The sequence below is a fragment of the Cryptomeria japonica genome, chromosome 6, assembly GCF_030272615.1.
Source record: "Cryptomeria japonica chromosome 6, Sugi_1.0, whole genome shotgun sequence".
In the NCBI taxonomy this organism is placed as follows: domain Eukaryota; kingdom Viridiplantae; phylum Streptophyta; class Pinopsida; order Cupressales; family Cupressaceae; genus Cryptomeria; species Cryptomeria japonica.
In genome coordinates, this window is record NC_081410.1 from 350114007 (window position 1) to 350258185 (window position 144179).

The 144179-nt window shown below is 36.1% G+C and overlaps 1 protein-coding gene across 1 annotated transcript; it reads right to left on the minus strand.

Annotated features, from left to right (window-relative positions):
- Positions 1-19743: 19743 nt before the first annotated feature.
- LOC131876601 (uncharacterized) lies at positions 19744-107091 on the minus strand. Its single transcript, XM_059222041.1, has 3 exons — positions 106982-107091; positions 47413-47700; positions 19744-20152 (listed from the first exon to the last, which is right to left on the minus strand). Exons 1-3 carry the CDS (start codon positions 107089-107091, stop codon positions 19744-19746), a joined length of 807 nt encoding a protein of 268 aa, XP_059078024.1.
- Positions 107092-144179: the final 37088 nt, after the last annotated feature.

A 144179-nucleotide genomic window follows, 5' to 3' on the forward strand; every position in this document is an offset into this window, starting at 1 on the left:
ATACGTGATTCTTGCTAGACCAAAGGAGAGAAGAGATACCTGCAAAGTGAATGTGCAGAAGGTGAAGAGGAGCCAAAATGGATCTACATTAGCATTGACTGCTATTACTAGATCATTGTAATTCCTATTGATCTCTAACCACTTCAACAGTTGGGAAATCCCTTAACAGGGTAGCCTTAACTGGCTTGATACAAATCCCCTAACAGGGTAGCTTTAACAGGCTTGATTCAAATCCCTTAACCGGGTAACTCAAAGTTAATGAGTTCTGAGAAGCTATAGAGCTCTAGAGATCCTTTAGCTATTGAGTTTTTGAAATCCTCTAACAAGGTAACCCCAACAAGGTTTAACCCTTAACTAGGTATTGTAGCCATCCCTTAACCGGGTGATCCCTAACAGGATCGGTTCCTAGCAGAACCTATTGTAATGTCTTTAACCAGACAAGGCTCCTAACAAAGTGGACTTCTAAAGAGTTCAAAAGTAGATTGTGGCTATTCATCCCCACCATGGTTTTTCCGAGTTGGGTTTCCATGTGAAAAATATGTGTTTCATGTGATGCTTTTGTCTTGTGATACTTTGTTATTACCTGTTGAACATATGATGGTTCTATGTTTTATGCCTGTCTATAGAACATACTAAACTAACTGTTGTAAAGATCAGATGATAGTTTACCCGTTCATGCATGTGGGTGTAATGGTACTATAGTATTGTGCTAAGAGGAAAGCTCAGTGAGTGACCGGTTTATGATTGTTTTAGTTGTTCTGGGTCTTACCGGTTGCACTTTGTTTCAGCTAATATCACTACTTGCCAGTCTTTGCTACTAAACCAGTTTTGGACTGTATTTTTGTTTGTACTAATTCACCCCCCCCTCTCAGTATCGGTTTGGTACTATTGGTTCATCATTGAGTTATCAACTAGTATCAGAGCACTCTAGGTCCTCTGTGTTGTAAGCTTAACCACTTGAGGTAAAGATCCCAGTCAAATGATGAAGAGGGAAGGTCCAAAGTTTAACAGGGAAAATTTTGGTATATGGAAAGATAGGATGAAGATATTCATCAGAAGCATAGGTGCTCAGCACTGGAGTTATGTTGAGAATGTCTATGTTGTCCCTATCAGTACTCTTACCGATGACCAAAAGAGAGAGATACAAGAAAATGGACAAGTCTTGGAAGCCCTCATTATTAGTCTATCCGACATTGAGTTTATTGATGTACAGGATAAGGTAAATCCCAAAGAGGTATGGGATGCTCTTGAAAATATCTATGGTGGTGATGAACATGTAAAACAGGCTAAGGAAGAAAGCCTAAGAGGGAATTTTGAAGATATGCAGATGGTTGAAGGTGAGACCATTCAGTAGTATGGAATAAGAATCAAAATAGTTGTTGGAGAAATCAAGAGTGCAGGTGGTAAAATAGAAGATTCCACTATCATAAGCAAAGTCCTAAGATCCCTATTGCCGGTCTATGCAATAAGGGTTGCTTCTATCCAAGAGCTGAGATCAATAGACAAGTCTAAGGTATCCTTGGAATCCATCATAGCCAAGTTAACAACCTATGAGCTAAATAGTTTTGATGGCAGTGTTCAAAAGATTGAATCTGCATTCAAAGCCTCTGCTATACTATCCAGAAAAGGAAAAGATGCCAGCACTAGTGGGGAACCTAGTCAGAGTAGAGAAATGAATGATGAGGAGATTCTAATGGCATTTGAAGCTCTCCTTGCTAGGAAGCTTCCTAAAGGAACTGGTAAATACAAAGGTAAGCTACCTTTGAAATGCTTTTCTTGCAACCGGATAGGACATATTGCTATAAATTGTCCAAATGGCCATAACAAGGACAAACCAAAAAGGTTTAGGAAATTCAAAGGAGGAAACCGGAGAAACTATTTTGTGGCAGTTGATGAAGGTGTCACAGATGAGGAATCAGAAGATGAAGAGAATGAAGACATTGTGTTTGTTGCTGTAAAGGAAGATGTGGCAGACAAGAAGGCTCTTGTCTCCTAGTTTGATAATTCCAATGAGTGGATCATTGACAGTGGTTATTCTCACCATATGACAGGTGACCGGAGCAAGTTTCTATCTTTGGAGGAGTATGATGGTGGTGTGGTTCACTTTGGAAATGATGCACCATGCATGGTCAAAGGTAGAGGGTCCATCTCTCTGAATGGAAAGAGTAGTGCTGACAATGTGTACTGGGTTGATGGTCTCAAACACAACCTTCTAAGTGTTGCCCAACTAAATGATAGTGGCCTCACTTTGGAATTCAAGAATGGAGTTTGCAGAATCAAAAGAAAAGATGGTAAATTGGTGGCCACCGGCATGTAGACCAAAGGTAACCTATTTCATCTGAATGCAAATATAAGTACATGTCTTATGGCTAAGCTTGATGATAGCTGGATATGGCATAGGAGACTCTGCCATGTAAACTTTGATAACATTGTGAAGAATAGTAAGATCAAGGTAGTTAGAGGGTTGTTGGTGCTAAGCAAACTGGATAATACCTTATGCAGAGAGTGTCAATTGGGGAAAATGTCTTCCTCAACCTTTAAAGGTAAATCTTTCACTTCTGACAACTTGCTTGATCTTGTACATACTGATTTATGTGGTCCTATGAAAACTAGAAGTGTGCAAGGTGATAGGTACTTCATGATTCTCACTGATGACTGCTCAAGAATGACGTGGGTCACATTCTTGAAAGACAAGTCTGAAGCCTTTGTGAAATTCAAAGCTTTCAGAGCATTAGTGGAGAAGGAAAGCGACAAAAGGATCAAGTGTCTCAGAACTGATCAAGGAGGGGAATTCACTTCCGATGAATTCAACAAGTACTGTGAAGAATTTCGCATCAAAAGGCAATTGTCTGCCCCCCGGACTCCACAACAAAATGGCCTAGCAAAGAGGAATAACCAGACTATGGTTGAAGCAGCTAGAACCATGTTGATTCAAGGAAAGGTATCTCACACCTTTTGGAGAGAAGCGGTGAGCACTACAGTCTACACTATGAATCGGGTACTCATCAAGAAAGGTAAGGACAAAACTCCTTATGAGTATTAGACCGAAAAGACACCTATGGTCAGCTACTTTAGGGTATTTGGTAGCAAATGTTACATCAAGAGGATTGAACATCAGGGCAAATTTGAAGCTAAATGTGATGAAGGAATATTCCTAGGATATTCCACCAAGATTAAAGCTTTCAAGTGTTACAACAATAGGACTCAGAGAATTATGGAAAGTATCAATGTAAGAGTTGATGAATCCTCTAAGAAAACTGAGGAAACCGGTAGTGAGAAAGCTGTAAATGAACCAGTTGCAACCTTCTGGGAACCGGTTGTCAGTCAACCGAGTACCAGTAACAGTGTTTCTAAACTGGTGAATGTTGATACTGATGAAGATGAGGATGAAGAGGAAAAGAAAGAAGAACCTGTCAAGACCATTCCTCGGTATGTCAAGCTAAATCATGATCCTAAATAGATCATAGGAGATAAGGATATAGGAATCCTTACAAGAAGAAAGATCAGAGAAAACTCATGTATGATCTCTGAATTTGAGCCTAAATCATTCAAAGAGGCTCATAAAGATGGAGACTGGATCAAGGCAATGGAAGACGAACTTGACCAGATAGAGAAAAATGGTACATGGTCCTTGGTACCCAGACCAGAGCATAAAAATGTCATTGGCACCAAATGGGTGTTCAGAAACAAGCTGAATGAGGATGACACAGTGATTAGGAATAAAGCCAGATTGGTGTGCAAAGGATATGCTCAAGAAGAAGGAGAAGACTATGGAGAAACCTTTGCTCCTGTAGCCAAGTTGGAAGGAGTTCGTATGCTTCTTGCATATGCAACTTTTAAAAGGTTCAAAGTATATCAAATGGATGTAAAATCTGCATTCCTAAATGGTGTACTTGAAGAGGAGGTGTATATTGAGCAACCAGATGGGTTTTCCCTATCTGAAGACAGTGACATGGTATGTAGACTACATAAAGCATTATATGGTCTAAAGCAAGCACCTAGGGCATGGTATGAGTGCCTACATTCCCATCTTGTGAAGATTGTATTTGAGAGAACAAGTGAAGATAGCAATATCTACTTGAAGTCTAAAGGAGATTAGATCTTGATCTGTGAGGTTTTTGTTGATGACATTATCTTTGGCAGAGATGACAAGATGAGTCATGAGTTTGTTGATGAGATGAAGAAAGAGTTTGAGATGTCACTTATGGGGGAGATTAAGTTCTTCATTGGACTGCAGATCCAACAGATGAAAGATGGAATCTTCATCACTCAGTCCAAATATGTCAAAGAGGTGTTGAAGACTTTTGGCATGGAAGATAGCAAACCGGTTGGTACATTGATGGTGACCAGTTGTAAATTAACAAAAGAGGATGATTCCGCACTAGTTGATGAGAAGGAATACTGATCAATGACTGGTAAGTTGCATTATTTAGCGCATAGCAGATGAGATATTGCACATGCAGTTGGCATTACTGCAAGGTTCCAAAAAAGTCCAAGAGAATCCCACTTGATTGCAGTCAAGTGGATTCTTAGGTATCTGAAGGGAATAGTTGACTATGGATTGTGGTACCCATACAACAATGATTTCAATCTGAAAGTGTTCACAGATGCTGATTGGGCAGGTAATGTGGATGACCGGAAAAGCACAATCGGTGGTGCATTCTTTCTTGGTGGTAGACTAGTCTCATGGATGAGTAAAAAGCAGAGTTGTATCTCTCAGTCTATAGCAGAAGCGGAGTATGTTGTAGCTTTCATGAACTGCACTCAGACAATTTAGATGAAGCATGTACTGGAGGGCTTCAAAATCCCAGTATCTGAACCAATAAGTATATTCTGTGATAACACAAGTGCTATCAATATTTCAAAGAATCCGTTTTTACATTCTAGAACCAAGCATTTTGAGCTTAAGTATCATTTCTTGAGGGAAAAGGTTCAGAATAAAGAGATTGCACTGGAACATGTTTCCAGTAAGGAGCAGTTAGCAAACATCTTCATCAAGCCTCTTCCAAAGACTACATTTGTGCATTTAGGAGGTGAATTGGGGGTACTGCCCCTTCAGGAAGTGAACTTATATATGATTTTTTCCACATCAGTCAGGTATTGTAAAGTCAAATTTTTGTTGATTGATGTGTTGAAGGATGCTACTCCTTAGGGGGAGCAACATAATGGAATAGGGATGCTTGTGCCTCCACTTTGGCATTGTTGTCAAAAGGGGAGAAGGAGTGAAGCGGAAAAGATATCTGCAACAAATGGGGGAGAAGATGTGAAGTGGAAAGATATCTTTGTATATTGCCATCAATGCCAAAGGGGGAGATTGTTGGCATTATGTGAACCGACATGAAGACATAATGATATTGTAAGTTGTCATTGATGTCAATATGTGACATGATGTGAACCAGCACATGTGAAAAGTGAGAAGAGAGAACCGACATATGTATGAACCGGTATATATGCCAAAGTGAAGTGACATATTTGTTCAAGATGAACCGGCATGTAGTTAAAGAAACTGGCATAGGAAGCATCATGTGACTATCGGTTGGAGTACCTCAAGTCTGTGTGACTCAATTGGTGATCTTTGTGTGATGAGTTAGTAGCATAATGGAGAACAAGTTGATTTTCCACGTAAGCTCTGTGCTCATGAAGGATCTTGCATAAAGAAGACTATTCCTATCTACCTCGGGAATGTGCCAAGCTTGTCAAACAGTTATAGCGCATGATGGGTTGTCAACCGCCATGAAATCAGTGGATAATGGACAATGGAGAATGTATTGAGATCGATTCAAGATTGTTTCATTTAATGAAGTATGATTCAACGGTCAGGATTGAACCGCCTGAATTGCTTAACCTAACAGGTTTAGGGTTTAGGGTTTTTGCTACCGACCTGTATGTTTCCTATAAGGTTGATGTTGTGTTTCTTTCTAAGGTTGTTGGCAAAAGTTGTGAGTGTGTATCTAAGGAAAGTGATACGTGATTCTTTCCAGACCAAAGGAGAGAAGAGATACCTACAAAGTGAATGTGCAGAAGGTGAAGAGGAGCCAAAATGGATCTGCATTAGCATTGAGTGTTGTTACCAGATCATTGTAATTCCTGTTGATCTCTAACCACTTCAACAGTTGGGAAATTCCTTAATAGGGTAGCCTTAACTAGCTTGATACAAATCCCCTAATAGGGTAGCTTTAAACGGCTTGATTCAAATCCCTTAACCGGGTAAATCAAAGTTAATGAGTTCTGAGAAGCTATAGAGCTCTGGAGATCATTTAGCTATTGAGTTTTTGAAATCCTCTAACAAGGTAACCCCAATAGGGTTTAACCCTTAACTGGGTATTGTAGCCATCCCTTAACCGGGTGATCCCTAACAGGATCGGTTCCTAGCAGAACCTATTGTAATGTCTTTAACCGGACAAGGCTCCTAACAGAGCGAATTTCTAAAGAGTTCAAAAGAAGATTGTGGGTATTCATCCCCACCGTGGTTTTTCCCAGTTGGGTTTCCATGTGAAAAATATGTGTGTCATGTGATGCTTTTGTCTTGTGATACTTTGTTAATACCTATTGAACATATGATGGTTCTATGTTTTATGCCTATCTATAGAACATACTGAACTAACTGTTGTGAAGATAAGATGATAGTTTACTCATTCATGCATGTGGGCGTAATGGTACTATAGTATTGTGCTAAGAGGAAAGCTCAGTGAGTGACCGGTTTATGATTGTTTTAGTTGTTCAGGGTCTTACCAGTTGCACTTTGTTTCAGCTAATATCACTGCTTGCCAGTCTTTGCTGCTAAACCGGTTTTGGACTGTATTTTTGTTTGTACTGATTCACCCCCCCCTCTTAGTACCAGTTTGGTACTATTGGTTCATCATTGAGTTATCAGTTCATTACTCTGGGATTGCACTAAATCAGTTCTCAACATATCATTTTCATGAACCAACCGGGTGCATTCTTCAAATTTGTCTTTCAGAGTTATAGCAAGATTTTCTTCCTTCTTCTTTCGGTCCTCAATTCTTTTGACATCCTCATAGTCAAGGCTTGCATTTCATTCCTCATGACCATGTTCTCCTAACTTAGCATCTAACATTTCTCATTAAGGGCATCCTTCTCTTCATTATCCTAATTTTGTAGTAGTTCCTTCCTCCTAGCTTGAACAGATGACAATCTCTCCTATAGGATAAGAATGAATTCCTGAGAAAAATATAATTCATCTTGTAACTTCAAGTTCTTCATCCTTTCAACATCATAATCTTCAAGTGCTACCTCAAGTTGCTTCTGCAAACTCATATCCATGGATTTTAGATTTAGGATCTTCCCTAAGATGTTAAACTTCCTCTGAGGCACAAGGCTCTGATACCAATTATTGGAATCCAAGAACACTGAGACGGGGGGGGGGGGGGGGTGAATCAGTGTTCTATCAGAATGATCAATTTCAACCTTATTAAAACATGCATTCACCAATTGATATACCGGTACATATAAGATTGAAAGAAGTAAAGCAATCAATAAGCCAATCACACAAATGAATACCATAACACAGAGAATTATACATGGAAAACCTCAAAGAGAAAAAATCACGGTGGGATTTGTGACCCACAATATCAATCCACTGGCCATATGAAAATATATTACAAAATATAGGGGCCTGCACATGCAAGAAGGCTTACAGCCTAGAGCAAACTGCTCATCACAAAAGAGTCTCACTGACTACATACAAATCTAGACTACAATCCAGAGAAATGAATGAACTGCAATGATATCATCTTCTATGCTTGAATATAGTTTCGGTTAAGCTTTGTCTGTTTCGGTCCGAAACCCTAAACCCTTACCGGAATAACCTCTTACATAATCTTCACATTACAACATTCTATATCTCTCAACACATCTTACACATTGCAAAATGATCTAATCAACTGACCTATATACCCTTACAATCCTTCATGCCTTATGTCGACTTACATGGATAATTACAAAGTGAATATACATGTCAAATCAATTACATAAATACATAAATATCAAAATAAATTGTCGATGCCGGATTTCCCAAAATGATGTCGACCTCCAATACCTATAACTTGATGAAGTCATGTCGGCTTGCAATGTCGATAACCAAATAGTTCCTCCCAACTGGTGAAGATACCTGTAGTGCCAGTGCTGGTGAAGTGTGTGCCAGTAAACAACCAAAACAAAATGTGAAAGACAAAACATGTTGCCATCAATGACAACATATTGAAACCAATCAAATGAGTGTCAATTGGAAACATAGGCAACTCTTTTCTTTAATATAGACCTTGTATTGAGAGCACAAACTATCTATGTCCTTTCTAAGAAACATACATCTTCTACCCACTGTTTAAGCTTTAAGCCAAAAGCTACTATATAGTTCCACCAGACATCATAAACAACAATGTAGACCAACAACACAATCCAAAAACTTCTAGAAACAACTTCAAAAATTTTGTCATGTTGAAGGCAACTCAAGGGTTGTAAGATCTTCATTTTTCTCTCTCCCTTAGATAACACATACTATCTAGTTATTAGAATAGAAATAAAAACCACCAGAGGGTGCATACTCATCCACAGACTTACTTTCATCTTTCTCATCTGATTTCTTCACCCATGTAATATTCATCATCTCCTTTTCTTCATTAATATCAATCTTCTTTACTAGACCAATATACTTCTCATTCCTTCCTCTATGGAATCTAGCAATGTGTAGAATTTTATTACAATTATAACAAGTTGAACCTTGTTCCAAACCGTTTCCATTCCCTGAAATTTTTTCTTTGTTTGACACTCACTCCTTATGATATTACTTCTACACTAAACTACCTTATGCCCAAAGTTTTTTCAAGCATAACAATATCCATTGAAAGTCTAAAAATTCCTACCATTTATATTCCACATCATTCTACTTCTACACTCATTAGCCTTATAACCAACATTATTTCAAGAACAAAATTATCCATTAAATGAATGAGATCTCTTCTGATTTCTACACTCCCACTACAAAATGGGGAATACCTAATTTGAGTCTGAGGCCTTTTGAAAGATTTCTTGTTTTAGACATGAGGGAAATAATTTTGATTAAAGTTATTTACTTCATTCATGAACATTTCTTTTCTTTTACCATCTTTATTCATATTGTTCATGAGCGCCCACTTGTTTTCAGCCACTTTCTTGTCTACCAAATTAGGTACTGGTTCCAATGTCCAACTTTCCTTTATCAAAATCAACTCCTCTTCCACCATATTTATCCAACTTTAATATTCCAAATCATCTTTCTCTTCTCATGCAATAGGGATGACCTCAGTCTCAGGTATAACTTCAGTCAGATTCCATTCCTCACAAACTTATGCCAACAAGCAATTTCCTCTACTATTATTCTTCACATAGTAGATATTCCCATTAGTTATTGTACCTTATACAATTAATATTCTACCTTAGGACTGAGGAGGGGTGGGGGTGAATAAGTCTGGACCTCAAAATAATTTACTTCTGATCAATTAAACTTCAAACCACACTTAACTAGGTACTGCAATTATGAGACATGTAAGGACACATAACAACATACACATGAACACTAGATTTATGTGGAAAACCCTAAATAGGAAAAAAAACATGGTGATAATCATACTCACAATATGAAGAACTAATTACAAACTTTAGGATCAAGAACAAGTAGTTCACTGCCATTGAAATGACTTGGAAGACTAAGGCACACAACCTTAGGGAAAGATTAAAAGGTGCACAAACTGCCAAAAGGAGCACGCCTTCTTCTAACAGGTGCAAATGATCAAATAAAATAAAATGAACAAGATCTCCTAATCATGAAATTATCCTTGAACCATTATGCTAAGCAATTAATGTCATGGCAAACATATATGACCACAAACTATGTTTCAAACTTCTACAATATCAAATCTACTTGCGCATCAGTCATATATAATTTAAATTAATATATGTACATCCCATGGTCAATTCATACATCTGCACTCCTATATATACAAGATAATTCATTGAAACCCTAGTTGAGGGGTGGTCATAGATAGAATAAATAATATTGCATAAATTTGGTCGCTTGGAAGTATAAAATCAAATGCGGTCCACTCCAGGAGGTAGAGAGGACCCAAACACATCACCATGTACATAATTTCTAAATGATTATTAAAAACCACACATTCTACCATATCCTCCAAGGCCAATTTAAAATGAAATGCATAGATAAACAATGCAGTACGCCAACCAGTGACCAATAAACCATTCTCTAATGAACACAACATAATGTGGTAAATAATGTAGCACACAAATCAGCAACCCAAAAACAATTATCCAATGAAAAAAACATAATGTGGATCTACACATATCATGGTGAGACCCATATCACTATAAAAAATCAACCACCAAAGTATATTTGACCCAAACATGCATGATTCAAATATGATACACCACAAATCAACCCAACTGACAACACTAAACTCAAAACTCCATGAATTTAATCTCCAATCAAACCATCACTATAAAATTGAATTGGAAAACTACACAAACCAAATAAAAGCATAATCCAAGCCATAACATTTGAATACACAAACCAGAGAACTACCAAGCATTCTCTAGACTATTTCTGTGAAATTGCCACTGTAAAAAATAACAACTAACTCCACCATTTGAGAAATAGAGGACCTCTAAACTTGATAGTATAATATACATAAATTATATCCAAAATCATACTCCATAATATTCACATACCAAAGGAATGCAAAGAATTCTTCCACTGGAACATTAAAAACTCTTTCCTAGATAAATATTGTTTGTTGCATATTGAAACTTTCACTACACCAATCTTTTAAAAACACCTCAATATCAAGACATTCATTTACAGACCATCTACAACACAAGACAAGTTGACATCAATGCCAATAGAACATGACAAGTCAAGCTTCCAATAGTGAATGTAGTGACTTTAATTTTATTATAATTAGAAATATTTACATTTAAATTTTGAGTGTGTAGGTAACTGATCCTATAGGCCATTCAATTTCAGATACTACCTAGGAACCCACAGTGTTCACCTTGAAACCAAGGAATTATTCTATGCAGGAGGGCTAATGCCTTGTTTCTAATGTAAATTATATTTGTAATGCGATTGTGAGTATGTGTGTGTGCTAAGGTATCTTGTATTAAAAGGGTCTTGTGACTAAAGTTAGTTATGTTAAAATGTAATGTGTAAAATGTCTTATGTGGATAAGGGTGTAAAAGTGAAAAGTGATTTTTAATGATGTTCTTATGCTTAAATAAATATGCCAAGTATTGTGAATAAATAATTTGTGGGAAGTAAAAATAATTATATAAACTATTGTGTAAAAGAGGTATTATTGTAGTATTGGTAAAGTAAGTCTTGTTATGGGGAGGGGAGTTTTATGTTACCTCTTTTCTTGCTAACCAGTATGCAACCTTTTAGGGTACTTTTGAGTGGATAAAAAGGTCTTGGTTAGTGTTGTGTTACCAATTTTAGATACCCAAGTGGGGTACCAGGGGGCCTATGTAAGGCCATAACTTGCCAAATAGACAAGAATTGATCCATCAAAAGTGGTTTTGAAGGGAATTGATGCATTTTGAAAACCTTGGGGAGTCAGTTGCGAGAATGAGTCTTCACACATCACCTTTATGATAGGGGGTTGATGGATTAGTGTGTCCTATTGGTATTTTGGATATGTTGATATTGTTTTGTCATTGATGTCAACACTTATCAACCCTGGCACTTGGAGAATTGGCAATGTTCACCAGCAAGCAAGTGACTTATGCACAGTCATCGATATCTTGTTCATCGACAGGATATATTATTCACCGGCACTTGGAATGAGATGGAAAACACTTGGTTGTGTCGAAGACATCATTTGGACACTTTGTCTTTGAGATTTGTTCATTTGTATATTCGTGTTTGCATATTTGCTATTACCCGCAATTAGGTCCAGGATAAGCACCGACAGGCTTATCTATTCCAGATCAGCACAACAACTATGGAGATGATTTATTATTGTTGTAAATGCATTTGTTGGCAAAATGGTCAGCACTCCTCTCAGGATTTGTGACAAGGGACTAACCACCTCCCGTGTGATCCATATCTCTATAGTTTGTATCTAACATTGATAGATCAGTCTTTTGACGCAATGACAAACTAGGCCAACAAATGGTATCAGAGCGTTGGGTCATAGGTTTGAATCTCCTCGGGTAACGTTGAGGGGGAGATTGTTGGCAAAATGGTCAACACTCCCCTTGGGATTCATGACAAGGGACTAACCACCTCCTGTGAGATCCATATCTCTACAGTTTATATCAGACGTTGATAGATCAGTCTTTTGATGCAACGACAAATTAGGCCAACAACATTAAGCCGACATGTTGAATTGGATATTGCATTGTTTCTTATTTTACTTGTAAATTGTTTTTATTGTAATATCTTTTGTAAAGCCGACCTACACATTTATGTCCTAGGCTTTGGTATATATGTAAGATCTTATTTGATCGAAGTAGAAGAATGAGAGGTGAATGTGAAAAGGATTGTAATAAGGTATATGCGAGAATAAGCAGAGCTATACACACATACATCATTTGAGGGTAGAGGAAGGTTTGGTGAAGACATATCAGAACTGAACTGGTACTGAATCCAACATATGAAGATGCTATTTTGAGCAGTACATCATTATTGGATTTAACCATCCAATTTTAGTCAGTGTGACTCCTATTTGTGTTTGAGCAGTGAGCTCTAGGCGCTTGGAGTTTCTGCATGTGCAGACCCCCTATTGTATACACATACTATTTGCAGTAGTATCATCTTATTGTGGGTAAGGTTTCCCACTGTGGTTTTTCCCCTTACAAGGTTTCAATGTACAAATACTGTTGTTATGTGTTGTGGATGTTATTGTCTTTCTGTTTCATGCATTAATCTTTACCGGTACTGCAATTAATTGATAAACTATCTACTGACATTAATTTTGGTTTACCAGTATTAAGCATTAAGTTTGGTTAAGGTGTTTTTGGTTTGAATTTATTAGACAACTGATTCACCCCCCCCTCTCAGTTGTCTCCGGGACCTAACAATTGGTATCAGAGCCTAGTCCTCTTTTTGTAGAAGTTTAACAACTTGAGGAGATCCAATGTCTTCTAACTATTTCAGGAAGGACAGTCCTAAACTTGATGGAGCCAACTATGGCATATGGTCAACATCCCATAGATAAGACCAAGGGAACTTACAACTATTGAGGTTAATGTTTATCAAACTAGAGGAGGAGATAAAATCCGCTAGGTCAGTCATACTCTCCAAATAGTCTTCATAACCACCAAATTTCTCAGAAGGGTACACAACGGAGTTGAAATCTCTCGCTACCATCCATAGGTCATTCTTCTGATTCCCAATGAGACAACACAGAGAGGACCAAAGATGAGCTATAGGGGACCTAGCATTAGGGGCATAAAAATTAACAAGGTACCATTGGAGTTTGGATCTAATATCTTTTATCCTAACAACTAGACAATTCTTTTTTGAGTGAATCAACGAGCGTTCAAAAAAGGCAGGGTTCCAGAGGGTGGCAATTCCCCCACAAGCACCATCAAAGTCATAATTTAGGAAGGAGGAAGCAACCCAAAAGGAGTTAGTATCCTTTTGAAAATTCTCCTTATTCATTTTAGTTTCTTAAATCAATAAAAAATCCACCTTTTGCTCCATAAGCTTACATCTTAACATATGGTGTTTTATCGGGTTGTTTAAGCTCCGAACATTACAGGAGAGGACTTTCATAAAAAACTAGAAATAGAAAAGACGTCTCTACTCATCTGAATAGTGGCAAACCCAACATAGGGATATTAAGTTTTCTTCTTTTTATTCTCTGAGAGCCCTTACAGGGTTGTCTGTTTCTCTGCCGCTACCTCACATTCTGCATCCTTTTGTCTAGTGTCTCTCAATGAAGGTCTTCCATCCTTACTGTTGCCTCCCATAGCCGCTTTTTTCTTCTTTTTATTCTTAGTGACAACCTGTGTCCACTCTTTATCTTCCTTTTCATCTTCAACTAACCAAAACTTTGACTTAGTTGGTGGGGGGGTGGAAGACAATCCTGTAGGATTTTGCCAAGATCAAGGGCACAATGAAAAGCATAAAAGAGACAATAGAATGACAAGAACAAAATGTATTCTCATAAATATGCAAAATGATCAACTGGATTAACCAATACAATGAATAGAGGCCTACTTATATAGGCAAGGCCATATGGATGTATGAGCACACAAATATGACATGTGGCTCAACGAGAAACAAGGGTAGGTAAGAAATACTAAGGGTAGGTAGGAGAAATAATATAATATTCCACAAGAGGTGGATGACCCACCGAATGTGGAGTGTAACAGCAAAATAAGACCACAAAAGGTGGAATTTCTCCTACAAGCTCTATCCCTATGTGCACACTTCCCTAAGTGTCTCAAATCCAAACTACGAAGAGATGCATTATCCTAAGTTAACTTAAGTAAGTGTAATAATATCCAAAATGAATATTTATTTACACCAACACCCCCCTTAAGTGCAACTTAGGGGAATGAAGACTCAAGTCAACAATGCAAGATGGGTCCCAGCTACTAGGCCATGATAGGTACCCATGTACAATATGCAAATGCAAGCAAAATGATGCAATGCAATCTCTCACAAACGGAGAAAGGGAGAAAACCCAGTGGGATAAAACCCCCCCCCAAAAGAGAGATGAATGTACAAAAGACTCTCAAAGAAGAAGGACAAAACCTCAAAGAGGAAAAAGTCCCCCCCATAAGAGAGGAAGGATAAGTCAGCTGACCCCCCCTAATGACACATCCCGCACCCCCAAGAGAGCTCGCAACTGCTAGAACTTACTCTCGGTGAAAGGTTTGGTGAATATGTCAGCAACCTGCTCTGCTGTAGGACAATACTACAAATCAATGACCTACTCCTAGATGAGCTCTCGGATATAGTGCATATGAATCTCAATGTGTTTGGTTCACTGGTGCTGGACCAGGTTCTCCAAGATTGCAATAGCACTCTGATTGTCGCAATGTAGAACTGTTAGCCGTAGAGTGGTGAATCCAAACTCGGTGAGAATCTGCTAGAGCCAAATGGTCTCAGTCGCTGTGTTAACATCGCCTCAATACTCAGCCTCAGTCAAAGAGAGAGCAATAGCATGTTGCTTCTTGCTCTGCCAACAAATGGGGCCCTAACCAAGGTGAAAACTGTAACCAGAAGTAGACTTACGATCAACTAGATCGCCAGCCCAATTGGAGTCTGTGTAACCAACCAAGTGAAGTCCTGTGCCTGTTGCATAGTGAATCCCATAGTGATGTGTACCCTGGATGTAATGAAGGATGCATTTGGTGGCTTTCCAATGAAGCTCATGTGGATCTTGCATGAAGCGGGAAACCATGCCAACTGCAAATGAAATATCAGGGCGTGTATGAGTCAAGTAGATGAGACTACCCACAAGCTGATGATACAAAGTGGCATCAACTAGTGGAGAAGAACATTGAGCCTCAAGCTTGACTCCTGAAAGAAAGGGAGCCGGGGTAGGCTTACAATCAGCCGTATAAAAGCGTGCAAGTAGATCAAGAGCATACTTGGGCTGCGATAGTGCGATCTCGGAAGGTGACTGAGAAATCTCTATCTCGAGAAAGTAGTGCAAAAGACCCAAGTCAGTCATAGCAAATCTGTCATGCAAAGTAGATTTGACCCTGCTAATGATGGATGAAGTACTCCCTATAATGATCAAGTCATCAACATAGAGCACAAGTATCAAGTGAGAGTCATCCTATCACAAAATATAGACATTCGGATTAGAATGAAACTTGGTGAAACCTGCGGAGAGAAGAAAGGAATCCATCTTGGCATACCAAGCCCTGGGGGCCTGCTTAAGGCCATAGAGAGATTTCCTTAGTCTGCAAACCAAGGAAGTATTCTGGATGAAACCCTGTGGCTGCTCCATATAAATCTCCTCATCAAGATCACCATGAAGAAAAGCACTCTTCACATCCATCTGATGTACAACCCAACCATGAGCTACAACAATAGCAAGTGTCAAACGAATGGAGTTCATCTTGGCTATAGGTGCAAATGTCTCAGTATAGTCAACACCTGCAACCTGCAAGAAACCTTTTGCAACAAGCCGAGCCTTATACTTATCCACACTACAATCTGCTACAAACTTGGTCTGATAGTTCCACTTACATCGAACCATCTTTCTCCCCTTAGGGAGATGGACTAGATCCCATGTGTTGTTCCTCATCAAGGAACTATACTCTTCCTCCATAGCTTCGTCCCACTCAGGAAGCCCTGATGCTTCCCTAAATGTCTATGGATCAGAAGCAGTAGCAATGAATGCATGTGGAAGATCCTAATGTTGTGATCAAGTTCTCCGTGTATCTGAAGGATCCCCAACAAGAGAACCCACGGACTCAAGTGTCTGTCAAGCCCAACAATGTCTAGGTGGAGGTGGAGAACGAGGCTCCTCAACTGCAAGTGAACCCTGCAGAGGTGTAACCGTGTGAGTTAGAGTTGAGGGAGTCTCATCATCTGAATCACTAACATCACTATCCACAATTGAGGAAGGTGGAGGAGGTAGAGAGGCTAAGCTAGGAGAGCTTTCCTCAAAGTGAACACTCCTCTCAATGAATACCTCATGTGTCTCTGGATCCATCAATCTGTATGCCTTAACACCCTCAGGATATCCAACAAATATGCAAGGCCAACTCTAAGGTTCCAAGGCCTTGCATTTCTACGGAGGTATGCGAGCCCATGCCGGACACCCAAAGACTCTGAAATGTCTCACAATCGGTTTCCTACCAGCCCAAGCTTCAAAAGGAGTAATACCTTGCAAAGCTTTGTGAGGAACCCAATTCTGGATGTGTGTGGCACAACTGATAGCCTTTGCCCAAAAGGCGGGATCAAGAGAATGTGCATGTATCATACAGCTAGCCATTTCTTTGAGAGTTCTATTCTTGCGTTCTACAACCCCGTTCTGCTGTGGAGTGTATGCTACAGAATGCTGAAGATCAATCCCCTCAAATGTACAAAAATCCTCAAGTCTCTTGTTCACATATTCCCTTCCATTATCTGTGCGAAGAATCTTGACAACTTTCCCTGATTGCTTCTCCACACGAGTCTTGAAGTCCTGGAATCTGTCAAATACTTCACTCTTATGAATGAGAAAGTAGACCCAAGTGAAGCAGGAGTAGTCATCAATGAAGGTGAGAACATAGCGGGCCTTACTAAATGAAGGTGCTGGAAATGGACTTGCTACATCGCTGTGAACAAGTTGAAGAGCTTCCAAAGCTCTCCAAGTTTTCCCTTTATCAAACTTCTCTTCGGGATGCTTGCCCATGGAACAACCTGAACATACACCCTCTGAAAAACTGATTCGAGGTAGACCTATGACCATGTCTTTAGTGCTGAGCTGCTGAAGATAGCGGTAGTTGAGGTGACCAAACCGCTCATGCCATAGCTTACTTTCTGAATTTGAATGAGTAAGCAAGGCCCTAGAAGGTGAACTTGGCACAAAGTGGGAGAATGAAAAAAGCCTTGAGTTGTCATTGACTTGTCCCACTGCTACCAAGGCATCATCATCAAGTTCCTTTACCACAACTGAATCTGGTGTAAACTCAACCTTTTTCCCATTCTCATAGTGAGTGATTTGGTAGATGGAGAGAAGGTTGGTAGACAAGTTATGAACATAGAGAACATTTTCAAATGTTCCATCATCCATGTCAACTGAACCTTTCCCTTCAACCTCTACTTGTGTGTCATCACCTATGTAAATGTGAAGTACCTTAGATGGCTCCAATGAAGAAAACTGCTCCTTTGTAGAACCCATGTGATATGAGGCACCCGAGTCAAGTATCCATTGCTGTGAAGAACCTGTTGTAGCCACAAATGCTTGCCCTTTTCCCTTAGACTGTGAGGAAGAGGAAGGAGATGAATCCTTCTTTGTGTAGGCAGATGGCAAGTTGATGTTGTTTTTCTTGAGTAGATTGGTTAACTCATCAACTTGCTTTGTGTGGTATCAATGCTCATCATGACCATACTTCTTGCAATATGCACAAGTTGGTTTATCCTTCTTAGGTGGTGTCCCCTTCTTGGAAGAGGATGAAAAATCACCTTGTGATGGAGAGGATGATTGTCCTTTTTCCTGGTGTGGCTTAGACTTGGATTGCTTCTTCTTCTTGTTGGAATCTTTGCCTTGACTTCCTTGATTCCCTTGATTAGCCACCAAAGCCTTGGACTTTGAAGACTTGAGAAACCCCATGTTCAACAACTTAGTTTGTTCCAATATTAACATTTCTGTGAAAGCATCAAATGAAGGCATAACATAAGAACTCCCCACTGTCAAACGATGAGTTTGGAAGCTAAATACAAATGCTGCATATTTTGGTGCAAGCTTGTCCAACAAGTTGAATATCAATTGAGCATCCTTTTTGTCAATTCCACAATCCTTTAGCTTTGCTCTTAGCTCATTTGCTTTGGTGACATAATCTTGGATTGTATGAAAACTCTTGGGATCTAAGTTGGTGAGCTCATTGTCAATCTGATAGCCTCTGATTTCATCAACTTGTCCATACAATTTCTGAAACATATCCCAAGCCTCTTTGATTGTTTTACACTTCTCAATGTGAAAAATGAGGTCATCTGATACATACATGCATAAGGTTCCAAGAGCCATGCAATTCTTTGTGAGCCATTCTAATTGAGCAATTGGACCAGCCTTAGGATCAGGTGGTGCTGTTATTGTTCCATCTATGTAGTGTGTGAGACCCTTTTCCATTAATTTACTCCATACTTTAATTTTCCACGATGCATAATTATGTGGAGTTAAAGGTGGAAATTTGTTAGGACTCATTGCAACAAGAATGGAAAGAGCACAAAGAGAGGCACAATCACACAAGACACCCCCCCAAATTCACTCAATCAAAGAACCCCCCCCCAAATGTGATGATTTGGCACTTTATAAGTAGTGCGTATACAATGGGCCACTTGCAAAAAATGGCAAAGTGGACTTTTGATTTACAATTTTACAACTACCTCAATAAGGCCAAAAGAGTCTCAAACTAATAATCCAAGAGATCTAACTAAGATCCAAGCAATTTACAAGTACCTAATAGGCCAAATAATACCAATATCTAAAAGTACAATTTCCACTCAAAATATCTAAAATCTGATCATAGATTCTGAAAGTAGATGAAAAAATAAGCACTTTCAAAAAAAATGACACTCGAAAAGGAGGTCGTATGAGCTCAAACGAGGCCTTTGAAGTTGCAAAATTGAGGATTATACAGGTACAGCTGAGAGAGTCCAAAAATTTCAAAAAACCTATGCACCAAAATTAGAAAATAACCACACCACTGTGAAGATCACAAAATTTTAGCCCATTTTAAAAAAAATTGCACCAAAAAAGGAGCAAAAATGAGCAAGATATGGCCTTCCAAAGTTGGACTGCAAAATTGAAAAGCCCAATGGAGAGGGGTCAAATTTTTTTCAAAAAGTGCTGATGTGGTGCTGACATCAGCAAGTCACTGTGTTAAATTTGATGGTCATATGACCATCACGAAAACTTTGCCTCCCTACTGACTGGGCGTCCGTACTGTACGGACTGCTGACTGGGCAGGTGACTATACAAGCTGTATGGATGACGTGGCAATCTGACAGTGCATACGGAGGGCCTACGTGGTGCGGGTGATGTGGCATACCGATGGCTATTTGAGAGCCATGTGGTGGGGTCCTGACTGCTGACTGGGTGTCTGCGTGGCGGTCGCTGGAGGTGACTGGACGGTCGTCGGAGGCGGTGGCTGACTGGTGCCGTCGGCGGCCGGAGGTGTCTGAGCGGTCGCCAGAGGTTTCTGGTCGGCGGCAGTGCTAGGTAGATGGGCGCGGCGGGCCGGGAACCAATGCGGCCGGTGGGAGGGAGCTGCGGTCGTCGGAGGAGACAGAGCAGCAGTGGCGGGGCTCGACAGTCTGCGGCTGCGTCGGTCTCGCCGATCTGCGGCAACGGCGTGGCGTTTGGAGCGGCCGACGGGAGGGAGTACGGCGGCAGCGACGGGACCTGCAGGTACAGGCAGTGCCTGCAACACCTGCGCGACACGCAGGTACAGTGTATGGGGGGGTCTGCAGACCCCCAAACAAAAAAACTTTTTTTTTGATTTTTTTTTTGTTTTTGAATTTTTTTTTTCAATTTTTCGAATTTTTTTTTCCCGAAATCCGTACGATAATAGCCAAAATGGGGAAAAAAAATTTCTCACCAAAATAGGTCGACTTTATAGTCAAAATTTATGGAAACGGCCTCCCGGATTCAACGGTGATGTCCAAATTGCTATATGACGCCCCCAAAAAATGAAGATCCACAAATCTGAAAATAGAAGCCTTCCACAATGTCTCCAAAAACCGATCAATGAAGCCCCAATGGCTCTGATACCATGTAGGATTTTGCCAAGATCAAGGGCAGAATGAAAAGCATAAAAGAGACAATAGAATGACAAGAACAAACTGTATTCTCATCAATATGCAAAATGATCAACTGGATTAACCAATACAATGAATAGAGGCCTGCTTATATAGGCAAGGCCATATGGATGTATGAGCACACAAATATGACATGTGGCTCAATGAGAAACAAGGGTAGGTAAGAAATACTAAGGGTAGGTAGGAGAAATAATATAATATTCCACAAGAGGTGGATGACCCACCGAATGTGGAGTGTAATAGCAAAATAAGACCACAAAAGGTGGAATTTCTCCTACAAGCTCTATCCCTATGTGCACACTTCCCTAAGTGTCTCAAATCCAAACTACGAAGAGATGCATTATCCTAAGTTAACTTAATTAAGTGTAATAATATCCAAAATGAATATTTATTTACACCAACAAATCCCAAAATGTGTAGATTTTCCTTAAGGTTACCAAACCCTCCATGTTTTTTCTTTTAAAGAGTTAACAACTGGTTTTCCTGGTTGACATTCTCTTTGTTTTGGGAGAGGGAGTGATCTCCAACAATTATAACTAAGTCTTCTTTAGGAGTAGCATTCACATTTTGCTCTTGTCCTTGCTTTTGGCTCAAGTAAATAAATAGCTCATTGTTCCCTGAAGTCTCCATGACCAAGTGACAATCCTTAGGAGGATTAAAAGGTGTTGGAGGATCTTCACTTGATGCCTCATTCCAAGAGGAGGACACCGTCTGGTCATCTAGCTACTTCTTCTTATCCTTAAGAAAATTATTTTCAATATCCTGATTGGATGGACCTTTCAACAATGTGGGGGCTTGTACCAGATGATTCTTAGCCTTATTTGTTTTCTCTTCTTCCAACACTTTCATACTTTTAGGGTTCCCTCAATAGTTGTAAGTTCCCTAGGTCTATGAGTGATGTCAAAATGAATAGATAAGATGTAATTATAAAGGGTTCCCTAAGTAAATTACTTATTAGGTTAACGTCCAATGGTCAAGTGTAGCCATGAGGACTAAAATACATCGAGGAGGGGGAGTGCCTACCCATATTCAAATAGGGTCCTATCTAAGGGAGAGCAGGGTGTGTTGGGGAGCCTTTGTCCAAGACCAAGGTTCTTCATGCCCCGTTCCTCTAAAAATAGGACCACCAAAAGGGAATATGGGAGAAGGCAACCTTAGGATGACCCCGACTCAATGGTGTCAATAGGTGACATCAAGGTTGGAGTAAAATGGGGCCAAAACTGGCCTAGGGGAATAAAAATGGGACACACTAAAGTAGGATTACAAAATTGAGGTGTGAATTATATTGATTATAATTTATGATTCTATATTTAGCCTCCACTTTAATGGGAATACAAGCCTATGCAAATACTCATGGTAAATTAAAAAGATGAGAGAGATGACCAACTAGGAGTGAGATCACAAGGAGATAAGATGTTGCTAATTTTGAGGAACCAAGCCCCCAATATTAATATCTTAAATCACATAAGATCACATGCAAGAACATAAAAACCAAGATAAAGACAACAAAGACAAAAGACACACAACACAAGGAGTTAGTATTAGAAACAAAAAGGCTTCAAGTCAACTAGTTGAAGAGACTACAAAAAACAAATATATCGGCCAGTAATATCATTCTTGGAATGCTATTGATGCAAGGCAAAAGGGGCAAAAAGGGCACAAGGCACAAACACAAGTTCAAACATTAATAGATCAGTTCCAACCAAAACTAAATACAAATGAACTCAAAAACCTTAAGATGCATACCAAGAGAGATATAAAGCAAACAATAAAAATCATACATAAACGAAAGAGAGAAATAAGACTCCCCAAGATTTTCCCAAAGAGGCTCATAGATGTTTCTCCCTTGCTCCTCTCCTCTCCAAGTCTCACATGAGTGTAGCTCTCAACTTTTAGCACTATCCATGGATGTCATATGAAGATTCAAGATGGTTGTAAATGACAACAAATTCTTATGCAATTATAAATGATTTTCTATGAGAAAGCTCCTAATTAATGTCTATGTGAATCTTAGTATAATAACAATGAAAAATGCTTCCTCCTTTTCATTGAGAAATGAGGTCCTTTTATAGGGAAAAATGTTGATTGAATGGGCTTGTGAAGGGCTAGGATTGATGGGTTTGTGATCTATGTGATGGCTTTCAACCCAATCCCATGATGGCAAGTGTCAACATGAGATGGCTTGAGAGGAGAGGGAAGAAACATTAAATGCTTGAGATGACATGAGGATTACCCTAGGAGGGTTTGGTTAGGCTTGAGTTAGTGGATAAATCTTTTATCCAAGGATAATACTTTTATCCAATGGATAAACTCTTGTGCAAGAGTTAATGGGGATCATAATGGTTAAAGCAATAAATGATTGAAGATACCCATGAGTTAAATAAGGGTTGAGTTAGAGGGAAAGCCTCTAACCATGTGGGTAAGTTGAGTTAACCATTAATGGCTATGTAAGATCCATAAAGGATTTTAAAAACTTTGGGGTTTAACTTGTTGAAGAATAAAAGCCTTGAATGCATTTCAAAGACTTTGAGGCATTTTTGAGAAGTGACCTTTGTTTAGGAATGTGCAAATGATTAGAGAGCAGGATTAGGCTAATTAGAGGGGGGGGGGTTAGAAGAATATGGAAGGAATTTATTGGGAAAGTGGGTTTGGTGGGTGAGAGAAAATAGGATTTTATTTAGAAATAAAATCTATTTATTGGTGCAACTTGCATTTGTAGGAAATTGCAAGTGAGGTGGGATTTTAAATAAACATTGATTTATTTAAAATGAGAATTTGATATGTGTTTTTAAATAAATGTTGATTTATTTAAATGAGAGGAATGAGGGAAATTAAATAAATTAGATTTATTTAATAACTCGGTTATAGATAGGGATTTTTAATTTAAATAAATTTATGTAATTTATTTAATTAAAATAGTAGAATGGGGATTTAATGAATGAATTAAATGTGAATCTAATTAATAGGGGAATAATAGTGTATAAAATAAATATTAAATATATATTTAATCTAGTGGACATACTTATGTGTCTACATCTATCACAAGAACATAAGTGGTCACATAAAAATAGAAAGAGCATGCATCAAGTGATGAACCACCATCCATAAATAGCAAAGCTATAAGATCATGGGGAGGAGAAAAGAGAGAACAAGGATGCCACAAGATACCAAGCTGCATTATGCTAGGTGATCCATGAGAAGAAGAGTAAGAGAGGTCGTGGAATCAATAGGCTAGCAAGTTGTGTTATGCTAGGTGACCCACAAGAACATGAATACCTACAAGATAGAAGGTTGTGTTATGTTGTATGATTCATGTAAAGAAGGTCGAGAGTTAGAATAGTCTAGCAACTTGTGTTATGCTAGTTCCACTAATCTTGAAAAAGGAAGAGTTGAAAGGTGTAGCAAGCCGTGTTATGCAAGTCAACTTACCTTGTTGCATATGTCACTGTCTGGTTTTAGGAGTTAAGAATCTGATATAAGAGTTAGGTCTAGTTTTGAGAATGCAACAACCTGTATAGAACATATAATAAAAACAATATATTTGGTTTCGAGAACATCTCGTATAAGAGTTTAAGTCTGGTCTTGAGAATGTACACCCTATATAAGAGATATAAAAAGGTTATGTCTATTTTTGGGAATGAAGCATCTCGTATAAGAGTTAGGTCTAGTTTTGAGAATGTACACCCCATATAAGACATGCAAAATAAAAAATATAGTACAAAAATGGCGTTATGTTTGCCGCCCTCCCCTTAAGATGTCAACATGTAGCTATGTTGATGTCTTAATGAAGCTACAAATAAGGATACCCAACTTCAACACCAAGGAGATATCCTTTAGGAAACAATGTACATAAATCCAAGCTAAAGAGGTAGGACTCTCAGAAGCAAGGAAAAGATATTGTAAAAGAGATATATTGCAGCAAGTGGGAGTCCTTTGGAGGAGGAGGAAGAGACTTTTGCTCAAATACATCAACTTCCAAGAGGAGATTTTGAACAAAAATAGCATCACTAACCAAAAGAAAGGAAGGGGAACAAGAATTCATACCTTCCTCCTATTTCTAGTGTACCATCCTAAATTGTACTCCCTTACAATTTTGTCTACATTTGGACCCCGTTGTCACAAAAGTTTGCACCCTTGTTGAACACTTGCGCTCAACAACCTTGTGAAACATGGAAACAACTTCCAAGTGTGGGACCTTGTGCATATGAGGTTGAATATCTGGAGAAGGACGACTTCATTTCCAATCAGGGTGTAGTGTTGAACTAACCCAACACTTATAAAACTTATTCTAATGGTCTGAGGAGAAAAGGGGAGAAGGAATGATGAAAGGGAAAATAGGTGATGCACCTAGATTGAAAGTTGATCCTCCTTGTCCATAACCACAAAAGACATCAATGAAAACTATGCAAGGATATTGATAATTTTCTATCCTAATTAGCTCTCTAAGAATATGCAAAGGTTAGAATCCTGCAAGATGAATAGAGGAATTAAAGCTATTCACAAATAACATCTACAAGGGAATTAACACAATCATGCAAGATAAGAATAAAAAAAGAATGCGTTCAAATAAGAGGTAATATGCATTACACAGAATATTTGAACTGAAAGAGAAGAAAGATAGATAATTTTATTGATATAAAGGTAAAGCAAAGGTTACAGTTGTAGAAAAACATGAATTTTCTATAAGATAAACAAGGAGAGGAACCTTCAAAAGAGTTATAAAATTTGCCTTTATAGGTCAGACATAACTCAGATGAATATAGGGTCCAAAACTCTAACCAGCTTGAGCTAGGTTAAAAAAAAGAGAGAAGAATCAGATCAGACAGATTGATCTGATGGTTGCGTGTCTGAAAATATCTCCCAAAACTGGGAAAGAGAAACAATCCTTACAACATAGGGAGAATCTTGCATTGAAGCATCTTAATATACTCTACCGACCCAAATGTATTCATTTTGCAATAAACAAGCAAGGTCTGTATATGAAAATCCTCTGCAGAGTCATGGTACAGTAATGGTGATTGTCCCCTGGCTGCTTAAAAGTGGTTGGAAGGGATTTGATTTGATTTGGGCTACCGATGAGGTTATAAGCTAATTTAAACCCATTAAGTCGACAACCACCCCAGGTAGCAATTTTAATTTTAATGTCCACCTCCAGTTTAAATTCAGGCTGATAGATCCTCCTTATCATGCATGGATGGATGACCAAGATCATGCCATGAAGGTTGAGCCCATAAAAAAATACATGTCCTATTGCTGTATCGTGGCTAAGGAAAAGCCTTACATTCTAACTGTTGCGAAACTGCTAAACATTCTGCCACTACCAACAACCTATCACCATATTTTAGCCAATGGTGGGACCTAGTTCTTAATCATTGTAAAACAAAGATAACAACCCTTCCCTCATATCGCTTTGGCTATCATTAATCAACTTATCACATGAAAATAGAATAGTCACATGTAGTATTGTTCTTGTTTATAAGGAAAGAGTAATAGGAAACTACAAAGTGATAACACTTCTTTTCCTCTTGCCAGTATCGCTCATCATAGTGTTGCACAAAAGAGGAAGATTAGAATAGGGAACAAAAGCATAATTTTTTGACCAATGCGATAAAGTGATAAACAAGAACTCCCACCAGCTAGTAGTGGGTGAAAGGGGCCAGTCTCGCCATGAAGAAGGGATCCTCTAGCCATTAAACTTTAAGTGAAATGACCACCTAAGCTGGTCAATGCTGAGAAAGGACAAGGAAAAAAAAATAACTAAGGCAAAAATTCCTTAAGGGTTTAGGGTTTAAGCCTTAAGAAAAATATCAGGGTTTTAGCCATCTTATGATCTTCTCAGATTGATTATCTACATGGCTAGGATTGACAAAAAAAAGGTCAATAGAGCACTCACCTTGAAATTCATTCTCCAAGGACTAAAAGGGGCCTATTTTTTCTCATGCTATGCAAATTTATCAATTGTCTAGTCATGGTTAAGAGGGTCCTCAAGGAGAATAGTCCAGACTATCCAACAAATAAAAATTATTACAAAAAACACAAAGTGATGGAGGCAATGCAAAATCAGTCTTCATTATATCATAGAAAATGATTACAAACTTCTGACAACATCTGGGCTCATAGATTTGTCTCACAGGCCTGATTACACAATATCCAGGCTCAAGGAAGAATGCTAGCCAACTCCAGATCTCTAAACCTTATGATTATTCTTCTATCTTTGATCTATTATCTCTTCCTTGATTCTAGAAGAACAATTATAATGATTTATATGAAATACAAGCTCCAAGATGATCCACGTCAACCCAATAAGGAACAAATACCGAAGAAAGAAAAATGAACCGTGTAGAACACAAGGTCAGCCTCCACCAAGGAATCCTTCTGGAAACAACATAGACTAATGTGTAGACCTAAAAGGAAGGTTTATTAGGAACCAAGGAACATTGGAAACAACAAAATCAAGCTCCACAAGCTATGGGAAAGATCCGCAAGAATCACCAATAGCAAATAGGTCCAGGCAGCTTTGGTACACATGAAAGAAAATTGTCCCATATTCTGGAAGTGATAACTTTCCAGAAAAAGATCCAAACATCCCGCAGACCAAGGATAAGGTTGTTGAACATCTCCATGAACCAAATCCACCTCTGCAACATCTAGTGAGAAAATAGAATGAAATGCTAAAAGAAATACTAAAAGTACAAAACAAGAAACAATCTGAAAGAAAATGTTTTTGGTTGATGCAAGATTGTTAAGAACCAGGGATTCTCTTGCATTAGACATCCAAGGCTGATTAAAAAGTGAGTCCCTCACTTTTCTGGGGCTAGAGGAAAACTAAGACAATCCACCTCAACCTGAGAAATCCCTGATGAATCTTCAACCGGTCTATCTTTCCACTTCACAAGATACTCTCTATACTACTTGCTATGAGTGCTACACCCAACTCTGCTATCCAAAATCTCTTCAAACTAGTCCGATGCCTTCTGGGGTATTTGCTTCTCCAAGCCTTCTGCATTCTTTGCATTCAATTCTATCTCTTGATACTAATGTAGATCTCCAATGTTGAATATAGGTGAAATACCCAAACTATTCGGTAACTCCACTTCATATGCATTTTCGAAACTGAAATTCCTCAATATCTTGCAAGGTCCAAAATTCCTCCTCCTCAACTTATTATAAGTGCAAATTGGGAAACTTTATTTTCTTAGATACACCATCACTTCATCTCTAACTTTGAATTCTTTATGTCTCCTCTTCTCATCTAAGATTTCTCCTTATACTTTATGTTCATATCCTCCAAATGTTGTTTAACCTAAGTATGTACCACCTTCATTTGTTCAGCAAAAAAATCTGCTTCTGCACTCCACTTGTCCTCATTACTGATGTCTCTCAGTTTTGATATGCCTCTAGGGTGTACTCTGGAAAAAATTTCAAATGGTGTTCTTCCGGTACTCTTGTTTACTGAATTGTTGTAGGGAAACTCTTCTTGTGCAACAACCAAATCATAACTTCCAATTTTCTCTCCAACTAAGTATCTCAACAAATTTCCCAAAATTTTATTTACTACTTCAATCTGTCCATCAGTCCGTGGGTGAAAAGTAGAACTGAATTTCAAATCCATCTTCATCTTCTTCCAAAGTGTTCTCCAAAAGCATCCAACAAACTTAATGTCTCCATTTGAAAGCATGCTCGTAGGCAATCCATGTAATCTAACCACTTCCTTGAAAAAATGTCAACAACATGCACTACATCTATTGTCTTCTTACAAGGTATGAAATGTGCCATCTTTGAGAATATATCCACCACCACAAATACATAATCATTTCCTCTCCATGTTTTAGGTGACCCGAGTATGAAATCCATGGTTATGTCTTCCCAAGGTCTCTCTAGAACTGTCAAAGGCTTATACATATTAGGTCCCAAGAAGGACAACTGAGAGGGGGGGGGGGATGAATCAGTTGTGAACTAGTTATCAATAAATTGTAATCCAAATGCAAATTATTCCAACTTAAACTTAAATACTGGTAAACCAAACTTAAGTGCCGGTAAACAGATTAACAGATATAGTAGTACCAATTTAACTTAATGCATAAAACATAAAGAGAAACAACATCCACAACACATGACACAAAGATTTTGACGTGGAAACCTGGTAAGGGAAAAACCATAGTGGGAAAAATTACCCACAATTAGATGATACTACTGTAGATAGTATGTGTATACAAATGGGGTCTGCACATGTAGAAAGGCCAACTGCTTAGAGCTCACTACTCAATCACAAAATAGGAGTCACACTGACTACACAATTGGATAGTTAAATCCAAAGATAATGTACTGCTCAAAATAGCATCTCCAATGTTGGATTCAGTACCAGTTAAGCTCTGAACATGAGTGTCAAAACACCTTCATAACCTTTGAATAATGTCTGTGTGATTCATACACGGATCTGCTTATTTTCGTTCTTCAATATTTGAATACACTCATACCATAACCATATCCCGATCTTCAATAAGATCTTAAAATCATATATACAAAACCTAAGACCAAATGTATAGGTCGGCTCACTAAAGATATTACAATTAAATCAATTACAAATAAGTCTTGATGTGATACAACATATTGGCTCAATACATTTACCACATAAACAATCTCCATAACGTGTCATGCTGATCTAGAGTACTGGTCCATAACCTAGACCTATCTGCCAATAAAGGCAAATCTGTCAACTTGATTAGACCAATAAGCAAGAAACCAAATCCAAAATTCCAATCCATGTCTTTGACATAACCAAATGATCTCCAAGATATCATCACTTTCAATGAACCATATAACCTACTGGTGAACACATACCGGTGACTATGCATAAGCCACTAACCACACTGGTGAACATAATGTAAACCTCCAAGAAGACAAGTGTTGACATCAATGAAAAAACCAATGCAACACATGACGAAGTCATCCATAATACCAACAATAGAATCCAACATTCTGACTACTACCTTTTGCAAGTTGATAAATCCTACATCTCTGAACAAATTTCCTAACATCCTTATGAATCTGAGGCCAAAAGTAATTCTCACTTACCAAGGCTATTGATTTATTGACTCCAAAGTGTTCAGTTAATCCTCCACTATGCTTCTCCTTTATCAAATTTTCTCTAATAGAACTCTGGGGGTATACACAACTGATTTGTTCTAAACAACATCTCATCTTGAATCAAATAATCTAGCCACTTACTCATATCCACTGTAGTAGGTTCTATGCAGGATCTCTAAGGTTCTACAAAGTTTGGGTCATTCTCATACAAGTTCTTCAATTCCTCAAAACCCAATACTTCTACTCTCATTTCTGTCAGCAAATTCCTTCTTCTGATTAGTGCATCAACAACTTTATTTGATTTTCCACTTCTATGCTTCAAAACAAAAGTATAACTCTACAATTACTCTACCCATCTCACATGTCTTTAATTCAACTTACCTTGACTATTCAAATATTCCAAATCTTGATGATCGGTATACAACATAAACTCCTTAGTGAGCATATAATGTCTCCACTTCTTCAATGCTTGAATTGTGGGATAAAAATCCTGATCATATACTAAATACCTCCTCCTTGCATCATTCAATTTCTTATTAAAATAAGCTACCAGTCTTCCTTCCTGACTCAACACTACTCCAATTGAATTCCCACTTGCATCACAGTCGGCTTGAAATACTTTATTGAAATCCTATAAAGCCAACACAGGCTTCTCTGTCACTTTTTTCTTCAATAATTAAAAGCTCCTATTTGTTTTGGTTGTCCGCTTGAAATATTTTCTATCTCCTCTTATTGGTTTTGTCATAGGACTACAAATTGGACTAAATTTTTTGATGAGCTTAAAGTAGAAACTAGCCAACCCATGAAGTGATCTTACCTCTCCAATGCTCTTTGGTGTAGGCCAATCAATAGCTACTCTTACTTTCTTAAGATCCATCTTCAATCCATCCACAAATATCACAAATCCCAAATAAACTAACTCTTCCTTCATGAAACTGCTCTTCTTAATGTCTATCAACAACTTCTCTTCTCTCAACATTTGCAAAACTTGTCTCATGTGCAACATATGCTATTCCTTTCTCTTACTGAAAATAAAGATGTCATCCAAGTACACAATAACAAACTTACCTAGAAATTTCTTCAATACGTCATTCATTAATCTCATAAAGGTACTCAGTGCAATAGTCAATCCAAAAGGCATAACGAACCATTCATACAATCCTTCATTTGTCTTGAATGTTGTCTTCCACTCATCTCCTTCTCTGATTTTGATATGATGTTATCCACTCCTCAAGTCTATCTTTGTATAATATCTGCTCCACTCAAACAATTCATTATATCATCCATCCTAGGCAAAGGGAATCAATATTTCACTGTGATCTTGTTTATTGCTCTAGAGTCAGTACACATCCTCCATTCTCCATTCTTCTTAGGTGCTAACACTACTGGTACTGCACAAGGACTCCATCTTTCTCTGATCAAACCTTTCTTCAACAACTCTTGCACTTGTCTATTCAACTCTCCATTCTCTACCGGTATCATCTGATGTGCTACTTTATTAGGCAAACTAGCTCTGGGAATTAGGTCCATGCAATGACTGATACTTCTCATAGGGGGTAATCCATCAGGTACATTATCTGAAATGATGTCTCCATACTATGTCAGCAACTCTTTTATTTCCCCTGGTTCTTCTTCTTCATGCTTTGGATTCTCAGTCTTTTTAGGAACTAAGGCAAAACACACATTCTCATGTCTCATCCCATTCAAGAATTTCCTACCATCAACCACACAAATTATAGAATTAGTACAAACTTCACTCTTCAAAGGCTCCTCCAAAGGTAGAAAGATCTATTTTTCCCCATTAGCCGTAATAGTGTATATATTCCTTCTTCCATCGTGCATTGCTTGTCTATCGATCTACCCAACAAGATATGACATACGTCCATAGGCATAATATCACACAAAATTTCATCATGATAAGCTCCAATCTTCAATTTTACCAGAAATTATTCACTTACTAATACCTTATTCTGATCTTGACTCCATGCTATTTGATAGGGCTTACTATTTCTTCTGAAACAAGGTTATCAGTACTACCACTGTCAATTATAACTTTACAACACTTACTGGCTATTTTGCATCTTGTCTCGAACAAATTTTTTCTCTAAAAGGGCTCTTGCTCTCCTCTGGTATGATATAATGCTCTCCTCATCATCAAAAACAATCCATCCTCTGGTTTGTTACTTGATTCAGCTTGTTCTTCTTCTACCAATGTTGCTCTTCCATGGTTCTCCGTCTTCTTGAATTCAAAAGCATGATGTCCTTCTCCTTCGCATTTAAAGTAGGTTCCTCTAAACACTCTCTTTTCTTGTCTTCCATCTTCCTTTCCATAACCCTCATTCTAGTAACCTTCATTTTCTTTCTTTCAATACAAATTTCCATCATGAACTACCATCTTGGCTAACTTTCTTGTCTTTATTTTGATCTGCATAGGGTCCTCGACTTCTAGTATAAGATCTTCCTCCCTGAAATATTTTGCCTCTACCAAATTGCTTCTACTCATGTCTTTTATTCAACTTCACTTCTACCTTTAGGGCATATTGATAAGCTTCTTCAACACTCTACAACTTATTCAAAGTGAGTTTATCTTGTATCGACATCCACACTCCATTCAAATATCAAGAAACTTGTTCAATCTCATCATCAGTGTGTTTGAATCTGATGTTCATCTTGTAGAATGATTTTGTATACTCCTTCACACTAGATTCCTTCTACTTCAGGTTCTACAACTTTCAAAACAAATTCACTTGATAGTCAGTAGGAAAGAACTTTGATTTCAACTTATTAACCATGTGCTTGCAGGATTTGATCTTTTCCTTACCTCTTCTTTGTCAGTCTACCTGCAAATGTTCCCACCAAAGAGACGTATGACCTTTTTGTTACCAGTGTGGTTGCTATTGCACCAAAATATTGACTTGTTAATGCTCGATACAACCACTAGACTTATAGAATCTATAAGTGGCAGTTACGCCATGTCACAAACCTAAGCATTGCATTGCACAACATAAGGAGACCAAGGGCGCACACCTTGCAATAATCCCCCCCAGTGTAATAGAGGGGTTTGAACTTGTGAGAAAGCTCTGTTACCACTTGTTACAAGTGTGGTTGCCATTGCACCAAAAGATCAACCTCTTAATGCCCGATACAATCACTAGACTTATAAAATCCACAAGAGGTGGTTAAGCCATGTCACAAACCCAAGCGCTACGTTGCACAACACAAGGAGACCAAGGGCACACACTTTGCAACACTTTCAACCTATTACAAGCATATTTCACCTTCTGGTCTTCTGTGGTTTTCTCAAAATCAAAATACTTTTCCATCTTTGTGATCCAATCCATCAATTCATCTAAATCCAACTTTCCATCATAATCCGGTGGGGTAAAATGTGGTTTGGAGTTTTCTTTACTTAAAACCCTCAAGAAGCTTTCTTCTTCTAGATCGATCACTGGTTGATTTGCTACTGCTTCTCCTGCCTCAACTTCTTCTTCATTATCACTCACATCTTCAACATCTCGACCTTGTCTCTTGGCCAATTCAATAGCTTCTAATTGGGCTGCAATTCCTCTTAACATTTCCATCGTGCAGGGTTTGCATTTCCACACACTCCACCACCTCTAGCATTTATTCGAGCCATCTTCATGCAAGTCCTCTTCAATTGTAGGTTGGCTCCTCAATTCTGCCACCCCACAAGAAATAAATTTGACAAGACTCTGCAATCTCTAGAATAAAATCTTGCTATGATACCACTTGATGTAGCTACGGTTAGGAGGGTACTCAAGGAGAACATTTCGGATCATACAAAAAATAAAACTCAATATAAACAACACAAATTAATGGAGACAATACAAAATCAGTATTTATTATATCATAGAAATTGATTACAAACTTCCAACAACATCCAGGCTCACAGATTCAGCTCACAGGCTTGATTACATAGTCTCAAACTCAAGTAAGAATGCCAACCAACTTCAGATCTCTAAACCTTATGATTATTCTTTAATCATAAATCTATTCTCTCTTCCTTGATTTTAGAAACCCAATTACAATGATTTTTATGAAATACAAGATCCAAGATGATCTGTGTCATCCCAAGAAGGAACAAACATCAAAGAAAGAAAAATGAAATGTGTAGAACACAAGGTGGCCTCTACCAAGGAATCCCTCTATAAACAACATAGAATGATGTGCGGACCCAAAAGTAAGGTCAACCACAAACCAAGGAATGTTGGAAACAACAAAATCAAGCTCCACAAGCTATGGGAAAGATCCACAAGAATAACCAATAGCAAATAGGTCCAAGTGGCTCTAGTACACAAGAAAAAAAATGGTCCCATATTCTGGAAGTGATAAATTTTTGGAAAAAGATCCAAACATCCCATGGACCAAGGATAAGATTGATGAACATGTCCACAAACCAAATCAAGCTCTGCAAGATCTAGTGAGAAAACGTAATGAAATGCTAAAAGAAACACTGAAAGTACAAAACAAGAAACAAACTGAAAGAAAATGTTTTTGGTTGATGCAAGATTGCCAAGAACTAGGGATGCTCCTGCATCAATCACCATTTTCAATAGACACCCCATCTTGCCCTTAAATTGTGGTTTCTGATTGGGTAGGACCAAGGTGCGGTGCCCTGGTCCCCTTAGGACTAGAGTTCCCAACACCCTGGTCCTCCCAATTAGGATCCCTTAACAGTCATGAAATGTGAGTGAGAATTACTACTTTGTGTCGGCTCATGTCAAAAAATTAAATTGTTTTTCGCTGAGAAAGTATAAAAGGAGGTCTACCCCTCTCATTTTAGCATCCACACACATAAAATTCCATTCGACATCAAGAAAACAATTAGTCTTATTTCAAGCATTGGAGCAGAAATAAAGTCAATATTCAAGCATTGGAGTTGACATTCATGTTTTATGTTATTGAAGACTTCATGAAACTTTAATTCTATGTGAAGACAAATAAAACTTCATAAGAAGGTATAACATGTTTTTTTCAATCATTATTCAAGATCTCCCTCAAAAGGAGAAAATTTCTATTATTGTAATTCAATCATATTTCATGGTTAATTCCAAAACTAGGGTTTGACCTAAGGCAAACCCCTATTCCTAACCTATTCCCCTTCTCAGGTGTGCATAGGAACATGTATGGAGCTGCTATCTTCAAAATAAGCTTTATTTATAGTGATGAATCGATCTCTCGTTAGAGTGCAAAAAGTGCAGAGGACCAGAGTGACCACCACACCATTTTTGACAAATTAGGAGCTCCTTCTGGGAATAGATCCAAATACATTTACATTTCTCAGATCTAGGTTCATGGCTCGATCTGATGACTATAGCTTACTATTCATGCATTTTTACATCAATTCCAGCACATTTACCCTAATTTTAACATTTCTCATATTTCAACTTAAAAGAGGGCACTCCAATAAAACCCAGTAAATGCAATAGCATTCTCAATCCTTACCCTTACTGATTTTTGGCTAGATTTATTGGGTTTAGCTCCCTCTTTAATTTAATGTTCTCTAAGCCTAAAATTAGTGGTTTTTATATATCTAATTATGGAAACCCTAATTTTTCTCCATTACATCTTGGTGAACTCGACTCCTTACACCTGCAATTCTGATTTATATTTTCAGATCTGAGTGTTTATGCAATTTCAAATTCAAATTTACATTTGAAAGTTTAGTTTTCATTGAATTAAAAAAATTTCAAGGTTAATTTCACAAAAACCATAATTTTTAATTCTAAGATTGAGCTTGTGGATTGTCTAATTGGGATTTATCATTTCAGATCTGATTATTCAATTAATCTAAAATTCAAAATTTCCCTCTAGATCTTATTTTCAATTTGAATTACATAAATTTAGTGGTTGAATTTACCAAAATGCTAATTTATAATTCTATTTTTTTCATGTGGGTTGCATAATTTATCAAATTAATTTTTAAATATGATCTTTATGAATGTTGTGCTATGACCTAGATGCCTTTATCTTTCAAATTCACAAATGAAATTGCTTAATTATCTGGTTAATCAATCATTTTCATAAAATGTTGTATTGTTAATCATAATTTTCAAGTTCAAATTCAAATTTTCCTCCTTTGTGCATGAGTTTTATTACTATTAGTCCTCCCTATAATATTCTTGTGAGAAGAAGTTGTATAATTAAGGCTTCCCAAGGTTTAATTACTAAGGATATGAAGACTAATTTGGATAAACTGTTCCATGAGAATGTGGGTGGTGATAGTTTCGATACTTAATGTAAGTACATATCTGATAGCTAACAAGATGAGAGGGGGGGGGTGAATCATACAAACTTAATCTTCTATAAAAACAACAAATTCAACCTCGGTAACATATACTTTAGTAATATAACCAAAACTGCTAAACATGCAAACTCATAAGCATATAAACATCATAACACTCATAACACCATATTTAATGTGGAAACCCAAATAGGGAAAACCCACTGTGGGATTTCGGACCCACTAAGAAATATACTCTTTTAGAGTATGCTCGGTTAAAAGAAAATCCTGTTAAAGATTACAAACACATTGCTAGATGTGACCCGATTAAGGGATTTCCCTTAGATCTTTTAGGATCTTCACCTTCTTAGAAGTGACCTTGTTAAAGGATTTTAAACACTCAATCAGAATGTCACCTTGCTACAGGGTTTTACAAATAAGATTGTTAAGTCCACTCACAAAATAATAGTAATAAAAATCTATCTGCAACTTCACATCTAAAATGCTAAAGTAGATTCTTATTTGCTCAATACAATAGGACTTATCTTGTCCATCTGCTAGGCTCTATACTCTGTTATTCAAATAGGTCTTCAAGCTTCTGTACTCGGTAATCACTATGTAGCATCCCTGTGCATACATTTTCCCGCATACATTGTTTATCAACAGTTCCTTATTTATAAACAATTTGCTGACCGCTTAATCTCCTTGATCACATTTCCCATGATCAATCATAGCCATCAGATCTTCAAACTTTGACCAGGTTCAATGTATCCTTTGATCTGAAAAACGTTTTACCCCACCTTGGAACTTGCATATATTTCTTGGAACTTGTGCTAGGGTATTGCAGTTCAATTTGAGCTGTAGATCTTCCTACTAATTTTCCTTTGCCATAGATTCTTTAACAAAATTCATGCATGGCATACCAATCATTTAATCAGTTCCAGCTCATCAGCTTCCTTCATTAAATAATGCTTTTATTCAATGCATTCTATTACTACTCGGTTGCAACTCGGTAAATACTAAACTTCACTCGGTAGACATTCTGTCTTCATTAACTGATAGCGATAACCTTAGGGTTGACCGACTAGGTTCTTTGCTTGGTAACATAGTATAGTATTAACCTTACAATCAATAACATATATAGGATATCAAAACAATCTAAACATCATGATCTCATCATTGTCTAACTCAGTAATAGTTGCCCATTGAATAACTTATCCCTCCCCTTATTCATCACATTCTTTCTGTGTCTTTTATCGACATCTTTATACTCATCAAATCATACTTTTTAAGATATGACAACATCATACTGAATTAGAAAATCAATTTCTTGACATCAATGACAAAATAATAATATTAAGATAGTAAACATCCTTAATCAGTTATATCCATAATCATCAACAACCTTCTCAATATGCTTATTGAAATGCCATCAATCTCTCCTTGTCTATTATAATGCCAACAATCTCCCCTTGTTTGTTATAATGCCAACAATCTCTCCCTTTGGCATTGATGGAAAAACCAATTGATTTGACCTAATTGATTCAGATTGCTGTGAGATTCTGAAATGCTGAAATGCTCCCCCCTATCATCAGTCTTCTCCCCCATACATTAGTATCCACTCCTTATCTCCAGTCTTCTCCCCCTTTGACAACAATGCCAAAAAGTAAAGAACTAAAACATAATATCTTCCTATATGAAGTGATTTCCTGCTGTTATGTGTCAACTTAGTCTCAGTCAGAGCATTTTGTCTTCAATTCCTATTCCCTGTATTGTTTCTTGCACACCTTTAGAAAACGTCCTAAAGTGTATAAATTAGCATCAACTCTTAAAAGATATTCTGTAGAGTCATCGAGTTGATTCTTTCACCGAACTCGTTCAGTGAATGAAAGATAGGGGTAGGGCCCCTAACTTACTTCTGAGATACTCAAAAGTGTCCCTTGGCAGTGGCTTGGTGAAGATATCTGCTATTTGTTCCTTTGTGCTAACATACTCCAACACCACTTTCTTCTTTTGAGATTTTTCTCTAAGATAATGATATTTGATAGAGATGTGCTTTGTCTTAGAGTGCATAATTGGATTCTTTGAAATCTTAATCTCACTAGTATTGTCACAGAATATAGTTACTGGCTTGGTAACTTTCTCATTTATACCATCCAACAATTGTTTGATCCATGCTATGTTAGTATAATTCAATGCTGCAGCAACGTATTCAACTTTTGTTGTTGACTATGAAACACATCCTTGTTTCTTGCTAAGCCAACTCACTAGTCTTTCTCCTAAAAAGAAAGCTCCTCCACTTGTGCTTTTCCTATCATCAATGTTGCTTTCCCAATCAGCATCAGTATAAACTTTTAAATCAAAGTCATTTCATTTCTGATATACTAATCCATAATCTTCAATGCCTTTCAAGTATCTAAAAATTCTCTTGATTGCTGTCATGTGTGTTTCCTTAGGATCTGCAGAGAATCTTGCAACTATACCTACTACATGTGCTATATCTGGCCTATTGTGAACAACATATTGTAGCTTTCCAATCATGGATCGGTAAAGTGTCTCATCAACAGATGCAGATTCATCATTCTTTGATAGTTTACAGTTGGTAGTCATAGGAGTACTTACTAGTTTTGAATCCTCCATTCCAAATTTCTTCAAGATTTCCTTTATGTACTTGGATTGAGTAATGAAAATCTCATTTTTCATTTATAGTATCTGTAAACCTATACAATACTTTATCTCATTGATTAATGACATCTCAAATTATTTGCTCCTTTCATTTCCAAAGTTCTTGCATAAAGAGTTATTTCCACAAAAGATAATATCATCAACAAATATGACTGAGATTAGTATTCCATTTTCATCATTCTTCATGTACATAATGTTGTTTTCACTTGTTCTTATAAAATCAATCTTCATTAAATAAGAGTGCAATCTTTCATACCATGCTCTAGGTGCTTGTTTCAAACCATATAAATCTTTGTTCAATTTACATACCTGATCTTTATTATTGTCTTCAACAAATCCTTCAGGTTGTTCAATAAAAACTTCTTCTTCTAATATACCATTCAGAAATACAAATTTGACATCCATTTGATATACCTTGAAATTCTTGTAAGAAAGATATGCCAACAATGTCCTTACTCCTTCAAGTCTTGCCACAGGTGCAAAAGTCTCACCATAATCAATTCCTTCTTCTTGGGCATAACCTTTGCAAACTAGTCTTGCTTTATTTCAAATGACCTCACCTTTTTCATTCAGCTTGTTTCTGAAAATCCACTTTGTACCGATTACATTTTTTTCCTTCAATCTTGGGACTAGTGTCCATGTGTCATTCTTCTTGATTTGATCAATCTCTTCTGTCATAGCATTTATCCAATCTTCACTGTTAAATGCCTCTTTCACTATCCTCAGTTCAAATTCAGATATCAGACATGTGTTCTATCTCAGTTTGTTCCTTGTCATCACTGGATCATCCTTATCTCCTATAATTTGACTTGATGCATGATGTCTTCTGACATACTTGGCTAATACAGGCTCGGTAGGCTCTGTATGATCTTCTTCATCACTCGGTAACTAGATATTCTCTTCATTTCCTTCTGCAGTTTTCTTGGTAGGACTTGTCGGTTGAACATAGACAAATTCATCATAATCTTCTGGTTCTTTGGAGTTTCCTTCATCATTTCTTTCTACAAATTCATCAATTTTCACATTTGCACTTTCTACTATTTTCTTAGATGATTTGATCAGACATTTAAATGCTTTAATTCTAGAAGAATAACCAAGAAATGTTCCTTCTTCACTTTTCTGATCAAAGTTTCCATTTCTATCATCCTTGTGTACATAGCATCTACTTCCAAAGATTTTAAAGTAGCATACATTAGGTTTCTTGTCATACCAGATTTCATATGGTGTCTTCAAAGTTCCTTTCTTCAGTTGTACTCGGTTCAGGGTGTAAACTACTATGCTAATTGCTTCTCTCCAAAATGTTTGTGGCACTTTCTTTTCAATCATCGGGGTTCTGGCACAATCCACAATAGATCTGTTTCTTCTCTCAGCTATTCCATTTTGTTGTGGAGTTATCAGTGTAGAGACTTGTCTTTTAATACCATGATCATTGCAGAATAAGTTGAACTCATCAGATGTGAAATCTCCTCCTCTATCTAATCTAAGACATTTCAGTTGTCTTCTTGTTTCATTTTCAACTCTTGCCTTGTACCATTTAAACATTTGAAAAGCTTCTGATTTTTCTTTTAAAAACATAACTAACATCATCCTTGAATAATCATCCACAAATAATATGAAATATTTATCACCATAATAAGTTTGAACTTTCATAGGACCACAAAGATTAGTGTGCACAAGATCTAAAATTCCCTTTGAAGTGTAGGACTTACTTTTAAAGCTTGATCTTGTCATTTTACCCATCTGGCATCCTCAACACATAGCATTCTCAGGTTTTTCCAAACTCGGTAGACCTTTTACTCGGTGCTTCTTACTTATTTTGATTAGATTATCAAAATTTACATGACAAAACCTTTTATGCCATAACCAGGTATCATCTATCTTTGCATATAGACACTTGTTCCGAGTTGAGTCAAGGTGAAATGTGTTACCTTTTGTTTGTGTCCTGGTAGCAGCTAACTTTCCATGCTTGTCATGAACTTTGACAATTCCTTTTTGAAATTCTATTAGGTATCCTATATTGTTTAGCTGTGCTACACTCAACAAATTGTATTTCAAACCTTCAACCCAATAAACATCATTGCATTTTGCATTGTCAAGAAGTGTTATAGATCCTTTACCTTTTACCGGACATGGTGCATCATTACCAAATCTTACATAGCCTCCATCATAGTCTTCTAACATAACAAAGTTGTGTTTATCACCTATCATGTGATGTGAGCATCCACTATCTATGATCCAAGAATCATTAGTATTTATGTGAGATATTAGGGCTTTTTCTTCATACCTTTCTTCATCTGATCCATCTTTGATAGCCACATAAACTACTTCCTCTGTATCAGTTTCATCTGATTTATCATCATTGGATTCCTCATCAGCTATTAAGCATGACTTTCTATCTCTTCTTTTGAAGTCTCGGTGTCCTGTATAATGATTATCTTTCTATCTATCATGTCAGTAATCTCTCTTTTTAGTAGATTCTTTGTCGGGATAGTTAGAAGCCATATATCCTATCTGATCATAATTGAAACATTTCAAAGGTAGTTTTCCTTTATACTTACCTTTGACTCTCGGTAACCTTCTAGCTAATAGTGCTTCAAACTCTTCTTGCTTTCTGATTTCCTCATACAGTTTGTGTACTTCCTCCATGTTCTTGCGAAATCTTTCACTTACTCCACTATGATCCCCTTTAGTGTACTTACTCATTCTATCATTGTAATCATCAGATTCACCAATATGAAAAGAACTAAATGTAGATTCAACTTTATTTACCGATGACCCACTGTTATCAAAGTTACTTAACTCAAATGCATGTAGCTTACCAATAGTAGCATCTAAAGAAACTGGCATATTGGGTACATACCTTAATTCATTGATTGCAGAGACTCAGATTGCATAAGCTGGTAGAAAGGTTCTTAATAACTTACTTGTTATATCCTTTTCTTCAATAGTTCCACCTGCTCCTTTGATTTGATTGACAATCTCCTTTAGTCTTGTACTATATTGGGTTATGTTCTCACCTTCATTCATCCTCATAGATTCAAGTTGTCCTCTTAGACTATCCACTTTTGCTCTTTGAACATGTTCATCTCCACCATACACAGATATGAGCTTGTCCCACATTGCCTTTGCATCATTGCAGCCTTCTAGATCATTAAACTCTGAATTGGTCAATGCAGATGTTATTTCAATCATTGCTTGAATATGTTATTGCTTTGCTTTTATCTCTTCCATTGTCAATGGATAGGTGCTCGGTGTAATGAAATCATTCTCTAGATAATATACAACATATTCTCCAACTCCTGATAGGTGCAGCTTCATCCTTTTCTACCATGTAGAGAAACTTGACTTGTTCAGCTTCGGTGCATCCCTCTTATACATCTTTAGATCTTTGCCTCAAGTACCTTTAAACTTTTCTTCTGGATTCCAAAGCTCTGATACCAATTGATAGTTCTGATACTTAATGTAAGTATAGATCTAATAGCTAACAAGATGAGAGAGGGGGGGGGGTGAATCATACAAACTTAATCTTCCATAAAAACAACACATTCAACCTTGGTAACATATACTTCAGTAATATAACCAAAACTGCTAAACATGCAAACTCATATGCATATAAACATCATAACACTCATAACACCAGATTTAATGTGGAAACCCAAATAGGGAAAAACCACTATGGGATTTCAGACCCACTAAGAAATATACTCTTTTAGAGTATGCTCAGTTAAAAAAAAATCCTGTTAAAGATTACAAACACATTGCTAGATGTGTCCCGGTTAAGGGATTTCCCTCAGATCTATTAGGATCTTCATCTTGTTAGAAGTGACCTTGTTAAAGGATTTTAAACACTCAATCAGAATGTCACCTTGCTAGAGGGTTTTACAAATAAGACTGTTAAGTCCACTCGGTTAATAGATTTTCTGTCACTTCACAAAATAATAGTAATAAAAATCTATCTGCAACTTCACATCTAAAATGCTAAAGAAGATTCTTATTTGCTCAATACAATAGGACTTATCTTGTCCATCTGCTGGGCTCTATACTCTGTTATTCAAATATGTCTTCAAGCTTCTATACTCGGTAATCACTATGTAGCATCCCTGTGCATACATTTTCTCGCATACATTGTTTATCAATAGTTCCTTATTTATAAATAATTTGCTGACCGCTTAATCTCGTTGATCACATTTCCCATGATCAATAATAGCCATTAGATCTTCAAACTTTGACCAGGTTCGATGTATCCTTCAATCTGAAAAATGTTTTACCCCACCTTGGAACTTGCATATATTTCTTGGAACTTGTGCTAGGGTATTGCAGTTCAATCTGAGCTATAGGTCTTCCTGCTGATTTTCCTTTGCCATAGATTCTTTAACAAACTTCATGCATGACATACCAATCATTTAATCAGTTCCAGCTCATCATCTTCCTTCATTAAATAATCCTTTTATTCAATGCATTATGTTACTACTTGGTTGCAACTCAGTAAATACTAAACTTCACTCGGTAGACATTTTGTCTCCATTAACCGATAGTGATAACCTTAGGGTTTACCGACTAGGTTCCTTAGGGTTTACCAACTAGGTTCTTTTCTCGGTAACATAGTATAGTATTAACCTTACAATCAATAACATATGTAGGATATCAAAACAATCTAAACATCATGATCTTATCATTGTCTAACTCAGTAATAGTTGCCCATTGAATAACTTATTCCTCCCCTTATTCATCACATTCTTTCTGTGTCTTTTACTGACATCTTTATACTCATCAAATCATACTTTTTAAGATATGGCAACATCATACTAAATTAGAAAATCAATTTCTTGACATCAATGACAAAATAATAATATTAAGACAGTAAACATCCTTAATCGGTTATATCCATAATCATCAACAACCTTCTCAATATCCTTATTGAAATACTGACAATCTCTCCTTGTCTGTTATAATGCCAACAATCTCCCCTTGTTTGTTATAATGCCAACAGGTGGTTCATCTATTCCAATACTTGATGTTATTTATCCCCATTCTTTACATAATTCTCATGATGAGGGTGAACCACTAACTAGGGTTTCCATTGACCAATCGGAGAAGATTGACAATGAATTTGACAATCTTTATCAATGGATGAGTCACCAATACCTAGAAAGTGAGGCTATCCCATTCATTGCAGGATTAAAAAGAATGGTTCAAAGTGATAAATTTGGGGTTGATTTGTTGCATGTCCTTGCTCATATTGTTGACACTGATATCATGCCTATAAAAAGTTGTGCAGAAGTCCTTGGTTACACTCAAGCTCCTAGTCAAGTTAATGATTCTATTCCTATGACTAATTCTATGAATAGTATGCCTACTTTCACATCCAACATCATGGCTACTTCCACACAAAATGTTATTCCTACACATGTTAGTCAAGGGGGAAACATTTATAATCAAAATTATTTCATATCTCCTTTCGTGAGTCTTCCATTTGTGACCTAATCATCTCCCATACCTACCTATCATATTGTTCCACCTCCTTATTCTCAAATTCCTCCTCCATTCAAATCAAACATTTCTAATTTCAACCCATGCATTGAAGAAACCATCTATAGCCAAGCTCAAACCATGTCATCCTTATAGCAACAAATAATTTCTATGAACCAATCCAAGTTTAATGTGCCCACATTTGATGTAGTAAACCCATTATCTAATGACATTGTTCATGTTGTCCCCCTTAAGCATGTAGAAGTCCCTCAATTGGAGCTTTATAATGGAAAAGGTGATCCCTTGACTCATGTGAAAACATTTCAAACTTTGTGTAGTGATTTTGCTCATGATCAAAGACTTTTATCTAAATTATTTACTAGAACATTTAGAGATAAAGATTTGCAAAGGTATCTGTGAGGCCCTACCCTGACTCAGTTTGACATTTTCAGTTATTTGCATATTGAGACTATTATGGATGCTTTATTTTATGCTTTATGGATTTAGAACCTATATGACTTCATGATTTGGATCACATTGACATATATTGATGCTTTATTTTATGCATGATGATTATGAAACTTTATATGTTGCTAGATTGGAATTACATTGAAATGGTGAATGTCATTATTGGAATTGCAGGACTTCATTTTGATGATAGAAAAATGATGCTTATTTTATGAATGGTTCAATTTTGAGAATTATGTTAATTGCTTATGTGGAATCGAATTTGAATGAATGCGATATTGAATTATTGTTGCCAAATGTATGAGTATTTGATGTGCAATGAAATCCATGAATTTAATTATGTATAAATTGTGATTATTTGGAATTACTGATGTGTTAATTGAGATGCGTAGGAAAATTATCCATGTGACCATGGAATTTATATGGAGAACCAAACCTAGACCAATGTACGTTTGTTAAGCCAGGGGTTGTCTATTTGGAGAGACAACACCCCATTTGTAATGTATTTTATTTGTGAAGTGTATGATGCTTGAGTGTTAAAAAAATTAATTTTTATGTATATGTGTAATCCTACAAGAGACAAATTCCATGTGTGATTTCTATATTGTATTTCTATTGTGTCACTTGACACATGTGCTGATTAGTGTCATTGATTTTGACTTGTCTCTTGGAGGGAGTTTTGTTTTTACCAAAGCCATTCAAAAACATGAGTGTGGTCCCAAATTTGCCTTGGGTAGGGAGTCTTGGGAGTGGTCAACTCAGGTTTGAACCGTAGGTAAACTTTAGTTGGGTTTCTAAGGGGTTAAAAGGACTCCTAGGGTCAGTTTTAGGGCTTTTCCAAAGGTCCAAAGGGTATACCTATGGGTTAGGGGTATTTTGAAACATGTGACTACTCCCATGTGACTGTTTAGTCACCTCAAAAAGTGGTTTTTCCAAGGTGAACGAAAATTCAGCTTAGAAGGTTCCTCCTAGGATAGACAACCTTCCCTTTTGATGTCAAACTCTCTTCCCCACCTCCTCTCACCTTTTCCCTTTCCAGTTTTAGTAATGTGTAAGAGTTTGGGAAGAGCAACCAATGGGAACTCTCACCTCACCCAAGGGGTTGGGGAGTGTGTGAGAGGCCTTCTTAGGCAAGAATTGGAGACTTAGTGAGTAACCACCCACTCTCCATTTTTGGAGATTATGCTTTTGTTTTGAAAATTAGTAGTAGAATATAATTGTTGGGAAAGATTGGAGAAAAGTTTGTGTGGAATTGGGCAGCTCATCCCCAACTAAATCTAACATAACCTATTGGCAGAATAAGGTTGGTTTTATTCCCTTCTATTTATGTTGTTTATGTTGTTTTGTTGAAGGAAGGAAAAGCTTGTTGAAAGAGTTGTGTTTATGTGAATTGTTGTTAAAAAAAAAAGTAGTGTAAGCTTTCATTTCTATGTTTTTTGTTTATGTGTTCTTGTTTTGGGAGTGTCCAAGACCTCCTACTCTTGGGGGAGTAGGATGGTCTTGAGGTGGAAGGAGTATGACAGCCTTCGGTGAGAGGCTCTCCTTATGGAGAGTGATCTCAAGGGTGTCCTTTGTGACCCTTGCTGTATAGCCTTGTGTATGCATTTGGGGGTCATAAGGGGAGAAAATATGGCCTTGAGCCTCTGGGGGGCATAAGGTATGTGGAGGTATCTTTTGTTGTTTTGTTTGTATTGCCATGAGGTGGCTTGAGTTGTAATTTTTGGCTTGCAATCTCCCCAATGGTACTTGGTCCACTTCCAGCCGTGGAATGAACATCACAAAGTGTGGTGAAAGTGTAGCTTGGGATGGGAAGGTGTTTGTTGAGTGTATGCCCTATATGTTGTGTTGTTTGCTTGTTTGTAACCCATCTAGTGCTTGGTTCTCCAAGCTCGGGGGTGGCTTCTAGTAAGCCTAGGCTGGGAGGTGAGCTCTCCATGGTCAAGTTGTGTTTTTATTGCAGGTTGCATGGGATGGGAAAAGAAAGATTAAAGAGCTTGGTTGCTGTTTTATGTTGCAGCAAAGTTTAAAAGACAAATGTATTTATTATGGAAGTTGTAAAGAAAAATGTGAGCTATGTTGTATTTAATTACAAAAAAAAGAAGTGTATTTGTGTTATTCAAAATTCCTTTTGAAGGGAAATATTGGTTGGGTTTTAAAACCCATTTGTATTTTTATTTACCTTGTACTTAAATTTGCTTAAGAAATATATTTTTCTACTTGGGTTAGTTTTGCAAAAAGATGAAGAAATGTATTATTTTGCATTTAAATCTCCATGTTTTACAAAAAAAAGTAGATGCATTTTTTGTGTGTTCTGAAAATAAATTTAGTTTATTCCTACATGATTATTCTGTTATTAATGCTGCTGCAAATAAATAAAAACAGTCATTTATTTTCTCATTTAATGCAGAAAATGAAACTTATTATAGTAGTCTATTTCTTTTCAAAAAGATTAGCATTTAGTCTTAGTTTATTTTGCCTACAAAATAAAATAAAATATTTTCCTCATTATTCAATCTGCAATAAGTATTAGAAGATTCCTTGCATTCATTTAAAAGATGCCCAAATGAGTTATAAATGGTAATACACAAAAATATATATATATTTTATTCATTATTTTGAAAATCTGTTTATAACAAAAAAAAATGATGTTTTTACAGATTTAATAATATTAGAAGAAGAAGGAGAAAACTGATAAACTTGCTAAATAGGTCATTCAATATATATATATATATATATATATATATATATATATATATATATATATATATATATATATATAATTTATTCATTGTAAATGAAATCTGTATATTTCAAATAAAACTATGCATATTGTCTTACCTTTATATATATATATATAATTTTTTTTTTTTTTTAAAAAAAGGGGGGTTTTCTAAAAAAAAAAACAACGGATTGCATGTTGGGGGCCACAGCCTTGGGCGGCGGCGTCCACAACTTGCGGGTGCCCACAGCTGTGGGCGGCACCGTCCACAGGTTGCGGAACCCGCAGTCTGTGGGCGGCGACGCCCGCAGCCTGCGGGAGCTGCAGACTGTGGGCGACGCAGTCTGCAGCCTGCGGAAGCCGCAGACTGCGGGCGGCACTGTCTGCAACCCGCGGTACCCCGCGCTACGACCACCCACACCCGCCGGCATTAACAGAACCCCCCGCTCGGCTCTCTCACTTCTCTCCGCCCTCCTCTCTTCCGCTCGGCCAAGGGTTGAGCTCGGGCCACCGCGTCCGCACCTGCACACACACACACTCTAAAAAAAAAAGAAACATACACACACAACACACACACTCAAGAGAAATAAAGAAAAGTGTGAATGTTGTTTTCTCACACAAGCCCTAACCCTATTTTCGGGTTAGGGCAAACACATTTAGTTTTTTTTTAAAATAGGTATGTGAGTGGGCATGATTAAGAGGGGTAAATCAATATAATAAAATAAAAGCCCCACCCTCTCATGAGAATATATTCATAAACCTATATATAAAATTTATAAGTAAATATATATATATATATATATATATATATATATATATATATATATATATATATATATATATATATATATATATAAAGTAGATTAAGCTTTATATTTATTTGGAATTAAATTTGATAGTTGTAAGATTAAGTTTTGCATTTTTTTAAATTATTTGACAAATGTAGAAGAATTTTAATAAGAAGGTCTATTCTTGAACTCTTGGTAGGATTAACCTAGGAGGTTTAAAATAAAGGACCCATGTGTGTCAAGTTGGCCCCCTTTATTTTGGAATTTATTAGGCACCTTTTTGATTAAGGGACATTTTACTTAAGGGGTTAATCTAATCAAAGAGTTAGAGTAAATTAATTTTTAGACCCACTATAATTTAAGAACTATAAGATAATTATTGATCATTTAAATTTGAGATTAATTGTTAGGTTTAAGATTTTAATTATTTATTAATGGAAGATTAGGGATAACTCTTTTGGAGAAATATTAGCTCGTTGATGACTTAGTTAACCTTATCACCAAATTGAATTAATCATCTGATTCACACAAAATATAGTTAAGACCAAACTAGAGTTGTATTATTTTAATTAAGTAAGTCGTTATAAGTTCAGTATTTAAAAAAAAAAATTTATTATTCCGTTCGTGCCCAAAAGTTTGGGCATGACAGTATCATTTTTTGCCTCCTTATTCAATTACATAATTTCAACAATTGGCTAATGCTTTCATTCAACAATTTCACAATAATATTGGTCATAAGATTACTTTGACTGATTTGATTTATTTTATGGAAGGTGTTAAATAAAAAGTGACTAATTTTATTGGTAGATATAAGCATTTGTATTCTCAAATTTCTTATCCTATGCCAGATCAATATGTTCAAAGAATTTTTATTTCTAATTTGTAAAATGACATTAGGGATAAGCTTCTCTTTTCTGAGTTTACTTCCTTTATAAAGTTGTGTGTAGTACTTCATAACTATTAGCTTCAAGTGAGTCAATTTGAATGATCTCCTTCAATAGCTCTGGTTGATAATAATGTAAGTTCTCAACACCCTTTTGTGAAGTTTAAACCAAACAAGGGATTCATCAAGTTCTATGACACCAATAATACTCAGGTAGCAACCACAACAATAGGTGTGCCTCATCTATCCAAGTATTTTTGAAACAATTTCACACCTCTTTCTGAATCTTTGCATGACATTATGACACAATTGTTGAAAAGAACGCATTGAAACTTCCTCCTATCAAACCAATTGACACAAATAAACCTTTTCCAACTTATCATGATGCCAAAGCTTTTTGCCAACATCATCATCAACCCAGTTATTGCACTGAAAAGTGTTATTCCCTAAGGAGTAAGATTCAAGATCTTGTTGATAACAATACCATATTTGTAGCTAGTGTGAATGATAAAGGAAATAAATATGTAGCTCCTCCTAATCAAAACCTACAAATATGTACTAATCCTTTACCTTCTCATTCCACTAATGTGATTGAGTTTGAGCATATTGTAGTTTCTCCTAATGATCTTGGCCTTGAGTCTAATAATGTGGTGAATCTTATTGATAAACCTACACCTCCTAAGGACCTATGCATTACCTTTGATCCTAGTGAGACTATTAAAGCACCTGATGGCCCACTATATATCACTACGAAGATAAAATACATTCTCTCATGAGGTGTTCTCATTGATCCAACATGTATGGTGAATGTGATAACTGAAGAATATTGTTATACCTTACAATTGCATCGACTGACATATGATAAATCTGATGTGGTAATTAAAATCTTTAATGGTTACTCTTGTCTCGCTATTGGTTATATTACTCCTCCCATTGAAGTTGGTACTAAATATTTAGATGTTAATTTTGCTATCATTCCTACATCATATCAATTTTGTGTGAAGTTGGGACATCCTTGGCTCTCTTCCATGAAAGTGATTCCTTCTACTATTCATATTTCTTTAAATTTCCTCTTAATGACAAAATCATAACAATTAATCATAGCATGTACCAACCCACGATGAGGTGTGGTGATGTTAATCTTGACTACTTTTGGTCTAAACAATTTGAACCTCTTAAGCCTAGAAGTGATGTTCTTTTTCAATCTTATCAAAGGTGAAAGAATGAGATGATCTTATCCTTGAGTAAACCTAGAGATCCCAATCCCATTCCTTTTCTTCATGATATACCTATTCCTTGTTGGGAATTGACTCTCATCTGGTGTTTTCTGGTGGTTTTTGATGACTGATTATTGGTTTAGGGTTTTCATTGATGGCAACTCTTCATGGAGATTCATTCTAGTGGTCGTGATTCTTCCTATCTGGAAGTAGGTGTTAACTAGTATTCTAGGAAGAATAGAGCATTTTTGGGTCTAGATGCTTTCTAGTGATTGCGGTGCATTGAATTGTGTTATTGTTGATTGGGCCGACTTAGATACATCATTTTATCATCATTTTGGTGATCCACATTTATCTTTTTAGATCCGGTCAAACTGACATGATGCATGACCTATTTTGTGGTTATCAGTATATAAGTTTGATGTGGGTGATATTTTTGGTGAATGATATGATTTTATGCAAGCAAGAGGTGATCGAGAATTGGTTTTGGCACAATTTAACATGCGCATTCTTGATCCAGTAGGTGATTGAGATAGTGTACATGGTAGAACATAGCATAACAAAGAAGGTGATCTAGTCAGTCAATTTGTACTTAACTGGAATGCATCAAAGCATAGTAGATACTATTTCAGAGTTCATACATTGTAATTCATCACTGCAATAGTTATGTAAGTCAATGAGAATTCCCTATTGTATCCTTTTGGGTTATTGTAATTGAGCAGTGAGCTCTAGGTAGTGTGCCCGAATTCCTATGCATTCCCCATGTGCAATATTTTTTTCTACTAGCCATAGTGGAATAATTTTGTGGGTTTAAATCCCACCATGGTTTTCCCATTTGGGTTTCCACATAAAAATATCAATGTTATGATCTTATGGTTGTTTGTTATTTTTTCTGCATTTCAGTTTTAAGTGTATACTTCTAGTGGTTGAAAGTTAAGTTTGAAAATATGTTAACCGGTAGATCACTGATTTACCCCTCTTAGTGATCCTAATTCCAATAATTGGTATCAAATCTTGATACCTCTGAAGAAGCTTAACTACTTGAGGAAGGTCCGAGATATTGATTCAATGGATTTTGGTTTTCAGAGACAACTCAGTATGGCACTTGAGGATCTTGATGTAGCTAGAAATGAGATCTGTACCTTGAAGAAAAAATTGAATGCTGCTGATGATTTCATTAATGACCTGAATGATCAAGCAAACATCTCTAGAGAGAAGAAGGAATTAATGGACAATTTGAAGGATAAAGAAGATTAGATCATGGAATACCAGGATAAAGATGATGAAGTTAACAAGATTGAAAGAGAGAATGCTTCTTTGAAGAATGAGATGCAATCCATTGTTATGAGGTTGTCTAAGGAAATTGAGGACCAAAAGAAAATTGAAGAGAATCTGGCACAATCATTGAAAGAAAGAGCAAATGAATGCTTCAGGATTACCTATGAGAATGATCAATTGAAGCTTGGGTTGACATAGTCAAGGAACAAAGATCAAGAACTTGAAAGATAGGTTGCTACTTTGAGAGATGAACTTGCTACTGCTAATGAGTACAAAGACAAATTCAAAGATAGCTCAACAAGGCTTGATGATATGTTGAAGAGTTAGAGACATGGAAAGGACATGCACGGATTTGGATTTGAGAAAGGTGAATCCTCCAGATCTGGATAAGGAAATGTAAAACTGGATTAGAAGAAAAACAAGAATCCTCTAGTAAGACAACCTAATGCTCATAAATTCAATGGTAGATGATTTACTTGCAGTAAGTTTGGTCATATGGCAAATCAATGTGGAAGTACGATGAATCATGGAGTGAACAACATGAATAATGTTCCTACCTTTATTGGTTAGTGTTTCATATGCAATAATTTTGGTCACAAATAAACTGTGTAGAGAAGTAATGAATAATTTTTCAGAACAAAAGATGCTATGCTTGTGGAATATTTGGACATATCTCTAATTAGTGCATGACAAGACTAAATCAGATGAACTTTAGACCTATATAGAATAATGTTGTTTACTGAGCATGCAACAAAACCAGTCAAATTGCAAAGTACTGCAAAAGCAAGAACAATGTTCTGATAGACAAGAGTAACTCAGATGAGGAGGGAAAAGTGAAAGTAGAAGAGATCAAGGAGAAGCATGAGAAGATGTGGGTAAGAAAGGATGAATCTAGAGCTGACAACTGGTCTGCATCTAAATTCGTTGCAAGATCTTCATCCGATAACTAGGGCTTTATGCCTTAAGGGGAACTTTTCATCGAGATTCTATGAACCCCCTCTTCGGTGGCCTGCAATTGATTTTGGAAGGTTGCAGAAGGATTGAATCATATGTACAAATGGTATTTGGAAGTTTCAGAAGGATCTGGTGCTCCGGTATGCAATTTCATGAAGATCATGACAAACTATTTGTGCATTTATTACAATGGAAAACTAGGTTTTTGAAGGATAAAAGCGCATCTTAAAGTCTCATTTGTCACAATACGATCAAGTGAATAGAGTAGAGAAGAGAGAAAAGCAATTTGGCGATTTCTCACCAACTCATTTGGGTGCATTTTCCGACGAACTATGGATTTATTTCATTTTGTCGAATCTTAGGAGGCAATTTGTGTCAAATTTGTTTTTTTAAAATTTTTTTCCTGAAGTTCGTCGGAATTCCGACGACACCAATTGTCGTCAGAATCTTGCCTAATGTTCGTCGGATCTTAGGAGGTAATTTGTGTCAATTTTTTTTTTTTTTAAATCTTGCTTGATGTTCGTCGGAATTCCGATGAAACCAATTGTTGTCAGAATCTTGCCTGACGTTCGTCGATATTCTGACGAAAAAAGAGAAAAGTGAAAAAGTAAAAAAAAAAAACCCCTTAGGGTTAGTCAAGTAAATAATATAAAAATCACGTGGACAATGTTTTTTGTACTTGCGACATCATTTTGCTTGGTTTGTGAAGGTTATAAAACAAATTTTCCATAGCCCAATTTTTTTGCTTGTGAAGAAAAATTATGTCAGATAATATGAGTGAAGAACAAAATAAGGAGACATTTGCTAGACTGTGGTCTAGCTTGAGAAGAAAAGGTGATGGGAAATGTTATTGTCCCTGTAAAAATTGTAAGGGCTTAAAGACTAGAAGACTTTTAATTACAACAATTGAGAAACATTGTAGGCAACATGGTCACATTGAAGGGGGGCATGATTATCGTCCATTGGTAAGTTATTCATTATATGTGTTTATATTGATTGCATTTGTAAATGTTTATATCGTTTAACAATTTATATACATAAAAAATCACTTGTTAATGAGATCATGATCATGGTTTATTTATGTTGATCATTTTTATATAGGTGGGGTTCCCTAGGGCATATGACATGGACTACCATGACCTGAAGAATGTGATTTTCCAAGTGGAGGAATATGGAGGTGTGAATATCGAAGCTGAAGATAATGATCCTATGGAAGAAGATGATCATGTGCCAGAAAACACAGTTGAAGATGATGGTACAAATACATTGATCCATGACACATTTAGTACTGGCGCAGTTGATCATGATGATCAAGATGACTTTGATGTTGTTCATGATTTACCTGTACTTGAGAAGGCATAGGAGCCTATTTACGAAGTCTCCCAAACAACTCTTCTCTCTGTTGTATTGTTGTTGGTGAACTTGAAGGTTATGAATGGTTTATCTAACATAACAATCTCACATATGTTAAGGTATGTCATATCTGTCATCTTTTTTCATCTATTTTTGTTGTTATTTTATCACTAGTAAATAAAAGGTGAAATATCTACCATTAATATTCTTGAATCTTTATATTAACAAATTATTTTTTCCATTCTATATTGATAGGTGATCTTTTGTTACCACCATAAAATATTCTACCTCTCTCATATCGATAATTATTTGTCATTATGAAAAATATTGAAATGGAGTATCAAGCAATAGATGCGTGTCCCAATGATCATATTATATATCATAAACAACATGAATTTGCAACAAAATGCCCTAAATGTCATATCAGTCTATATCGAACAGATCAACTAACAAAAAAGGTGCCTCACAAGGTTCTTTGTTATATTCCCATTATTCCACGTTTGCAACAATTATTTAGGTACGAAAGCTTGGCACAATCTAAGGATTACCATGCATGCAATAGAAGTTGAGATGACATTCTTCAAATGCCTGCGGATGGTTCTGCATTTACTAACATAGAGGAAAAATGACCACACTTTAAAGAAGAACCTTGTAATCTCAAGATTTCATTGGTAGCGGACGATGAGATCTATTTACTTGGTGTGGCCTATTTTTGTTATCAACAATAAAATTCATCCATGGATATCAATAAAGAGGGAGCACATAATGTTGGCAATGATTTTTCTAGGTCTTTTTTTCATTTAATAGTCATGTACATTAAATTATATATATCATAGTAAAATGGTTATAATAATTATGTAATGTTTTTGTTCATTCAACTAGGTAAGTACCAAGTTAAAGATATAAATGTATATATCGAGCCTCTTATCGATGAGTTGTTGGATTTATGGAATTGTGTCACTATGTATGATGTCTCTAGACCAATAGGACAAAGACAATTTCAATTCCATGAAATGCTTGTATGGACAATTCATGATGCCCCAGAGCTAACACATTTTTGTGGTATGCTATAATGTTCAACTTGCGCACTTTAATAATGTTTAATTTTTTAAAGTATAAATCATGCTTTTAAAAAAAATCCATTCAATATATATAATTATAAAAACTAACATATTTAATCCAATTATACATGATCTTGCAGGTCTTCAAACAAAGGGAAAATTTGCATGTCCAGTTTGTGGTCCAAAGGTGAAATCGCGTCATTCAACAATATTAGGAAAGTAGGTGTTTTTTAGGAACTTCCTCCACAAAAATCATATGTATCAAGCTACTGAAAAACATCTTTTCAATGGGAAAGAAGAGACCGCATCAAAACCACGAAGAATGACACCTCGCCTATGGAAGTTGGAATATAATAGAATTAATCGTCAAGGTAATGCCATTCAATCTAATTGTTTATCTATCATATATGATATGTTTGGAATTTATATTTTTATATTGTGTTTTGTTTACTCATGTTGTAATTGACGATGATTGATGTTGTTAACTTTTTAAACTTATATGCTTCATGAAGGTCATCAAGGCATTAATTACTACCTTCCAAAGGGGCTAAAAAGTTATCCCAAACAATTTAGTAGGTTTCCCTACTATGAGAAGCTACAAATTGTGCATTTGTTTGATACTATGCATATTGGAAAGAATGTAATAGAGAGGCTATGGAAAATATTGGATGGAAGGTGCGACAAAGAAAAAATTGTCAAAATTTGTAGTGACATTCAGGAATCCAATCATGCAATGAAAAATGTCATTCAATTAAATAGCGATGGAGACCAAATTAATATAAGTTCCCTTCCATGGTTATTAATGGAGCAGAAAAAACAATGCTAAAAAGAGGTCATACAAAAAATTTGTTTTCCCACAGGATTTGTTGCGAACATAAACAATCTCATAACAAAGTAAAGTAAATTTGGGTGAGGGATGAAAACACATGAATGGCATACCTTCATTAAGGTAATTCATGTTCTTGTATATTTTCTATATATTTGTATATTGCATGTACTTTTGATTGTATTATGTTTAGTACTAGTTTTGGAAAAAAAAATGAAAAGATCATTTTATAATTTTTGCAGTACATTGTACCTCTATCTCTCCTAGGCCACTTCAACAATAATGTCAAGCAAGTTATATATGATCTTGGAAAATACATGAGGTAAGTAGTGTTATTTGTTTAATATGTTGTATATATATTGTTTGAACCAACGTGCTGCTCGCACATTAATTCAAAGAGGGAAAAATGTAATACCCTAAAAATGATCACATAAACCATGGGCCCCTAATCTCGACAACATCACCAAGTTCCTAACCAAAGGCAATTAAATCAACCTTGAGCACCTAATTAATTAATTCTTCAATCATTAATGTTACATGGTAAATTAATCACTGAATATTAATTAAATATTTATTTAATTAATTAAATCATTCCAAGTAAATCATTTTGATCAATTATCTTATTTATTTAATTAAATATCCTAGCATATTTAATTAATAAATCAATTTGCCATTTAAATCACAAAAAAGGAATTAATTTAAAGAAAAAGAGAAATTAATTTACAAAAAGAGATTAATCACAAAAAAAGGAATTAATCTGCAAAAGAAAGAGTTAAATTAATCTGCAAAAGAAAAGAATTAAACTGAGAGAAGAAATCAAACTTAAGATATTTATTTTTCTAAAATTGAGATAACTTGAGAAATTTCAGAAAAACAATTAAATTGAATTAATCATTTTCTCGAAAATTAAAACTCAAATCTTTTCTTGAGGAAAGAGGTTCAATTACATTGAAAAGGCTTTGTCTAAATAAAAATCTTGAGCTAATTTTATCTCATGTGCATGAAATCAACTAAATTTTATCTCAAGTGCATGGAATCAACTAATTTTATCTTCAATACAAACTTAAACTTATGATGTGAATGCATTCAATCATGCTATAATTGGAATCTATCTCAAGATTAACTTAATTTGATCTCTCAATTATTTCAATTAACTTGGATTGTGGTTTTTCTTGAGGAATATCAACTGCTCATTGTTAATCGATCTTGACCGTTAGTCTCTCTTTTGAGTCTCTATAAATTCAGCCCTTGATCTCTCTTTCAAGACACCCTGGAGATTTATTATTATTGTGCAGTTTTTGCTCTAGAGTCATTGAAAATATTATGCTTTCAGATTATTGCATCTTAGTTTAACTTTTTGCATATTTAGTTTAATCATGATTGCTTGAATTCATCTAGCTTAATATTCATTCATCTATCTTAATCTTGCATATCTAGCTTAATCTTGCATATCTAGCTTAATCTTGCATACATTTAGCTTATTCTTGTGCTCATATAGATTAAATCCTTTGTCTTGGTGTAGTCTAGTCATTGGTATTTCTTAGATAAATCTAGAGCAAGTCTATACTCCCATCTTTTAGAAGGCAATAGGTCGATTTGTTATGGTTTTTATATTCATGATTGTTGGTATTATGGATGTGTTGCATTGGTTTTTTTCATTGATGTCAAAACTTATCAACACTTGTGAAAACTTATCAGCGTTAAAGATATTTGGTTATGTTCCCTGACATGTTCAGTGACTTATGCACAGTCACCGGTATTTGGTACATCGACAGGTTATATTGTTCACTGACACTGAGGATGATCTGTTATCATTTGGAGATTACTTGGTTATGTCGAAGACATTGTTTGGACACTTGGTTTTGGTGATTTGGTTATTGGTCTAATCGAGTTTGCATATTTACTGTTACCAACAAATTGGTCTAGGTTATGCACCGACAAGCGTTATCTATTCCAGATCAACATGACACGTTATGAAGATGTTTTATTGATTGGTTATTATTGTAAATGCATTGAGCCGACATGATGCATCGCATATTGATTCATTTGTAATTAATTTAATTGTAATATTCTTAGTGATACGACCTACACATTTAGTCCTAGGTTTTGGTATATATGTAAGATCTCATTTATGAGATTGAGATACGAAAGGTAATAAGGTATTACAAGGTTGTAATATTCAGTATATGCAAATATAAGCAGAGCTATACACGCAGACATCATTTGAATATTCAAGGAAGGTATACAAAAGACAATGAGAGCTTAACCGATATTGAATCCAACATATGAAGATGCTATTTTGAGCAGCACATTATCATTAGATTTAACCATCCAATTGTAGTCAGTGTGACTCCCATTTTGTGATTGAGCAGTGAGCTCTAGGTAGTTGGCCTTTCTGCATGTGCAGGCCCCATTTGTACACACATACTATCTACAGTAGTATCATCTGATTGTGGGTAAGGTTTCCCATCGTGGTTTTTCCATTTATAGGGTTTCTGCATACAAATATCTGTGTTATGTTTTGTGGATGTTATGTCTTTCTATTTCATGCATTAAACTTTACCGGTACTATTATTAATTGTTAAACTGTCAACCGACATTAAGTTTGCTTTACCGATATTATACATCAAGTTTGATTATGTTATATTTGGGTTGAAATTAATAGACAACTGATTCACCCCCCCCGATCTCAGTTGCCTCTGGGTCCTAACAATCGGTATCAGAGCCTAGTCCTCTTTTTGCAGAAGTTTAACAACTTGAGGAGATTCTATGACAACTAACTATTTCAGGAGGGATAGTCTGAAACTTGATGGAACTAACTATGGTATATGGAAGATTAGAATGGAGACACATTTGAATTATATTGGAAGAGACATATGGGATATTACAAAGAATGGCTATGTTGGTCCTACACAGAGTCAACCTAATCCACCAACATTGGCTAAAGATCAAGAGAATGATTCCAAAGAAAGAGAAGCACTTTTGAGCGCATTGTCAGATCAGCAAATCATGGGATTATCAAACCGATCTGCTGCTAAATCTATTTGGGATAAATTGGAGACATTGAATGAAGGTGATACCACTGCCAAAATTGTAAAACTAGAATGCTTCTGGGTCAGGTATGAAAATCTGAAAATGGAAGAAGATGAAAGGAATTCTGCTTTTATGGAAAGAGTTAATGAAATTGTTTTGGGTATACAATGTTGTCGAGGATCCTTAAGTGATGATGAAATTGTTTCTAAAGTTTTAAGAGCATTGCCACCGACATACAAAATGAAAGTAACTACTATTAATGAATTCAAAACAATGCCTAATACATCAGTATCTAGAGATACCTTGGTTGTAAAGCATTCAACTTTTGAACTTGAGGAATTTGGTCCTATTGCTACAGATTTAGCTTTCAAAGCATCATCATCATCTGCAACATCATCATCATCATCTGAAAAAATCTGATTGGAAAGCACTTTATGCAAGAGAACTTGAAGAGCTTGAAGCACTATTTGCAAGAAAAATGCCTAAAGGTCTAGTTGGAAGTAAGTATGAAGGTAAAGGACCATTTAAATGTTTTAACTACAATAAAATTGGTCATATGGCATCTAGGTGTCCTGATAGACATGCAAGATTGAAAGAAGAAGCTAAAAGAACATATAAGCCTAACCTTGAATACCAGAGATACAGATTTAAGAAGAATAGAGACAAATCATGTTACTATGCTAATGAAGGAGTTACTGATGATTCTGATGAGGAACTGACAGATAATGGATGGGTTTTTGTCGCTATAACAAAAGATCAACCGTCACCTACTGTACAACCGGTAGAGCAAGCCCTAATAGCTAAAATTGAAGAAAAGGATGAATGGATCATTGATTCTAGATGTTCACATCATATGACTGGTGATAAAAGTAAATTCTTAACTTTTCAGGAATACAATGGAGGTCTAGTAAGATCTGGGGATGATAAAGCTTGTTTGATCAGAGGAAAAGGAACTATATCTTTTGATGGTAAGTACAATACTGAGAATGCTTATTATGTTGAAGGTTTGAAGCATAATCTTTTGAGTGTTTGTCAATTAGTTGAAAAGGGACTTCAATTACAATTCAAGAATGGTAAATGCAAAATCATGAATAGAACTGTTTTGGAAATTGTAACTGGTAATCAGACTAGAGGTAATATCTTTCACTTGAATAACAATGAGAAGACATGCTTAATTGCACATGGCATAAGAGACTTTGTCATGTAAATTTTGATTGCATTGTGAAGATCAGTACAACTAAGACAGTAAGGGATTTACCTAAGATTGTAAAACCTCACAATTTGGTATGTAAGGAATGTCAATTTGGGAAGCAAGTTAGAGCAAATTTTAAGAGTATTCCACACAAATCCAATAATGTTCTTGATTTAATTCATACTGATTTATGTGGTCTGGAAAGAACTAGAAGTTTACAAGGAGATAGATATTTTATGCTAATCATTGATGATTATTCTAGAATGTGTTGGGTTACTTTTCTCAGGGAGAAATCAGAAGGTTTTGGGAAATTCAAATTATTCAAGGTAATGGTAGAGAATGAAACTGGTAAGAAAATCAAATGTTTAAGATCAGATCAAGGAGGTGAATTCACATCTAAGGAATTTGATACATTCTGTGAAGTGAATGGAATCATAAGACAATTATCAGCACCTCAGACACCCCAACAGAATGGAGTTGTGGAAAGGAAGAACATAACTATTCTGGATGCAACTAGAAGCATGATATCATAAGCAAACCTACCTCATATATATTGGAGAGAAGCAATTGATACATCGGTTTACACATTCAATAGAGTTCACATCAAAGGTGAAACCGGTAAGACCCCTCATGAACTATGGTTTGGTAATACTCCTACTCTTAAATATTTTAGAATATTTGGAAGCAAATGTTATATTAGGAGAGATGATTATATTGGTAAATTTGATCCTAGAAGTGATGAAGGAATATTTCTTGGTTATTCATCTAAGAGCAAGGCATATAGATGTTTTAATAAAAGATTGCACAAAATCATTGAGAGTGCAAATGTGAAGATTGATGAACAATTTAGAGGTAATTCAAGGTCTATGGAATCTGAATCGGTAGTTGAGATAATCACAAATGAACCTATACAGAATACATCGATACAAAATGTTGATCCAGTCACATCGACATCATCTGAGAATTCCATAGTGACTGAAGAACAACAACAAGTGAATACACCCAGGTATGTAAGATTGAATCACTCTGAAAGTCAGATAATTGGGAATAAGTATCAAGGAGTTATGACTAGAGGAAGACTGGAAAATGAAGAGGTGTGCTTAATTTCTCAAATTGAACCAACAATTATTTTTGAGGCATGTGAAGATAAACACTGGATTAAAGCTATGTAAGATGAATTGGAACAAATTGAAAATAATAACACATGGACATTGGTTCCCCGACCTAAAAAAAAAATGTAATTGGAACTAAATGGGTATTCAGAAATAAACTTAATGAAGATGGTAAGGTAATCAGAAACAAAGAAAGATTAGTGTGTAAGGGATATTCACAGAAAGAGGGAATTGATTATAATGAAACCTTTGCACCGGTAGCTAGAATTGAGGCAGTCCGATTATTTCTAGCATTTGTAGCACACAAGAACTATAAAGTATATCAAATGGATGTTAAATGTGCATTTCTAAATGGTGATCTTGAAGAGGAAGTTTGTTGGCATATGCACACTCCAATGAGACATTGTAGGTGATTGATGGCAACCTTACAATCCTATGACACCAGCAAGACATTCCACTGGCACTAGCAAAATCAGACTCTACATCGGCACTCAGATCATTGGCACCGGTAGTGAAAGGAAGCATACTGGCACAGAGGCCAACATGATTGTTGTTTTAATATATTTTGTTTATTATTGTAAAATCATTGTAAGCCAACTTGGCAAGTTGTAAAATGACTCTTATATAAGAGAGATCATTGTAGAACATTTTGTGTAAGTAAGAGGAATGTAATTAGGAAAAATAAGGTAGACCTATTATGCAAATTATAGGTTAAGGGTTTATGTAAGAAGCAGAGAAGAAACCGGTACTGGATCTGGCATTATAGATGCTATTTTGAAGTAGTACAAGACACTGGATTTATATAATCCATTTTGTAAGTCAGTGAGACTTCCTATTTTGTATTTGAGCAGTGAGCTCTAGGCAATTGGCCTTCCTGCATGTGCAAGCCCCTCTTGTAGTAGTAATATTCTCTTATTGGCCAGTAAGTGAATATTGTGGGTCACAAATCCCACTGAGGTTTTTCCTACACCGGGTTTCCTCGTTAAATCTTTGTGTTATGGTGTGTTTTTCATGTGGTTGTTATTATCTGTATTTATTGCATTACTTTTTGTTTACCGGTACACAATATTAATATGTTTTGCATGTTTTAAGTTAAGAAATTGCTCATACTGATTAGATACTGATTCACCCCCCCCTCTCAGTATCTACGAGAATCCTAACAATTGGCATTAGAGCTTGGTCCTCTATTTTTAAAAGCTTAACAGCTTGAGGAAGATCTTGACACCGGTAGAGATGGAAAACTTAATGAAGCAACTTGAAGGAGCTCTCTTAGACTATGATGCAGAAAAATTGAAAAATATCAAACTTGAAGATGATCTAAAGGCTGCTTAGGATATTATTCAAGCACTTCAAGAAAATCTTACTATTTCAAGAAACAAGAGAAGAGAACTTTGTGAAAAGATGCAAAATGAGAATGATGAAAAGGAAACTCTTAATGATATGATAAACAAGCTGAAACAAGAGAACATGACAACAAAGAATGAGATGCAGGATATGACTATGAGATTCTGTAAAGAAATTGAAGATAGAAAGAAGAATGAAGAAGATTTGACTAGAAGACTAAGTGATGCTGCAAATGAAAACACAAGACTCAGCTATGAAAATGATTTGTTGAAAATAGATCTGACACACACTCAGAATGACTGCAATGAACTAATGAGGCAGAAAGAAGTCTTAGAAAGAGAACTAGATACTCCAAATCAACATAAAGAGAAATTCAAGGAAAGCTTAGAAGAACTTGGTAACTTGCTAAAGAATCAAAAACCTAAAGGTTACACTTCTGGAATTGGCTTTGAAGTTGGTGAAAGCTCCGGTACTGCAAACACATAGGATCATAGCAAACCGATAAGACAACCTACTGCTTATAAATTCAGTGGCAAATGCTTTAACTGTAATAAGTATGGTCATAGAGAAAATCAATGTAGATCTAGAAATTATCAGAATATCAACACACCCACTAACCAATGTTCAAAATGCAACAAAGTTGGTCATAACTCTAAAAATTGCAGAATGAATGTGAGATGTTATGTTTGTGGAAGATTTGGACACCTATCTAATCAATGTAGAACACAAACCAGGATAGGTTATGCGAAAGCTATTCAGAAGAATAATGTGACTTGCTATGCATGTAACAAAATTGGACATATTGCAAAATTCTGCAGAAGTAAGGGATCACCGACAAACAACAAAGGTTCTAGTTTGAAAGGTAAAGAAAAAGTCGAAGAGGTTAAGCAAGAATTCTCAAAACAATGGATCAAGAAACCAGAACTGAATGTGGATATGAATAGTCCTCCACCAGTAGAACCAAGCAACACTCCATAAACAGAATAGAGTAGCACTCCACCGGTAGGAATCTCTTCATCAAATTGAAGAAATTTCCTTGAGGGTTTGGCAATCAATGAGACATATGCTATTATTCCCTCAGTTGATGGTAAGAAGTTGAATTTACTTCTATACCGACATATATGCTTAGTGATTACTTAACCAGCAAGCATTAAATGTGGTAGTTGGCAAATTTGACATTATAAATAATGTTTTTTGGCTCCATTTTACTTCACCAAGCATTCAAACATTCGAATAGCATGAAATCTCCAGAGCTAAGGCATTTCAAGCAAAGAGGCAAGACATTTCAGCAATCAATCCTTCCTGAGGCAGAAAAAGGTATTTATAATCATGGCATCCTCCTCTGCACCTAAATTCATAGCAAACCCTACTGTAGTCAAGGTAATCAAGTGCCCTAGGCCCGTATTTCAGCTAGTTCCCGAGATAGCTAAAAAGGATGACAATGTAGGTGCTTTTTCCCAAATTCCCAAAGGAGTTGTTTATGCAGAAGACCCTAGAATTTATATCCATTGCCATATAGAAGAATTAGGAGATGAAGAAATCAAGAACATGTACAAATCTGTTATCTGTGATGATTCCGGTAAAGTAAAACCTGAACACCAAATTATTGAAACCCTAGGATTCACATAAATTCTCAACATTCCAGATTTCCCCAAGGAAGTTATTAGGATAATGTTAAGTAGAGTACATGGTGCATTCTTTCGGCTTGAATCTGTCCATAAAATTACCAAGGAAACTGTGAAAGCTATAATAGGGTTACCCTCCACCGGTAGCAGACTAGATGAAACAAAGAAGGTCTCAAATGACCTAGTAATGAACTTAACTGGTGCATGTTGGCATTTCAATTAGGATATTGAGAAGGTTGTTGATAATTATGGATATAACTGATTAAGGATGTTTACTGTCTTCACAATATTATTTTGTCATTGATGTCAAGAAATTGATTTTCTGATTTAGTAGGATGTTGCCATATCTTAAGAAGTATGTTTTGAAGAGAATTAAGATGTCGGTAAAAGACATAGAAAGAATGTGATGAATAAGGGGAGGAATAAGTTATTCAATGGGCAACTATTACCGAGTTAGACAATGATGAGATCATGTTGTTTAGATTGTTTTGATATCCTACATATGCTATTGTTTGTAAGGTTAATACTATGCTATGTTACCGAGCAAGGAACCTAGTCAGTAAAACCTAAGGAACATAGTCGGTAAACCCTAAGGTTATCGCTATCGGTTAATGAAGGCGGAATGTCTACCAAGTGAAGTTTAGTATTTATTGAGTTGCAACCGAGTAATAACAAAATGCATTGGATGTATACATGCATTATTTAATGATGGAAGCTGATGAGCTAGTTATGATTAAATGATTGATACGTGTATGAAGTTTGTTAAAGAATCTATGGCAATGGAAGATCGGTAGGAAGATCTATAGCTCAGATTAAACCGCAATACCCTAGCACAAGTTCCAAGAAATATATGCAAGTTCCAAGGTGAGGTAAAATGTTTTTTGATCGAAGGATACATTGAACCTGGTCAAGATTGAAGATCTGATGGCTATGATTGATCATGAGAAATGTGATCAAGGAGATTCAACGGTTAGCAAATTGTTTATAAATAAGGAACTATTGATAAACAATGCATGCGGCTAAATGTAAGCATAGGGATGCTACATAGTGATTACTGAGCATAGAAGCTTGAAGACCTGTTTGATTAACAGAGTATAGAGCCCAATAGAGGGAGAAGATAAGTCATATGACTAGATTGTATTGAGCAAATAAGAATCTGCTTTAGCATTTTTTGATGTGAAGTTACAGATATATTTTATTACTGTTATTTTGTAAAGCGATAGAAAATCTCTTAACCGAGTGGACTTAATAGTCTTATTTGTAAAACCCTCTAGCAAGGTGACATTCTGATTGAGTGTTTGAAACCCTTTAACAAGGTCACTTCTAACAAGGTGAAGATCCTAATAGATCTGAGGGAAATCCCTTAACCGGGTCACATCTAGCAATGTGTTTGTAATCTTTAACAAGATTTTCTTTTAACCGAGCATACTCTAGAAGAGTATATTTCTTAGTGGGTCTAAAATCCCACACTGGTTTTTCCCTATTTGGGTTTCCACGTTAAATCTGGTTTTATGAGTGTTGTTATGATTATGTGTTCTTAAGGTTCCATGTTTTATATTTTTGATTACATATATCTGGTTAAGCTACCGAGGTTGAATCTATTGAATATATTGAAGATTAAGTTTGTATGATTCACCCCCCCCCCTCTCATCTTGTTAGCTTGGCATCTATACTTAACAATTAATATCAGAACTATGAGTGCAACATCCAACAAAAAGTCTCTAAGGGTTAATGATGTGAGTGACATAAATGTGAGATTTGTTAGCATGATTTTAGGATACAAAGCAACACATGCAAATAGACTTAACTCAGTTTCCAGTTTATGCATAAAAAGTGCACATGATATGGTAAAAGAGAATGTGAAAATTGATGTATGTGAATAGATAAAGGATGAATTGATTGACAATTTAGGGAAGATCAAGAAGGATAAGAAAGGAACATTTAGATTTGGTAACTTACTTGTATGCTTGATGCTACATATAACCAAATAGGTGCCTGGTATAGGTATCAAGAACCTTGGATTTGACATACCGATAGGGAAACAGTTATCAGACTTATTCAACAACATGGGCGAAAACAAGGAAAAAAATATCAATGAGTATTTTCAAGCACTAAAGGCCAGAATGAACAAAAGAATCAGATTGTCATAATAAATTGTTAACAAATACAAGGATGATATATGTTTTGTGATTAAAAAGGATGAGATCTGGATGGAAACAGTTATCCCAAGAACAATTTGGGTTACTGAAATGGGCTATGAGACTTATGACCGCATCATTGAAACATATGCAAAAGCTCTTCTGGAAGCAACAAATGAACCCAAGGAAGAAGTATTTGGTAGTGCTGAGACCATTGAAAGCCAAATTCAATCTAAGAAGAGAGTAAAGAAAGTATAAGCAACAGTAAGGAAAGGTTCAAGGCAGGCTAAGGCTATAAAAGAGGATGTACTGAAACAAACCGGTATCACTGAAGATGAGTTATAGGCACACCAACTAGAAACTCACCTGTCACTGGTAGCAACTTCTTCAGAGAGTGACAAGCTAGCTGAGTTTAAAAGAGTTGTAAGGAAAAGACAACCTTCACCGGTATACACACCCTTGCCTAGAAGAACTAAACAAAAACAACAGGCTATGAGGTCTCCGGTAAAGAACACAACCCCAAAGAAAAAGCTAACACCTAAGAAGAAAAGGACTCAATGGAATATTTCTCTGATTGACAAACTGTTGAATGAAATCACAGAAGAAGGAAAACTCAAGAACATAGAAAAATTATTTGATAAACTATCAGCAGATGAGAAAGAGCAAGTTGAAAATAGTGTCATTTTACACCTGGATATCTATAAGAAGTTTTTAATGCAAGTTGTAGATGAACTACCAGATGAATTATTCAAGAGACTGGAAGTAAGAAGACAATCTATTGTAGAACTTGACAAGAAAATCAAAATTGAAAAATTACTTGTTGTCTACCCAGTCAACTCTCCAAAAGAAATAGATGATCTGATTACAAAGGCCAACTGATCAGTATTCTCTACTGCACATGGACATATTGCACTAATGGCAGGAAGAGTAAATGAGGTAACAAAAGAAACAGAAAATGGATGGGATATATTCCTTGTGGAGAAGGAAAAACAGGAAGAGTACAGGAACCCCAAGCCTATCAAAGTCTATCAAAAAGACAAAGATAAGGGTAAAGGAAAGGTTGGTGGACCTCCTAGTATCAAAATAAAAGATAACTTATCCCCACTGAATTTGATTACTCCACTGATAACAACAACATAAGACCAACTGGCAGATGACAATATGGATGTATCACAAGAGGATACTAATCCTAATCCTGAGGTACTATACACAGTGGATGTTGATACTCAAAAGGTCAACATTGTGATAGACAAGGACACAACCGGTAAAACTAACATGGCTAGTGAGCCACCGGAAAATGACAACATTGATAACACTGAAGGAAAAGTGGAAGATGATAGCACAGGGAAATAGACAGAGACTGGAACGGATCAACAGACAAAGAGACAAGTAGAGCAACAGGCTCCAGAACAACAACAGGTTCATGTGGAAATAGTGCCACTGGCAATAGAAGAGAAACAAAAACCCTTGCTTAAGGAAATGGAAACATAGAATGACCTACCAGAGGTCACTACAAGCATGGTTACTTCCTCCACCAATAGAATTCAAAATGTTGGTTCCTCCTCAGCAGGTTACAAATCAACCAATGTAACTGAAGTTCTTTTAGATTCTTTGAAGAAAATAACTGATTGTAGTTCACAAGCTTATAAAGCTAGAGATGACACAATCCCAATTTTGAAGATGATAGCTCCAAAATGCAACATAGATAATAAGGATTCTTTGAGTCAACTTGACACTTTGCCAAAGTATATTACTGACAACACAGTGACAGTTGAGCAAATAAAGGAAGATGCATTCAAAGAGAAATTAGAAATTGAAAAACAAAAACTTTTTGAGGATCAAATAAAGAAGTGTACTAGGGAATTTGACACACTTCTACCAAAACTATGCAACTCATTGAAGGAATTTAAAAATCTATACAAAGAGACTTGCAAGACAAACTTTTTAACAGTTGACATAGATAAGAAAATGAGCAAGGCACAAGAAGAAATAAATAAACTTGCTGACAATTTTGTTAATTCACCTAATACATTATCAGTTTTTGAGCAAAAGATAACTAGTTTTGAGGAATAATTACTGAAGCTAGAAAGAGAAAAGGAGAGAATAATAAACATGGCTAAAAATCCGAGACTAAGACTAAGTCCAAGACTGGACTATCTAGCATCCATGAGGAAGGAAATATCTGAGGCACTTGTACAAGGATAGAAAACACCTGCAGAGCACATGTAGCACCTCATCGATACAGTTCAAAGAATAGATGTAGCAATAAAAGATAGTAAGAAGTTTATGGAAAGCATAAATTTGGTTTTGGTAGATCTTTTTCAAATTGTAACCACCCAGTTACAAGGTTGAGATAGAAAAACTACAACTCTATTGACACCTTGACAACCTTTGTCATTGATGCCAAAGGGGGAGTAGTAGTATGAGAAAATCATCTGCAAAAGACTTATCTTCTCAGGGGGAGCTCACATAATTTTTGGGTACACAATTTTTGGATTACAAGTTTTGGATACACTTTTGAAATTTTCTCATGAGTGTTGCCATCAATGCCAAAGGGGGAGATTGTTGGCATATGCACACTCCAATGAGACATTGTAGGTGATTGAAGGTTTTGTCATTGGTGGCAACCTTACAATCCTATGACACCGACAAGGCATTCCACTAGAACTAGCAAGATCAAACTCTACACCGACACTCAGATCACTGGCATCGGCAGTGAAAGGAAGCATACCGACATAGAGGCCGACAAGATTTTTGTTTTAATATATTTTGTTTATTATTGTAAAATCATTGTAAGCTGACTTGGCAAGTTGTAAAATGACTCTTATATAAGAGAGATCATTGTAGAAAATTTTGTGTAAGAGGAATGTAATTAGGTGAAATAAGGTAGACCTATTATGCAAATTATAGGTTAAGGGTTTATGTAAGAAGCAGAGCAGAAACCAGTACCGGATCTGGCATTATAGATGCTATTTTGAAGCAGTACAAGACACTGGATTTATATAATCCATTTTGTAAGTCAGTGAGACTTCCTATTTTGTATTTGAGTAGTGAGATCTAGGGAATTGGCCTTCCTGCATGTGTAGGCCCCTCTTATAGCAGTAATATTCTCTTATTGGCCAGTAACTGAATATTGTGGGTCACAAATCCCACCAAGGTTTTTCCCACACTGGGTTTCCTCATTAAATCTTTTTGTTATGGTGTGTTTTTCATGTGGTTGTTATTATCTCTATTTATTGCATTACTTTATGTTTACCGGTACATAGTATTAATATGTTCTGCATGTTTTAAGTTAAGAAATTGCTCATATCGGTTAGATACTGATTCAGCCCCCCCCCTCTCAGTATCTGTAGGAATCCTAATAAAAGTTTACATTGAACAACCTGATGGATTTTCTTTGACAGATGACAAAGATATGGTTTGCAGGTTAAGGAAATCTTTATATAGATTGAAGCAAGCTCCTAGATTTTGGTATGCTAGATTGGACAAATATCTTTTGAAGCTTGGTTACACTAAAGGTAATGCTGACAACAACTTATATTTCAACATAACTAATGATGACATCTTGGTTATTGAAGTTTTTGTTGATGATATCATTTTTAGAGGAGAAGATGGTTTGTGTAAAGACATTTCTAATAAGATGCAGGAAGAATTTGAAATGTCTATGATTGGGGAGATAAAGTTCTTGTTAGGATTGCAGATCTCACAGACTGATAAAGGTATATTTATATGTCAATCAAAGTACTTGAAAGAACTACTAAAGAAATTTGGTATGGAAAACTCTAAACTGGTAAGTACTCCTATGACTACAACTTTTAAACTATCATTGAAGGATGAATCAACACCTGTTAATCTGACAAGATATAAATCTATGATTGGAGGTTTACTATATTTGACACAAACAATACCTGATATTATGAATGCAGTATGTATTTTTTCAAGATTTCAGAGTAATCCTAAGGAAAATCATGAATCAACAATGAAAAGGATTTTCCGGTATCTACAAGGCACAACAAATCTTGGTTTATGGTATCCTAAAGATGAAAATTTTGATTTATGTGCATACACAGATGCAAATTGGGAAGGAGATATAGATGACGAAAGAGCACCATCGGCGGAGAATTCTTTCTTGGTAGCAGATTGATTTCATGGTTGAGCAAGAAATAGAGTTGTACATCATTATCAACAACAAAATCGGAATATGTTGCAACAACAACTAATTGTACTCAGGTATTATGGATTAAGCAAATATTGAAAGACATAAAGGTAAAATGCAAAGAACCTATAATCATTTACTGTGATAATATGGCAGCAATAGATATATCTAAGAATCCAGTATTTCACTCTAAAACTAAACATGTTTCTATCAAATTCAATTTTTTGAAAGAGAATGTTGAAGCAAAAGAAGTGAAATTGGTTTATGTGAATACTAAAGAGAAGATTGCAAATATCTTTACTAAGCCTTTGCCTAAGGAAACTTTTGAATATCTCAGAGAGGAGCTTGGGGTTATGCTCTCACCGATAGAGACTTAGATAGTTGGAGATTGGCATCAGACCGATGGGAATTAACAGAGAAACTTTTTTCCAGCTTTGATGAAGGAGAGCTACTTCTCAGGGGGAGTAGATTGGTTGTAAGTTGGTATTTGGAATAAGTTCTATGAACTGATTATATTTAGTTTTTGTATTGCTTTGGCATTTGATGTCAAAGGGGGAGAGATATCTATGGAAAAACACATTATCTTTTGGGAGAGATTATTCCTAGGGGTAGAAATATTATGTATTTTGATTTTTGGTAATTGATCTCTTTGGGAGATTGTTGGTTTTTGGTTTTTGGCATTTCTACTTTGGCTCTTAGATGGTTTTTCCATCTTATGTTGTCATCAATGCCAAAGGGGGATATTGTTGGTATTATTGATGTGTTGCATTGGTTTTGTCATTGATGTCAACACTTATAAACACTTGTGAACACTTATCAACACTGAAGATCTTTGGCTATGTTTATCGGCATGTTCAGTGACTTATGCACAGTCACCAGTATTTGGTTCACCGACAGGTTATATTGTTCACTGACACTGAGGATGATCTATTATCATCTGGAGATTACTTGGTTATGTCAAAGAAATTGTTTAGACACTTGGTTTTGGTGATTTGGTTATTGGTCTAATTGAGTTTGCATATTTACTGTTACCAGCAAATTGGTCTAGGTTATGGACCGACAAGCGTTATCTATTCCAGATCAACATGACAGGTTATGAAGATGTTTTATTGATTGGTTATTATTGTAAATGCATTGAGACAACCAATAATTGTAAATGCATTGAGACAACATAATGCATCACATATTGATTCATTTGTAATTAATGTTATTGTAATATTCTTAGTGAGCTGACCTACACATTTGGTCTTAGGTTTTGGTATATATGTAAGATCTCATTTGTGAGATTGAGATAGGGAAGGTAATAAGGTATTACAAGGTTGTAATATTTGATATATGCAAATATAAGAAGAGCTATACACATAGACATCATTTGAAGATTCAAGGAAGGTATGAAGAAGACAATCAAAGCTTAACCGGTACCGAATCAAGCATATGAAGATGCTATTTTGAGCAGTACATTATCATTGGATTTAACCATCCAATTGTAGTTAGTGTGACTCCCATTTTGTGATTGAGTAGTGAGCTCTAGGCAATTGGCCTTTCTGCATGTGCAGACCCCATTTATAGACACATACTATCTGCAGTAGTATCATCTGATTGTGGGTAAGGTTTCCCACTATGGTTTTTCCCTTTATAGGGTTTCCACGTACAAATATCCATGTTATGTGTTGCGGATGTTATTTGTCTTTCTATTTCATGCATTAAAATTTATCGGTACTATTATTAACTGTTACACTATCAACCGACATTAAGTTTGGTTTATCGATATTATGCATCAAGTTTGATTAAGTTATATTTGGGTTGAAATTAATAGACAACTGATTCACCCCCCCTATCCAATGGTCCTCTTCCACATCAAGATCAAAGTATACTTGTCATTTTGTGCCCCCATTAGCATTTGGAGTTGGCTAATATGACGTTGAGAATCCATTGCGCAAGACTCAGTGACCATATTCTGATTAGCTATTAGGTGTGTACCTAAGTCTGCAAGCAAAGGTTTTCTTCTCTCAACCAAATTTTGTAGGGTTATCATGTTGTGCTTGAAGTCATTATACATCTTGCTTGTTTGTTGTGTTTTCATCCTTGAAACTGAAACTGAAATACTGAAACTGGAGAAAACAATAAAAAACGTCGAAAAACTCAGTGATCAAAACTCTGTCTGTGTCAGAAACTAGTCTCTGTCCAGTCCTCTTTTGTACGTGTCTACTGGTTTATTGTTTGGCTACACAACTTATGTCGTACGAGTCCACTTTTTTATCATCTATTTATATACCTATTGTCATACTAGTTTGGATTCATCCTATCAATTTGTCATTTTGTCATATCAGTATTATCGCCTGACCTTATAAACATTGTCGTATGAGTAATCATTATCTGCATCAGATTGTCATCTGGAGAACATTAAACTATCGTGCGAGTATAGGCAAAAAATCATATGAGAAATTGCTTGTATCATCTGGAACCTGTTAAATTGTTGTCTGGGTTAGAGTACTCTGTCGTACGAATTTCTAATTTTGTCAGTCTAGAACTTGTCTATTTGCATACTTTTCCAGAATTGTCATACTTACCTAATCGGTCTACAGTGAGGGTATACATTGTCTTTTTTTTTTATCCTAAGCATAAACAATCTCGATAGTGTACCTCTTCCATTATGTTGCACGACTTTGTCAATTATATCCTAGCTAGTTCAAATCAATCGATTATCAAACTTATCAAATTGCTTATCAATCTCTTATCAAACTTTATCAACCTAGGTTTATTAGATTACGTCTTATACATGATAGATCATTCCTAAAACCATACTAGGTCTTAGTCACCTCTCTCAATCACTACGTTAAAATGCATAACTAGCTTTGATTTAATCTTAACATCTGCATCACATCTCACCATCGGTCACGTCGGTTGTAAATGCTTGTTTGAACCAGAAGCTCTTATAAATTTTTTGACAAAAGTAAGAAGCCCATGGCTACCTTGGCCCATTAAATGCAAGATCTCAAGAGAAATATATGAAATTAAATCCCAACAACAAGATTCAATGACACCTCTTGAGATAAAATTTCATGATATTAAGAACACTAGACTTCAAGAAATGCTAAAACAATTACATAAGGTGGCATAGAAAGTAATTGAAAATCAAAAGCCAAATCTTATACAAGATCACAAGACACCTTCACCAAGACAAAAAGACATCTATCCCCTAGATAAACATTTTACAGCTTTGGAAGAGCCTCTTGAGCATAATCTTATCATATTGCCTAACAAGACCAGATGGGGATGTGAAAATTTGACTAATTATTGTGCATATCATAAGCATAACAAACATAAGACTTTAATATGCATAAAATTCAAACATAAAATTCAAGACCTCCTTGATGATGGTGTTATTGAAATTGAAGATCATAATAATTCACCTAAAGAGAAACCAGATGTCATTACCAAGCATGATCAAAATGATACCCGTGTTTAGTAATGGCCCACATGTACCCTCCATCTCTTCCATTATGCCTCTATCTCCTAAGGCTTCTCAACAACAATCCATATCATATCCCTCAAATAATGAACCTAATGATGAAACTTTTCATGTTGACTCGCTAGGGCTATCTCAAGGGTCATCCCATCCAATGGTTGAAAAGGATCTTACCTCCCTATAATCCCATGATGATCCCCTTATACCTTTCCATTTATTCCAAGATGATCCCCTTCCATCTCAAGATAAAATCATCCTTCCTAAGAAATATTATGATGCCTCTTCTACCTTTTCAAACAACCCTATTCAAAATGAAAAGTCAAAACGCTTCCTACTCTATCCAATGGTCCTCTTCCACATCAAGATCAAAGTATACCTTCATCTCCTTGTCATAATCTTCCATGTTCACCTCAAGGATCTGGTATGCCTAAAAATCCCTCTCATGATCCTACAAGTCAAAATATTTATAAATGCAAGGGTAGACCTTCACAAGCAAGAACCCCTTGATGTTAAAGAAACTATTAAGAGTCATGGTCTTAGTGACATTCCTCAAAATGTTGGTGATAGGGAGAATGATAGAGAAGTGCTCAATAAGGTTAATTAGGTCGTATGGTTCAATTGGTTTCCAAAAGACTTGTTTGTGTCTATCATATATGTTTGCAAATCAATTTGAAGTTTTAATACTAAGCATCCCATGCATAGCTTCCCAAACAATCTCCCCTTTTGAGTGAGCTCATTACCTTACTCATCCACTATTGATTATATCCAACCATTACATTCTTTCCAACACATTCCTCTATCCTTTGGGAATTATTTTGACTTTTCTCTATCATTACAAGATCCTCCAAACATTTTAGGAACCTAGGTAAAGGTTTTGTTCAAAAACTTGCTTCATTTTGTTGTTTTGGCTTCCTAGATTCACTTGCTCAAACCCAACTTACTAGGTCTCAAGACCCAAGATTGCTTCTCAAGGATGTCACAGAGGTTTCATGAGGTTTCTCCACTATTTTGAGTTGTCCTTCAAAGATCTATCCAAACCCAACGAGCTCAAGGTAATCAGGTTCCTTGTTTTGTGTGTGTGAGGCCTAAAAAGGGCTACTAGCCTGTGGAGGGCTAATTAGATGAAATTTGCTTGTAGGAGGAAATGATGCTTTACCCCACCATGGAATTTGACTTGGGACATTCAAAAAACCTCCAAAATAATATATTTTCATTTTTTAGGCCACTGTCAATGCAAAATGAGGATTGTCCACCATTTATAGCACTTTTGTAGGGTTTCAAGAGGATTTTCAAGCTTGCAATGTTGGATACACAAATCCTTCACAACTCAAGGCCATAGAATTACTAATAGACTCTTCCACACCTTGGAGAACATTGTCCAAATAATTACCATTTTTCATTTTGCCAAACACTTGGCATACTAGCTGAAAAGGTGAAAAAAATAATCATTTTCACTGTTTTTACTGCTTTTCACTATCTTTATTGCATAACAGTGGGTTAGGACTTCAAAACTGCCTGCACCATAGCATAATTAAACCTTAAAATAGTAAGTTAACCTTTTATTAAACACATATGTCTAGGTCTCCATGCAAGGGAAGCTACAAAGACAAATTTGGTGCCAAAACCACTTAAATCTCCAAAAACTGGGAACCCGATGCCCCAATTGTTTGTTATGATTTTCAAGGGAAAGATAGCTTCTCATGGAGATCCAACTTTCTTCAAATCACTCATAGGGAAGGTGTAGACCTTTTTCCAACATTGTTAGCTCAAATAGACTTTGAGAACAACATTTTGCTTATAATTTCAAACTACTAGCCAAGTTACTCACTTAACTTGCCTAGTAGGATCTCACACAAACTCCTTGTGCATAACCTTGGCCAAAAAATAAGATATTTACACTATAAAGACTTCCATCAACTTGATCAAGTCCCTCCATGGGAGCCCAATGAGGTTTTTAGTCAAGTTGACTCATTATGAAGCACAAACCCTTGACAGGGCCGAGGAGTAGCAAAACTGAAGTAAATAAACTCAACTCTCTTCTCAAGGCAAGAACAAGGTACCAATTACATTAATTTCCTTGAATCAACACCAAAAACACTTCCCAACAAGTATAGTATGGAAGATATCAGATTAGTATGGATTGTTACATCAAAAGAAGTTCAAATTGCCATAAAAACAAAAAAATTGCACTTCTTTTATTGAGAATGTCTTTGTTTTCACATTTGCCAACCCTATACAAGGAAGAGGGTGGTCTATTTAAAGGTTTTGTGAGTTATTTATGATTTCTAGTATAGACATATTGCTGTAGGATTTATTTTTTACATTTATGACTTTAGAATGACAACTTTTTAACAAGGTTAGCAACTTTTGTTGCACAAAATGTCATTTTTGTTCCCCTTTACTACACCAACTCTCTTAAACACTTAAACATGCTTGAAATCACTTTAAAAACATGTCTCAATTCTTTCAGAAGCTTTCCTAAGCCTATAAGGCACTTCTCAACAAATTTACCTATTTTTGGCCTATTTTGGCCTAGGAGACAACACTTGACAACTCAAGACTAGAAAGACAAAACTTGATCTCTCAAGTACAAAATGAGATCAAAACCATATTAAAAGACACACAAAAACCTAAAAAAACATCACAAACCTACCATAAGACATTACAAAACCTGAAAACATGAAATACTCAAGAAGGAGAGTTTTACTCAACTAGGTGCTCCTGCACCAGTTGGTATCCCTACTAAACCAAAATCCAAATACACACCTTCCCCTTCATCTCTTCCATCCATTTTAGGACCCTATATTCCTCCATCCCTTGTGAAAGATCAACAAAGGTGTACATCTTCGCATACCTTCCATCCATTTAGAAGGACACAAAGGCCCATTGAGCAAAAGAAAGCAAAATCAAAATCTATATGGGTTCCTAAGGCACTGGTAGAAGCAATGCATTCCAAGAAAGTGAAAAATCATGAAAAATAAAAAACCATGTCGACCCCTAAGCGTATCCTTGAAGCACAATAATCTAAAGAAAAATTCAAGTCAACATCCAAGATTGTTGTTCCTCCATCCAAATCTTCCAAATCTATTTCACCATAACCTCCTTCATCCATTTTGGATCCTTATGTCCCAAAATCCCCAGTTGTTTCTCCATCCAAATCTCAAACTCTGACATCCACTTTTTCTTCATCACACCACCCCTCAAGATGTATGCCAATGTTGATCCCGCTAACATTTCCATTGACTCATGCACCAACCTTTCAATATCTGATCCATTATCCAACACCTCTTTTTCACTCTTCCATCCCCCTTATCCAATCCTTTGCATAAAACTTTTCCCTAGTTTCATCACAAAATCCAAAATATAAGGAAATCAATATTGGAGATGTTGAACATGTATACTTAGCTGAGTCCTTATATCCTATTGGAAAAGACATCTTTATTTGACTCTTGAAACAAAGACCAATGGGCTACCTACACAAAACTCCCTGACCCTATGAACAACATGCAACTTAAACGATATTATATCTAAGGGCTTGATTAGTTTAGGTTTTTCTTTTTGCACTGCATCTCATTTCTTTCAAATCTCTGCATCACATATAGTTTCTTTTTTAAATGCATCGCATTCACAAAATTTTTGCATTTGCATATAGCAACATTAATAAAACAAGGAAACTGTCCAAGTTTATCATTTGTTTGCATTCAAGAGAAACAAGAGTCGTCTCCTTTCTTAGATATTTGGACATGAAGTTGTTGAGGTCCTAAGGTCATTCATTTTCAACATTACCCTATGACAACTCTTTACTTATGGTTGGGTAGTGATTTTACTATTTGAGACTTGTTAACCCAAAATCTATCAATTTCTATATCTCAAACACATTAACAAAATCTCTAATTCATTCTAGGCACCTAGTTTATCATATGACTGGTGAACAATATAAAATTATACTTCAGTGCCACTGTAATTGTCACACCCAAGTAGGTTTAATTACTTACAAGTCAAGGCAAGAAAAAAGAAAAAAAAAAAAGAAAAAAGAAAAAGAAAAAGTGTTATGCCAAATATTCATCTCAAGGCAAAAGAGCAATGATATATAAATGAAATATCATGCATGTGGATGCGAAAAATTAATATTGACTATGGGAACATGCGAGTAACTCCATTAGGGCTATGGACTCCTACTGGAAATGGAGAAATATTTGAGAAATTACAGTCTATAACCTCGTCAGAACCCTAAAAAATTTCTGTAAATAAGGCTCTATTTGGGATTTTGAAGTTAGAAATATCCATGTAGCTAGTCATATAGGATGCTAAGGATCTTTAGTGAGCACAAGAGTCAAAATTAACTCATTTGCACTCACATGGGCAAAATAAGATCAAATTTTTGAGAACCAATGGGGAAGTTTTCCATGTCTCCATTTGTAAATCCTAGCCACTAAGTGTGTTAATTTGGATGTTCCAAGGGATCTTAAGGATCGATTGATCACTTATCTATTAAATAGTTTTGTACCTCCAATTCAATTGGTGTATTAAATGCTAAACAAACATAATCATCCTTGTTTGAATAGGAAATGCATCTTCATCATCACCTTGCATTAACATAGGTCATATTGAAAATTCATGGTCTCCACATGCATTCTGCAGATCATCATGTCATATAGGTCTGCATACTAGGGGCATAGTTGAGAAAATCCTAAAAAAAATGATAAAAAGTCTTGAAGAAAATCCTAAAAATAAAAAAAACTCACAAAATAAAAAAAACTGAAAAATCAAAGTAAGAAAGCATAGACCATCCTTCAGACTAAATCAACAATAGACAAACTCTCAAGGTCTACAATCAAACTTATCACATGTCTTATTAATCAATCTATCAAACTCTACCAAACATCAACATGTCTTATACAAGGAAGGGTACACTCAAAACCAAACAGATCAGTCTTATACGAGGTACTTACTCTTTGAAACCAGACATTCCTATAATGATCAAATCAAAACAATGACATAGATCAGTATGGCTGCTAGATTTTGTCTAGGTTAGTCTTATTTCCTATATTGAAGTACTGCATCATTACTTTAGCTTGTACATATCTTTTAGTTGCTTTTGTGACATCCAGGTTCTTTTGGAACCCTCATGGCTTGAAACCGATCAATGTCCTAGTCTTAGGGTAATTGACTGATCAATCTAAATTTCCTAAGTAGTTTAACCAAGTCATCTTTCTGTTAGTAGTACCAGGTCATCCACTCTGAGTCAGTCACTTATCTCCACACTACCGTTGAGTTTTATCATTGAGTAAACAAGCAAAACAAGACTATTAAAAACAATCATTAAACTGTTTGAGATGTGATTGAAATTTTCTTTGTGTGCTGTCTTTTAAATTGTTTTTTGTTTATTATTCTTTTTGAGTAACTCGAGGAAGTCTATCTTGACTAAGAGGAGAAAGGATTGGGGGCATAATACTTTTCTTTGTTTTCTGCTTGTAGGAATGATTCCAATAATCTAGAAACATCTAATTAGCTGGGTGTATGTGATAAGTACCTTCACATCAAGGTTAAATCACCACACCTACCTCAACTCCGCTTATTTGTATGCTACATGGACGTTGGAGTTATTTCTTTTTCTATTTTGAGGGAATTTCTTTAATGTGCAATCTGGATGCATGCATAATCTATCCAAGGATATGAATGATAAAAGGGTCATTGCGGACAAGATAATCAATATTTGCATATAAAATGGGAAGGAACTCTATTTTGCCAGTTGTGTTTGTAAAAGGCTCAATGATGATAATTAAACATACCAAATTCAATGACTAAGTTTAAGTTGCATTCATTCTAAATTTTATGCATTTAATGTGATGTCGACATGATAACAATGATCTCTTTATCTTTTGAATGAGAGTCTGAAGCATTCGTCATTTCTTGGCCAAGTGGTACCCTTTTTCATCATCGTTTCTCTGATTGAGTAATTGTGTATTGAGATGGTTAGCTGCATACATGAGCATCTTATATAGATCCATACATTTTATTCTATATTTATTTGCATTCATATTATTTTATGAAAAATAAACATTTTCATTACTCGTTACTCATTTTCATCATTTATTTGCATATGAAAAAGAAATAAAAAATAACATCCATATTCATCCCCATTACATACATTCATACTGAAAAGATATGCATACATATATAATAAAGAATATAGAAAGACATCTCATAATCAATCAACACAAGTACGATGAAATCAAATCAAGAGATTGTATATCTTGTCATAATCTTAGTGGCTAAGAGTACAAATGATATCAACTATCATACAAAATGTCTCATCAAAGCAAGAATCATATAAGCTACAAAAATGAGTTATATAACAAAATCTGGGAGGTATATAACAAATCTAGCTCTTTGCCTCTCCCTCCTTTCCATGTGGAGGAGGTGGTGCCTCTTGACTGACATCTTGTTTGGGTGCCCTATCTCCCTTAGATCAAGCCATATACTAAGAATACGAAACAACCTATTGTGCTACTGGGACTGCTACATTATAAAGCTGCAACATAATAAGTTCCATGACTCATTTGATGCAAAATGTCTCACTGAAGGGCATCTCACTCTGCTCTCATCTCTGCAACTTGTCGGTCTCACTCTGCTAGTTGCATCTGTGCCATTGTCAACTATGACTGCAAACCTATCACCCTCTCCCTCAAAGACCAAACCATGTCTTTCCTTATCTCCTCCTCTCCACCTCCCAGCTCATCTCTTTGCTGGCTCACTTGCTAAGGAGCCTCTCTCTCCTCCTCAACTCTAACCTCTCCTGTCCTAGTCCTGCCAGCCTCACCCCCAACATCTCCCAAGGATCCACCCTCCCCTCTATGTCATTGTCGACCTCCAATTGGTGTCCTGGTGCTACTTGCACCAGGATCACCTCCTATTCACCTAGGTATATCTTCTCTTCATCCCTATACCTATGCTGGTACATCCTCCTCAATCCCATCTATACAAGGTGCATGCTCTCCAAGATCTATAAATTGAGGAAAGGGGTGTCTCTTAAACTAATCTCTATACTAGGGCAATACCCCCACCTAGGCCACATCCTCCTATACTCCCATCTCTGTAGCTGTAAACCTACTAACTCCTGCATATTGAAGGCATATGAGAGTCTAGGCACCCATCCTCATCCCCATATCTAGCATATGCTATAAACTCTTGGGATATACTCTATGGCGTCCATACTGCCTCAAAACCCTAGACACTATAAACCACTCAATAATAGTAGTCAATCTGCTGATGAGAGGTCTAGTCATAAACATATCTCTCCACCGTGCCCTCTAGTCATCCCACTACTCTAGACCCCTATATGGTCTCCATACTACAGTGATCAAGTCATCTAACTGCCTCCTCCATAAATCAGTCTTGCCCAGGTGGGGCTGTGAGATATAACTTGCATACCAAAATATGATAGGGTGATGTGCCTCCCTCAAATCATCTACAATAGGTCTACAAACCAAGATATGCTCCCATGCCCATATCTGCAAAACTAGGACACCTGTTGCCATGCACTTACCCTCTCAATAGACGATCGCATGCATCTCATGGAACATATGCATGAGTAAGAATGAACCCCACCCTAATCTAACTGGATGCATCATAAATATCTCTAGCATTCTACCCCATCCGCATAAAAATCCCTTTTGTCCTCTATCAGACATAACAAAACAACCAATCGTGCCAGCCAAAATGCAAGCAAGAGGATACTCTGCACCATTCCTACTCATCAATTCATCCTAAGTGATAGCACGATCAAGGATAGTATCGTCATGGAAAATACATCTAAGAGCCTCAACGCCCGACTATGGAGTTGCATCATAATCTACCTTATCTCTAGAAAACGAAATCCTAAATATCCTATAAATATCCTCAGGAGTGATCATCATCTCTCCAACCGACAAATGAAAAGTGTTATGATTAGAATGGAAATGCTCAACCAATGTGGTCAAAAAACCATGACTCACATGAATATCCAACATCTGCAACAAGTATCCGAATCCACACAACCCAATGTGACGTCTTTGTGCATCTGATAAGTCACGCACTAATCTCATAGTTGGTGGATATGTACACCAAAACTGAATATTAGGCAACTAAATCTGCAAAATCGAACACAAAATTCATTAGTACATGATCAAATTTTCCCTAAGAATGTGTTAAACATGTGAAAGAATCCAAAAATATAACATCAAAAATCCAAAATTGCTCTTTGGACCTTACTTGTCATTTTCCATATGAGTTACCACAATCAAGCAGCAACTCGTACGGGCAAATGTTGCGACCCACATGGGTAAACTCTATCATACGACAAATAGTAACATGTCACACAATTAAATGGTCTCTTAAGAACACTCTTGTATGATACCAGGGTGCACACCAGATGACAAACCCTATATGCCCATATGATGAAATACAAAGCGACAGATACTCGTATGAGAAATAGTAACAAATAACATGATACAACATGACTTCACATGAAATTCAAAATGGAAAATTAAAAAAAAAATCAAAAAATGAGAAATGCACAAGGCTTAAGATCGATCACTTACTATTGGGTGATAGTTCTACTATCGAATATGTCATCTCTGGCGCTCAAATCGATGCCCTTGAATAGGAATTGCCATTTTTCTTCATAGGAGGTTTTTCAAATTTTTAACTTTGAGAGGAAAAAATGAATTGACAAAGACACATTGAACCCCTTATATAGCCCAAACCCTAATTTTCAAACTTTCTCTGATAGACATAAAATTTGTACCGTTGCCTAAATTGACTGTCCTGAGTCCTTTTTCGAGATCAAAATAAAAAAACTGGCGTCAATTTTCTAGTCAAAATTTCACAACCTTGACCACTTGGTATTTTTGTCTTCCGATTGCTTTTTCAAATCATTTTGTGCTCAAATCAATTATGATTTTAAATCTTCAACATCAATCTTCGTGCTCAAATTATCATTGCTAAATATTTTTATCTTTTCAAAATTTCTTAAAATTGTTGCACCCTCGCTATCTTTTGATTTCTCTCCCGAGGGGGCATACTCATTACATATTTCTCATTACATCTTTTCAGTGATTATATTTATTTAAAAGTCAAGAAATTTTTCAAATCTTCATCTAAAGTCGAGCAAAAATATTTTTCAGTTAAATAAAATCAATTAAACCTTGATACTAGGGGCATCTTAACTAAATCACGTCATATTAAGTTGAGATTCTTCAATGTCAAATAAAGTAATCTCTAGGGGAATATCAATTTTTGTCCTTATCTAAATCAATTTTCAAATCAGTGTTCAGTTTCATCACATCAAATCAAGTTGGACATTCTCATTTCGCTCAGTTGATTCTTGTTCAATCTAGTTCGGAATTAGTTTTATCTCTTGCTCAGTTTATTCTTGTTCAATCAAGTTCGGAATTGGATTTATCTCTCGCTTAGTCAATTCTTGTTTAATCAAGTTCAGAATCAGTTTCATCTCTTCGCTCAATCTAGTTCAATCAAGTTCTAGATCGGTGCTCGTTTCTTGATCAATCAAGTACAACAATGGTATCTCACTCTGCATTGGTCCTAGTTCAATCAAGTTCAGGATCAGTATCTCTTTAATCAATATGTTTAGTTTCATCACTTCAAATCAAGATGAACATTTCGCTCTTCATTGATTTGTGTTCCATCAAGTTCAGAACTGATATCTATTTGACATCAGCTATTCTTTGAACCAACGTGCTACTTGCACATTAATTCAAAGAGGGGAAAATGTAATACCCTAAAAATGATCACCTAAACCATGGGCCCCTAAACTCGACAACATTACTAAGGTCCTAACCAAAGGAAATTAAATCAGCCTTGAACACCTAATTAATTAATTCTTCAATCATTAATGTTACATGGTAAATTAATCACTCTATAATAATTAAATATTTATTTAATTAATTAAATCATTCTAAGTAAATCATTTTGATCAATTATCCTATTTATTTAATTAAATATCTTAGCATATTTAATTAATAAATCAATTTGCCATTTATATCACAAAAAAAGGAATTAATTTAAAGAAAAAGAGGAATTAATTTACAAAAAGAGATTAATCACAAAAAAATGAATTAATATGCAAACGAAAGAGTTAAATTAATATACAAAAGAAAAGAATTAAACTGAGAGAAGAAATCAAACTTAAGATATTTCTTTTTCTAAAATTGAGATAACTTGAGAAATTTCAGAAAAGCAATTAAACTGAATTAATGATTTTCTCTAAAATTAAAACTCAAATCTTTTCTTGAGGAAAGAGGTTCAGTTACATTGAAAAGGCTTTTTCAAAATAAAAATCTTGAGCTAATTTTATCTCATGTGCATGGAATCAACTAAATTTTATCTAAAGTGCATGGAATCAACTAATTTTATCTCCAATGCAAACTCAAACTTATGATCTGAATGCATTTAATCAGGCTATAATTGGAATCTATCTCAAGATTAACTTAATCTGATCTCTCTATTATTTCAATTAACCTGGATTGTGATTTTTCTTGAGGAATCTCAACTGCTCATTGTTAATTGATCTTGACCATTAGTTTCTCTTTTGAGTCTCTATAAATTCAGCCCTTGATCTCTCATTCAAGACACCCTGGAGATTTATTGTTATTGTGCTTTTTTTGCTCTAGAGTCATTGAAAATATTATGCTTTGACATTATTGCATCTTAGTTTAGCTTTTTGCATATTTAGTTTAATCATGATTTCTTGAATTAATCTAGCTTAATATTCATTTATCTAGCTTAATCTTGTATATCTAGTTTAATCTTGCATACATTTAGCTTATTCTTGTGCTCATATAGATTAAATCCTCCGTCTTGGTGTAGTCTAGTCACTAGTATTGCTTAGACAAATTTGAGAGCAAGTCTATACTCACATCTTTTGGAATGCAATAGGTTGATTTGTTATGGTTTTTTAATTCATGACTATATCTATCTAACCATGCATGCAATGACTTAATTGAAGTGTTGTGTCTTACAACTTGTAGACTTTATCACTTTTCACACACACAAATAATTATATTTGCCATTTGTTTTACTTGTTATGGAATATATTGTATATTATCTTGTTAATTTGCATTAATATATTTGCATCTTGAATCACTTGTAGATGGTTGTCATCTAAATAAATTCATAAAGAAGATATAAAATATTGGAAGGCAAAAATTCCTCATCTAATGTGTGAAATACAAAAGTGTCTACTTTCGACATTTTTCAATGCACATGAACACTACCTCATACACCAAGTTGAGGAGATTGAATTATGTGGACCTGTACACACAAGGTCAATGTGGATGGTTGAGAGGCACTTGAAATTTTTGAAGGCTTTGGTTCGACAAAGAGCACATCCTAAGGGTTCTATGGTGGAGGGATATATGGTATACCAAACTATGGTGTACATTACTAAATATATTTCTAAGTTTACGACAAAGATCCATGTAGATCACATTTGGGATCCCAACTCCATTAACAAATTTGAAGGGGAGTAGCTGATGGGGAAAGGTAGATTGAGGAAAGTGAGAGGTAATTATTGATGTTCATGGACATTAATCTGAATACATTTTACATTTGGTTTTTATATATATCATAGTTATTTAATTCTTAATTTTCAATATATATCAGTTGTAAATTTCTAGTTATTTTTTCTATAGTTGCTCGAGAGTGGGATGCACTACATTTGTATGTTGCAAAAAATCTTGATTGGATGAAGATATAGATTGAACGATGTCAACAATATAGTTGCGTATTAAAATTGGAAGGTGTGGCTTCATTGGTTAAAGAAGCTCATTGTAATGGAGATTCCAATGTTACACCAAGGGAAATTGATTTGGCATATGGTTTAAGAGATAAACAGGTATGTATAAATATATTAATCACCCATATTATTTAATTTTTTTCAATTGTAATGATGTATATATATATGTTGTTTTTTGCATACATTCAACCAAGAATAAATATGTTTATCAACTGGCGATGCAATAATTTTTACATGTTTGACATATTTTAGGTGAAACACCACAAGGCTATGTGGTGCAATGGTCATAAATTTCGCATCAAAAAGTTGGATGACATGAAGAAAACTTGTGATTCTAGGATAACTGCAATATTCTGGGTGATTAATGTTTCATCTAGAAGCAACATACATCCTCAAGTCTCAGAAAATTGATACTATGGGATTTTGGATGATATACTTGAGTGTGACTTTGGGTACTTCAAATTAGTTCTTTTTGTCATCCAATGGTACAGGCTACAATTGAATGACAATGATCCTAATAGAACTATTATTGAACATGATAATAGATTTACAATGATCAATACAAGGTCATTTGAGTAAGATGGAAATGAGCCCTATGTTCTTCCAAGCGAATGTGAGTAGGTATTTTACTCAAAGGTTCCACATAAACCGGGTTGGTCATTTGTTGTTAGACATGATCCTAGAGGAAGGCAGGTAAATTATAATGTCATGGAAGAAGAAGATACAAAAGAACTAGAAGATGATGTACATGATGATCAGGATCAATAGTTAGTTGATGATGTGCTCTACAAAGATGTCGAAGAAGAGGAACAAGATCATGATGATGTAGGAGTTAATGTTCATGAAGATGATGATGATGATATCAATGATGATAATGATGATGATGATGATGATGATGATGATGATGATGATGATGATGATGATGATGATATTGTCTCTATGCTAACTGACAATGCATTATTTAGCAGATGCTTTCAACGAAAATATACCAAGGAAACGCATAACATACTACAAATTCTGGCTTGAACCTTAGTTTTTATCACTCTTGCTTGTATTAAAAGCCAACTCTAATCTACATCTACTTCTAATACAAAAAATAAAAATTGAATATAAAAGGTGAAATAAGGATGTAAAGATGACCCTCAAACCTCATGAAAGTATGATTAGTGCTTGTTCTAAGGAAAAATAGAGTCAAATCATAGTCATAGTGATAAAAAAATAACATTATCAACATTAAAGTTAAATACTAAAGACTTAAGACTTGCTTAAAGTGCTTATATTAAGATTGAATTCATAACCTCCCCACACTCTCTCAGAATCTTTTGCAGTATTCAAGACATAATTTAATTAATTTAGCTTGAAATGAAACCCATTAAAGAATACACATTCCCTATTAGAGAAGATAAATTGCATGTGTTATTAACACAATGATTCATACAATACATTACAAAAGGTATGAGAAAGAATATGAATGTTTCCTTTTATTATTTTTCAAGATAAAACTGATACATTCATGAAAATGTTACAATGGATCACCAAAACTGCAAAAGACTATCTATTGTTATATTAATGTTTTCTCTAATGCATACACATCAAAAGGTTTTTTGGAATCATCCTTGCTTCTTGGCCTTGAATTCCCTTTTATAACACAAGGGAGAAAAACAAGCCTCAAGCCAAAGAAGACACATGTCAAAATTCAAAATTACAAAATTGACCTAAAGCCTAGGTCCTTGATTTTTGCATGCAACCTGCATTGAATGATGGTGGTTGAAAGGCATCATCCTAGGAGCTTGGTGTGTGGTATTGCACAAGACATCCTCATATTTGTACTTCATATCTACTCTTGTGAGGATTAAAAGTGCAATATGGTATGCAATGGCAGATACCTTGGAGATTGGTCTCTTTTAACTGAGCACTCAAATCATTCTCCCAAAATAGATATCCTGCACAAAACTTTCATGGGTAGCAAAAATGGAAGGAAGCGACTAGTCCTCCTCTTCAAGATTCTCTTCTTCCAAGGAGAAATATTTTTTATGCAATGCTTCAATTTCATCAGTTGGCTAAGAAAACCCCTCAAGCTATGTAACTTATTCATAGCTTCCTTTGTTTTGTGGGCGGGCATAACTGTAGCTCCTAAGGAAAATTTATGATTCATTTGTTCAACCTCCATGATTTTATCAACAATATTAAAAAAAGTATCACTTTGATTTGGGTCTCCCTCCAAAGATGTCAAAACTACATTTATTGCTTCTTGAAAGCCTTGCTTCCATTCCTCTAGGCTTTTGATCTGACCCTCATCAGTCAAAATTGTAAGAATATGCCACTTTTGAAGTCCTTGGAAAGAATCAATCATTCCCACTAGTTATTTTATTTCCTCCTTTAATCAATAAATTATAACTCTTCTAGGTTGCCCCTACCATCTGAGGTGGTTGGGCCACATTTTTTACTACCAACATGTCCTCCTTCAATATTTGACTCCTTGGCAGTCACATAGCTCTAATTGGTTGAAAGAATGAATTAAATTCATCAAGTTGACTCAAGAGCTTAGATGTCAAAGAATATGAAGTATGAACTTCATTTAATTTATCAATGATTTTATTTGAAATCCTCAAAATTGAATCTTTCCTAATTTCAAAATAATTGTTTTTAGCCTCATCTTTGATCCTTTGAATTTATTTATTCATTTTTTCAAGCTCCCCAGGTCTAATCCCTCTAGAAGAATTAACTAATAATTTCTTTACTTGTTCCTTTAATGCAATGTTCTCAATAAATAATTCATTATACTTTGCATTCAAAGAAACAAGCATATCCTTTAACTGCACATGCTTTTGCTCTAGATCCTCTACTGCAAGCTGAGAAAACTAGACTGCATGCTTGGAAATTACCACAACCTATGAAGCAGTAGTATCCTCAAGGGCCCTTACAATTAAATCGCCTATTTTTGGCTATACCCCCTGTAAAACGATGGGATTTTGAGTGCTAGGAGCCTTTGACCATACAATAAAAGCCTTTGAGCTTATGTTGACCTTGAAGCCATGTTCTCCAAACTCTCTTCAAAATTGGGATCCTTCTACCACATGATCTGATCTATAAAAAATATTCTTTCAAAATACCACCCCAGGACCAAGAGCATTCCACTATTCATCACCATCTCTCTGCCCTCTCGAGGGGTGCAATTATAGTTATCCTTGTCAAAATTGCTGATTTCTTCATCAGACATACTCTTCAATTTCTCTCTTAGCCAAAATGATTTGAACTTAGGGGTGTTAAAAAAATTATCATCCGTCATTAATTTCTTTGAAGCAACAATCCTTTCATCATCCGCTTCCTCTATAGGGATATTGCTTGGGATGACAACCCCGTCTAGATCTTTAAAGACTTTAGCATTTGCATCATCCTATAATGTATCTCTTGGAGGAGAAGGTGCCGACACAAAACTATAAAAATATTCTTGAACATATACAAAATCAAATATCTTGGCTTTTCCCTTTTCAATCTTCCTGACATGCTCAAAAGCCACCTTCTTATCCTTTTGCACACCTCCTTTAGAGGACTCTGCAGATGCTTCCTTGACTGTCTAAGCCTTGGGAGATGGATCAATTGGCTTTTGTTTATATTCCACTCCTTTATCCCTAGATTCTCTTCATTGTAATTCATCCTTAATTATGTCACCTGCCTGTATTAGCATGAAAGAAATTCTAGCAAAATCATCTCGAAAATGCTAGAAGGAACCTAGAAAATTGGGGTCCTCTTGTTTCCTCTCTCTTTCAAATTTGTTCATGAGGTTCCACTTCTTCCTTCTCTGCTCAACCTCATGAGGAAGGGCATTTCTAATTAAGTCTTCCCTTTCTATGAAAGAATGAAAATACCCTTTCTCTTTCAATTTGTTTACTTAGATATCATTTATACACCCCTTGGGGTCAAAATTCCTAGCATGGGCAACTCTTGATCTGTGATTTTTTACCAAAAAGTTCTGCACCTTTTCTAATGCATCACAACCCACACTAAATTAATTGAATATCGTTACCCTAGGGAGGAGCTTTCCCTTTCTATCCATTTTGATTTTCTCCTTTTCCATCCACATCATTTTCTAAATGATTTTTAGGAAAGCCAACCCTGGGAAGACAAAAATTGGCAGAACATGGGGCCCCTACTCACATCCATAAATTTTGATAATTGTATAATTTCCATAGAAAAATAAATCCCCAAAATTGTGGGTGAATGCACCCTCAGGGTATACCAATCCATCTTCCCTGCAACTCCTTATTCTCAATATCTTAATAATTTCTTCAGGTAGCCTTGGCAATAGTACCCCAAGCCTTGTTAAATTTTTCATCACAAAATGATCAAAGAATACACAATAGTAACCAAATTTGGACCCCTTGTCCCATACCTGAGTCCATCTTTGCACTGGCCATGAGAGACCTTTGTAGGGATCATTGGTCCTTATTCTCAACTCTAGGTCCCAGTATGCACTATTTTGATAAAGAATCAAATGACAAAGCAAAGAATAGTGCATGAATTCTAATTTCACATCTTTATTTTTAGCCTTCATCAGCCCCTCATGAATCCTATCATGAATAACACCTAAAAAATAATACAATTCATTTATTGAATGGTGTTGAATATTAATAGCCATCATCATAAAATCAACAAGCAATTTTATTAGTCCCCAATCAACTCCAAGGACCTCCCCCTATGCATAATAAGTTTTAACAAAGTAAGGCTCAAAACAATCAAACATGAAGGGCTCCCTTTTAGATGGAAAGACATAATTGCGTGAATCCTTGTAGAGTTTCCTCATGAAATGAGGAACAAGGTCTAACCTGTACCTGTCCTTCTTATTTTCATAATCTCTCTTCAAGTTGTCCCTGTTTATGCTTGTGAGGGAAGACTTATCTAGCCCAAAACATTCAATCATGGGCCTGGGAGAGATGTCTAGTAGGAAATAGCCTTCTGTACTCCTAACAGTCTATCTTGGAATATCATATGCAGTTTCCAGTTCCCTTATGAGGATTGGTTCCACAAAAAGCATTCGGAACCACCAATTTGCCTAGATTCAACGTCCAAGGGTTGCACACTGGGATGGCCTTGTCTCTGTTACCATAGAAAGAATGGAAAATATCCCAACCCCTTTCCTTGATTATGGAATCTCTACAACCTACCTCATTGTTAGTGAGAACATTTCTCACATGATCCTGCATTATGGATCCTTCAAACAATTCAAGGAGGTCCTCGTACAGGCTCCTGGTCTGTCTGGTTGGCCTCTTTGCACTCTCCTCCAATTTGTGCTTGACCTCATATTGCAATTCTTCAGTCATCATAGTGGGAGTAAGAGGAGTAGGGGGTGTGATGATGGTTTCTCCTCCTAGGTTGATGACTCTCCCTTGGATTATTTCTTGGAGCGCTTTGCAGGCTTGGGGGTCTTTTCCTTAGTTTAAGAAGCATCGTTGGCTAGCTCTTGAGGGTTTTCTCCTTGCGGGGTTGGGGTTTCCTTAGCAGATGGGTCAATCATAGAAAGGGATGAGGTTTCAGTAGAGGCCACTTCAGCTAAAGCCTTTTTTGTGCTCTTCCTCCTCTTTGGAGTGGGTTTTCTTGGTTTAGGAGCAAGATAAGGCTCATCTAAAGACTCACTGTCAGAAGCAATAGTGGTGGTCTTTCAGACTATTTTTCTCTTTCTCTTTGTGGCCTTCTCCTTTGAAGGGGAGATAACTTGAGCCTCTTCAAATGTTTGTGGGACATTTCTAGGGCTTGGTTGCACAGAGGGGGCATTCACAATTTCTTGCATGGGGGCAACCATACCCACATGTGTAGCCTTCGTAACAGGGAGTAATGAACTTTCTTTGGCAGGGACAGTAGATTTCTTAGTAGGGGAGGCCATTTTTAACACTTGAGACTGAGAAATGGTTTGGAAAGAAAATACAAGAGTAAAACCTAGCAACCCCTAGGGCACACACATAGACATCTCAAAATACCACTGCAATAATTTGATAATGCACTCAAGTAGGGAAAAATCACTTCTGGTTTGTTTTTTACTTAAATTGCTTGGAAGGCATGCTAGAATGCTGGAAATCACTTTTCTTCTCGCTCTAGAATGCTCTGAATTCTCTTTGTATGCAAGGTATGAAAAACTCTATTGAATTGTCATTTTATTACGACACCATTAATTCATTTGTGTTGGATAGAGGTAGTCATTGGCACCAATTTTGAATTTCATCTGTTGATCTTTCAATAGAAGGTCAGGATTTCTCATTGACCTTCCCTAAATAGTGATGTGACATCCTCTTAAAGTCCCCTTTGTCACTTTAGAAATTTATATTCTTTGAAGCTCCTTTGGCCATCTCAGCTATCTCTGCAGGATAATCCTCTATTGTAGGTTTCCCTTGTTTTATTTATCCCGTGATGTCATTTACCCCTTCTTCTATCCTTTGGGGATAAGATTTTATGTGTTTTACCTTGGATGCCTTATCCTGCATTGCTCCTAGCCTTCCACCTACAAGCCCTTTTCCTTTATGTTCCTACCGTCTGTGGGATAAGCCTTTCAACTAGCTTTGTCTTATCGTGCAATACTCCTTTTATCCCCACAGGAACTCATGGGACAAGCTTTCCCTTATTTCCATCTTAGAACTCTTTTCCCATGACCATCTCTAAACAAGAGGAACACATCATGGGATAAGACTTCCTCTTGTTTCCTTTAACACTCGTATCCCATAGTGCACCTTTGAGTCTTACCCATTGATCTTTCATTCACCTTTGTTGTGGATCTCTACTCCTTGTGAGATAATCCCTTTTACCCTTTTCTTAATTATTTTCTTATCCCGCAACTCTTTTCTTCTCCCCATAGGAATGCACGAGATAAGAAAAGCATAGCATCCTTCTTTGTTGACTTGTTCCGCGTTGCTCTATAATGCTATTATGGTAACTTGGAGACCCTATGGGACAAGATTTCCACTTTGTGCCTATGAAAACCCTTATCCCACGGGCCTCTCACAGTGCTCCTGGATCATTGGGGGATATGCCTCTACTGCTTGTTTCTTTTAGCCACTCCTTATCCCATGTTTCTTCTTTGCTCACCTTGCAATTGTTGCAGGATAAGGATTCCTTTGTAATTCTTTCCTTCTTATACCGCGGTACCAGATCATTGATGCAAATGTGTTGTGGGATAAGATGCACTCTTTGGCAACTATCATTTCCTTATCTGGCGAGGTTGAAAATCACATTGAAACACCCAGTGGGATAAGGGACAAGGGGCTCTTTCTTTGTGAATCTTATCCCGCATGATTGAGTCACTTGGGGTCGGCACTTAGGCGATCATTTAGAACATGTGGAAAACCTAATGGGTTAAGTTATCATGCGCAGGGCCTTCCTAGGGAAATAAATGACTCAAAGTGGCATATACCTTACCCATTTATCTTTCATTCACCTTTGTTGTGGATCTCTGCTCCTCGCAGGATAAGCCATTTTACCCTTTTCTTAGTTATTTTATTATCCCTTTTACTCTTTTCTTAGTTAATTTCTTATTTTCCTAGGGAAAAAAATAACTCAAAGTGGCATATACCTTACCTGTTGATCTTTCATTCACCTTTGTTGTGGATCTCTGCTCCCTGCAGGATGAGCTCTTTTACTCTTTTATTAGTTATTTTATTATTCGACGACTCTTTTCTTATCCCCGCGGGAATGCACAGGATAAGAAAAGAATAGAATCCTTCTTTGTTGACTTGTCCCGGGTTGCCTTGTAATGCTATTATGGTAACTTGGAGACCTTATGAGATAAGATGCACTCTTTGGAAACTATCATTTTCTTATTCTGCGAGGTTGAAAATCGCATTGAAACACCCAGTGGGATAAGGGACATGGGGTACTTTATTTGTAAATCTTATCCCGCGTAACTGAGTCACTTGGGGTTGACACTTTGGTGATCATTTAGAACACGTGGAAAACCTTATGGGTCAAGTTATCATGTGCATGGCCTTCCTAGGGAAATAAATGACTCAAGACCTAGGGTTTTAACAATACTTAGGTGTATTTTGCATATTAAAAAAACTTTTACGAATGGTAATTCCTAATGCAAGGGGCATGTAATCAAATGATAAAGGACCCTTTCAATCATCACTTAAGATACAAGAACCCGCTACCATAAGTCAACAACAAGAAATAACATAGCCTGAGAGAACTAAAAGAAGAACCTAATACATAGAACCCTCATGAACCCTAAAACCCTAACTCTCAGACAACAAGCACTGCATAAAACTAAATTTTTACCATATCCAACACACTGTATTTACTATTTCTGGTATTTATCTCAAAGTGGCATATACCTTTGGGATAAAATATAATATTGTTTAAATTACTTGTTTTCTTCTACTTTCCCGATTATCCTTTTACTTCTTGTATTGAGTTAAAGAAAACTTTTGTAGCTTCAACCTTTCACTTATACCAAATATAAAATCTTGGTGATGATTGACATGCTAGGGGTATTAGGTATTGTTACTAGATTTTGGGGTATCAATAGTAGGATAGAAAAATGAGGATGATACCCCCTCTAGAGGGTACTCAAGAAAAAAATAACAACATCAAGCACCAATTTGGAGAACTTATTGGTGAGTAGGTACACCCACCTAGGTTTTGCAGAGCCGAAAGTGAGGGAGCTAGCAACCTTTAAAGGTTCACTCTATTAGTTGGCTAAATCAATTGGAGAGTATCTAATTGAATGAATCCTAATTGAAGCAGATCCCTAGGAATTTTTTCTATTCTTTTCAAAAGAATTGAATGAATCCTAATTCAAGAAGATCCCTAATGCATATAATTAACTTAATGTATCTAAAATTAACTCATCTAAGATGAATGGATGAATCTAAGCTAGAGAGAGAGAGATAGGAAAAGAGAGAGGGAGAGAGGGAGAGAGGGAAGGAGAGAGAGACTTGAGAGAGAAAGAGAGTAATAGGTGTATGTTGGAAATGTGGTATCAGCCTACAAGATGACAAAACATCTCAAGCATACACATGAAACATTGCATTAGAGGTTAGAAATCAACAAAACAAGTTAGTGAATCTAAAACTCTCAAAATTGTTCCATGCTTGTCTATCTCTAAAGATCATAAAGATTCAAGGTGGCCCTCACTTGGAAGAGAACTTGATCTCTTGGATGACAACCTAGAGAACGAGATTTAGAGGATTTTAGGATCAAAATGGATGCAACTATGATCCTAATGAATGATTTAGATATGAAACTAGATGATATGGTGCAAGATATTTATATGAAGATAAAACTAACATGAAAATGGTAATAAAATGATATTAAGATAGTATGGAAATGAAGCTAACATGATATTACTAACATGATATGCAAAACATGACCAATCTAAGCTATGATGCTACTAAATGATCTAAAAATGCTCTTATCAAAGAGAGACTAACAAAGCTTGATGAAATGATACTATAAATTAGATGCACATAAGACTTGGATATTTGAAGAAGGAATGGGCTCTATTTATAGGGAAAATAGAGAAATGGATGCTTGAGATTGAATAATCTCAATAAGGGCTAGGATTGAAAGTGATAAATACATGCGAGGGATTCAATTCAATCCCAAGTTGACAAATGTCACCTTGAGAGGGATTGAGAGGAGAGGCAAGAGGAATTAAATTCTTGAGGAGACATGGTGGCTACCTTAGGAGGTAAGATTATGGTTAGGTTAGTGAATAACCAATGGATAAAGTCTTTACCCAAAGGATAAACTCTTGTGCAAGGGTTAATAAGATAACTAGGGTCAAAGCCATGAGTGCTTGATGAGACCCTTAGGTTAGATGAATGTTAATTTAGAGAGAAAGTATCTAACCATGTGGGAAGGTTGATTTAACCATTAATGGTTAGGAAGACTTTAGGGACAAATTTGTAAGAGTCCTTCCAAATTTGGGGAACTCAACAAGTTAGCTTGTTGAAGAAATAAGGTCTTAAATGCATTTAGAAGACTTTCTTCCAAATTTAAGAAGTGACCTCCTCAAATTTAGGGAAAGGACATGATGAGGATATTAGACATGATTAGGATGGGATTAGGAGGTTTAGAAGATTCTAGAAGGCTCTAGAAGAGGTTTAGGAGGAAAGTGGGAGATGTAGGATTTTGCAAGTGGGTGAGGGAAAATAGGATTTAATTAAAATAAAATTAATTTATTTCAATTGTTGGTTGCAACTTATATTTGATAGATTTAAATAAAAACTGATTTATTTAAATGTGAATTTTTGAATTTTTGCAAGTGGGGGGATTTAATTAAATGTAAATTTAATTAAAATGGCTAGAAGGGGGATTTAATTAAATGGCTTGAAGGGGGATTTAACTAAATGTAAATTTAATAAATTGGCTTAGATAGAAGAAGGGGAAAATTAATCAAATATTTAATTTGATTAATAGGATAATTAGAAGAATAGGGATATTAAATAAACCTTAATTTAATTAATTGAAAGAATTAGGGATAATTAAATGAATAAAATTCACTTAATTCATTGTGCAACTTTTAGGTGTCTACAATAGGAAAATAGAGAGAGATGTGAAAGATAAAGAGAAAGGGAGGATAAGGAAAGAATGGAAAAAATGGGATGGAGACATCTAAAGAGAGAGAGAGAGAGAGAGAGAGAGAGAGAGAGAGAGAGAGAGAGAGAGAGAGAGAGAGAGAGAGAGAGAGAGAGAGAGAGAGAGAGAGAGAGAATATTAATAATAACTACAAGTCATCCACAAGTTAGTTTATCAATTACAATGTCTAGTCAACTAGGTCCTAAAAGCCACATGTTACTCTAAGGGTGGGGAAATAAACTGCATGTCACACAACCCACATTATACTTGGTCCAATGAACATCCACACACTTTGTCTAGATAGTGCATAGCGCAATACTCTAGCACATTTATTTGGAACACCTTGGAACAAACTACACACTAGTCATAGTGAGCATAATGTCAACCTTAACTTTCCTTCTTAATCACCCCCTATAAAATTTGAATAGATTTGTCTTTATGTTTAGCCTTACTTATTTTTCAAACTAAAAGCCTCAAAACAACATAGTGATGTAGAACATGGTACACAATATTTCATCAATGTACTAATAGGTTGTGAGCAATAGACCTTTGAAAAATATCATAAATAATTTTCAATATATAAATGTTTAATATCCCATAGGTCAATTTTAATTTTTACATATAATTATAATATCCCATATAATATCCCATTTAATTATAATTACCCATATAATATCTCATTTAATTATGTAATTGAAATATAGCATTTACATATAATTATAATATCCCATAGGTCTATTTGAATTTAAAATTACTCTGCAAAGCAAAAGACTTCGAAAAACATAATTCCTGCTAGGTAAAGCAAAAGACTTAAAAAAACTTCATTCCTATAAGGCAAAGCAGGAGAGGATTAGATTCACAGACGGTGGTGAATGAAGAGTTCATTCACTCCGAGGAGGAGGAAATTAGTTTATAGGTGAGCAATCACTTAGCTTCATCTTATGTGCATTTCAAATATAATAAGAATTATTTGTTTCCCTTTTCAATGATCTTCTAGGGTTTTTAAGGGACTTGTTCTTGGTATTGCAAGGGTTTGTATGCTTTATGAAGGCTTTGAAGGATGTTCTTTGAATGTTGGGGTTGTGCCGAGTACTTCTTTTGTATATGAATAGTAAATTGAATGTTAGAGGAAGACATCATATGTGATGTGCGAGGCGATGAACACGTCTTGTCACTAGGAACCTTAAGCGTACTAGAAGATCAAAACTCAGACATGTATTGCAATTACATAATTTTTTTAATTTATTATTAAGTACTATCAAAAGGGAATAGCTCCCTTACATCCCATATGTATGCTACATAGTAGCAAAAACAAAAAAAACTATTCTAAATAATAGAAAATTGCAGCGAGGCTTTCACCAATGTCCACCACATACACAACAAAGGCCGTACTAAGCCAATTATCATTTGAGTTCAGGAATCTCCTGAAGGGCCCCAAGTCATGGTTTTAGACACCCATCTAGAACACCTCCCAAGCCTCTGCCATAAAATTATTCTTCCTTTCTCGCACAACCCTGGCCTCCCAAGCATCTTCATCCTCTGAATCAGACTCTTCCTCCAGTGGATCTAGTATGTAATATTCCAAATTGAAGTACACATCCAAAACACTAGTCTAGCCACCTGAATCCAAGTCGAGAATAGCACTTGCTATCACCTACCCATCGACCAATCTTACAAAGCCATCAATCATCTATATTCATGCCTCCTTGGAATCAAGGATGTCAACCATTGGGCACAAAATTGCCTCATAGAAGAAACCATCACACTAGTGCCTGTCTCCGCCCAAAATATCCCTAGATAGATGCCACGATGCATCCCAAGCGAGCTCATCGTAGTAAAAATGTCTCTTGTATTGCATTTGAAATGTCTCCTCTGCACATAGGCAGCTCAACCCCAAGTGATGGACCATTTTCCCTTAGTTCTCCTCCTACATTCATTTCTTGATCTACCTTCCTATTTAACCTCAACCTTATGATTTCCTATCCTTATCGAACATCGAGCTCTATCTAAAAGAGAAAGAAATTTGATATCCCATGAAAACCAAATCCATCTTTGGATTTGAAGTGTCCTAATCTCTTGCCACCTTCTCCCAATGTCCCTTCATTCACGATAATCAAAGCCTTATTTTCATTTATCATGATCACCTCTGTCACTCCGGATCCAAATTTGTGGTTTGGAATCTAGATCAGTACCCTCCCTTAGTCATACCTATCCAATGCCTTCTTTTTTCTACCTCCATGAGGCTTCATAGTCGTCCACTAGAATTTGTTCCAAATCCTCACTCGGGATTGCCTTAAAAACCTACCCATCCTTTGTCCTTAAATTTATTCCCATATTTTTCATGTAATCTGCAACCATGTTTACCTCCCTGAAAACATGTCTGACCTCGTAGGTGGGAACTTTATTTAGAGCAACCATAATGTCCCTTAGAATCCTCTATATTTTCTAGTTTGGTGTGGCACCATTCTTAATAGTGTTGATAAGTATCTATGCATCACCTTCTATCAGTATAGAGTTCAAACCCTTCTCTACACATTGTTTGAGTCCTCTAGCAATATAGTCGCTATAGATGATGCTAGGCAAAGGTATATACGGGCCTATAAGATTGCTACAAAGAAAGGGTCAAGTGTTGAAACAAACAAAGCCAATACAAACTTTATTAGTGCTTGCTAGAATAAATGAATCGGCTCTACCAAAGCTCTTATGGATCAAACACATTAAATTTGTAAAACAAAACTGTTGGATTTGATTATAAAATATCCCATTTATAATTATAATATCCCATATAATATCCCATTTACATATGTCTATGAAATTGAAATATCCCATATATATTATAAAATGCACATAAGATGAAGCTAAGTGATTGCTCACCTATAAATTGATTTCCTCCTCCTGCGCACATGAATGAAGTCTTCATTCACCATTGTCTCTAACCCTGCGAATCTCCTCTCCTATGTGCATCAATGGTCTTCTGCTTTGCCTTGCGGGAATGAAATTTTTTGAAGTCTTTTTCTTTGCCGATTAATTTGAAATTGAAATTGACCTATGGGATATTATAATTATATGTAAATGGGATATTTCAATTACATAATCAGATGGGATATTAAATGGGATATTATATGGGATATTATAATTATATGTAAAAATTAAAATTGACCTATGGGATATTAACCATTTTTATATGAAATTATAAGTAAACATTGCCAAGGTACGGAATATTATATGGGATATTATATATTTCTATATGTAATTATATGTAAAAATCAAAATTGACCTATGGGATATTAAAATTTTCTATATGTAATTGGAGAACTTGTGATCCAAATGAACATTACCAAGCTATGTTGAGTATATGTTTTGCAGTATTTGACCAATATAAGCAATGTATGAAAAATGTGGTAACATAGACAAGGAGTGAACTATCAGAAAAAATGCCTTAAAAAAATGCGGTCTCATGGTGATGGAATGTAATGATGGTGATAGAATGCCATGACAATCAAATTACTATAGATTGTCATGGCAATCCATCACCATGAGAACACATATCTTTGAGACATTTTTTCAAACAGTTCGCTACCTTATCTATGCAAGGTAGTGAACCATTTAATTGACCTTCATATAAGATGTAAGCTAACATAAGATAAATGAATTACATATGCAGGAACTTGAACCCCTTTGACGAGGATCCTGCACATTCTACATAAAGGAAAGGCGACGATTATTCTCATGGATCGGAAGGTATAAGTCAATACACCCTATAGAAACCATTTATTATTTGCTTGCTTTCTCTTTACACCCATCGTGGAGTGGTTTAATAATAAGCCAGGTTTTAGCAACTATATTTTGTCAAAACTTTGATTTTTTTCTCACCTAAACCACCTTGACATCCACATGGTATAGCTCATTCCACTTTGTCGCCCCTCCTATATGCTTTAAGTGACAAGGAAGACTATTTTTTTGAGTTTTTGAAACTCCAAAATTACCAGGAAAACAAACTTGCTTAGTTTTTGAAACCTCCACATTAGCAGCAACTCTAATACAATTATCAGCACTTGAGGCCCCGGTTGGCCTCATTCAAATTTAAATCTCAACATCAACTTTAGGGCTGACTTCTTCATCAACATTACCCTTAATGATGAATTTGGGGGAAAAGCATGAGCCATTCTTATCAATCCATGCAATGGACCTTTGACAACACACCCTCAAATCTATTTGAAACATTTGCAAAAAATCAACAAGATATGGTGAACCATCTATTACAACTTCTTGTCATCTCTCTCCATGGAATCCTAAAATTTATTTCCTCTCACAATAACAATCAACCCTCTCCCAACTATCTCTCTCATTTGATGGAGTGCATGTACCATCAAATAGGTATTTGTCAGATGTATCTTCCTCGAGTGAGGGAAATTCAGGAAGAGAAGAGGAAAGCGAGATGTAAAGTAGGTCTAAAAGAGGGAGATCAGCTAGAGTTCAAAAGATTAGAAGAAAATTCCATAAATGCATGAAATTGTTTCTTGCTCAAGGGGGGTCATGTTCTTATGATGACGAGAGAATAGGTGACATTGAGGTGCCCTTGAGGTACAAACATATATAGAAAAATGGGTATCCAAGGAACTTCCTCCAATAAATACTGATTTTTTTGTTAAACAAGATGATATATTGCATAGCACCATTGCCATTACATGGTTTGGTCCTATTTTCCATGGACGGAATAAAGGTCTATTACAACAAAGTTGCTGAATTGATGCAGTATGTTGGACCCTGTTACAATTACAAAAATTGGATGCAGCTGGTTTGATATACATGAAGTATGCGTAGGTATGCACTATCAGAAAATTATATACAACTAAAAGATAATGATCAAAGTAAAAGAGTGCCTATGTACATTGATGAAAGGCCAAAAGCAACAAGGGATATCACAGGTTTTATAAATAGTACACGACCTGGGTCAACTTATAGGCAATCCAATTGCATATTCGAGGCACATGAGAGAAACCGTGTATTCATATGTTCGATAAAATCAATAAGTGTAGGGGAAGAGATACTAATTGATTACAATTTGGATCACATAGATACAAACAAAGTTACTATTGTGGGGGTGGTGCGTACTTATATATACTATTTAAACCAACCTCCAATTAATGACTCCAATATACCATTTTATTATTATTTTTTTTGTTAAGTCTATTGGTTTCATTTCGGTAATGTTTTTTTATATTTAATTTTTGTCATAGTGCGACATTGATCTGACACATAGCACAGATCAGGATGTAGTTCCAGGAACTTCTACCGAGTAGGTAAACCTCATTGTAATTGTACAAATTAGATACAAGCAAAATATTATATTATTATGTTCTTTTATTTAGGGTTTTGGATTAATTTTGATAATGTTACTAATATTCTTTTGACAAGTGAATGTTTAAAGAAAGGCACCTGCAGTAGCTAAGAACATCGATACAGAGGTGGACTCACTATTATGTGATGATGACATCTCATATTCTACAAACCCTGCTGAAATGATAAGAAAGATGCAAAAAAATATATAAAGAAATTCTTAAATTGTTATTCATAGTCCTCAAAATTATGAGATACAAGAGATGGTGAAACAACTGATAGAGAGAGCACAAAACTTGCAAGTAAGCAGTCATGAAGTTTTTAATTAGAACATAAGTTCATTCATGGTTTATATTTTATACTCTTTTATGTCATGAACTAAAATATGTACATGTTTTTATAGGAATTTTTGCGTCCACATGAAGCTGTCAGCCATGATCAGGGTACTCCAGGTAGTTCAGGTGATGACCATGTTCTGTGCATACACCAACTCATATTTTTACATGTTCTTGTCCTTCCATTAATGTGTTATTGCTCTTATATTTAATGTATTAATCTTTAGGTGTTGTCCATGTTCCCATGCATTAACCACCTCATCCGACCCCATCATCGACACCTATATTTCTGGCTGCAATGTCAGCAACACGCAACATGCAACATGCAATCATCGAGTACTACACCAACCTGTCCAACAGGACATGCACCTAGGGATACATAGGCCACTAGTGGTGATATTTTAGCAACATTTCTTAGATCTTCCCGTATTACTAGTACAGGAATGTTGCCAGTCACATTTGTGGTGATCGATGATCTTGTTCCCATAAAATTAGAGAAGGTTTCAGGTACTTTAAAATAATTATTATATATAGTCCAATTGTAATTTACTTATTGATCACTTGTTTTGGACTAATGATCTCATGATTTTTTTATAGGAAATGATGTTTTTTATAAACATCTAAATGATATTACATTGGAGATCTTCGGGCCCACCATACTTACATGGTGGAATGCCCAAAATTAGCAATTAAAAGATGAACTCATAAACCATTTGGCTATGTTGTTCAGAAATGACACATTCAACAAAACCAAGGTCTGTCAGAAAGCTGGGACATATCTAAAGTATGTGAAGGACCAATATAGGACACATTTAGAGAAGAATAGAAAGTACAAGCACCCCCCCATGATTCCAGAGAGGGAGTGGAAAGACCCAGTTTTGGATGGAAAGGAGAAAGATGAAAAGAGAAAAGGACATACATCACCAGGTGAAGGAAGGTATGCAATACTATTAACAATGTAATTATGTAATTACTCTTTATATTTACATAATCTAACATATTTAAAACTTTTCATAGGCTGCCCGACACATTGAAGGCACCTAAGGAAAGACTAGAAAAGCATGGGCAACAAAAACTTGGCTTTGGTGGTTATATGAAAGTTTCCACATGAATTGTAAGTATCAATAAATGAAATATCACATCGAAATAATAAATTGAATTTTTTTTTAATAAAAAAATAGAAGCAAAATTCATGATATTAAGCAAAAATGAAGGGCTTTGAATTCAATAGAGCGCCCATAGAAGAGGACATGAAAATTGCCTTCTGGCAAGGCTATGGCATTGTGGCTGAACGCCTAAGTGAATTGAGTGGGAAAACACAAGATTCTCATGCATCCGTCACATAGGTAAATAAGCTAAACAAAAATTATTTAAAATTGAATACTTGAGCAATAATTTGTTCGATGTTAATTTCCAACATAAAGTGACTATATTTGTTTTAAATAAGCAAGCAATGATAAAAATGCACATGACATTGGAAAACAACCTGCTAAGGGTGGAACACAACCTGCACATGATGAAGGTTGTGGTGTGCATCCCTATACTGGAGGTATTCATGTGCTATACAATTTTTTTAATGTAATTATTAATATAATTAAACATCTTTAATTGAAATTGGTGTAGTAATTAATGTGACCTTTTTTGTTTTTATTTTAGAGCATGTAGACTATGGTGAACAAGTGGAGCATGATCAGGGTGGATAACATCAAGAACATGATGTGTCCCCATCAGGTAAAGAGGACCACTATGTTAGTCCCAACCAGTGCTGAGAGGGGAGGGGTGAATCAGCACTTGATCAAATCTTAACAATTAAAACTTTTAATTCTAATATGCATTTATTTAATATTCATCAATATACTTAATCACTGAAGTAGAATATGCATGCATGAAAAGTTGATAGTGACACCAAGATTTATCTCATGGAAACCCAAATGGGAGAAAACCACAGTGTGAGTAGGAACTCACAAAATTTGTACTCTTCTAGAGTACGCCCATTGAGGAGCCATCCTGTTAGGAGATCACAAAGACACTATTAGGTGCCACCTAGTTAAGGGATTTTGTTTAAGGCTAGTTAGTGCCTTTACCCTGTTAAAGGTATCTTGATTAAAATAATTAAGAACATCCATTAAGATGTCACCCGTTTAAGGGATTTTATAAAAGGAACCTGTTAAAGTCCACCCGGTTAAGGGATTTAAGTTGAAATGGTTAGAAAGAAACAAATGGATGATTTGTTGAATTAGCTACTAATAGCATGATCAGATCACAATGAGAATCACATTGTATCCACACTGGTTGTGTCTGCTCTACACAATACTGATTTTCTTCTTACACCTTCGGCTCTACACTCAGTCGGTCCTCTATCCCTCGGCTCTACACTCTGCCAGTCCTCTGACCTTTGGCTCTGCACTTTTTTGGTCCTCTGACCTTCGACTTTGCACTCAGTTGGTCTACCTCAAAAACCCTCTACTCTGCTAAATCCTTTTAGCACTTCCTCTCTCTCTTCTCTTCACTTTGGATCGCCTTCTACAAAATCTGCCTTTTGCAAATTTTACGATCAAGAATTTCTGAATGAACTCAAGAATTCTTTATACATTTTTTGCCGTCACCTTTGGGTGTTACCTCATTCAAAGAAATCATAGATTTTGGAAGATTTCAAATTCAAAATCTCCACTCTTTCTCTTTGCACCCTGCAACAATTCTGCCAAGTGTTCAACGAATTTTGCAACTGCATCTCCCAAAAATAGTAACTTTTGGGTCAAGTTCAGTCATTTAAGTGCAAACTAGAAAATTCCTAGGTAATCATGGCTTGACTGCATGATAAATGAAGTTGACCTTACCAACTTGTGATTTGGTGTAGACATAGGTTCACCAACTCACCTTTTGCCACCGTAACTGAATAACCTATCACCGCTCTAGGATTTATGGTGATTACATATCTTCCTTATGTCATACTGGTGTACCGATATACCACTGCACTTCTATATTACCAGTTCATCCTTAGTTACCAATTTGTTGTGCTAGCATCAAGTATCTTTCCCTATTTGCCAATGAGGTTCTAGTTTTCATACAACCTCAAGTCTTCTTGCTTAAGTCATCTTTTGTGACTTCATCATTATCAGAATAGTTGATTTTCTTGAATGATAGACCGGTTGGCTTAGTCTATCTTCCCTTGAGCTGATTGAACTTTTGGTCATGTATTTCCAATGTTGTTTCCTTGTGTTTGCAAGTCATCACCTTAGCTTATTTAAATACACCACTCTACTAATACCATTTCATCAGTCAATTTTAGACATCAATGAAAAATCTTAGCTCATATATCAGTTCTTTGGATTGACTAGTTTTGTCAATGCCAACAATTGCCCTCTTTGGCATTGATGGCAACACTTAAGAATCTGTATTATCAGTTGCATATTCTTCCTTCATTTCTGTACTAGTCATTACTTCTTCCCTGAGTAGTGAATATCTCCCCCTAACACTAGTAATACTCTGATACAACAACTTCATCTCAATCACTACTTACCAATGCTCAAACACTATAATCATATCTCCCCCTTTAACAACAATGCCAAAGATTCATTTTGGTACACTTACAAGACTACTCTCCCTAACCAGAGTAGTCCACACTTATCAATCTAGTCTTAAAAGATTTTTTTTTGAAATCATACCAGATTGATATAGATCCCCTTTTGCTTACTTTACTGCAGGTAGGGGCATAACCCCCAACATACCTCTGAGATATTCAAAGGTGTCCTTTTTTCATTGGCTTGGTGAAGATATTAGCCACCTGTCCTTTTGTTGGTATATACTCCAACATCACTTCCTTTTCTTCAACTTGTTCCCTTAGATAGTGATATTTGATAGCTATATGCTTCATTTTGGAATGTGTCACCAGGTTCTTGGATATGTCAATGGCACTGGTGTTGTCACAATGAATCACTACCAATCCAATCACCTTTTCTTGGACACCTTCCAACAGTTGCTTGATCCAAACAATCTGTGTGCAGTTGATTGCAATAGCTACATACTCAGTCTCAGCTGTGGATTGAGATATGCAATTTTGTTTCTTGCTTTTCCAAGATACAATCCTATCTCCAAGAAAGAATGCACCTCCACTAGTGCTCTTTTTGTCATCATTGTTCCCTGCCCAATTTGAATCAGTGAAGACACTTAAGCTGAAGTCTCCCTTATGTGGATACTAGAGATCATACTCATCAGTCCCCTTGAGGTATCTAAATATTCTCTTGACTACCACCATGTGAGTCTCTTTCAAATTTGTAGAAAATCTGGCAACCAAGCCAACAACTTGTGCTATGTTTGGTCTACTATGTACTACATACTTCAACTTACCAATCATGGACTAGTAAAGTGTCTCATTCACTTCTTCAACCTCATCATATTTAGAGAGCTTGCAACTTGTAACCATTGGAGTTCCAACAGGTTTGCAATCTTCCATTCCAAAAGTTTTCATAATTTCCCTTATGTACTTAGTCTGATTGATGAAGATGTCATTCTTTAGCTATGAGACTTGCAGGACAATAAAAAACTTTATCTCGCTAATCATGGACATCTCAAATTATTACTTCATTTGTTCTGCAAAGCTTCTGCTAATCTCACCATCTCCTCCAAAGATGATGTCATCTACAAAGATCTCAGCAATTAGATGTTTTCCTTCAGCTCCACTCTTCAGATATAGGTTACTATTATCATTGGTTCTTTTGAACCCTACGCTTAGTAGATATGAGTGCAACCTCTCATACCAAACTCTTGGTGCTTGTTTCAGCCCATATAGAGCCTTTTGCAACCTGCACACCATATTTCTTCCATCTTCAGATGCAAACCATTCTGGTTGCTCTATGTATACTTCTTCCTTTAATACACCATTTAAGAATGCCGTTTTGACATCCATTTGATAAAATTTAAAAAATTTGTAAGCAACATAGGCCAACAATATTCTGACCCCTTCCATCCTGGCCACTGGTGCAAAGGTTTCTCCATAGTCCAAACCTTCTTCCTAAGCATAGCTCTTGCATACTAATCTTACTTTGTTTCTTATCACTTTACCAATTTCATTCATTTTGTTTCTGAACACCCATTTAGTGCCTATCACATTTTTGTTTTCCAGTCTGGGCACTAGGGTCCATGTTTCATTTTTCTCAATTTGCTCCAGTTCTTCTTCCATGGATTTGACCTAGTCATCATCTTTTAGAGCCTCCTTTTCTATTTTAGGCTCAATTATGGAGAGAATAAAGCCATTCTCTCTTTCTCTTCTTCTGGTTAGAACTCCCATATCTTTATCACCGATGATATATTCTGCAGAGTGATTGTTTCTGACATACTTAGCCAATACTAGTTCACTTATTGGAGCTTCTACTACCAGTTGTTCAGGTTCTACTTCACAAGCCTCTTCATTTGCCACTTCAACAAGACCTTCTTCAGTAGGTTCCATTGATACATTGTACTTGAATCCTTTATAGTCCTCTGGTCCACTTTTGTTGTCCTGTTCATTTTTCTCAGAGTACTCATCTACTCTGACATTTGCACTTTCCACAATCTTGTCGGTCCTTTTGTTCAAACACTGGAATGCCTTAATTTTTGTGGAGTAACCTAAGAAAGTTCCTTCATCACTCTTGGGATCAAATTTTCCAGTGTACTCATCCCTCTTGATATAGCACCTTCTTCCAAATACTTTGAAATAACAAACATTAGGTGAGTATCTGCACCATAATTCATAGGGAGTTTTATTTGTCCCTTTCTTTACCTATATCCGGTTCAAGGTGTATACATCAGTGCTTATTGTTTTTCTCCAGAAAATATATGGAATGTTCTTCTATATGATCAGATTCCTTGAACAATCAATAAGAATTTTGTTTCTTCATTCAGCAACCCATTCTACTGAGGGGTTCTAAGTGCAGACATTTGTCATAATCCCATGTTCCTCATAGTAATTCATGAACTCTTGAGAGATGAACTCTCCTCCTCTATCTGATGTCAAACACTTCAGGTTCTTAATGGTTCCTCTCTCTATTCGAGCCTTAAAAACTTTAAACATGTGAAAGGCTTCAGATTTTTCCTTCAAGAATACATCCCACATCATTCTTGAGAAATCATCCACAAACAACATAAAATACTGATCTCCATAGAAACTCTTGGTTCTCATAGGACCGGATAGGTCTGTATGAACTAAGTCCAGCACATTTTTAGATGAAAAGGATTTGCTGCTGAAACTAGACCCGAACAACTTTCCTAGTTGACATTCTTTGCACATAGCATTTTCAGGTTTCACTATATTAGGCATACCTCTGATAGACTTTGTCTTATTGACTTTTGCTATGCTATCAAAGTTAACATGACACAGTTTTTTGTGCCACAACCAACTGTCTTCTACCTTAGCCATTAGACAACTACCTATGGTGGTGTCTAGGTGAAATAGATTACCTCTTGACTATTTACCGGTAACAATTAGACTTCTCGATTTATAATTTATTTTGCATATTCCTTCATTGAATTGTAACTGGTAATCCTTATTGTTAAGTTGTGAAACACATAAAAAACTATACTTTAGCCCTTCTACCTAATAGACATCATCACAATTTGTTTTATCATTCAAGGCTATAGATCCCTTACCTTTTACTGCACAAGGAACATAATTTCTGAATCTCACAGTTCCTCCATTGCAATCCTCCATGCTGAGGAATTTGTTTCTATCACCGGTCATGTGGTGAGTGCAACCAATATAAATCACCCATTCTCCAAAATGGTTTGTACTAGAAATCAATGCCATATCTCCTATCTCTGTGCTATCCTCCTTGAATACCACAAATGCAATTCCATATCCATCAGATCCTTCTGATTCTTCATAAGTGACTCCTTCTTATGCAAGATAACACTCCTTCTTTATCTTTTCCTTGTAGCTTCTGAAATTATCCTTCCTATCTCTATCATTGTCAGGACATCTTGAAGCAATATGACCTATCTTATTACAACAGAAGCATTTTAAGGGTAATTTACCTTTATACTTTCCTCTTCCTCTTGGTAATCTTCTTGCCAATAGAGCTTCAATTTCATCTTGCTCCTATTCCTCAGATAATAGGTTGTCACTTTCATGGGAATGATGAATTCTTTTAGTAGAACTACTTCTGGGTTCTTTCCTTCTCCTTGTTGGTGCATGCATTATGGAGGCTTTGAAGGCAACATCAATGTTTGGTACATTATTTTCATAATTGCTCAGTTCAAAAGTAGTCAACTTACCGATCAGTGAGTCAAGAGATACATTAACTGTTCCCAAGGATCTGAGTTCTTGGATAGTAGAGACCCTTATGACATATTGTGGTAGCAAGGTTCTCAGAATTTTGCTAACCACATCCTCCTCCTCGAGCTTTCCTCAAACACTTTTAATGGAGTTTACTACATCCTTTATTCTCTTGCTATACTACTCTAAGTTTTCTCCTTCCTACATCCTCATCTCATCATAATTTCCTCTCAGGCTGTCTACTTTAGCCTTTTGAACATGAGTATCTCTCCAATAGACTGTCTTCAGCTTATTCCATATATGAAAAAGTTGTTTTCAAATATTGAACCTTAGCAAATTTATTATCAGAAAGAGTGCTGACAACCAGATCCATAGCAACAGTATTATCTTGCCTTTCCTTGATCTGATTTGGAGTGAGAGTCCCTAAAGGTTCAATGTAGAAAAAGCTAAATTCACAGTCACTTCAACTAAACATTAGTTCCCGCGAAGAAATTAAAATCTTGAATTGAAGGTGTCACATCTGCAATTAAGTTCAAACACTTGAGTGACCGTTGCAAGCATAGAGACATTAACTATTGTGTCTGATACAAGTTGTTCGCAAAATTACAGCTAAATTGATCGAATTTTCATGAAAACCAGATAATTGCCAAGATCCAGAAAGTTGCAGGGAGTTAGCTAAGGCTCAAAAGGAATAGTTCAAACAGACAGAAGAGTTTAACAGTTCTCCAAGTAAGTGTGATATCCCGCATTGATTAAAGTTTTGGAATCCTCATCTTCTTCTAAAAAGAGTAGGACAAGAAAAGAATTAAACCTTGAGGAAAAACCCAAATGACAAAAGAAAGAGGGTAGAACTTTAGTTCAGGATTTGTTGGATCAATGTCCAACTTCCAGTGTAAGGTCCAAGAAAATAAAAAATGAAGAGGAAAGGTTAGAAGATAGATTTGAACATCTAGGAGACATATGGACTGAGATCAGAGGACATGAGTTGTTTTTATTTGGTTACAAGAGAAGGGAGGCTCCTGAGCCCATAAGTAACCTGTGGAAGAGAAACTTAGGGAAACTGGTAGTTCCGAATGTATTTGTAGATGTTGAATTAATGAAAGCCCTAGCAGATTCCTATAATCTAGAAACCAAGACCATATATGATTACCAAGGAAATCCTATGGTGGCAATCAACAAACAGACAATTGATATGGTGTTTGATTTAGATTGGGATGTAGAGGAGAAGATTGACATACAGAAATTGTCACAAGAGTTTTTCAATTTAGAAGACATCTATAGGAAATGGAGATTACCCATTCACCGGCCAAAGGTCAGAGGATCCATAATTCATTTCACTAAAACTGACAAGGTGCCCTTTGATGTCAACCAATTCCATCCTTACTTCAAGTATACATACTATGCTGCAGCCCAAGTCTTAGGCTTAGAGGCTCATCCTCTCATGGATATTAGGGTTATGGTTCTATGTGCTGACTTGCAATCAAAAGATCCTAGGCCATATGATTATGCCACTTATGTTGCAGAAGCCTTAAATCATGGGCTGGAAAAGTTAAAAGGAGACCTTGTAAATATTGATTTCTCCTTGTATTCTTTGTTGTTGCATGTTATTCTTTGTTGTGGACAAGAGTCCAATTTTTGGTCAGATGATTTTAGCATCAGAGCTTATGATAAAAGTGGTTTGAAGAAACCAGTCCAGCTGTGGGTCTCTACATGGGACCAAAGATTTACAAACAACCAATATTGGCACTTCCAGGAATGCTTTGTAAAACCACTCAATGCAGCCCTCGAACAACATAGAGACTATACTTTGTCCCTTGAGATCAAAAGATTCCTTAGGCCAAAAGATTTCTCTCTAGAGTCTCAGATTGATCATAACTGGGGTGATTGGTACTACCACCCTAATCATACAGAAATCAGAATATTTGGGTATGAAGGGAAGCCATACATGCTCCCAATTATAGTACCAAATAGGATGGTTAGTTTGGAGATTGTAAGACAATTGTCTGCTGTCAGTGCCAAACATCTTCAGATTTTGGTATACAATCTATTGTGCCAGGATTACTAGTATTTTCTGATTTTGTTGTTAAAAGTTCCAAAAGTTATCATTTACTTCAGAATAAGTTAGATTATTATGGCATGACTCTGGGTAATCCTAGAGAGAGCTTTGATCCTAAGGGATATGTGAAAGCTACAAGGACATCTAAGAAACTAAGGGCTGGAATACATGTGGCTCAAATGCCAGATGACTTAATCAGGAATCTTGAAAGGGAGGAAGCCAAGGCCTTGAGAGAAAGATTTGAGATGACTTGGGAAGCTTTCAAGTGAAAGAGAGTGAGGGGGAGAGTGGATGGAAACTTACTTGGAGACCTCTAGGATCCTTTGGAGATAGATAAAAAACTGCTTCAGCATGAGGCAGAAATTATGCATAAAGTGCCCCCACAGTTCCTCGATTTTATAAAAACTAGAAGAGACAGTGAGCCATTGGCTCACATGTCACCAAAATCAACTGCTAGTAGCATCCCTGCTGACTCCCCTAGAGAAGACAATCCCCCTGGTTTTGAGGTAGAAGTAGATATGGAAACCGATGAATTCAATATTAGGGAAGTTGTTGATATAAGGATGACAGAACATGAAGATTTTGTTTTAAAAGAAGGATTCACTTCCTCAAAATAATTCCTTTCATTCTTATACCAATACAAAGGGGCTCATGTGAGAAGAAGTATGGCTGGGAAACCAGAAGGAGAGCAGATGAAAAGGTTGCAGGATGAGATAGATACTCTCATGAAGGATATGACCCCTGAAAAGGGGAGGAAAATGCTAAAAGAGGCTAGTGTCATCATCTTTTCAGGTTGGGACATGAATTCAGCAATTATGTTTGATAGATTCTTGAAGAAGCAAGACCCAAACCAACAAGAACTACCCCATGAAGTAGATAAATTGTTTACAAGTTCAGGATATGATCCTGATCAAAAAGCTATTTTCCAATGGGCACTATATCCGAAAGGGAAAAGGCTGATTATTATGGATACAGAAGAAACCTTTGAACACCTTATGGTCCATCAAGTAGGGAATACTGACCCTAGTGTCACAACAAAATTGAATTTTGATGTAGCCAAGCTAAATGTGGATCAGATAGAGTTTTTGGTCAGGGAAAATATTACATATAAGAATTTATATGAAGAGAGTTAAGATAAAAACCAGAGGCTACAAACAAGGATACTGCAGCATGAGACAAGAACTCCCATAAGTGAATATACTGCATATCCCACAGGTCAAAGCTTGGATGATATCTAAGATGCCTTGTACTAGAAATAGAAAGCAAAAAAGGCTACCAAGAAGGTTGAAGATATGAAGCAGAAGATGTATAAGGTGGTCAATGACATAATTGATCATAGGTTTAAATCAGTGATGCCTGCTGCAGAAAATTATTGGTTTACATATACTGGAACTATGAAAGCTTTTGATCAGCATAAGCAGCTTGCATCTAGAGTCAAAGGAATCATTGATAATACACTAGAGGAGCAGGCAGAGATTGATACTTTCATAGGACCCCATGAAGAATTTGGGAGTATGCTGGAGAAGGAAATATAGACTTTGGATGAAGGGAATACCCCTAGGGTGCCCTCTTTTTATAGCAAAGCTATATTGATTACCTTGGATTAGTGGAAGACAAAATTGGTAAATATTAAAGAGCAATCATTTAGGGAACTGCAAAAGAAAGAAGACCCGACAACAATGCCGAATTAAATCTTGTTGGGATACAATCTAGAGGAGTTCGAAATGAAGAAATTGGTTGACACTATCAGGCTTTACAAAGATGACAAGTATATCAAACACATGGGAATGTTTAGTCTTCTTGTGTTTAGGTTAGTTAACAAGCCATCTTCCTAATTAATGTATAAACAAAAGGACAAGACTCTTGTCATGACCCTTCATTTACATATATAAAGCAAAGGATTTTTGTATTATAAAGGGAGAAAAAAATCAGAAATACTGCCAGATAGAAATAGGGCTTTTTGCTAATCAACTGTAATCGAAGATTGAAGAATCAATACGAGATCAGATCATTGTTCCTGTTCCAAATTTGCAGAGTATTCCTCTTTGTGGCATTTGTGTGTGATATTATCATAGTAGATAAGATTGTTTATATTCTTTCTATAAAGTACTTATTGTATGTTAATTCAAATTGAATTAAAAGATTTATCTGTGGATTGTAATCGTTCCTGATAATTCTTTCTTGTGTGGTCTCATAAAGTTTGGGTTAAATACACACAAGCAAATTGATAATACAAGTGATTAACTGAACACATAAGGAAATAACAATTGATAGACCTATAAGGGATAGGTTTAATCATTGTCTCATATAGCATATAGTAAGTCCCTCAAGAAGTAATTGACTAGGTAGCCCAAAACATAAAAGGCACTGATCATGAAGTACAACTCTCATTACAGTTTGCAAAATTCACAACTAAACAAATAACAATAGGGGTAGTTGAGTAGGAAATATAGAGTAAAGTTAACAATAGTGTATACATATTAAAATTCTAAGCATAAAGATCAAAAAAATTCTACAACAACAATCTTGAACTCATCTGCTATATCTCCATCCTAGGAACTTATGCCATTCTGAGATAGGAGGAAACCAGATCAAGACACTAAATCTGCTATAAAAAGCATTGGTTGAAGGAACAACTAGTGAGTAGGTATACCCACCTAGGTCTTGGAGAGCCTAAAGTGAGAGAGTTAGTAACCAAATAGGTTCATTGTATAAGTTGGCCAAGTCAATTGGAGGGTTTGATCGTAGAAGTTGGCATTTCCTTAGAACCTATCCAATCTATTGATTTTAGACCCAACACACTGCACTTCTATATTACGAGTTCATCCTTAGATTATTGGTTTGTTGTGCTGGCATCAAGTCCCTTTCCCTATTTGCCAATGAGGTTTTGGTTTGCATACAACCTCAAGTCTTCTTGCCTGAGTCATCTTTTGTGACTTCATCATTATCAGAATGACTAATCTTTTTGAATGACATACCAGTTGGCTTAGTCTATCTTCCCTCGAGTTGATTGAACATTTGGTCATCTATTACCAATGTTGTTTCCATGTATTTGAAAGTCATCACCTTAGCTTACTGAAATACACAATCTACTGATACCACTTCATCGGTTAGTGTTAGACATCAATGACCAATCTTAGCTCATATACCGGTTCTCTGGAGTGACCGGTTTTGTCAATGCCAACACACTGTTATTCCTTTAAATGATTTTAATTGCAATTGGTGTATTGATTAATGTAATATGCCTGCAATATGCCACATGCTCCTTCTTTGTGTGCTGTAGCAAGAGGATTGCAGGAGGAAGAGAATGACTATGAGGAGCGTATGGGTGATCCGACTATTAATATGATATCCTTTGCAGAGGAAGGAGGATCAGATTCCATGAACATTGATCAGTGCCCTGTGTTGCTTGTAATTACCAACATAGGTGAAGGTGTTAAGCTCAGAATCCCCATTGAAGAAGAAAAAAGAAAAATTACAGCTTTTTCCATTGTACAAGCAAAAAAGACTTACAACTTTAGAAATAGAATGGTGAATCCAGAGCAAGGTAAACCTGCTAGTCCTTTTATAAAAGAAACTGATGAGATACCTAAGCAAACAAATAAAACACCTAGACTAGAGAAGTTGTACAAAAGAATAATAAGAAGGATCTTAAGGAAGAAATAACAAAAATTCCCTTAGCACAACCCTCTACTTCATTTGATATTTCAAATGCATTAACACAATTAAAGGTTTCTATTCCATTGATGGAAATAATGAGGTTCCCTAAATATAGAGAGAAGACTCTGGAGATGATTTCAGGTATCCAAGAAGAAAAGGTAAATGAACAGAAACAAGAGGTTCCAAAAGGTGACAATAATGAACAAGTGGCCCCAGTTATATATTTAGGGTCCACTATAACTAAAAACCCAACACAGGTGGATCCATTTTATCTCACTTTGGTGGTAAACAATAAGAAAATAAAAAATTGTATGATTGACTCAGGAGCAGCCATAAATGTTATGCCTGTTGGAGTGATGATAGAGCTTGGATTGGCAGTTGATACTACCTTTGGGAAGTGTTATGCCATGCACAACACATCGGTCCCAGTGGTTGGTGTCATGAAGGATGTAGAGTTCAAGTTGGCAGCTTGTCTAGAAGCATCATACAAAATAGATATTATAGTGGTGGATGTTCCTCCAAACTATGGAATGTTGCTATCTAGGCAATGGTCAAACATGATAGGTGGATATGTCCAGTTGGATTTATCACATGCTACAATTCCAATCAATGGACAGGAGGTAAAAATTGATAGAGAACCTCGATCCACATATATCATAGAAGACATGGAAGAATCAACAAATCAAATATGATTTTTGCAAACTGATATGGACAATTTCCAAGTGCAATTGACAAAACCTAAAGTTGAAGAATGGATCCCCATTGAATCGTGTCTAGCTAAAGAAGATGATCAAGTGTGGAAAATGTTCTTTGATGGGTCTTGTAGCAAGGAAGGAAGTGGGGCTAGAATCCTATTTATTTCACCCACAGAGGAAACCTACAAGTATTCTTTCAAGTTGTTATTTGAGTGCACAAATAGCATTGCAGAGTATGAAGCTTTACTGACTAGTCTTAACATAGCAGTTAAGCATGGAATTAAATTGCTCAATGTGTTTGGTGACTCAGAGTTGATAGTCTCACAAGTGAAGGAGAAATATGCCTCAAAACACTTAAGATTAAAATAGTATAGAAATGTTGTCTGGGATACTAAAGAGCTTTTTGATGCTTTTCAAATAAACTGGATAGATAGATCAAAGAACATCATGGCAGAATTTTTGGCCAATATTGCGTTGAAGGATAATGATATAACATTGACTGGGATATCTGAAGTAGAAATAAAATTTAGACCATCTGTTCTTGACAACTTATACAACTGGCAAGTGTTCCAAGATGATGTAGACTTGCTGAAATTTTTATAGTGTGTTGATCACTATCAGTCTCAGGCTATAAATTTCAATGATTTTGTAGAAAAGACTAAGGGTAAAGAGACTTTATTTGGGCAAGAAATTATACAACTAAAATCAAACAAATTACCAAGGGGCCTAGTAGCATTGGAAAAGACTTTCAGTACTCAGGATGTGATTGAGACTAAAGGATTGGCTGTCAAAGAAAGTGATGTGGAGCAGGTCAATCTAGGAAGTGAAGAAGCTCCTAGAGACGTTTTCATTGGGAAGAGGTTAACTCCTGCCATGAAGCAACAACTGATAATGTTGTTGAAAAGGTATAAACATGTGTTTGCATGGTCTTATGAAGACCTCAAAGCTTAGAGGGAAGATCTTTTTCAGCATGACATACCACTTAATCCAGAAGCTAAACCATTCAGACAAAAGCAAAGACCCATTAATCCAACCTTGTTGCCAAAAATGAGGGAAGAGATCATAAAAATGAAGGATGCAGGAATTATTGAACCCTGTAGATATTCCACATGGGTCACTAATTTGGTGCTGGTCAGAAAGAAGAATGGGGACATTAGATTGTGTGTGGACTTTAGAAACCTAAATATATCATCCCTAAAGGATAATTATCCATTGCCAAATATGGATAACATGTTGTAGAAGGTGACAGGATGTGAGTTATTATCTATGATGGATGGGTTTTCAGGTTATAATTAGGTGAAAGTCAAAGAGGCTGAAAACTATAAAACAACCTTTACAACTCCATGGGGTACTTATGTCTATGCACGAATGCCATTCAGATTGACTAATGTTGGTGCTAAATTTAAGAGAGCAATGGATGTTGCCTTTGCAGAGTTGATTGATATAATCATGGTAGTATACCAAGATGACCTAACTACATACTTGAAGAAAGCTGAGGATCATTGTGATCATCTTGAAAAGGTATTCAAGAAAGCCTTAGAGTATGGGATTTCCTTAAATCTTAAAAAATGCCACTTTGGTGTTGAAGAGGGAAAGCTACTTGGACACATAGTATCCTGGGAAGGGGTAAAAATTGACACTAAACGAGTGGCAACTATCAATGATGTTCCTATTCCCAGAACCATCAAGGCCATCCAATCATTCTTGGGACAAATAAATTTTGTGAGAAGGTTTATCCTAAACTTTGCAGACATAATAAAACCCATAGTAAGGATGTTAAAGAAAGGAGCCCAAATAGATTGGACTATAGAAGTAATAGACTCCTTTATAGCAATCAAAAGAGAAATTTAGAAGCACCAGTATTGATCTCTCTAGACTTTAGCAAGCCTTTTATAATATTCTCATTCACCTCCTGTCACACAATAGTTGCAGTGTTGCTGCAAAAGAAGCAAGAGGGATATGAGCAGCCTATTGCATATTTCAGCAAGTCTTTAAGCCCCTCAGAAATAAAATATGAGTTGAATGAAAAGCAAGCTTATGCCCTAGTTAAATCAATAAAGCAGGTCAGACCATACCTAGTAGGGGCTAAAGTTTTGGCATATGTTCCCAATGCAGTAGTGAAAGATATCTTTAGACAGACTGAGGTCACTGGGAAAAGATGCAAGTGGATCAACCAAGTGTAGGAATTCAATATAGAAATCAAGATATAATAGGTTATAAAGGGGCAAGGATTGGCCAAGATCATGACAGGAATAGACATTGATGAAGCCCAAGTAAATGGAGTTGAATGGGAAGAAGCTCAATTCAGCATTGAACACACATCCTGGTACACAGATATTGTGTATTATCTCAAACACATGAAATGTCTAGATCATATGATACATGCTCAGAAGAGGACCCTCAAGTTATAGGCTGTCAAATATGTGATAGTCAATGGAGATTTGTACTGCAAGAAATGAGATGGAATATTACTCTTATGTTTGGACAAAAATCAAGCTGAAAGAGTATTACATGAAATGCATGGTGGAATGTGTGGAGGTCACTTCTTTACAAAAACTACTGCCCACAAAATATTGAGGAGTGGATATTTCTGGCCAACTATTTTCAATGATGCACATGCGTATATTAGAAAGTGTGAACCATGTCAAACATTCTCTGGAAAGCTGAAATATCAGGTGGCATTGCCCTTAAGACCCATGCAAGTAGAACAACCATTTCAACAATGGGGGATAGACTTCATAGGAAAAATCTTAGATAAGTCAAGTGGAGGACATAAATGGATACTTGTAGCTACTGATTATTTGACTAAATGGGTGGAAGTTGTACCTACTAGGCAAGCTACTAGTAAAGTGGTAATTAAGTTTCTATTGGATAATATTATTTCCATGTTTGGTGTCCCTGCGGAGATCATAACTAATAATGGAATGTGTTTTAGATTAGAGGAATTCAAATAGTTCTGCAAAGAGTATAGCATCAGGTATCACATTCATCTCCTTACCATCCTCAAGGGAATGGACAAGCAGAATCAAGCAACAAAAATATCCTGAAAATTATCAAGAAAGTGCTAGGAAATAATAAGAAAGCTTGGGACTCCAAATTAACTTTGGCACTATGGGCGGATAGAATAACTGTGAAGAAATCCATAGGAAAGGCACCATTTGAACTGGTTTATGGAACTAGAGCCAGATTACCTCTAGATAACTTATTGCCTGTACAGAGGTTTATCACTCAGGAGGGAATTGAACTAGAGGATCCATTGCAAGAAAGATTTGTAAAACTGATTGAACTTGAAGAAGTAAGGGATGAAGCTCAGAGGCAAAATGTGAGAGTCCAAAATCAGATGAAGACACTACATGATAAAAGGGCTTCACACAGAAAGTTCAAAGTAGGGGATTGGGTCTTGATGTGGGATGCAAGAAATCAGGACAGGGGAAAGCATGGAACGTTTGAAGCTTTGTGGCTTGGACCTTTTGTTATAACAAATAAAGCTGGAAAGGATGCATATTTCCTTTAGAATACAACAGGAGAAAGTCAGGAGCTGCCTGTGCATGGACAATACTTGAAGACTTTCTTTTCTTAAAAAAAGGGGAGGGGTTAAAACCTACATGTACAGTATACTTGTAAAATACCATGTATTTATTTTTCTTTCCATTATAAGGAACTAGAGATTCTGAATTCTTGAAAGCATACGCAGTATACCTCAATCCTTAGTCAGAGCCACTGTTGAACAATGAATTTAAATTTAAAAAATCTTCCTAAAGGTGCAAAAAGTTGGTGCAAAATTGGAAGACTATATTTATTTTTCCCCTTAGAAGGGTCATATGAAAAATATCGATGAAACTTAAAATGTTTCATCAATACTAAAAAGATTATCGGCCAAAATATTATTTTAAACACCTCAAGAAGAGTCTCACCGAAAGGATAGTTTCATCGAAGTGAAACATAAAGTGTAAAGCACTAAGTTAAAATGACTTTGGTGAAATATCTCTTCCGGTAGATGAAAGAAATGACTCATCGATGCTCCAGTTTCTTCAAAAAGCATAAAGTAAATGAAAGGTGATGTCGAGGAAATTTATGCTACCGAAGAAACCTAAAAATATCCATCGAAAGGCAAATCCTATCGATAGCAATATGATGATAAAAAATAGAAGGGTTCCATTGATAAAGGAAAGGCATCGAAGAGGGGAAGGCTTCGGTGGGACCATCAGATACTTTATCGAAACAGAAGTCTCATCGATAGGAAAAGTATATCGATAAAAAAAAGGACTTCGGAGGGCCAGCATAAAGTTCCATCGAAGCATAAAACTCATCAAAGTATAATATCGATGAAAGTCATGACAAACTCATCGACAAAGATCTCATCGAATAAAGGATGGTTTCGGGGAAACTAAAAGATGGTTTTTCGACAAGGGCCATTTACCGATGAAATGATATCAAAGAAAACAAATATATTCTCATCGATAGTGTTTGTTAATGAAAATGATACATCGAGGAAGCACTTAAGTCATCAGCCAAAGTTATTGTCTTATCGATGAAAATCTGATATCGAGTAGGACCTAGAATAACTTAACGACATGTATTTTTCACCGAGAGGAGGGAGTCTCTAACAAAAAGATGGTATATCAATGAAAAAGTGGTTTTGGCCAATACAAAGCTTTCATCAATCCCAAAAGAACATAAAGTAAGTTGTGTCGATGAATAATAACTTTTGATGAAAGGTTAAAGAACTCCACTGAAGACAAGGGTTTCAACAAAAAGCTAAACTCACAGTCACTTCAGCTAAACATTGGTTCCCATGAAGAAATTAAAAGCTTGAATTGAAGGTGTCACATCTGCAATTAAGTTCAAACACTTGAGTGACTGTTGCAAGCATAGAGACATTAACTATTGTGTTTGATACAAGTTGTTCACAAAATTACAGCTAAATTGATCGAATTTTCGTGAGAACAGGATAATTGCCAAGATCCAGAAAGTTGCAGGAAGTTAGCTGAGGCTCAAAAGGAATAGTTCAAATAGACAAAAGAGTTTAATAGTTCTCCAAGTAAGTGTGATATCCCACATTGATTGAAGTTATGGAATCCTATTCTTCTTCTAAAAAGAGTAGGAAAGGAAAAGAATTAAACCTTGAGGAAAAACACAAATGACAGAAGAAAGAGGGTAGAACTTTAGTTTAGGATTTGTTGGATCAATGTCCAACTTCCAATGTAAGGTCCAAGAAAATCAAAAATGAAGAGGAAGGGTTAGAAGATAGATTTGAACATCTAGGAAACATATGGACTGAGATTAGAGGACATGAGTTGTTTTTATTTGGTTACAAGAGAAGGGAGGCTCCTAAGCCCATAAGTAACCTGTGGAAGAGAAACTTAGGGAAACTGGTAGTTTTGAATGTATTTGTAGATGTTGAATTAATGAAAGCCCTAGAAGATTCCTATAAACCACAAACCAAGACCACATATGATTACCAAGGAAATCCTATGGTGGCAATCAACAAACAGACAATTGATATGGTGTTTGATTTAGACTGGGATGTAGAGGAGAAGATTGACATACATAAATATTCACAAGAGTTTTTCAATTTAGAAGACATCTATAGGGAATGGAGATTACCCATTCACCGGCCAAATGTCGGAGGATCCATAATTCCTTTCAATAAAATTGACAAGGTGCCCTTTGATGTCAACCAATTCCATCCTTACTTCAAGTATACATACTATGCTGCAGCCCAAGTCTTAGGCTTAGAGGCTCATCCTCTCATGGATATTGGGGTTATGGTTCTATGTGCTGACTTGCAATCAAAAAATCCTAGGCCGTTGGATTATGCCACTTATGTTGTAGAAGCCTTAAATCATGGGCTGGAAAAGTTAAAAGGAGACCTTGTAAATATTCATTTCTCCTTGTATTCTTTGTTGTTGCATGTTATTCTTTATTGTGGACAAGAGTCCAATTTCTGGTCAGATGATTCTAGCATCAAAGCTTATGATAAAAGTGGTTTGAAGAAACAAATCTAGTTGTGGGTCTCTGCATGGGACCAAATATTTACAAACAACCAATATTGGCACTTCCAGGAATGCTTTGTAAAACCACTTAGTGCAGCCCTCGGACAACATAGAGACTATACTTTTTCCCCTGAGATCAAAAGATTCCTCAGGCCGAAAGATTTCTCTCCAGAGTCTCAGATTGATCATAACTGGGGTGATTGGTATTGCCACCCTAATCATACATAAATCAAAATATTTGGGTATGAAGGGAAGCCATACATGCTCCCAATTAAAGTACCAAACAGGGTGGCTAGTCTGGAGATTCTAAGCCAATTGTTTGCTGTCAGTGCCAAACATCTCACAGATTTTGGTAAACAATCTATTGTGCTAGGATTACTAGTATTTTCTGATTTTATTGTTAAAATTTCCAAAAGTTATCATTTACTTTAGAATAAGTTAGATTATTATGGCATGACTCTGGGTAATCCTAGAGAGAGCTTTGATCCTGAGGGATATGTGAAAGCTGCAAGGACATCTAAGAAACTAAGGGCTGGAATACATGTGGCTCAAATGCCAGATAACTTAATCAGGAATCTTGAAAGGGAGGAAGCCAAGGCCTTGAGAGAAATATTTGAGATGACTTGGGAAGCTTTCAAGTGGAAGAGAGTAAGGGGGAGAGTGGATGGAAACTTACTTGGAGACCTCCAGGATCCTTTGGAGATAGCTAAAAAACTGCTTCAGCATGAGGCAGAAATTATGCATAAAGTGCCCCCACAGTTCCTCCATTTTATTAAAACTTGAAAAGACAGTGAGCCATTGGCTCACATGTCACCAAAATCAACTGCTAGTAGCATCCTTGCTGACTCCCCTAGAGAAGACAATCCCCCTGGTTTTGAGGTAGAAGTAGATATGGAAACCGGTGAATTCAATATTAGGGAAGTGGTTGATATAAGGATGATAGAACATGAAGATTTTGTTGCAGAAGAAGGATTCACTTCCTCAAAAGAATTCCTTTCATTCTTATACCAATACAAAGGGGCTCATGTGAGAAGAAGTATGGCTGGGAAACCAGAAGAAGAGCAGATGAAAAGGCTGTAGGATGAGATAGATACTCTCATGAAGGATATGACCCCTGAAAAGGGGAGGAAAATGCTAAAAGAGGCTGGTGTCATCATCTTTTCAGGTTGGGACATGAATTTAGCACTTATGTTTGATAGATTCCTGAAGAAGCAAGACCCAAACCAACAGGTACTACCCCAAGAAGTAGATAAATTGTTTACAAGGTTAGGATATGATCTTGATCAAAAAGCTCTTTTGTAATGGGCACTATATCCAAAAGGGAAAAGGCCGATTATTACAGATACAGAAGAAACCTTTGGACACCTTATGGTCCATCAGGTAGGGAAGATTGACCCTAGGATCATAGCAAAATTGAATTTGGATGTAGCCAGGCTAAATGTGGATCAGATAGAGTTTTTGGTCAGGAAAAATATTACATATAAGAATTTATATGAAAAGACTAAAGATGAAAACTAGAGGCTACAAACAAGGATACTGCAGCATGAGACAGAAACTCCCATAAGTGAATATGCTACATATCCCACAGGTTAAGGCTTGGATGATATCTCAGAAGCCTTGTACTAGAAATACAAAGCAAAAAAGGCTACCAAGCAAGTTGAAGATATGAAGCAGAAGATGTATAAGGTGGTCAATGACATAATTGATCACAGGTTTAAATCAATGATGCTTGCTGCGGAAAAATATTGGTTTACATATACTGGAACTATGAAAGGTTTTGATCAGCATAAGCAGCTTGCATCCAAAGTCAAAGGAATCACTTATGTTACACCAGAGGAGCAGGAAGAGATTGATACTTTCACAAGACCCCATGAAGAATTTGGGAGTATGCTGAAGAAGGAAATATAGACTTTGGATGAAGGGAATACCCCTAGGGTGCCCTCTTTTTATAGCGAAGGTATATTGACTACCTTGGATCAGTGGAAGATAGAATTGGTAAATATTAAAGAGCAATCATTTCAGGAACTACAAAAGAAAGAAGACCTGACAGCATTGGCGAATTACATCTTGTCGGGATACAATCTACAGGAGTTCGTAATGAAGAAAATGGTTGACACTATCAGGCTTTACAAAGATGACAAGTAGATCGAACACATGGGAATGTTTAGTCTTCTTGTGTTTAGGTTAGTTAACAAGCCATCTTCCTAATTAATGTATACACAAAAGGACACGACTCTTGTCATGACCCTTCGTTTACATATATAAAGCGAAGGATTTTTGTATTGTAAAGGGAGAAAAAAATTAGAAATACTACCAGATAGAAATAGGGCTTTTGGCTAATCAACTGTAATCAAAGATTGAAGAATCAATATGAGATTAGATCTTTGTTCCTGTTCCAAATTTACAGAGTATTCCTCTTTGTGGCATTTGTGTGTGATATTATCATAGTAGATAAGATTGTTTATATTCTTTCAGTAAAGTACTTATTCTATGTTATTTCAAATTGAATTAAAAGATTTATCTGTCGATTGTAATCATTCTTGATAATTCTTTCTTGTGTGGTCTCATAAAGTTTGGGTTAAATACACACAAGCAAATTGATAATACAAGTGATTAACTGAACGCATAAGGAAATAACAATTGATAGACCTATAAGGGATAGGTTTAATCATTGTCTCATACAGCATATAGTAAGTCCCTCAAGAAGTAATTGACCTTGTAGCCCAAAACATAAAAGGCACTGATCATGAAGTACAACTCTCATTATAGTTTGCAAAATTCACAACTGAACAAACAACAATAGGGGTAGTTGAGTAGGAAATATAGAGTAAAGTTAACAATAGTGTATACATTATAAAATTCTAAGCATAAAGATCAAAAAACTTCTACAAAAACAATCTTGAACTCATCTACTATATCTCCATCCTAGGAACTTATGCCATTCTGAGATAGGAGGAAACCAGATCAAGACACTAAATCTGCTATAAAAAGCATTGGTTGAAGGAACAACTAGTGAGTGGGTATACCCGCCTAGGTCCTGCAGAGCCTAAAGTGAGAGAGTTAGTAACCAAATAGGTTCATTGTATAAGTTGGCCAAGTCAATTGGAGGGTTTGATCATAGGAGTTGGCATTTCCTTAGAACCTATCCAATCTGTTGATTTGAGACCCAACAGATTGGCGACTCTATTGGGGAAGAATTAAAATAAAAGACTCTACTATGGAAGAAACCATACAAAAAAAAAAAACTTTCCTCTCAAGGAGAGAGGTGGCAGCTCTGAAATAAGAAAAGAGGGAGAGAAGTATCTATGGATGGAAGGAGATCAGTCACAAAAGGATAGCCTTTATCCCAGTTAGATTTCTCTCAACTAAAGAATAAAAACAAAAAAGAATCCATGAATGAATTCATGAGAGAAAGGTACAATCAGTATAAGTATGAAAACAACCAACATTCACCCTTAAGAGAACAAGATAAAGCAACTACTTCAAGCCCAGTGAATGAGGATTTGGTTGCAGCATATAGAGCCCAAAAGGGCAAACATCAAATTCCCCTTGGTTTTGAATATCATGAAGCACAGTCCAAACAGAACACATCAACTTCATCGGGATCAAGTATGGCAGATCCTATAGATAGATTTGCAAATTTAACTAAAAAGATGATGGAGGTAGCTACTGAAATGAGAGATTCTGGAAGGACTCAAGAATGTTTGGAGTTACGTGCTAAATTAGGCATAAATGTTGGTGAGGATGATTTCAATCAAGATGTAGACAATTACAGAGAAAAATATGCTTAGACAAATCAGGGAGTGAATAAAATAAAGAGTAATGATTTTAAGGCTTATGAGAACCCCTTGTTCAGTAACAGAAGGAATGATCATGTGCATGCAAGTGCACCACCAGTCCAACAAAACTTACATAATAACTTTGCTACTCATAACCAATTTCCACCTCAAGGTCAATTTTATAATCAATGTCCACCCCCTGATCAATTTCAATCCCAATACCAGAATCAATACCCTTTTCCTTATCAAAATCAAATGCCCTTATATAACAACATGAACCAAAACTTTAGAAATCCCCATGGGGGACATGGGCTAATGAATATGGAATGAATGAGGCAGTTTGATTTCTCAAGAATGATGGTATACCCATATCCTATCCCAAATGAAATTAGAATTACAATACCAAGGTTTACTGGAAGTAATGCAGTTACAGGGGAAGCTCATTGTAAGGCTTTTGATGCAGGAATAGAGGATTTTGGTTTGCCACATGAAGATGTTAAGATCAAGTTATTTATGCAGTCATTAACATTAGATGCAAGGGACTAGTTTAGAGCATTGCTTGATGCATCCATTAGAAGTCTTGCAGAGTTCAAAAGCCTATTCCTGGAATAGTATGGAGACCATAATAGCCTTGAATTTGCTTTACATGAGATCATTAGCATCAAGAAGGAGCAAAATGAATCAGTGGTAGACTTTAACAAAAGATTTAACAGGGTTCTAAACAAAATTCCCAATAGGATGAAATTAGTACCTGAGGTAAGCATTCTATATTACATCAATGCTTATGATAGTAAAACAAATTATGAGTTGAGAACTAGAAATCCCAGAGACCTCCGGGATGTTATGAAAGCTACCATTATCATAGAAAATAACAGGAAGGCCACTGGTAAAGTGGGAAAAAGAGAAGATGCAAGATTGTACAATCCTAAAGCACCCAAAGCCAACAAGGATGAGGATAAGCTTGACAAAGTTTTGAATGCTCTAAAAGATCTATCTGTGAGGGTAAACAAAACAAAGAAGCAGCAATACTATCATCCTGAAAGGCCTAGGTTGCATGACATGTCCTATAACACTACATGGAAGGATGGGAAACCAATATACAGAAACCATAAAGATAACCAACAAGTTCCAGATCCTTTGAAAAGGACAGTAAACTACGATCAAGATGACGACATGTGGTGTTATGCCTGCAATATGCCACATGCTCCTTCTTTGTGTGCTATAGAAAGAGGATTGTAGGAGGAAGAGAATGACTATGAGGAGCATATGGGTGACCCGACTATTAATATGATATCCTTTGCAGAGGAAGGAGGATTAGATTCCATGAACATTGATCAGTGCCCTGTGTTGCTTGTAATTACCAACATAGGTGAAGGTGTTAAGCTCAAAATCCCCGCTGAAGAAGAAAAAAGAAAAATTACAGCTTTTGCCGTTGTACAAGAAAAAAAGACTTACAACTTGAGAAATAGAATGGTGAATCCAGAGCAAGGTAAACCTGCTAGTCTTTTTATAAAAGAAATTGATGAGATACCTAAGCAAACAAATAAAATAGCTAAGACTAGAGAAGTTGTACCAAAGAATAATAAGAAGGATCTTAAAGAAGAAATAACAAAAATTCCCTTAGCACAACCCTCTACTTCATTTGATATTTCAAATGCATTAAACCAATTAAAAGGTTTCTATTCCATTGATGGAAATAATGAGGTTCCCTGAATACAGAGAGAAGACTCTAGAGATGATTTCAGGTATCCAAGAAGAAAAGGTAAATGAATAGAAACAAGAGGTTCCAAAAGGTGACAATAATGAACAAGTGGCCCTAGTTATATATTTAGGGTCCACTATAACTAAAAACCCAACACAGGTGGATCCATTTTATCTCACTTTGGTGGTAAAGAATAAGAAAATAAAGAATTGTATGATTGACTCAGGAGCAGCCATAAATGTTATGCCTGTTGGAGTGATGAAAGAGCTTGGTTTGGAAGTTGATACTACCTTTGGAAAGTGTTATGCCATGGACAACAGATTGGTCCCAGTGGTTGGTGTCATGAAGGATGTAGAGTTCAAGTTGGCAGCTTGTCTAGAAGCATCAAACAAAACAGATATTATAGTGGTGGATGTTCCTCCAAACTATGAAATGTTGCTATCTACGCAATGGTCAAACATGATAGGTGGATATGTCCAATTGGATTTATCATATGCTCAATTCCACTCAATGGATAGGAGGTAAAAATTGATAGAGAACCCCGATCCACATATATCATAGAAGACATGAAAGAATCAGCAAATCAAATATGCTTTTTGCAAACTGATATGGACAATTTCCAAGTGCAATTGACAAAACCTAAAGTTGAAGAATGGATCCCCATTGAATTGTGTCTAGCTAAAGAAGATGATCAAGTGTGGAAAATGTTCTTTGATGGGTCTTGTAGCAAGGAAGGAAGTGGGGCTGGAATCCTATTTATTTCACCCATAGGGGAAAACTACAAGTATTCTTTCAAGTTGTTATTTGAGTGCACAAATAACATTGCAGAGTATGAAGCTTTACTCACTGGTCTTAACATAGCAGTTAAGCATGAAATTAAATTTCTCAATGTGTTTGGTGACTCAGAGTTGATAGTCTCACAAGTGAAGGAGAAATATGCCTCAAAACACTTAAGATTAAAACAATATAGAAATGTTGTCTGGGATACTATAGAGATTTTTGATGCTTTTCAAATAAACTGGATAGACAAATCCAAGAACATCATGGCAGACTTTTTGGCCAATATTGCGTTGAAGGATAACGATATAACCTTGACTGGGATATTTGAAGTAGAAATAAAAGTTAGACCATCTATTCTTGACAACTTATACAACTGGCAAGTGTTCCAAGATGATGCAGACTTGCTGAAATTTTTATAGTGTGTTGATCACTATCAGTCTCAGGCTATAAATTTCAATGATTTTGTAGAAAAGACTAAGGGTAAAGAGAATTTATTTGGGCAAGAAATTATACAACTAAAATCAAACAAATTACCAAGGGGCCTAGTAGCATTGGAAAGGACTTTCAGTACTCAGGATGTGATTGAGACTAAAGGATTGGCTGTCAAAGAAAGTGATGTGGAGCAAGTCAATCTAGGAAGTGAAGAAGCTCCTAGAGATGTTTTCATTGGGAAGAGGTTAACTCCTGCCATGAAGCAACAACTGATAATGTTTCTTAAAAGGTATAAACATGTGTTTGCATGGTCTTATGAAGACCTCAAAGCTTAGAGGGAAGATCTTTTTCAGCAAGAGATACCACTTAAGCCAAAAGCTAAACCATTCAGACAAAAGCAAAGACCCATTAATCCAACCTTGTTACCAAAAATGAGGGAAGAGATCATAAAAATGAAGGATGCAGGAATTATTGAACCTTGCAAATATTCCACATGGGTCTCTAATTTGGTGCCGGTCAGAAAGAAGAATGGGGACATTAGATTGTGTGTGGACTTTAGAAACCTAAATATATCATCCCTAAAAGATAATTATCCATTGCCAAATATGGAAAACATGTTGCAGAAGGTGACAGGATGTGAGTTATTATCTATGATGGATGGGTTTTCAGGTTATAATTAGGTGAAAGTCAAAGAGGCTGAAAAATATAAAACAGCCTTTACAACTCCATGGGGTACTTATGTCTATGCACGGATGCCATTCGGATTGACTAATGCTAGTGCTACATTTAACAGAGCAATGGATGTTGCCTTTGCAGAGTTGATTGATATAATCATGGTAGTATACCAAGATGACCTAACTGCATACTCGAAGAAAGCTGAGGATCATTGTGATCATCTTGAAAAGTTATTCAAGAAAGCCTTAGAGTATGGGATTTCCTTGAATCCTAAAAAATGTCACTTTGGTGTTGAAGAGGGAAAGCTACTTGGACACATAGTATCCAGGGAAGGGGTAAAAATTGACGCTGAAAGAGTGGCAGCTATTAATGATGTTCCTATTCCCAGAACCATCAAGGCCATCCAATCATTCTTGGGACAAATAAATTTTGTGAGAAGGTTTATCCTAAACTTTGCAGACATAATAAAACCCATAGTAAGGATGTTAAAGAAAGGAGCCCAAATAGATTGGACTGTAGAAGAAATAGACTCCTTTATAGCAATCAAAAGAGAAATTTCAGAAGCACCAGTATTGCTCTCTCCGGACTTTAGCAAGCCTTTTATAATATTCTCATTCACCTCCTGTCACACAATAGCTGCAATGTTGCTGCAAAAGAATCAAGAGGGATATGAGCAGCCTATTGCATATTTCAGCAAGTCTTTAAGCCCCTTAGAAATAAAATATGAGTTGAATGAAAATCAAGCTTATGCCCTAGTTAAATTAGTAAAGCAATTCAGAACATACCTATTAGGGGCTAAAGTTTTAGCATATGTTCCCAATGTAGCAGTGAAAAATGTCTTCAGACAGACTGAGGTCACCGGGAAAAGATGCAAGTGGATCAACCAAGTGCAGGTATTCAATATTGAAATCAAGATATCATAGGTCATAAAGGGGCAAGGATTGGCCAAGCTCATGACAGGAATAGACACTAATGAAGCCCAAGTAAATGGAGTTGAATGGGAAGAAGCTCAATTCAGCATTGAACACACATCCTAGTACACATATATTGTGTATTATCTCAAACACATGAAATGTCCAGATCATATGTCAGATGCTCAAAAGAGGACCCTCAAGTTCAAGGCTGTCAAATATGTGATAGTCAATGGAGATTTGTACTGGAAGAACCAGGATGGAATATTACGCTTATGTTTGGACAAAAATCAAGCTGAAAGAGTATTACATGAAATGCATGGTGGAATGTGTGGAGGTCACTTCTCTGCCAAAACTACTCCCCACAAAATACTGAGGAGTGGATATTTTTGGCCAACTATTATCAATGATGCACATGCATATATTAGAAAGTGTGAACCATGTCAAAAATTCTCTGGAAAGCTGAAATATCAGGGGGCATTGCCCTTAAGACCCATGCAAGTAGAACAACCATTTCAACAATGGGGGATAGACTTCATAGGCAAAATCTCAGATAAGTCAAGTGGAGAAAATAAATGGATACTTTTTGCTACTGATTATTTGACTAAATGGGTGGAAGCTATACCTACTAGGCAAGCCACTAGTAAAGTGGTAATTAAGTTTCTATTGGATAATATTATTTCCAGGTTTGGTGTCCTTGCAAAGATAATAACTGATAATGGAATGTGTTTTAGATCAGAGGAATTCAATGAGTGCTATAGAGAGTATGGCATTTAGGTATCACATTCATCTCCTTACCATCCTCAAGGGAATGGATAAGCAGAATCAAGCAACAAAAATATCCTGAAAATTATCAAGAAATTGCTAGGAATAAATAAGAAAGCTTGGGACTCCAAATTAACTCTGGCACTATGGGCGGATAGAATAACTGTGAAGAAATCCACAGGAAAGGCACCATTTCAATTGGTTTATGGAACTAGAGCCAGATTGCCTCTAGATAACTTATTGCCTGTACAGAGGTTTATCACTCAGGAGGGAATTGAACTAGAGGATCCATTGCAAGAAAGTTTTTACAACTGATTGAACTTGAAGAAGTAAGGGTTGAAGCTCAGAGGCAAAATGTGAGAGTCTAAAATCAGATGAAGACATTGCATGACAAAAGGGCTTCACACAGAAAGTTCAAAGTAGGGGATTGGGTCTTGATGTGGGATGCAAGAAATCAGGACAGGGGAAAGCATGGAACGTTTGAAGCTTTGTGGCTTGGACCTTTTGTTATAACAAATAAAGCTAGAAAGGATGCATATTTCCTTCAGAATATAACAAGAGAAAGTTAGGAGCTGCCTATGCATGGACAATACTTGAAGACTTTCTTTTCTTAAAAAAGGGGGAGGGGTTAATACCCCCATGTACAGTATACTTGTAAAATACCATGTATTTATTTTTCTTTCCATTATAAGGAACTAGAGATTCTGAATTCTTGAAGGCATACGTAGTATACCTCCATCCTCAGTCAGAGCCACTGTTGAACAATAGATTTAAATTTAAAAAATCTTCCCAAATGTGCAAAAAGTTGGTGCAAAATTGGAAGACTGTTTATATTTTTCCCCTTAGAAGGGTCATATGAAAAATGTCGATGAAACTTAAAATGTTTCATCAATACTAAAAAGATCATCGACCAAAATATTACATCGAACACCTCGAGAAGAGTCTCACCGAAAGGATAGTTTCATCGAAGTGAAACATAAAGTGTAAAGCACTAAGTTAAAATGACTTCAGTGGAATATCTCTTTCGGTAGATGAAAGAAAAGACTCATCGATGCTCCAGTTTCATCGAAAAGTAGAAAGTAAATGAAAGGCAATGTTGAGGAAATTAAGCTACCGAAGAAACCTAAAAATATCCATTGAAAGGCAAATCCTATCGATAGCAATATGTTGATAAAAAATAGAATGGTTCCATCGATAAAGGAAAGGCATCGAAGAGGGGAAGGCTTCGGTGGGACCATCAGATACTTTATCGAAACAGAAGTCTCATCGATAGGGAAAGTATATCGATAAAAAAAAAGGACTTTGGTAGGCTAGCATAAAGTTTCATCGAAGCATAAAACTCATCGAAATACAATATCGATGAAAGTCATGATAAACTCATCTACAGAGATCTCATTGAATAAAGGATGGTTTCGGGGAAACTAAAAGATGGTTTTTCGACAAGGGCCATTTACCGATGAAATGATATTGAAGAAAACAAATATATTCTCATCGATAGTGTTTGTCAATGAAAATGATACATCGAGGAAGCACTTAAGTCATCAGTCAAAGTTATGGTCTTATCGATGAAAATCTGATATCGAGTAGGACCTAGAATAACTTAATGACATGTATTTTTCACCGAGAGGAGGGAGTTTCTAACAAGAAGATAGTATATCAATGAAAAAGCGGTTTTTGCTGATACAAAGCTTTCATCGATCCCAAAAGAACATAAAGTAAGTCGTGGCGATGAAGAATAACTTTCAATGAAAGGTTAAGGAACTCCACCGAAGACAAGGGTTTTGACGAAAAGCTAAATTCATAGTCACTTCGGCTAAACATTGGTTCCCGCGAAGAAATTAAAAGCTTGAATTGAAGGTGTCACATCTGCAATTAAGTTCAAACACTTGAGTGACCATTGCAAGCACAGAGACATTAACTATTGTGTCCGATACAAGTTGTTCACAAAATTACAGCTAAATTGATCGAATTTTCATGAGAACCAAATAATTGCCAAGATCCAGAAAGTTGCAGGGAGTTAGCTAAGGCTCAAAAGGAATAGTTCAAATAGATAGAAGAGTTTAACAGTTATCCAGGTAAGTGTGATATCCCGCATTGATTGAAGTTATGGAATCCTATTCTTCTTCTAAAAAGAGTAGGAAAGGAAAAGAATTAAACCATGAGGAAAAACCCAAACGACAGAAGAAAGAGGGTAGAACTTTAGTTCAGGATTTGTTGGATCAATGTACAACTTCCAGTGTAAGGTCCAAGAAAATCAAAAATGAAGAGGAAGGGTTAGAAGATAGATTTGAACATCTAGGAGACATATGGACTGAGATTAGAGGACATGAGTTGTTTTTATTTGGTTACAAGAGAAGGGAGGCTCCTGAGCACATAAGTAACCTATGGAAGAGAAACTTAGGGAAACTGGTAGTTCTGAATGTATTTGTAGATGTTGAATTAATGAAAGCCCTAGCAGATTCCTATAATCTAGAAACCAAGACCATACAAGATTACCGAGGAAATCCTATGGTGGCAATCAACAAACAAATAATTGATATGGTGTTTGATTTAGACTGGGATGTAGAGGAGAAGATTGACATACAGAAATTGTCACAAGAGTTTTTCAATTTAGAAGACATCTATAGGAAATGGAGATTACCCATTCACTGGCCAAAGGTCAAAGGATCCATAATTCCTTTCAATAAAACTGACAAGGTGTCCTTTGATGTCAACAAATTCCATCCTTACTTCAAGTATACATACTATGCTGCAGCCCAAGTCTTAGGCTTAGAGGCTCATCCTCTCATGGATATTGGGGTTATGGTTCTATGTGCTGACTTGCAATCAAAAGATCCTAGGCCGTTTGATTATGCCAGTTATTTTGCAGAAGCCTTAAATCATGGGCTGGAAAAATTAAAAGGAGACCTTGTAAATATTCATTTCTCCTTGTACTCTTTGCTATTGCATGTTATTCTTTATTGTGGACAAGAGTACAATTTCTGGTAAGATGATTTTAGCATCAAAGCTTATGATAAAATTGGTTTGAAGAAACCAGTCCAGCTGTGGGTCTCTGCATGGGACCAAAGATTTACAAACAACCAATATTGGCACTTCCAGGAATGCTTTGTAAAACCACTCAGTGCAGCCCTCAAACAACATAGAGACTATACTTTTTCCCTTGAGATCAAAAGATTCCTCAGGCCGAAAGATTTCTCTCTAGAGTCTCAGATTGATCATAACTAGGGTGATTGGTACTGCCACCCTAATCATACAGAAATTAGAATATTTGGGTATGAAGGGAAGCCATAGATGCTCCCAATTATAGTACCAAACAGGGTGGCTAGTCTAGAGATTGTAAGACAATTGTCTGCTGTCAGTGCTAAACATCTCACAGATTTTGGTAAACAATCTATTGTGCAAGGATTACTAGTATTTTCTGATTTTGTTGTTAAAAGTTCCAAAAGTTATCATTTACTTTAGAATAAGTTAGATTATTATGGCATGACTCTGGGTAATCCTAGAGAGAGCTTTGATCCTGATGTGAAAGATGCAAGGACATCTAAGAAACTAAGGGCTGGAATACATGTGGCTCAAATGCCAGATGACTTAATCAGGAATCTTGAAAGGGAGGAAGCCAAGGCCTTGAGAGAAATATTTGAGATGACTTGGGAAGCTTTCAAGTGGAAGAGAGTGAGGGAGAGAGTGGATGGAAACTTACTTGGAGACCTCCAAGATCCTTTGGAGATAGCTAAAAAACTGCTTCAGCATGAGGCAGAAATTATGCATAGAGTGCCCCCACAGTTCCTCCATTTTATCAAAACTAGAAGAGACAGTGAGCCATTGGCTCACATGTCACCAAAATCAACTGCTAGTAGCATCCTTGCTGACTCCCCTAGAGAAGACTATCCCTCTAGTTTTGAGGTAGAAGTAGATATGGAAACCGGTGAATTCAATATTAGGGAAGTGGTTGATATAAGGATGATAGAACATGAAGATTTTGTTGCAGAAGAAGGATTCACTTCCTCAAAAGAATTCCTTTCATTCTTATACCAATACAAAGGGGCTCATGTGAGAAGAAGTATGGCTGGGAAACCAGAAGAAGAGCAGATGAAAAGGCTGCAGGATGAGATAGATACTCTCATGAAGGATATGACCCCTGAAAAGGGGAGGAAAATGCTAAAAGAGGCTGGTGTGATCATCTTTTCAGGTTGGGACATGAATTCAACACTTATGCTTGATAGATTCCTAAAGAAGCAAGACCCAAACCAACAGGTACTACCCCAACAAGTAGATAAATTATTTACAAGTTCAGGATATGATCTTGATCAAAAAGCTCTTTTGCAATGGGCACTATATCTGAAAGGGAAAAGGCCGATTATTACGGATACAGAAGAAACCTTTGGACACCTTATCATCCATCAAGTAGGGAAAACTGACCCTAGGGTCACAGCAAAATTGAATTTGGATGTAGCCAGGCTAAATGTGGATCAGACAGAGTTTTTGGTTAGGGAAAATATTACATATAAGAATTTATATGAAAAGACTAAAGATGAAAACCAGAGGCTACAAACAAGGATACTGCAACATGAGACAGAAACTCCCATAAGTGAATATGCTACATATCCCACAGGTCAAAGCTTGGATGATATCTCAGATGCCTTGTATTGGAAATACAAAGCAGAAAAGGCTACCAAGCAGGTTGAAGCTATGAAGCAGAAGATGTATAAGGTGGTCAATGACATAATTGATCATAGGGTTAAATCAATGATGCTTGCTGCGGAAAATTATTGGTTTACGTATACTGGAACTGTGAAAGCTTTTGATCAGCATAAGCAGCTTGCATCTAGAGTCAAAGGAATCACTGATGTTACACCAGAGGAGCAGGCAAAGATTGATACTTTCACAGGACCCCATGAAGAATTTGGGAGTATGCTGGAGAAGGAAATACAAACTTTGGATGAACGGAATACCCCTAGGGTACCCTCTTTTTATAGCAAAGGTATATTGATTACCTTGGATCAGTGGAAGATAGAATTGGTAAATATTAAAGAGCAATCATTTCAGGAACTGCAAAAGAAAGAAGACCGGACAACATTGGTGAATTACATCTTGTCGGGATACAATCTACAGGAGTTCGTAATGAAGAAATTGGTTGACACTATCAGGCTTTACAAAGATGACAAGTATATTGAACACATGGGAATGTTTAGTCTTCTTTTGTTTAGGTTAGTTAACAAGCCATCTTCCTAATTAATGTATAAACAAAAGGAAACGACTCTTTTCATGACCCTTCGTTTACATATTTAAAGCGAAGGATTTTTGTATTGTAAAGGGAGAAAAAAATTAGAAATACTGCCAGATAGAAATAGGGCTTTTGGCTAATCAACTGTAATCGAAGATTGAAGAATCAATACGAGATCAGATCTTTGTTCTTGTTCCAAATTTGCAGAGTATTCCTCTTTTTGGCATTTGTGTGTGATATTATCATAGTAGATAAGATTGTTTATATTCTTTCAGTAAAGTACTTATTCTGTGTTATTTCAAATTGAATTAAAAGATTTATTTGTGGATTGTAATCATTCCTAATAATTCTTTCTTGTGTGGTCTCATAAAGTTTGGGTTAATTACACACAAGCAAATTGATAATACAAGTGATTAACTGAACGCATAAGGAAATAACAATTGACAGACCTATAAGGGATAGGTCTAATCATTGTCTCATACAGCATATAGTAAGTCCCTCAAGAAGTAATTGACTCTGTAGGCCAAAACATAAAAGGCACTGATCATTAAGTACAACTCTCATTACAGTTTGCAAAATTCACAACTGAACAAACAACAATAGGGGTAGTTGAGTAGGAAATATAGAGTAAAGTTTACAATAGTGTATACATAATAAAATTCTAAGCATAAAGATCAAAAAACTTCTACAACAACAATCTTGAACTCATCTGCTATATCTCCATCCTAGGAACTTATGCCATTCTGAGATAGGAGGAAACCAAATCAAGACACTAAATTTGCTATAAAAAGCATTGGTTGAACGAAGAACTAGTGAGTAGGTATACTCGCCTAGGTCCTGCAGAGCCTAAAGTGAGAGAGTTAGTAACCAAATAGGTTCATTGTATAAGTTGGCCAAGTCAATTGGAGGGTTTGATCATAGGAGTTGGCATTTCCTTAGAACCTATCCAATCTATTGATTTGAGACCCAACACACTACACTTCTATATTACCGGTTCATCCTTAGATTATTGGTTTGTTGTGCTAGCATCAAGTCTCTTTCCCTATTTTCCAATGAGGTTTTGGTTTGCATACAACCTCAAGTCTTCTTGCCAGAGTCATCTTTTGTGACTTCATCATTATCAGAATGATCGATCTTTTTGAATGACATATCGGTTGGCTTAGTCTATCTTCCCTCAAGTTGATTGAACTTTTTGTCATCTATTTCCAATGTTGTTTCCATGTATTTGAAAGTCATCACCTTAGCTTACTGAAATACACAATCTACTGATACCACTTCATCGGTTAGTGTTAGACATCAATGACAAATCTTAGCTCATATACTAGTTCTCTGGATTGACCGGTTTTGTCAATGCCAACACACTGTTATTCCTTTAAATGATTTTAATTGCAATTGGTGTATTGATTAATGTAACCTTTCATGTGTGTTTCAACTCTAAAGGATTTAGAGGGTGTTCAACATGTTGAGGATGAGGCTAGACAAAATGATCAGGAAGATGATGTGGACCCATCAAGTAAAGAGCTCCCCTGTAATTTTCTTTTAATTAATGAGATACTTGTAACATTTAATAAAAAATCTTATGAATTTAACTCATTTCTTTGTTATTACAACAGACTCCCCTTTTCCTAGGTGTCCTTGTCATGAGTACAAGACTAGGCATACATTAAGATCATGAGAAGAGGGCACAAGAAGTGAAGAGGGGAAAAATGATGAAGAAAATGATGCTCCACTTTGTCTTTAGTTAGCTTAAAATAAATAAATAAATGATTGTAGTAGTATTATTTGTTAATGAATGAATTTTATGTATTAATGAATGTAATTATGTGTTAATGAATGTTAATGAATGATATATGATACTAAATGTTGATGAATGTTACATGTTAATGAATGTTGATGAATGTTACGTGTTAATGAATGTTAATGAATGTTATGTGTTAATGAATGTTATGTGATAATGAATGAATGTTATATTTTATTAATGGATGAAATAATGAATGAATGTTATATTTTATTAATGGATGAAATAATGAATGAATGTTATATTTTATTAATGGGTGAAAGAATGACTGAATTTAATGTTAACAGGGAATTTATAGTGATGTTGGGGTGGGGGACGACCAAATGAGCTTCCACCTTCACGTGGTTGTCCCTGTTAAGTAGAGAATATTAAACTATTCTTGAAACAAAGAGAATCTCAATAGATTATGCAATTTTCAATATTTTAGTATGCTCCCCTATTAATCTTATTGAATAATATGTATTGAATTTTAATTGCAGGGTCCAATAGAGCCAACACGAACAACATCACAAGAAGTTACTTAGTAGAGACCATCAAAGGTAAGGTCCTTGATTAAGATTTTGTTGTTTATATTCATATTGTTGATTATAGAAAATAGATTTTGTTGTTTATATTCATATTGTTGATTACATAGGTGAATATTCATTTAACTTTTTAAAAGGGCAGCCACCAAATACACCAAATAGTTGTCTAAACAAGGGCTAGAACCCACTATGAAATATAGTTTACACTTGTCCTTGAACTAAGAACGTCAACATTTTAATGGACTACATAGGGCACTGCCTTTAAAAATGAGCCAACTTCACATGAAGTTGGTCTAAGGTAGAAATAATGGTAAAAGGAACATCTAAGTTTTTAAATTCAACTTATACTTGAGGGTGATGGAACCAATGGTGGGACAAGTGAAACCATCATGCACCTTAATGAAGACTTTGGATTTATCATAATTGTCTCGATATAATGCATATGTGAAAATATATTCTTTTGTATTCATATTAACCATACCTAGTGGATTAATAAGAACCCTACATGTGGGTTTGTCATTAGTTATAGCAGAAATGTATATTGGTCCATCAGGTGTTTGCTTTGAGTTACCACTTTGGGTAAAGGTGATATTAGGTTCAATCTTAGGTTTTAGTCTATCTTGTTTAGGAATTGGTTCCATCACGTTCACTAGATGTTCAACTCAATTGGTAACTCCAAGGGTCACCTTTTCATCCTAGTGACTATTTTCAATCTTATGAATATCATTGTCCCTTGATGAGGCATTTTCTTCATTGACGTTGAAATCTATCCCTAATGCCTTTATCGTATGACTAGATTTTGTGATGTTATACATTGTCTTGTGTTTTTTCTTTCCTAACTACCATAGTTGATCATACACCTCTTAATTACTTTAATGCTTATGTTGGTTCTATGTTGAGGCTTTGAAATATCAATGTAGCTTGATCTTTGACATTTTGTGACAATGGTTGCGTTCTATTGTGGCCAATACTCTTGATAGTCTATATAACTGTGAATTGTCCTTTTGTTTAAATGATGTTACTATTTTTACTATGTATTGTAGGTCTATTATAATTTGGGACTATCAAATATTTATTCATATTACTACTATGATACTATCATGTTCTCATTCATCTAAACCTTATACCCCTTTAGCCCTAAATCATTGTAACTGCCTTTGGCCCTTTTGGCATTGGATCAAATCCTTACCTGGGTAAAGTTGTTAACTACTTCTACTCTTTTTCATTAACTTGCTACAATTTTTTCTAATCCAATCCTTGTATATGAACATATTTTCTTATGGACTGTGAGAGGTCACTTTGTGGTTTGAGATCTTTATAATCTTAGTGTGTTGCTATGATTGTAATCTCTCCATCCTTTAATCCTTCATGACCTTGTATGCCATCTCTGACCTATAACTAGTCATTGTACTATAGTAGAATGCATAATGGCTACCTATCTATATCAAGGCTTTGTATGTTACTTATGTCATTTTCCTCACTCTCATATCCATGCTTTATCAAGGTCTTCATTACCCAAATAGTCCCTCTTGGTTGTGTTTGTATATTGTTAGAATATATGGGATTGTTGATTTTGTATATTGTTAGAATATATAATTTACTATAGTTAGTCATTGAGGTAAGGAGTTATATAGGGGTAGTTCCATATTTGCAATGCTCTATATTCCTTGATGGAATTTTTTTTTTTTTTAAAATATAGTCTGTTCGTCGGAATTCTGGTGGACATGCCCAACATAGGTCCTGAAGAGAGTCCTATATCTGTGATGAAATATTTCATCACAGGCACAACACTCTCGTTGGAGATTCCTTGAATTTGCTGTTAAAATTTTGACAAAAAAGGACACACTATTTTGACTGGAATGTTGTACTTGCGATGAAAAATTTCATTGCAGGGGCACCATTCTCATCGAAGCATAATGCCCTTTTTTGTTGGAATTTTGACAAAAAACCCAGTGTATGGTTCGTTGAAAGATTGGCAACTTCATTCGAATTCCAACAAATTAGACCGCCACATTATGTGTCAACTTTCGACAAAGAAGGCATCAAAATTCCAATGAACATTTGTCCATCGAATAACCCAACCAAATTTGAGTGACAAATTTTTTTTTGCTTTCGTCGGATCTACGACAATAATATGTTGGAATTATGATGATAGTTCATGAGAAAATGACCCCAAATGTGTTAGTTTCTACAATGATTTTAGCGACTTCAAAGCGAATTTCAGTGCTCGATTGTGAAGCAAGGTATTTATCTGTTCAGACTTTCAGTTTTCACAAACCCTAGCATTTGAAATGGATTTAGTTTTTGGTATTGTGACTCCTTTGGTGGTTGAGATTAAGGATAGGGTTCGTCCATTCTTCAAGAAAAACCCTTTTAAGTTAGGTGAGGATGATCCAGAAGGTGCATTTTCATCAGTGCCCTACAATGTGCTTCATAACGAGGATATCAGGGCCTACATTCACCGTGACCTTGAAGAGCTTGGAAACACAGACATGTTGGACTTATACACCAAGCATTTGGCTGACAGTTTGGGAAATATCAAATCTAAATTCAAGGTACTTCACTACAAGGGTTTCTCACAATTCATGCATTTTCTGTCATTTGACGAGGCAGAATGGATCTGCTACATTCTTAGTTGAGTGTATGATGAGTTAATATGGCTTGACGGACCACACAAAACCACCAAGTAGGCAATCCATGTTGTAACTGGTCTAGCTGAAATCCATGGCGTGCCTAGTTTGAGGAAAGTGTCAAAAGACACCATCATAGCCACCACAGGATCCAAATTTGATAGAAAAGCCATGAATGTTAGCGATATTTTGGAGAATGATGTGAAGTTTTCATCAATGGTAGTTAGATACATGGTTTACCAGTCCATCTTGTACAACTCTATCTCCGGTTCTGCTATTTACTTTGCATACCGGATGCTCAAGGAAGATAAAAGGTATGATCTATGCACTACACTTTTGAATGAATTGTTGAGTAATTTGAAGAAGATCAAGAAGGATAAGAAGAATACACTTAAATATGGTAAACTCCTTATTTGCCTAGCTTTGTACTTCTTGAATGAGATACTCGGTATCAAAGGTAAGGTCCAATGGGCCTATGATAGACTAGTGGCCATGCAAATCAAGGAAGGATTATGGGGAGTTGGAGATGCAACCATGAGGATATCTCCCCTTTGGGAATATTTCAAAACCTTACAAGCTGCAATGAAGAGTAGGGAAATGATTCCTAAGGAGGTAGTTGAAAAATATGAGTATACCATTTTCTTCATGGTTGATAAGGATCAATGTCTGATAGAAGTAGTGGAGGCCCGGATAGTATGGATCATTCCCATGGGGTATGAAGTTGACTCTGCTCCATTCAAGGTGTATTCTCAACACCTTCTGTGCCAACTGATGGATCCCAAGGAAGGGAGATTTGGCACATTCAAGGAGAAAAACCTCAGTCTGCATATGCAATTCACTGCTTTTGCCCGAAAGAGAAAAGTCACTAAGATGGCAGAAGAAGTAGCTACTCAGATGGGTTTCACCAAGGAGGAAGTGAAGAAACCATGGGAGAAATATGCACAAAAGGAGACCAAAGAGGAAACCAAGAAACCCAAGGTTGATCCAGTTCCCTCCAAGGACAAACCTTAAGAGACTAAGTCTTCTCCTATTTCGGTGGCACAACCTGTGAAACCTAGTCCATCCAGAAAAGCTGTGCTAAAGTAGAAAGAAAAGACAAAAGGAACCTATGTTGTAGTATCTTAGGTGGCCTTAGAAATTGAGTTTGAGGAGGAGGTAGGAAAGGCAAAGAAGAAGGGACAATTTGCTAGAGTAGTGAGAAAGCCACAATCCGGTGGAGTCCAACAAAGCAAAAAGGAAAAATCAGATCCTGATCCTACTACAAGGCCCAAGAGAGAAAGGAAAACCAAGACTCAACTGGAGTCTAGTGCACAAAATTTTAAATCTGAATATGTTCCCTCATTGACAACAAATCAGTTGATAGACAAAATAATAGTTGATGGCAGTTTGAAGAGTATTGGAGTTTATTATGAAAATTTAGATGAAAGAGATAAGAGGAAATTTGAGGAAGTAGTTGTATTATATTTACATAATTTTAGTAAAACATTGATGGAATTAGAAAAAGACCATTCCTAAGGATTTGTATAGTTTGATAGATGCTAGAAGGATGACTGCAAGCAAGATTGATAGGGAGATGAAGGAGAGAGAATTGATAAATGTTTGCACCTATATTTCACAAAGTGAAGCTAAAAGATTGATTGAAGAGGCAAATAAAAGGGAATTTAGAAGTAAAAATAGGATTAACAGATTAATCATTGGGAATGTGGAGGAGGTGAGGAAAGAGACAAAGGAGATATGGAGGAAGATAATTGCAAATGACCCTTTGTACAAAGATGCACTTAAACCATATTAGCTAGAAGATAAGCAAGGTGTTTCTGGAAGTCAGAAGGTTGAGACTTAGTCTAAAGATGAACTGAAAGACCAAGGTAATACCACACTTGATGTTGAGACTGATGGTACCCCTCCAGAGGTAGATAGCTCTGCAACCCTTGCAATTCAATAGATTGATATTGCACCAAGTGGAAACACCGGTGCAATAGATAAAGGGGATAAGGGAGAGAAGAAGGATGCTAACATAAGAAAGGCTAAGGTTGTTGAGGCTGATAAAGACAAAGGCATAGTTGATCTGACAATAGCCACTCCTTCGGTTATAGGGACCCCGCCTCAAATTTTGATTAATCTTGATGGTTCTGTTGATCTTAGGAAGATGTCTTTTGTAGAGAATCTTATGCTTGTAGCTATTGTGCAAGCCCAAGCCAGTCAAAATCTAGTGAAATTAAAGACTGAAGATAAAAAATTAATTTTGACGTCTATAGATGTTTTGCAGAAGGTGGCTCTTAATGTATAGTTAGATTCAAATAGCAGCCTCTTTGGTAAATTATTGCAAATTATTAATAGTGTAAATTCTGGTTTTGATAGATTATAGCCTTAAATGATCATATCTCAAGCCTTCAAGTGGATAAGGAGAGAATTTGGAGGAAAGTAGGTGAACTCCGGAACCTGATTGCCACCCAGTTGGACACTATGCTAAGTAATAAGGTGGTATGTATGAAGTAGATGGCCTGGCCTGTATCATTAGATTTAAGAGAGCTAGAAATTCATGCTACTATATTTAATGCATTTTTCATAGTTTTGGACAACTTAAAGAGTGGTTGGGATACTCACCTAGGATTTTTGAAGACTATTTATGGTGACCTCTTCAAGTATTTGTAAAGTGTTTGTCATGTGTATATAAATTTTGGACAACACCCCATCTTTGGCATTGCTGTCAAAGGGGGAGAGGAATGGTGAAAAATGTACAATATTGGAGAGTGGAATTCTTTGGCTAAGGGAGAGCCTTAGAGATTCTTTTGATTCTTTTGAACCGGTGTTCAATGCTCAACACATAGTCATTTTTCATGAGTATTGCCATCAATGCCAAAGGCATAGATTGTTGTCAATTGACACTCATCCGATGATTTCTAGTGGTTTAGGGTTCTCATTGATAGAAAAATTTCATGAAGATTCATTCCGGTGGTCATGATTCTTCCTATCCAGAAGTAGGTGTTGACCAGTAGCGTGCTAACCAGTATTATAGGAAGAATGGAGCTTTTTTTGGGTCCAGATGCTTTCCAATGATTCTAGTACATTGAATCATGTTCTTGTTGATTGGGCCGACTTAGATACATCATTTTATCATCATTTTGGTGATCCACATTTATCTTTTTGGATCTGGTCAAGCCCACATGTATCTACACATTACACCTTCAGGCTGACATGATGCATGACCTATTTTGTGGTTATCGATATATAACTTTGATGTGGGCGATCTTTGTAGTGAATGATATGATTGTATGCGAGCGAGAGGTGATCAAGAATCAATTTTGGCATAGTTTCACATGCACATTCTTGATCCGATAGCTGAATGAGACAATGTACAGGAAAGAACATAATAGAATAGAGAAGGTGATCCAGTAAGTCAATTTGTACTTAACCGAAACTCATACAAGCATAGTAGATGCTATTTCAGAGTTCATACATTGTAATTCATCACTACAATAATTGTGTAAGTTAGTGAGACTTCCCTAAGGATTGTAGCCTTTTGGGTTATTGTAATTGAGTAGTGAGCTCTAGGAAGTGTACCTGAATGCCTATGCATTTCCTATTTATAATAGTCTGGGTTCAAATCCCACCGTGGTTTTTCCCATTTGGGTTTCCATGTAAAAATACTGGTGTTATG

Coding starts and splice junctions, on each gene's coding strand:
- LOC131876601 (XM_059222041.1), bottom strand. CDS start 107,091: ATGGAACCTACTGAAGAAGGTCTTGTTGAAGTGGCAAATGAAGAGGCT. Junction 47,701..106,981: donor AGTGAACTAGTATTGGCTAA/GTATGTCAGAAA, acceptor GTGTGTGTGCAG/GTGCGGACGCGGTGGCCCGA. Junction 20,153..47,412: donor ACAGCTGTGGGCACCCGCAA/GTTGTGGACGCC, acceptor GGGGGTCTGCAG/ACCCCCCCATACACTGTACC.